Source organism: Pelobates fuscus, chromosome 2 (genome assembly GCF_036172605.1).
Source record: "Pelobates fuscus isolate aPelFus1 chromosome 2, aPelFus1.pri, whole genome shotgun sequence".
NCBI classification, from domain to species: Eukaryota; Metazoa; Chordata; class Amphibia; order Anura; family Pelobatidae; genus Pelobates; species Pelobates fuscus.
This window is the reverse complement of record NC_086318.1, coordinates 45,409,437-45,553,615: the sequence shown is the minus strand read 5'-3', so window position 1 is coordinate 45,553,615 and position 144,179 is coordinate 45,409,437. Positions and strand designations below refer to the sequence as shown.

General features: G+C 43.7%; 2 protein-coding genes and 1 pseudogene across 2 annotated transcripts; all 3 read left to right on the top strand.

The window, feature by feature from the left end:
- Nucleotides 1-23,243: 23,243 nt before the first annotated feature.
- Nucleotides 23,244-37,432, top strand: LOC134585446 (b(0,+)-type amino acid transporter 1-like; annotated as a pseudogene).
- A 21,262-nt stretch (nt 37,433-58,694) lies between these two features.
- On the top strand, nt 58,695-119,883 carry RHOB (ras homolog family member B). The gene is made up of 2 exons (XM_063442125.1): nt 58,695-58,709; nt 117,224-119,883. Exon 2 carries the CDS (start codon nt 117,709-117,711, stop codon nt 118,297-118,299), a length of 591 nt encoding a protein of 196 aa, XP_063298195.1. The 5' UTR covers nt 58,695-58,709; nt 117,224-117,708; the 3' UTR covers nt 118,300-119,883.
- LOC134586546 (b(0,+)-type amino acid transporter 1-like) lies at nt 87,231-106,023 on the top strand. Its single transcript, XM_063442123.1, has 7 exons — nt 87,231-87,303; nt 89,262-90,036; nt 93,004-93,137; nt 99,112-99,241; nt 102,414-102,538; nt 102,840-102,927; nt 104,456-106,023. The coding sequence occupies exons 2-7, from the start codon at nt 89,299-89,301 to the stop codon at nt 104,684-104,686; spliced, it is 1,446 nt and encodes a 481-aa protein (XP_063298193.1). The 5' UTR covers nt 87,231-87,303; nt 89,262-89,298; the 3' UTR covers nt 104,687-106,023.
- Nucleotides 119,884-144,179: the final 24,296 nt, after the last annotated feature.

The window sequence follows — 144,179 nt, the reverse complement described above, 5'->3', positions numbered from 1 at the left end:
CATTCACTACACTGACACACACTTTGCATTCACTACACATTAACACACTCTGCATTCACTACACTAACACACACACACACACTCTGCATACACTACACTGACACACACTGCATTCATTACACTAACACACACTCTGCATTCACTACACTGACACACACTCTGCATTCACTACACTAACACACACACACACACACTATGCATACACTACACTGACACACACTGCATTCATTACACTAACACACACTCTGCATTCACTACACTAACACACACTCTGCATTCACTACACTAACACACACACTGCATACACACACTACACTAACACACACACTGCATACACACACTACACTAATACACACATTCTGCATTCACTACACTAACACACACACACACACACACACACACTCTGCATACACTACACTAACACACACTCTGCATTCACTACACTAACACACACACACTCTGCATACACTACACTAACACACACTCTGCATTCACTACACTAACACACACACTCTGCATACACTACACTAACACACTCACACTCTACATACACTACACTAACACACACTCTGCATTCACTACACTAACACACACACACACTTTGCATACACTACACTAATACACACACTGCATACACACACTACACTAACACACACACACTGCATTCACTACACTAACACACACTCTGCATTCACTACACTAACACACACACACTCTGCATACACTACACTAACACACACTCTGCATTAACTACACTAACACACACACTCTGCATTTACGACACTAACACACACTCTGCATACACTACACTAACACACACACTGCATGCACACACTATACTGACACACACTGCATTCGCCACATTGACACACACTCTGCATTCACTACACTAACACACACACACTCTGCATTCCCTACACTGACACACACTCTGCATTCACTACACGAACACACACACACACTCTGCATACACTACACTGACACACAGTCTGCATTCACTTCACTAACACACACACACTCTGCATACACTACACTGACACACACTGCATTCACTACACTAACACACACTCTGCATTCACTACACTGACACACACTCTGCATTCACTACACTGACACACACACACACTCTGCATACACTACACTAACACACGCTGCATTCATTACACTAACACACACTCTGCATTCACTACACTAACACACACACACTGCATACATACACTACACTAACACACACACACTGCATACACACACTACACTAACACACACACACTGCATTCACTACATTAACACACACACTCTGCATACACTACACTGACAGACACTGCATTCACTACACTAACACACACTCTGCATTCACTACACTGACACACACTCTGCATTCACTACACTGACACACACACACACTCTGCATACACTACACTAACACACGCTGCATTCATTACACTAACACACACTCTGCATTCACTACACTAACACACACACACTGCATACATACACTACACTAACACACACACACTGCATACACACACTACACTAACACACACACACTGCATTCACTACATTAACACACACACTCTGCATACACTACACTGACAGACACTGCATTCACTACACTAACACACACTCTGCATTCACTACACTGACACACACTCTGCATTCACTACACTGACACACACACACACACACGCACTGCATACACTACACTAACACACACTCTGCATTAACATCATTAACACACACACACTCTGCATTCACTACACTAACACACAGAACCTCTGCATACACTACACTAACACACACTCTGCATTCACTACACTAACACACACACACACATTCTGCATACACTACACTAACATATACTCTGCATTCACTACACTAACACACACACTGCATACACACACTACACCGACACACACACTGCATTCACCACACTGACACACACACTCTGCATTCATTGCACTGACACATACTCTGCATTCATTACACTAACACACACTGCATTCACTACACTAAAACACACTCTGCATTCATTACACTAACACACGCTCTGCATTCACTACACTAACACACACACACACACTGCATACATACACTACACTAACACACACACACTGCATACACACACTACACTAACACACATACTGCATTAATTACACTAACACACACACTGCATACACACACTACACTAACATACACACACTGCATGCATACACTACACTGACACACACTCTGCATACACTACACTGACACACACTCTGCATTCACTACACTAACACACACACACACACTCTGCATACTCTACACTAACACACACTGCATTCATTACACTAACACACACTCTGCATTCACTACACTAACACACACTGCATACATACACTACACTAACACACACACACTGAATACACACACTACACTAACACACACACCGCATTAATTACACTAACACACACTCTGCATTCACTACACTAACAAACACACACACTCTGCATACACTGCACTGACACACACTGCATTCACTACACTAACACACACTCTGCATTCACTACACCGACAAACACTCTGCATTCACTACACTGACACACACTCTGCATTCACTACACTAACACACACACACACTCTGCATACACTACACTAACACACACTCTGCATTAACTACACTAACACACACACACTCTGCATACATACACTACACTAACACACACACACTGCATACACACACTACACTAACACACACACTGCATTAATTAAACTAACACACACTCTGCATTCACTACACTAACACACACACACTCTGCATACACTACACTGACACACACTGCATTCACTACACTAATACACACTCTGCATTCACTACACTAACACACACACTGCATACACACACTACACTACACATTCTGCATTCACTACACTAACACACACACACACACACTCTGCATACACTACACTAACACACACTCTGAATTCACTACACTAACACACACCCACTCTGCATACACTACACTAACACACACTCTGCATTCACTACACTAACACACACACTCTGCATACACTACACTAACACACACACACTCTACATACACTACACTAACACACACTCTGCATTCACTACACTAACACACACACACACTTTGCATACACTACACTAACACACACACTGCATACACACACTACACTAACACACACACACACACACTGCATTCACTACACTAACACACCATCTGCATTCACTACACTAACACACACACTCTGCATACACTACACTAACACACACTCTGCATTAACTACACTAACACACACACACTCTGCATTCACGACAATAACACACACACACTCTGCATACACTACACTAACACACACACTGCATGCACACACTATACTGACACACACACTGCATTCGCCACACTGACACACACACTCTGCATTCATTGCACTGACACACACTCTGCATTCACTACACTGACACACACTCTGCATTCATTACACTAACACACACACTGCATTCACTACACTAAAACACACTCTGCATTCATTACACTAACACACTCTGCATTCACTACACTAACACACACACACTCTGCACTCACTACACTGACACACACTCTGCATTCACTACACGAACACACACACACTCTGCATACACTACACTGACACACAGTCTGCATTCACTTCACTAACACACACACACTCTGCATACACTACACTGACACACACTGCATTCACTACACTAACACACACTCTGCATTCACTACACTGACACACACTCTGCATTCACTACACTGACACACACACACACTCTGCATACACTACACTAACACACGCTGCATTCATTACACTAACACACACTCTGCATTCACTACACTAACACACACACTGTATACATACACTACACTAACACACACACACTGCATACACACACTACACTAACACACACATACTGCATTCACTACACTAACACACACACTCTGCATACACTACACTGACAGACACTGCATTCACTACACTAACACACACTCTGCATTCACTACACTGACACACACTCTGCATTCACTACACTGACACACACACACACTCTGCATACACTACACTAACACACACTCTGCATTAACTACATTAACACACACACACTCTGCATTCACTACACTAACACACACAACCTCTGCATACACTACACTAACACACACTCTGCATTCACTACACTAACACACACACACATTCTGCATACACTACACTAACACATACTCTGCATTCACTACACTAACACACACACTGCATACACACACTACACTGACACACACACTGCATTCACCACACTGACACACACACTCTGCATTCATTGCACTGACACATACTCTGCATTCACTACACTGACACACACTCTGCATTCATTACACTAACACACACTGCATTCACTACACTAAAACACACTCTGCATTCATTACACTAACACACGCTCTGCATTCACTACACTAACACACACACACACACACTGCATACATACACTACACTAACACACACACACTGCATACACACACTACACTAACACACACACTGCATTAATTACACTAACACACACACTGCATACACACACTACACTAACATACACACACTGCATGCATACACTACACTGACACACACACACACTCTGCATACTCTACACTAACACATTTTCATTAATTAAACTAACACACACTCTGCATTCACTACACTGACACACACACACTGCATACATACACTACACTAACACACACACACTGCATACACACACTACACTAACACAAACACCACATTCATTACACTAACACACACTCTGCATTCACTACATTAACACACACTCTGCATCCACTACACTGACACACACTCTGCATTCACTACACGAACACACACACTTTGCATTCACTACACTAACACACACTCTGCATTCACTAAACTGACATACACTCTGCATTCACTACACTGACACACTCTGCATTCAATACAGTAACACACACACACACACACTCTGCATACACTACACTAACACACACTGCATTCATTACACTAACACACACTCTGCATTCACTACACTAACACACACACACTCTGCATACACTACACTAACACACACTCTGCATTCACTACACTAACACACACACGCACTTTGCATACACTACACTAACACACACTCTGCATTCACTACACTAACACACACTCTGAATTCACTACACTAACACACACACTGCATACACACACTACACTAACACACACACTGCATGCACACACTACACTGACACACACACTGCATTCACCACACTGACATACACTCTGCATTCATTGCACTGACACACACTCTGCATTCACTACACTGACACACACTCTGCATTCACTACACTGACACACACTCTGCATTCATTACACTAACACACACTGCATTCACTACACTAAAACACACTCTGCATTCATTACACTAACACACACTCTGCATTCACTACACTAACACACACACACTCTGCATCCACTACACTGACACACACTCTGCATTCACTACACGAACACACACACACACACACACACATACTTTGCATTCACTACACTAACACACACACTGCATACACACACTACACTAACACACACACTGCATGCACACACTACACTGACACACACACTGCATTCACCACACTGACATACACTCTGCATTCATTGCACTGACACACACTCTGCATTCACTACACTGACACACACTCTGCATTCACTACACTGACACACACTCTGCATTCATTACACTAACACACACTGCATTCACTACACTAAAACACACTCTGCATTCATTACACTAACACACACTCTGCATTCACTACACTAACACACACACACTCTGCATCCACTACACTGACACACACTCTGCATTCACTACACGAACACACACACACACACACACACATACTTTGCATTCACTACACTAACACACACTCTGCATTCACTACACTGACATACACTCTGCATTCACTACACTGACACACTCTGCATTCACTACAGTAACACACACACACACACTCTGCATACACTACACTAACACACACTGCATTCATTACACTAACACACACTCTGCATTCACTACACTAACACACACTGCATACATACACTTCACTAACACACACTGCATACACACACTACACTAACACACACACACACTGCATTAATTACACTAACACACACTCTGCATTCACTACACTAACACACACCCACACTCTGCATACACTACACTGACAAACACTGCATTCACTACACTAACACACACTCTGCATTCACTACACTGACACACACACACACACTCTGCATACACTACACTAACACACACTCTGCATTCACTACACTAACACACACACACACACACACATTCTGCATACACTACACTAACATATACTCTGCATTCACTACACTAACACACACACTGCATACACACACTACACCGACACACACACTGCATTCACCACACTGACACACACACTCTGCATTCATTGCACTGACACATACTCTGCATTCACTACACTGACACACACTCTGCATTCATTACACTAACACACACTGCATTCACTACACTAAAACACACTCTGCATTCATTACACTAACACACGCTCTGCATTCACTACACTAACACACACACACACTGCATACATACACTGCACTAACACACACACACTGCATACACACACTACACTAACACACACACTGCATTAATTACACTAACACACACACTGCATACACACACTACACTAACATACACACACTGCATGCATACACTACACTGACACACACTCTGCATACACTACACTGACACACACTCTGCATTCACTACACTAACACACACACACACACACTGCATACTCTACACTAACACACACTGCATTCATTACACTAACACACACTCTGCATTCACTACACTAACACACACTGCATACATACACTACACTAACACACACTGCATACATACACTACACTAACACACACACACTGAATACACACACTACACTAACACACACACCACATTAATTACACTAACACACACTCTGCATTCACTACACTAACAAACACCCACACTCTGCATACACTGCACTGACACACACTGCATTCACTACAATAACACACACTCTGCATTCACTACACTGACACACACTCTGCATTCACTACACTGACACACACTCTGCATTAACTACACTAACACACACACACACTCTGCATACACTACACTAACACACACTCTGCATTAACTACACTAACACACACACTCTGCATACATACACTACACTAACACACACACACAGCATACACACACTACACTAACACACACACTGCATTAATTACACTAACACACTGTCTGCATTCACTACACTAACACACACACACTCTGCATACACTACACTGACACACACTGCATTCACTACACTAATACACACTCTGCATTCACTACACTAACACACACACTGTATACACACACTACACTACACATTCTGCATTCACTACACTAACACACACACTCACACACACACTCTGCATACACTACACTAACACACACTCTGAATTCACTACACTAACACACACCCACTCTGCATACACTACACTAACACACACTCTGCATTCACTACACTAACACACACACTCTGCATACACTACACTAACACACACACACTCTACATACACTACACTAACACACACTCTGCATTCACTACACTAACACACACACACACTTTGCATACACTACACTAACACACACACTGCATACACACACTACACTAACACACACACACACACTGCATTCACTACACTAACACACCATCTGCATTCACTACACTAACACACACACACTCTGCATACACTACACTAACACACACTCTGCATTAACTACACTAACACACACACACTCTGCATTTACGACACTAACACACACACACTCTGCATACACTACACTAAGACCAGGGGAGGGCTGGCAGCCTCAGGCCTGGGGGGCAAATCCAGTCAAGTGGCCCATTGCACCCCCGAATCAGCTCACCATCCATGCCCACCTTTTCCTGGTTTTATAACGGATATTGATGTTATGCTAATCAGTAGCTCTTTTCCATACCCACTCCTTTGCGGCTCCGACTTTCAATGTTGTTAGAGCGCAGGCTGAGAATCTCTGAGCCTGTGCTCTGACTCACTAACTGAGCACCGGAACCACGAGGGAGAGGATATGATCTAAGGCACCTACTGCTGGTGTGCACCAGTGGACCACTAGGGAATCATTTAAATTAAAGGGACACTCCAGTGCCAGGAAAACAAATCGGCTTCCTGGCACTGCAGGTCCCCTCTCCCTCCCACCCCCATCCCATGTTGCTGAAGGGGTTAGAACTCCTTCAGTGACATACCTGAGACCAGCGCCGATGTCCCTCTGCGCTGGTTTAGGGTCCGCCCACGCTCCTCCCCCTGTGACGTCATCCGGCAGGGGAAACCGGTTGCGCATGCGCGGCCCCTGGCGGGGGAGACCTCTCCATAGGAAAGCATTGAAAATACTTTCATTGCTTTCCTATGGGGATTTTAGCGACGCTGGAGGTCCTCACATAGCGTGAGGACGTCCAGCGACGCTATAGCACAGAAAACATGTGCTATAAACCAGGACGTAGAACTCCTCCTCTAGTAGACAGCCACTAGAGGAGGAGTTAACCCTGCAATGTACTTATTGCAGTTTATGAAAACTGCAATATTTACATTTGCAGGTTTAAGGGTAGTGGGAGTTGGCACCCAGACTACTCCAATGGGCAGAATGGGTCTGGGTGCCTGGAGTGTCCCTTCAATGTGCTGGTGTCCTAAACTTGTGAGCTGTGTTGGCCACCGGGCGCCTCTGTTGTCATGGCACCCTACGTGACCCCACAGCTTGCACACCTCAAAGGCTGACCTGCTGACAGACACACTGACACTCACTCTCAATAACACACACACACACACACACAAACCCTGAAAGACAAACACTCACTGACAGGCAGACACACACTCACTTCCAGACACACACACACAAACACACACTTACTGACAGACACACTTACTTTCAGACACACACACTCACTTCCAGACACACACACACACACTTCCAGACACACACACACACACACTTCCAGATACACACACACACACACACACACACACACACACACACACACACACTCACACTTCCAGACACACACACTCACACTTCCAGGCACACACACTCAGCTTGCACACCTCAAAGGCTGGCCCTGCTGACAGGCACACTGACACCCACTCTCAATAACACACACACACACACAAACCCTGAAAGACAAACACTCACTGACAGGCAGACACATACACACACACACACACACACACACACACATACACACACTGACAGGCAGACACACTCACTTCCAGACACACACACACAAACACACACTTACTGACAGACACACTCACTTCCAGACACACACACACACTTCCAGACACACACACACACACACACTTCCAGATACACACACACACACACACACACACCCACACTTCCAGACACACACACTCACACTTCCAGGCACACACACTCAGCTTGCACACCTCAAAGGCTGGCCCTGCTGACAGGCACACTGGCACTCACTCTCAATAACACACACACACACACACACACAAACCCTGACAGATTAACACTCACTGACAGGCAGACACACACACACCGACAGACACACACACACACACACACACTTACTGACAGACACATTTATTTCCAGACACACACGCACACTCACTTCCCGACACACACACTCACACTTCCAGACACACACACACTTCCAGACACACACACACACTTACAGACACACACTCACACTTCCAGATACACACACTCACACTTCCAGATACACACACACTTCCAGACACACACACACACACTTACAGACACACACTCACACTTCCAGATACACACACTCACACTTCCAGATACACACACACTCACTTCCAGACACACACACACACACACACTAACTCCCAGACACACACACAAACACTCACTTCCATACACACACACACTCACTTCCAGACACACACACACTCACTTCCAGACACACACACACTCACTTCCAGACACACACTCACTTCCAGACACACACACACACACTTCCAGACACACACTCACACTTCCAGACACACACACACTCACTTCCAGACACACACACTCACACTTCCAGACACACACACACACTAACTCCCAGACACACACACACACTCACTTCCAGACACACACACACACTCACTTCCAGACACACACTCACTCACTTCCAGACACACACTCACTTCCAGACACACACACACTCACTTCCAGACACATACACACTCACTTCCAGACACACACACACTCACTTCCAGACACATACTCACTTCCAGACACATACTCACTTCCAGACACACACACACTTCCAGACACACACTCACACTTCCAGACACACACACACTCACTTCCAGACACACACACTCACACTTCCAGACACACACACACACACACACACTAACTCCCAGACACACACACACACACACACTCACTTCCAGACACACACACTCACTTCCAGACACACACACTCACACTTCCAGACACACACACACACACACACACACTAACTCCCAGACACACACACACACACTCACTTCCAGACACACACACTCACTTCCAGACACATACACACTCACTTCCAGACACACACACTCACTTCCAGACACATACACACTCACTTCCAGACACACACACACTCACTTCCAGACACACACTCACTCACTTCCAGACACACACACACACAAATTCCTTGTTTCTCCTACCTTTAGGAGTCTTCTGGGTCCTTTCCCCGGGGTCCAGTGACTTCCTGCTCTTCTCTGCTCCCTCGCGCAGTTTAGTGATGCGGGGCCGGAATTACGTCATATTCCGGCTCCCGGCATCACCAGAGAGGGCGCGCGAGGGAGCAGGAAGATCAACAGCAGAGGCAGTGCTCCCTCGCGGCCTGCCTCCTTCCTCACGCGGCCGGTATATTCCTGCAGAGTAGGCACCTGCTGTCTGGGACACGCAGGTGCCTACTCTGCCTTGCTACCGGGGCACCCTAGGTGGCCAGCTGACCACCTGCTGGGCTCCCTGTAACAGGACATCAGCCTGCTCCGCGCGGCACCCCCCCCCCCCTCCTGGCGCCCAGGACAGCACTACAGCGGCCGTTTTGCAAACGATTTAGGGCGGCCTGGGGGGCAATTGCCTCCCTGCCCCCCGGCCCAGCCCGCCCCTGACTAAGACACACACTGCATGCACACACTATACTGACACACACACTGCATTCGCCACACTGACACACACACTCTGCATTTTATTGCACTGACACACACTCTGCATTCACTACACTGACACACACTCTGCATTCACTACACTGACACACACTCTGCATTCATTACACTAACACACACACTGCATTCACTACACTAAAACACACTCTGCATTCATTACACTAACACACTCTGCATTCACTACACTAACACACACACACTCTTTATTTTCTCTTTATACTGCCTCTCTTGGAAAACTTATTGCCTCTTTTGGATTCAACTACCACCTGTATGCTGATGACACTCAGATATACCTCTCCTCTCCGGACCTCTCCCCGGCCGTCCTGCAACGTGTCACTGCTTGCCTCTCTTCCATCTCTGACTGGATGTCGTCACGCTTTCTCAAACTTAACCTCTCTAAAACTGAACTCCTTGTCTTTCCTCCTCCTAATACTGATCCTCCTCTCTCACTCTCCCTTCAAGTCAGTGATATCCACATAAGTCCATCCCTACAAGCGCGCTGTCTTGGCGTCATACTTGACTCTGGTCTCACCTTTGAGTCTCACATCCAGTTTGTTGCCAAGTCCTGTAGGTTCCAACTCAAAAACATAGCCCGCATCCGCCCCTTTTTTACGCAAGATGCTACCAAGGAGCTTGTCCATGCTCTAGTAATTTCCCGCATGGATTACTGTAACCCTCTCCTGATTGGTCTCCCCAAAAGCCGTACTGCCCCGCTACAGTCTGTAATGAATGCTGCAGCTAGACTGATTTTCCTATCCAGTCGGTCCTCTCACACCTCGCCCCTCTGCCAGTCCTTACATTGGCTCCCTGTATCCTATAGGAGTCAATTCAAAGTGCTAACCCATACATTTAAAGCACTGAACAATTCCAGCCCCTCTTATATCTCTTCACTGATCCAGAGGTATGCCCCTCCTCGTACCCTCCGCTCTGCCCGCGACCACCTCCTGACCGCTGCTCGCACCCGTACGGCCAACTCACGCTTGCAGGACTTCTCACGGGCGGCTCCTCTCCTATGGAATAACTTGCCTACTGCCATCAGACTCTCCCCTAGTCTTCAATCATTTAAGAAGGGCCTTAAATCCCATCTCTTCAGGAAAGCGTATGGCCTCCCAGAGTAATCTCTCCCTTACATACCTGTCCCTATGGGATAGTGCTTTGCTCTCTCCTCCAGCTCTGCTTCACTCCTACTTGATATTTCCTATCCTAATGTTTCTAATACCCCACTTCCTATAGACTGTAAGCTCATTTGAGCAGGGTCCTCTTCAACCTATTATTCCTGTAAGTTTTCTTGTAATTGTCTTATTTATTGTTACATCCCCCCCCTCTCAAAATATTGTAAAGCGCTACGGAATCTGTTGGCGCTATATAAATGGCAATAATAATAATAATAATAATAATTCACTACACTAACACACACTCTGCATTCACTACACTGACACACACTCTGCATTCACTACACTGACACACACACACACTCTGCATACACTACACTAACACACGCTGCATTCATTACACTAACACACACTCTGCATTCACTACACTAACACAAACACTGCATACATACACTACACTAACACACACACATTGCATACACACACTACACTAACACACACACACTGCATTCACTACACTAACACACACACTCTGCATACACTACACTGACAGACACTGCATTCACTACACTAACACACACTCTGCATTCACTACACTGACACACACTCTGCATTCACTACACTGACACACACACACACTCTGCATACACTACACTAACACACACTCTGCATTAACTACATTAACACACACACACTCTGCATTCACTACACTAACACACACAACCTCTGCATACACTACACTAACACACACTCTGCATTCACTACACTAACACACACACATTCTGCATACACTACACTAACACATACTCTGCATTCACTACACTAACACACACACTGCATACACACACTACACTGACACACACACTGCATTCACCACACTGACACACACACTCTGCATTCATTGCACTGACACATACTCTGCATTCACTACACTGACACACACTCTGCATTCATTACACTAACACACACTGCATTCACTACACTAAAACACACTCTGCATTCATTACACTAACACACGCTCTGCATTCACTACACTAACACACACACACACACTGCATACATACACTACACTAACACACACACACTGCATACACACACTACACTAACACACACACTGCATTAATTACACTAACACACACACTGCATACACACACTACACTAACATACACACACTGCATGCATACACTACACTGACACACACACACTCTGCATACTCTACACTAACACACTTCATTCATTAAACTAACACACACTCTGCATTCACTACACTAACAGACACACACTGCATACATACACTACACTAACACACACACACTGCATACACACACTACACTAACACACACACCGCATTCATTACACTAACACACACTCTGCATTCACTACACTAACACACACTCTGCATCCACTACACTGACACACACTCTGCATTCACTACACGAACACACACACACTTTGCATTCACTACACTAACACACACTCTGCATTCACTAAACTGACATACACTCTGCATTCACTACACTGACACACTCTGCATTCACTACAGTAACACACACACACACACACACACACTCTGCATACACTACACTAACACACACTGCATTCATTACACTAACACACACTCTGCATTCACTACACTAACACACACACACTCTGCATACACTACACTAACACACACTCTGCATTCACTACACTAACACACACACGCACTTTGCATACACTACACTAACACACACTCTGCATTCACTACACTAACACACACTCTGAATTCACTACACTAACACACACACTGCATACACACACTACACTAACACACACACTGCATGCACACACTACACTGACACACACACTGCATTCACCACACTGACATACACTCTGCATTCATTGCACTGACACACACTCTGCATTCACTACACTGACACACACTCTGCATTCACTACACTGACACACACTCTGCATTCATTACACTAACACACACTGCATTCACTACACTAAAACACACTCTGCATTCATTACACTAACACACACTCTGCATTCACTACACTAACACACACACACTCTGCATCCACTACACTGACACACACTCTGCATTCACTACACGAACACACACACACACACATACTTTGCATTCACTACACTAACACACACTCTGCATTCACTACACTGACATACACTCTGCATTCACTACACTGACACACTCTGCATTCACTACAGTAACACACACACACACTCTGCATACACTACACTAACACACACTGCATTCTTTACACTAACACACACTCTGCATTCACTACACTAACACACACTGCATACATACACTTCACTAACACACACACTGCATACACACACTACACTAACACACACACACACTGCATTAATTACACTAACACACACTCTGCATTCACTACACTAACACACACACACACTCTGCATACACTACACTGACAAACACTGCATTCACTACACTAACACACACTCTGCATTCACTACACTGACACACACACACACTCTGCATACACTACACTAACACACACTCTGCATTCACTACACTAATACACACACACACACACACACACACATTCTGCATACACTACACTAACATATACTCTGCATTCACTACACTAACACGCACACTGCATACACACACTACACCGACAGACACACTGCATTCACCACACTGACACACACACTCTGCATTCATTGCACTGACACATACTCTGCATTCACTACACTGACACACACTCTGCATTCATTACACTAACACACACTGCATTCACTACACTAAAACACACTCTGCATTCATTACACTAACACACGCTCTGCATTCACTACACTAACACACACACACACACACTGCATACATACACTACACTAACACACACACTGCATACACACACTACACTAACACACACACTGCATTAATTACACTAACACACACACTGCATACACACACTACACTAACATACACACACTGCATGCATACACTACACTGACACACACTCTGCATACACTACTCTGACACACACTCTGCATTCACTACACTAACACACACACACACTCTGCATACTCTACACTAACACACACTGCATTCATTACACTAACACACACTCTGCATTCACTACACTAACACACACTGCATACATACACTACACTAACACACACTGCATACATACACTACACTAACACACACACTGAATACACACACTACACTAACACACACACCGCATTAATTACACTAACACACACTCTGCATTCACTACACTAACAAACACACACACTCTGCATACACTGCACTGACACACACTGCATTCACTACAATAACACACACTCTGCATTCACTACACTGACACACACTCTGCATTCACTACACTGACACACACTCTGCATTAACTACACTAACACACACACACTCTGCATACACTACACTAACACACACTCTGCATTCACTACACTAACACACACTGCATACATACACTTCACTAACACACACACTGCATACACACACTACACTAACACACACACACACTGCATTAATTACACTAACACACACTCTGCATTCACTACACTAACACACACACACACTCTGCATACACTACACTGACAAACACTGCATTCACTACACTAACACACACTCTGCATTCACTACACTGACACACACACACACTCTGCATACACTACACTAACACACACTCTGCATTCACTACACTAACACACACACACACACACATTCTGCATACACTACACTAACATATACTCTGCATTCACTACACTAACACGCACACTGCATACACACACTACACCGACAGACACACTGCATTCACCACACTGACACACACACTCTGCATTCATTGCACTGACACATACTCTGCATTCACTACACTGACACACACTCTGCATTCATTACACTAACACACACTGCATTCACTACACTAAAACACACTCTGCATTCATTACACTAACACACGCTCTGCATTTACTACACTAACACACACACACACACTGCATACATACACTACACTAACACACACACTGCATACACACACTACACTAACACACACACTGCATTAATTACACTAACACACACACTGCATACACACACTACACTAACATACACACACTGCATGCATACACTACACTGACACACACTCTGCATACACTACACTGACACACACTCTGCATTCACTACACTAACACACACACACACTCTGCATACTCTACACTAACACACACTGCATTCATTACACTAACACACACTCTGCATTCACTACACTAACACACACTGCATACATACACTACACTAACACACACTGCATACATACACTACACTAACACACACACTGAATACACACACTACACTAACACACACACCGCATTAATTACACTAACACACACTCTGAATTCACTACACTAACAAACACACACACTCTGCATACACTGCACTGACACACACTGCATTCACTACAATAACACACACTCTGCATTCACTACACTGACACACACTCTGCATTCACTACACTGACACACACTCTGCATTAACTACACTAACACACACACACTCTGCATACACTACACTAACACACACTCTGCATTAACTACACTAACACACACACTCTGCATACATACACTACACTAACACACACACACTGCATACACACACTACACTAACACACACACTGCATTAATTACACTAACACACACTCTGCATTCACTACACTAACACACACACACTCTGCATACACTACACTGACACACACTGCATTCACTACACTAATACACACTGCATGCACACACTATACTGACACACACACTGCATTCGCCACACTGACACACACACTCTGCATTCATTGCACTGACACACACTCTGCATTCACTACACTGACACACACTCTGCATTCACTACACTGACACACACACACACACACACACACTCTGCATACACTACACTAACACACACTGCATTCATTACACTAACACACACTCTGCATTCACTACACTAACACACACACACTGCATACATACACTACACTAACATACACACACTGCATACACACACTACACTAAAACACACAGACTGCATTCATTACACTAACAAACACAATGCATTCACTACACTAACAAACACACTCTCTGCATACACTAGACTAACACACTTTCTGCATTCACTACACTAATACACACACACACTGCATTCACTACACTAACACACACACACTCTGCATACACTACACTAACACTCACTCTGCATTTACTACACTAACACACACACACTCTGCATACACTACACTAACACACACACACTCTGCATCCACTACACTGACACACACTCTGCATTCATTACACTGACACACACTCTGCATCCACTACACTGACACACACTCTGCATTAACTATACACACAGCATCCACTACACAAACACCCTGTATTCACAGTACACACACTACATCCACCACACATTCAAACACTCTGCATTCACTATACAGAGACACTGCATCTAATACACAGGGCCAGTGCTTGGATTTTTAGGTACATAGGCGAAGATGCATTTTTCTGCCCCTCTCTTCCCCCCCCAAAAAAAACATCTTCACCTATGTGCCTCTTAACCAGCCACTCTCCCCTCCCCGACCATTAGTGGCCCCTTCCCTGTCCCTTAGTGTTCTTCTCCCCTCCCCCCTGTGTTTCTCTCCCATTCCCTCCCTGTCCCTTGGTGCACCCCACACTCCTTCAGTGGTCACACTACCCTTCCTGGTGTGCCTCCTACCTCTATTGTTACATTGCCTAGCGGAGCAGATCCCCTAAAGGAGCTTCAGTTTTCTGTACCCGGCTGAACTGACAGGGAGTGCTCTCTCTGTGAGCACCTCCTGTCAGTCTGGCCAGGTACAGGAAACAGAAGCTCCTGTACCACGCTCTGCTCCACTCTGTACACACTGACAGTCACACACTCAATGACAAACACACAGACGTCACTGACAGACACAGACTCATTGACACTCATTGACAGACACACTGATAGTCACACAAAGACTCAATGACAAACATACTCTCATTGATTTGACAGACACACACTCATACACTGACAAACACACTCATCATACACTGACAGACACACTTATACACTCACATGCACACACACAGACGCACTCACTCACACACACACGCTGTCACTCACAGACACACGCTGTCACTCACAGACGCACACACTCTGTCACTCACAGACACACGCTGTCACTCACAGATGCACACACTCTGTCACTCACACGCTGTCACTCACAGACGCACACGCTGTCACTCACAGACACACACACTGTCACTCACAGACACACGCTGTCATTCACAGACGCACACGCTGTCACTCACAGACACACACTCTGTCACTCACAGACACACGCTGTCACTCACAGACGCACACGCTGTCACTCACAGACACACACTCTGTCACTCACAGACACAGACACTCACACACAGACACATCACATACATACATACATTCACTAATTATTTTAGAAATAAACATTTTCCACCCAGCCTCCCTACCTGGAGAGTTGGTGTGGATGAGGAATCATTCCCTGGGGTCCAGTGGGGCTGCTGGACGGCGTGCGGCAGTGCTGTGATCAGACGCGGCGAGGGAGCTCTAACCTCTCTGCTCTGCTCCCTCGCGTGCTGTCTACTGATGCCGCAGGAGCAGGAATATGATGTCATATTCCGGCTCCCGCGGCATCAGCAAACAGCGCGCGAGTGAGCAGAGCATGGAGATTAGAGCTCCCTCGCCGCGTCTGATCACAGCACTGCCGCCCGCCGCGCCGGGGGCCGAGATGGTGGCCTGGCAGGAGGGAGAGCTTCCCTCCTGCCGGTCACTGAAATAGTGCGCCCTATGGCGGCCGCCTGTGCCGCCTTATGGACGCGCCGGCCCTGCTAATACACACACTACATCCACTACAGGCACTGCATCCACTAAACAAATTGCATCTAGTACACACAAACACTACATCCACTACACAAACACACACTACATCCACTACTCAAACACACTCTGCTTTCACTATACACACTGCATCCCCTTCACAAACACACACTCTGCATTCACTGCACAAACAGTATCTAATACACACAAACACTACATCCATTACACACATTCTAATGGGGGCCATGGGGGAGGACAATATGCCGCTCATGACAAAATGAAGAACAGACCCTGAGAGGGAAAGAGAAGAGGAATTGATTGGGGGAAGGTAAGTTTGGCATGACAGAGCCGCTTTATTAACTTAATTTATAGACAACCAGTTCCTAAATACCATCTACCAAGAATAATAGTATCTGTTTAATTTTGTAGAAAAGTAACTTTACAATGAAGGACACATCTCCAAATATCCTCAACTTGTAAATCAGTTATTTGGGGGGTTTGTTACAAGCTTCTCGTTAGAAGCTTTTTCCTCTAGAAAAAACAAACAAATAAACTATAAGTGCAAATGTATGATTAACCAGTTTTTCATTATCCATTAAGTAGGATTTGAGATACCAGAGGATTTCTTTATCTACCTTAAATATTTGTAGATCTAGTTGTTCTGTCAACTCCTCAGTTTTGTTCTAGGCTGGACTAGGAATATATTTTGACCTAGAGTTACAGGACAGACAGCAGTGGTTCCCATGAATTTTTTTAGTTGTTTTGCTGTGGATTGTTCATTCTTCACACAGTCACCTGCTGGGTCACGCAACATGTGCCATTCATCACTAAAGGTGTGTAGTATACCGCCACCTGCTTAGGTAGCAGGAAGAAGTCTGTGATGGCTGGTTCACAACTTCCCTGCTTTCCTACCACGAGAGACCGTCACTGCATGGTTATTTAATCTTCATTCCCTCATCCTTAGTGCTGCAAGGGCAGTCTATGCACAGAGCCCCAACGAAATTAGGGTGGTCTCAGTTGTGCTGTGTAACGTGTGTGGCTAAGGGCTGCATATAGTGAGATAGTGTGTGTATAGTGGGCATCGTGTATATAAGGGCTGTAGTGTATGTGTGTATGTGTGTATAGGTAATGTAGTGTGTGTAAAGACTGCACAGAGTGTGTTTGCATGCAGTGAATCTAGTGTAGGTATAGTGGAACCAGAGTTTGTGAGCGGTGAAATTTGTGTGTGCAAGAGGGGTGCAATGTGTATATTTGCATTCAGTTAATTTAGTGAGTGCATAGGTGATCCATAATTAGTTTTTGAGCAGTACAATTTGTGTGTGTGAGGGTGGAGGTGCAGTGTGTGTAAGTGAGTGCAATCTGTGCATGGGTGCAGTGCAATGTGTGTGAGGGATGCACTGTGTATTAGTAGTGCAGTGTATGTGTTTGTAAGGCGTGCAGTGTGTATGTGAAGGGCGAAGGGTGGGTGAGAGATGCAGTGTGTGTGTGAGGGGTGCGATGTGTGTGTGTGAGGAGAGCAATGTGGATGTGTTAGGGTTGCAATGTGTGTGTGAGGCTCAGTGTGTGATGGGTGCATTGTGTGTAAAGTGTGAAATGCGTGTGTGACGGGTGCAGTGTGTGTGTGAGGGTTGCAATGTTTGAAAGTTTTCGGAGGTATAATGCCTCTATTGTGTGTGTGGGGTGGGTGAAATGGGAGAAAAAATGCATTATTATTTTATTTAAAAAACAACTAATAAGCTTTGTATCCCCCTTCTTACCTTTGTCTAGGGTGGGGGCACAGTGCAAGCCCTGGTGCTCCATTGACACTGGCTAGAGTGAACTCCTACGACATTTGACACTGTCGGAGAGTTGACATGGTAACCGCAGTAATGCTCTGAGCTCGTGAAAGGAAGATCTTGAACGATCTGCAGGCTAGAGTCCCTGTGTATTTCTTTCCTCTCTCCTTAAATGAACACTATAGTCACCAGAACAACTACAGCTTAATGTAGTTGTTTTGGTGAGTATAATAGCTCCCTTCAGGCATTTTCATGTAAACACTGCCTTTTCAGAGACAATGCAGTGTTTACATTGTCCCTAGGGACACCTCCAAGTGGCCACTGGAGGGGCTTCCTGGCTCAGGGCTGTCGTTCAGCGTCCCCACGATCTGCATGGGGACGCTGAAGTTCCTCATACAGATGCATTGATTCAATGCATCTCTATGAGGGGGTGCTGATTGGCCAAAACGGCATTTGGTCCTGCCCCCTTGCTGATTTTAGCGTTTGGTCCTGCCCCCTTGCTGATTTTAGCCAATCCAATGCTTTCCCCATCGGATTGGCTAAAAAGCGGCAATTTTGATGATGTCACGAAGGGAACGGGGCGAGCGCCAGCAGACCCGTGAAGAGCTGAAAATAAGGTGAGTTTTAACCCATTCTGAGTGGGCTAAAGTGGGGGCAAGCCACCTAAATGGTGGGTTTTCACTAAAGGGTCAGGAATACATGTTTGTGTTCCTGACCCTATAGTGATGCTTTAAGTCTGCCACAGTGAACAAATCTTTGATCACCCCACTGGCCCATGAAGCCACACAGCTAGGCCAGCGCTAAGATAGCACTGGCCCTGCTTGTCAGCCGCGGCCCATAGTCATCATGGTCTACTGGGCATTTACCTGGTTTGCCCGATGGCAAGTCCGGGCCTGTATGTATGTGACTGTATATGTGTATTTATATATATATATATATTTATATATAATATCACTACTTGGCAAGCAGGACTTAGGTTTACATCCTGGTCAGCATACCTCAACAGTAAGTGTCCCTGGGAAAGATACCTACTGATATATTTGCATACCCGAAAGACTGCAGTGGAGGTGGATGTAGACATACCCAGTGATCATAACATCAAGAAGAAGGAACATGAGATAAATTGGTTAGCTGGTTGTATTTCTGTCTTTCCTTGGTTATTCTTAACAGAAGGTATTCTTTGTGAAAATGACCAAATCCATTGGTGTGTTCCTTTTCTCAGTGGAACCTGGTGACGTGGGTCCAAAGCAATGTTAATTTTGTTGACTTACAATTTTAGTCAAACTTTAGTTGACTAAAACTAGACTAAAATTAAAACAATTTAGATGACTAAAATATGAATAAAACTAAAATGGCATTTTGGCACAGAGAGGCTGTGTAAGGGTCAAAAGAGACAGACCGGGGCTTGGGAGAGAGACACCTTGAGGGGCTTGGAGGACACAAAGAGACACAAAGGGACTAAGGAAGGTTCAAAAGAGACAGAGGCATTAACTAAACAGTAGATTTTAGTTGAGTAAATCTCCAGTAGGTCTCAGTCGGCTAAATATCCAGTAGACTTTAGTCGACTAAGATCTACTGGAGATTTAGTTGCCTAAAACTAGGTTTTGCATAGGTGGAATGGAATTCGACTTCACTAAACACACGGATGAAATTCGGTTCAATTACGACACATTTTTGTGGGGTTCTAATTGATTGGGACAAACGGAAAGTTTCTTCCAGGCTCATTAAGAATAGGTGGCTACTCTCTGAAGAGGAAGAGTTTTCTACCTGATATAGATATTGGATGCCAAAACCAAAATATTGCATACTAGTTCCAGATCTCATAGATTCTCGTCTCCATACCGCTTATTTTCAGAATGTCCTCTGTATTTCTTTACTTTCAGACTGCTGAACCTTTTTTTCTTTCTACTTCTAGTTGCAACACATTAACTTGTTTGAAGGGGCCTCAACAATATTAACTTTAAATATAAATACATATAAGAGATCATTAACCATTGCCATATACAACTTGAAAACCTTTAGGTAAAACAAGAATTTAATAATTAACTTTGCTGCTACTGGTCACAGTATATCCACTGGAACTTCAAAAGTCTTCTGAGATTTTGAAAGACCTCAGTTGCAATTGATGTTCCAGAAGGATACAGTAATGAATGGAAAAAACATGCATCTCGATGGAGAAAAAACTTCCCTAAAACCGGAGAACCTCCAACTGAAGCGGGGGATTGGATTGTTTAGTGGTGTATCCCTGATTGCTGGCACAATGATAGGTTCTGGGATCTTCATGTCTCCTCAGTGGGTCCTCTACTACGCGGGAAGTCCAGGAGCCAGTCTGCTGATATGGGCGGCTTGTGGTCTGCTTGCCATGCTGGGGGCATTGACCTACGCTGAACTCGGAACTGTGATTAAGGAGTCAGGAGGAGATTACATATATATTTTAAGAAATATTGGCTCGCTGCCTGCTTTTCTCTTAGCGTTCACTTCTATCATGGTGACTAGACCTGCTAGCATTGCAGCGATATCTCTGAGTTTTGCAGAATATGTGGTGGCATCATTCTATCAAGATTGCCCAATGCCCCAAGTGGTGGTAAAGTGTACTGCAGCTGTGTGCATCCTAGTCTTAACCATCATTAATTGTCTTAGTGTTAGGCTGGCAACCTCTTTTATGAACATTTTTACAACAGCCAAGATCTTAGTATTGTTGGTTATAATTGCGGGTGGAATGGTTCTTTTGGCCAAAGGAAACACTCAGGTATTGCAGAACTCCTTCGAAAATACAGTCACCGGTTTCGGTCCTATAGGATTGGCTTTTTATCAAGGACTCTGGTCGTATGATGGATGGAACAACCTTAACGGTGTGACGGAGGAACTTAAGAATCCCCAGGTCAGTGAGTGCTGAAAATATATAATAGTGGGAGTGAAGGAAGCAGAAAGGAAATGATTCAGTAAAGGTGCATTTTTTTTATTCCCTCTTTGGGGCACAACAGTCAAATAATACAATGGCAGCTTAGCAAGTAGCTAGTTGATAATAACAATAAACAGAAAAACATTAACGAGAACAATATAGGGTTAGGAATACAAATGTGCCCTGGTGTTTTCCTATTCTTTCTCCCTCTAAAGGTTTCAGGCTGGGTTTTGGGCATGTAGTTCAACGATCTCAGCCAATCCAATGTTTTCCCATAGGAGAGCAATGGGAGGCTTGTGCGCATGTGCAGCAAAACCATCTGATGGAAATATTGGAGTTCTACTCAACTTTACTCCTCTAAAGTATGACAGTCGCTAGAGGTAGGTTTACCCAGCAATGAAAACTTTGCTATTCCTGCAGAATGGCAATATTTTCAGCTGAGGGGTTAAAGCTGGTGGCACATGGCACACTTCATGGAGTGGTCTGGAAGCCTATAGTGTTCCTTGAAGACCAAAATAACTGAGCTGGAAAATTATCTTAGTCAATTAGTCAAGTTAATTTACTTTGCATTCTCACTTTAGTGAATAGCCTCCCACATTTATTGGCAAGAACGAAGTGTGACAAATATTGTATTATAGGTTAATAAAAAAAACAAAAAAACTGGCATGACCTGTTAAAATACGGTGCACCTCCAGTCATCAGTAAAGCTGAAAATGTAAACTGCAGATATAACCGTGACAGATGTTTTTCCAACACACTTATCAGTAGTCCTTAAAATGCCTGGAAATTAGATTATTGTTTTCCATCAAAACTGAGGGTGCAGACCTGAATTGGTCTTTCAGCCAGATTTACTAATACTAAAAAATAATAAAGTAAATAAACAGCAAAGATAAATGATCCTTTCAAACAGGAGAAGGCAGTATTACCCCCTACTCCCCACCACCCTATTAAGCTTACAATCTAAAATATACCGTATTATTTAATACGTGGACATGGTTGCAGCAGTTGGTGAAACACTAGAGATTGCAACCTATAAATAAATAATTTATAGTATGATCCACAGCTAGAACCCAGCATTTATTTAGTACTGTAACAAATAAAGCATCCATAACTGAGCATCTCTTTTTGAAAGACATCCAGGTCTCTTGTTCCCCTTTGTTTCTTGAGCTGAATATGTTTGTACATTGTAAATGCTTGAATCCAAACCCCTTTTTAGACAGCGTATTCCTGGTTATCTATCTTTTACTGGTGGTGTTCGTGTTAAGCTGTGCGTTAAGTCGAATGACCTTTTTATTGAAATGTATTGCAGGTAAACCTACCTCGAGCAGTCATGATTGCCATCCCTCTGGTGACCTTTATCTACATCCTGGTCAATGTTAGCTACTTTGCAGCCTTAAATCCCACAGAGCTTCTTTCATCGGATGCTGTTGCCGTCAGTTGGGGGTGAGTTATTCTACAAGTGGATTTTAAATTCATTATAATGAACCACCAGGCTCTAGGACACTTTAAACATACTCACTTTTTGGAGTGTAAAAACGTATATTGTTTTTGGCTTTCCTCCTCTCTTTACTTTATTTAAAGCCCCCTGTAGTGACTAGATGCTAGGAGTACCTTGGCTATGTTCCCGGTGGAGGGGCAAATTGCTCCCCGTTGGGCTCCCAGGATTCTTTCAGCCCTGGTGACACATTTCTGACTTCTACAGAGCTGCAATAGCCGATCCAGTTGCCATTCATCGGCTCAGAGCATCAGCTGACGAGGGCTGGCTAATGAATTATAATGAAAATTCTACATTTGATACATTATAGAATACATTAATACATGCTGCTGAGCAAAGTTGTAGAAGACAGATTCTCTTGATGACCTCACTCAATAAAATGTTTTACTGAATCAGGGATCCTTCTTTATGATAAGGATGGAGAGAGTGTGAGGAGGGGAGGATATCATCTCCTATAAAACAGTATCAAAAAGTAACCAAATCTTCTATGTCTCCCATATAAAAGGGCGCTTCAACTCTAGTTTTTAACCTTTGCCCTTAATGGGCCACTAAAGTCACCCAGACCACTTCATCTCAATGGTCTGAACCCATGCAGAGGACCTTTAGTTTTAACTCTGCAATATACAGCATTGTTGTTTAGTAGATGTGGTAATGGTATATTGCAGGTTAAATACGCCTCTAATGGTAGTCTCACTGTGAGACTCGAATCATTTAAAGGAACAGTTAAAGGAACACTATAGTCACCTAAATTACTTTAGCTAAATAAAGCAGTTTTAGTGTATAGATCATTCCCCTGCAATTTCACTGCTCAATTCACTGTCATTTAGGAGTTAGATCACTTTGTTTCTGTTTATGCAGCCCTAGCCACACCTCCCCTGGCTATGATTGACAGAGCCTGCATGAAAAATAAACTGGTTTCACTTTCAAACAGATGTAATTTACCTTAAATAATTGTATCTCAATCTCTAAATTGAACTTTAATCACATACAGGAGGCTCTTGCAGGGTCTAGCTAGCTATTAACCCCTTAAGGACATAGCTTCAGAAGCTGGACATACCCTTAAGGACACAAGCAATTTTTGCATTTTTTGCTGTTTGTGTTCAACTGCAATTTGCATCTCTCTCATTTATTGTACCAACACATATTATATACCGTTTTTTAGACAACAAAAAGGGCTTTAATTTGATGTGACATATACATGTATAAATTCTCATTTATTACAAAAAAAATGCAAAATAATGTGGAAAAAACAAAAAAAACACTTTTTTCCCCACGTTTTGGCAATAATAATGTGTGCATAATATGTACAGCTTAGGAAAAGTAATTCAAAATCAATTAATTTATGTGTCTTGATTTACAAAGTACATAATATGTGTAGGATTTCAGTTTATTTTGAAAGTTACAGGTCCCAAACTACAAGGTCTAAAATAAAATTTCAATGTGAAACAATTTTAGAAGTTGGTATGTTTGTCTTGGAAGTTTAATTACCATTACAGGAAACAAAATTGCCACACAAAAGTATATATTTATATAATGTAGACATCACAGGCTATTTACCTAAGGTTAGTTTGACACTTTTTGCGTAGCCATTTCACCTCCAATCTCTGCTAAATATTGGAGTAAAATTGTGTTTTTTCTCTATTTTGGCATATTCACATATAACAAGGTTTTTGTAATGTGTATTTCGTAAATCTAGTGTGTGCTATCCCTGTACAGAACCCCATATTGTGTTCAGCTACATCTGCTGAGTACAACGATACCCCCATTGTATACCTTTGCCCCTATTCTGTGAAGCTACAGTGCCATATAAGAGACCATGCTATTTCAGTTTCTACAGTTGGAATTTTCATAGATGGTCATATGTCTGAATTTGTGGCATTATAGCCATTTGACTGTTCAAATAACCCCATAAAGGCCTTTCATTTGAGAAAGCAGACACCCAAGGGTATGTTATTAGGCATATATTATACCTTAACTTGCCACCATGTTTTCACCAATTTATTTCAAATTTTGTGGTGAGAAAAAAAAAAAAAAATTTACATATGCATTTTTACATGTTGCATTTTCGCTGGGTATTTCTTACATTTGATAAGTGCCACTGTCATAAATTCCCCCTAAGTATGCTCAGTTACCTCTTCTGAGTAAAACAATATGCCCAATATATGACCCAGACACTATTTTGTAAAGTTACAGTGCTGTGAAAGAGATGTGATAAGTTCAGGTTTTTAAGTGTGAATTTACATGGAGAGTTTTAATGAGTCCGTATTCTATTTTTAAATATGTTAGCAGGCTGCTTTTTCCAATTACCCCAAAAAGGCATACTATTTCTTAAAGAAGACGCCCAAGGGTATTTCAAATGGCAAATTTTGAACCTTAGCGTGGGATAATTTTTCCGTTAGCTTGTATCAAGTGCAGTGGTAAAAAGCATTTTTTTCTGCCTTTTTGACACACAGTGAGTTTGTACTGTATATTTTGCAAACCTTATGTGTGCTACGGCTTTATAAGACTTTATATGTTGCTCAGCTATGTTGTCTGAGTACAGCAATACCCCCGTATGTACCTTTGCCAGTTATATGGGGACGTTGAAGGGGCACATTTCAGACACAGCCATTGCAGGTTTTGTCAAACTTTGAATTTTTACGCTGTGTTGTTACCCCACTTTGAAGTTTTTTAGCAGGCTATATATTCCAACTATCCCATAAAAGCATACTATTTCTTAAAGAAGACATCCCAGGGTATTTCAAAAGGCATATTTTGAACCTTAGTGGGGGATCATTTTTCTGCTAGCTTGTACCAAGTGTAGTGGTAATAAGCATTTTTTCTGCTTTTTTGACACACACCGTGAGTTTGTACTGTGTATTTTGCAAACCTTATGTGTGCTACAGCTATATAATACTTCCTATCTTGCTCAGCTGTGTCATCTGAGCACAGCAATACCCCCATATGTACCTTTGCCAGGTATATGCGGACATTGAAGGGGCACATTTGAGACACAGCCATTTAAGTTTTTTCAAACTTTACATTTTTACGCTGTGTCCATACCCCACTTTGGAGGTGTGTTTGTAGGTTAATTATTCCAGCTACCCCATAAAGGAATACCATTTCCTAAAGAAGACACCCCAGGTAAGGTTAAACCTTACCGTGGTATCATTTTTTCGCTAGCCTGTACCAAGTGTAGCGGTAATACGCATTTTCCCCCTTTTTTAAACATTTTTTTAAACTTTTTAAAAAAGTTTTTTTTAACTTTTAAAAAGTTTTATTTAGCATTTAACAACTTATTTTACTATTTTAAAACTTTGTTTAAACTTTTCAAAAGTTTTTTTAACTTTTCATTGTTTTTTTTAACTTTTAACCCCTAACTAGCCTAACCGTAAATCCCCAAATTTCCCCACTAACTTCTACCCACCTTAGCTAAATAAATAAATATTTTAAAATATTTAAAAGAATTAATTAAATACATTTAACCCCTGAGGATTAAAAAAAATAAAAGTTAACCCTCAGGGGTTAAAAGAAAAAAAATCAGATCACAGTGAAATACTGTGATCTGTATTTTGATCACTGCAGGCAGTGATCAAAGGGCAGGGAAGGGGTTAAATTTAATTTGAAAAAGGTGAGGGGGGTGGGATTTTGCTACAAACACTTTTTTTTTTTACAGCCAGAGACAGATCAGCACCGATCTGTCTCTCTGCTGTTCACAGCTCACACAGAAGTTGCAGGGAAACAGATCGGGTTTCACTGCAGCATGTGTGATCACTATGACTCCCGGTCAGAGCAATCACATGGGCTGTGAAAGTGAAACTGCCTGTGTTAGTGTGCCTCCGATAGGGAGACACACTACAGGAAGATTAACCCCGCGATTGCCGCGATTGTGGCAATCAGGGGTTAATTTTCATTTATGACCAGCGTCCTTAAGGGGAGTGCTGCAATGACGGAAAATTTCCGTCATGCGTCCTTAAGGGGTTAACATAGCAGGGGATAAGAAAATCTTAATTAAACAGAACTTGCAATAAAGAAAGCCTAAATAGGGCTCTCTTTACAGGAAGTGTTTATGGAAGGCTGTGCAAGTCACATGCAGGAAGGTGTGATTAGGGTTCATAAACAAAGGGATTTAACTCCTAAATGGCAGAGGATTGAGCAGTGAGGCTGCAGGGGCATGTTCTACACACCAAAACTGCTTCATTAAGCTAAAGTTGTTCAGGTGACTATAGTGTCCCTTTAATCTCACCTAGCCTGCGCTTTTTATTCCCAATATTCTATCTTGTTCTATGATGTTCTATAAGAAGCATCAGAGTGACATCGCAGTAGGCCAATCTAACAGCTGCAGGAACTCGATATCTGAACTGGAAAAAAGGTAAGTAATACCTTTTTTTGTTAAGATTTAGTGGGGGCCCTGAGTCTAAATAAACAGGAGAACATTGTAGCATTAGGAATACAGGTTTGTATTTCAAATGCTACAATATTCCCTTAAGCAGGGGAGGGGGTAGAGGGGGGCTGATTCTATAGCAAGATAGTTAGGGATCTTAGGGGATTACAAGCAGTACAAAATAATAACAAATGTTTTACACTGTCTTAGATTAGAAAAATAGTATTATTTTAAGTGTCCTTTATTTTATTGGTTAAAAAAAAATTGTATTATTTAAAGTGTTCATTCTATTGGTTTAAAAATTTGTATTTTAAGTGTGTTTTATTCTATTGGTTCTGTGTTACAAATAAAATGATGTTGTTTCCCTATTACTATACATAGCTTTTTAAATACACTGCAACAAGGGAATGGATGCAGAATAAAGTGTTTAGAATTAAGTAACATTTCTTCACTGGAATGTACACGTCTGTACAGCATATTTCCAAATTTTCCCCCAAAATGTCACATAATCCATGAATGTGGGTAATGACATTTCTGGATTGTGAGAACTCCTGCTCTTCCCTTGTATACAATGTAAACAGTGACAATTGAAATGTTTCCCACTCAAGATGTAAACATTTTAAAGATACAGCATGTTCCACTGCTATACTGATTCAGAGGCAGACTTTAGATATTTTGTGTGCATTCCCCATGGCAAGAAAAACATGCCAACTTTCACAACTTTTTAAAAACATCTACATTAGACAACATGTTCGCGCTCGCTAAATTGGTGCCCACTGCTGCCATCTTGTGCATTCTTACTATATTGCACATTGTGACTGAATGAGAAAAACATGTTTTGATTGCAGCCCAAGTGGCAAACAAGTGGCGTAGATCTTTAAAGAGTCAATATGCAGCGAGTGCCACTCGCTGCTAATCACATAGGGAAAGACTTTAATAACATAAGATCAAAAATGGCCAATAATTGTGTGTATAATCCAATCTCAAGTTCGAGTTGAGCCTTACTTAATATGTAATAAAAGCAATAACTGTAATTATTTCACTATTACACCCACTTCATTTGCATTCATACTGTTACAATTTAATCCACTCACATTTATAGAATTAGGCCTCAGCTATTGATTCTACTAGACCTGGGAGTATAATTGTTACCATAAGGATTGCTATACTGGCATTAGACATCCATCTTTTATTTATCCTTCCAGGGTTAAGGTTCTGGGTACGTGGACCTGGCTAATCTCACTGGGTGTTGCTTTCTCTACCTGTGGTTCTGCAAATGGGGTTTTTTTCAGTGGAGGGCGAGTGTGCTATGTAGCGGCCAGAGAGGGGCATCTGGTAAGCAAAACCTACATTACTTTTTAGAAGCATATGTGTAACAGAACAGTATTATTAGTAACTATTGTGTGTAATGCATTACATGTGACAGCATTGCATGATTACTGTATTGCCTGAATGGCTCCTTAAGGTCATAGTTGAAATCTATATCTGTAAATCTTGTGACAATATCTTTAAAAAAACAAACAAAAAACAGATGGACAAAATGAATTCTTGGCATTGCACCGAAAACACAAACTGTCCCCTAAATTGTAACAAATAGAACTAGAATTTAGGCTAGAAAAGCCATGTGCAAGTTTAGTTGAGTTGGAGATGTTTAACTATACAAAGACAAGTCCTGCGCGCAAACGTTCCCTACTCCTGGCGGCAGCAATGACTATAGTACACATCAGCCCCAATACATACATACAAAATAAATAAATAAAAAAAGAATCCTCATGCTCATTTAAATAACTGGAGTTTTTTTTTTCAATATCATTCCAATGGCCGTTAGGTGGAAGAAGATTCACTTTGCTTCCTTCAGCTTCAGGTAAAAAAAAAAAAAAAATGAGACAGAGAGGGATATATTTCCAAACCCCTACATACTTATTAACCCTTAATAAGAAACACATGGGGTGGGAAGCAGCCTGGTAACATGGCTATGTGATACAAAAACCAATACAAACAAACAACAAAAAGTCCTGCACTCAAACTCCCACTACCCTGGTCGGCAGAGGTTTGCCTTGTCCTGGCATTTGAGCTTCCACCTAATGGCCATTGGAGCTACCAGATAACCTCCATCTATTTAAATATGCATAGGGTTTGGGGTATTGAGCAGGTAACTCTTTTCTTTGCTTTTTATTATATGTATTGGGGATGATGTGTGCTATGGTCATTTCCTGCCTCGAAGCAGCAGGCTGGGAGGAGAGGTTAGATAGATGGACGTGCTCTCCTTTAAAATGAAATGACTACTTTTTCCTACCTGCATCTCCTTACCTTGTACTGAATATTATCACTTTGTGTCTGTGCTATTTGAGTCTATTATTGCTCTAGTAGTGGAATCTGACAGGGTTCGAGTGAGCAGCTTAATATAGTCCTTTTTTCCATAGGGGCAATTTAACATATTGGGGTTAAAGGAGCCATCATTGTGGGTGTTTATACTTTTGCTTTCTAATATATGGTCACCTCTTTGGTGAAAGAGCTACCTAGGGAGGTGTGTTTCCTCTGATGAATGTACTACTTCCCATGTTTACAAAACGTCTTACTAATTAACCACAGGCATACTTTCTCCTAACCTCCTATATGGCTACTGATTGACTACTTATAGGATATAACTCTTGTACTTGTTCACTACAGTAATCGAATTTCAGTCCTATAATAACTCTATGTGCATCTTTCTATCTATCTAATCCCTCTCTGTAACTCTCTCATAGACATTTTAAATACAATGCAGAAATCCATCATTACATTGTTACATCTTAGGGAATTAGATACATTCTAATAGTTATTGCATTTCTAAAGCCAGATGCTACACACTATTCAAATATTGTCTTAGGCTCAACTAAAAGTAAGGTATCTTCATGTAACCTCGATTTCCATGTTTTTTTTTTATTTATTAATTAATTCAGACCAATTAATTCACTTTACACCGGGTTGCACATTGATTGTTCTATTATATATATATGTTTCTCTATTTGATAAAGTAAATTTTTTTGCTATTACCTTAGAATGATTCTTAATTGGAGTTTTATTTATTGAGGCTATGCTCCTTGTCTACTAGGTGGGATCCTTCCCTCATCAGGTGGTGCACACTTTTTGTAATAATGATGCCAATTACTAGGCTGTATATATTTTATACCATATAGACATATTATTTTATTATTTATATAGTTCCGTATCGCTGTACAATGGGTGGACTAACAAAGACTTTATTGTAACCAGATGGGTTGGACACACAGGAACAGAGGGGTTGAGGGCCCTTCTCAATGAGCTTACATGCTAGAGGGAGTGGGGTATCGTGACACAAAGGGTAAAAGTAGGGGTCTCAAAGCAGGTTGCTAGAAAAGTATTCAGTGAGGGCTTAGTAGGTTATTTTTGACAGTTGCAGGAGAGGAGTCAGGGTGTGAGGATGAAAAGCTGTTAACATATGGATATGCCATAATTTGCACCAGTGACTACTCAGAATAGCTAGTAACTAGTACGTAGTTATCATAGTAATACTGCTGAGAACATTGTTAGCACAGACTTGTGGGTGTCATTTTTCCCCAATTGATTATGACTACTTGGATTTATCAATTGCCTGGGTTTCTCATTCTCAGAAAAATAACAGTTTTCTGATTTATCAGCCAGATATCCTATCAATGGTCCACGTGAACCGGCTGACACCTTCTCCTGCTCTGATATTCACATCTTTCATCTCACTTATCATGATCATACCATCGGACTTCAGCAGTATCATCAACTTTTTCAGGTATGTATATCAGTGAGCAAACTTAATCAAACCATGTTAGAACCAAAAACACTTGTGTTCAAGATATTGTATCTTTGAAATCTATGTGATATAGTTACTCTGTCATGGTTATTCACTGAAGTTTGAATTGTCAAAAATTCTAACTAAAGGGGGGCGGAGCCTGGCTGTGGAGCTGATCAGACGTGTGCAGCACGAGCTCCCGGCTGAAATACTATTTTAATAGAAATAACCCTGACTTTCATGCTACATAATCGCTTACAACGGCATCACCCAAGTAGGGGAACGAGGGCTGCATTGATGGGGCCTACCGCTGCGATGACTAACCTGATTCGCGGCCTAGACGGAAGTAGGGGCATGGGTGAAGCGGCCGATCACCCGGCCCAGGGCTCCCTGAATGCAGATATAACCACAGCAGAGGACCAGCCATACTCATACCTCCTTTAACCGCTCATGCATTACTCCATTTTATCAGTCAGTCCTAACTAATGGGACAACTTAAGCTTATTAACGTTAAAGGTGAAACTGCTGGTATTCTTCTGTAGTTAGCAAAGTGTAACTAACACTTTAAACATATAAGCTGTCTTTATTAACAACACAATGCTACATACTTATAAGCCTCAGCGCAACTAGCCTTGTTATATACACGTTTAGCCTAGCATGCTAAAATATGAATCACTGCTATTTCATAGCCTGTTACCCTCATGTTATATAAAAAAAAATGTGCTGTCTTTAATGCCACACTTGTGTAAAATGTTATGAAAAATGCCTGCAGATGCTATCGTGGCTATGCACGCCTGTTGTCACTTTTCGCACAAGAAAAATAAAGAATAAAAAAATAAATAATAATAATTCTAACTAAACTCAAAGAGATTTTACATTGTAAAACATATTTTCCATACCAGCTGTTTTCAGTTGGGCTATTTTGAACTAAAACTTGAAATTTACTTTGAGATCACTTTGAGAATTCCTGAGAATTCATACTTTACTGGATTTTACTGGGAATGGTGTCTGGAAGTAGGAATATTTTCTATATCTTGAGAATTTATGTAGTATATTTGTGTGATTGTTGCTTATATATATTTACAATTTAGAAGATATATCCCCAGTGAGAATTTTTTATATATATATATATATATATATATATATATATATATATATATATATAATTATGTATTTTTGTGATTGACATATATCTGAAAACAGCTTTCAAAAGCTGTAGCCTTTGCAAGCCCTCCCCTTCTAACCCCGCCCAGACTTTCTGTGGCTGTCCAATCACAGACTTCCCAATGCAACTTAATGATACGCCTTTTCAAGGCAGTGGCTCTGGGCAATTGTTGCCTCTTGAGTTTAGTTCCACTGAGATAAGCAAACCAGAAAGTAACAGGACCAATTGTCTAATTGGCAGTCAGGAGGGTGTAACAAGGTTCATTTATAAATGTGTCACTTTTTCTAAAATGGAAAAAAAGAGGACACATTAGCAAGCTAAAGTGCTTTCAGTGTGTGGTGTCCCTTTAATTCCATATCTCTGTGTAGAGATACATACTTCCTGTATGTGGAATGAATCTAACATTCACAAACAGTGACCTATTGTGCTATCTGCCAGAGTCCATCTGTATTGTCAACATATGAGGAGTAAATCTTTGGTTTCTGATTCAGATAACAGAGGCCTACATTCTATTAGACTAGATAAGCTAATCTCGTGTAACAGGATAGCAGATTTCCTATTGACCTCTATAGCTATGCAATTACTTGAGATAAGCATGTCACTTCTCCTAGTGTCTAGGACCCGTGATGGCTGTTGAGAGGGTTAATCTGATGAAGGTGAGTCTCTCTCTAAATTCATAAATTAAAAACTCAATTCAGTTCTACTTTTCACAGATTAAATTGTTATATTTGCAGTTTCACGGTCTGGCTATACTACGGGGTAAACATTGCAGGGTTCCTTTACGTAAAAATTAAGAAGCTGGATATTCCAAGACCTTATAAGGTAAATAAATCAGCATTACATTAATCGTTATACAAATTAAAAGCATTTTTCACGATTCTCCTTAAATTCTAAACCAGATATAGAATCTGATTGCATTTTACTGTGTGTCTCACCACCACATGTGTCTCACCACCAGTGGCTGCCTTTATAATATGTACTTTTCATTATTGTTTAGTTAAAGGACCACTATAGTTCCAGGAAAACAAACTCGTTTTCCTGGCACTATAGAGTCATTAGCCCCCCCCCTCCCCCACCCTCATTGCCCCCCTCCCGCTGGGCTGTAGGAGTTAAAACTCCTTCAGCCACTTACCTTTCTCCAGCGCCGGGCTCCCTTTGTTGCTGGGAACTCTCCTCCCTCTGCCGACGTCAGCTCCGAATTCGCATTCAAACCGCCCAAAGGAAAGCATTACGCAATGCTTTCCTATAGACATCCAGCGTCTTCTCGCTGTTAATTTCACAGTGAGAATCGCGGAAGCGCCTCTAGCGGCTGTCAGTGAGACAGCCACTAGAGGCTGGATTAACCCTCAGTGAAACAAAGCAGTTTCTCTGAAACTGCTATATTTTCAGCTGCAGGGTTAAAACTAGAGGGACCTGGCACCCAGACCACTTCATTGAGCTGAAGTGGTCTGGGTGCCAATAGTGGTCCTAAAAATCCACTATCCCGCTTTTAGTAGATGTGTATTTACATGGGGGATTTATACACCAAATTGTAGTAAAGTGAAAACTGAATTGCAAAATATTGACTAAATGTAGCCAACCTGTAACTATAGCTGAGATAGTAATATATTCCAATTCAGACGATTTTTCTTACATTTTGCAGTTTGTGTTTAACCCCTTAAGGACCAAACTTCTGGAATAAAAGGGAATCATGACATGTCACATGTCATGTGTCCTTAAGGGGTTAAATTCATTTCAGTTTACAGAAATGAACAGTTTTATCTTTAAAGGGTTGCATTTAGTCTTTCTTGTTTTGCTTTGTAAATATTCAAAGAATATTGGGAAGTGACAGTTTGCCTTTAAAGACAGAAGAGTGTCCAATCAGACTGCTCGTGACATCCTATAGCATCATCCATGCGAACAGTCAACTTGACAAAAGGTGTATCTGTACAATCCATAGTGGGCATAATCCCAGAGGCCAGAAGCTTATCTTGTGATAAAGCATATTAGACGTTATTATATTTCTAAAGATTTTTAAACTATTGTTTTTTTTCCCAGGTTCCGATCATTATACCCATCATTGTGCTGATTGTCTCCGTGTACCTGGTTGTGGCTCCAATCATCTTCAGTCCGCAACTGGGATATCTCTTTACGTCATTCTTTTTATCCTAAGTGGTACTATTCTCTATATTCCTGTGGTCCACTACAAATGGTCTCCTAAAGTTTTCAGGTCAATTACCCTCCATCTTCAGCTCCTGCTTGAAGTGGCTCCAGCAGATAAAGAGCAATGAGCTGCCTTTGGGGAGGTAGTAACACATTATAGTTTAATAAAATCATTAGTTACTTTATTTAAAATCTGAAAATTTACACAAGTAACAGGTGTCAGAGTAACCCCAACCATTACCAAAATTTCCATTCATTTAAGGAACACTCCTGGCCCCAAAACAAGTTCCTCTCAATAAGTCATTATGGTTCTTTGTTTTTTTTTTCTAACATTCTTTAAGAATATTTTTGTACAGAAATATCACTCGGGGAAAAGGAGAAGGTTGCACAGGGTTCTGCCTGTGAGCACATAGAACAATAGACAAGGTGCTTATCAACACTTTTAAATAACTGCCCATGCCATGCATGCGCAGAGGAAGCACTGTGTGCCGCCGGGCAGTAGCGCCGCTGATTGTCTAGAGCGGTCACCTGATGCTCTACACTAAACTCCTAATTCATACAAAAAAAGGTTTGTACCTGGTACTGATAACCATAGTATAATTGAGGGTCAGGGCCGGCGCTACCTGTAAGGCGGACTAGGCAGCCGCCTAGGGCGCCCCTTGGGAAGGGGCGCCGCCAGGAGCGCCGGCCCCCCTAATGCTGCAGCCGCCCGAGCGCTCTGTAGAGAGCCTCAGGCGGCTGCAGCTTTGCCCGGGCTGGTGCGTCCATGAGGGCGCACCGCCCGGGCACAGCATGAGGAGAGGGAGGGGGCTGACAGGAGGGAATCGCTCAGCGCTCCCTCCTGTCACTCCCTCTCTGTAGCGTGACCGAGCGCAGTATAGTCCGCCGGTACAGGGAGCATCTGTCTCCTGTACTCGGACGGACTAACAGGAAGTGAACACTGGTGTTCACTTCCTGTTAGTCCGCCGGGTACAGGAAACAAAAGCTCCCTGTACCCGCGGACCATGATACAGAGCTCGGCCACGCTACTATAGAGGTAGGGGAGGGTGGGGGGAATAAATAGAGAGGGGGGGGGGAGATAAATACATGGAGAGGGAGGGGAGGAGGAGAAATCAATGAAGAGGGGGGGGGAGAAATAAATGGAGAGGGGGGGGAGGAGAAATAAATGGAGAGGGAGGGGAGGAGGAGAAATCAATGAAGGGGGGGGGGAGAAATCAATGGACAGGGAGGGGAGGAGGAGAAATCAATGAAGAGGGAGGGGGGGGGAGAAATAAATGGACAGGGAGGGGGGAGAAATAAATGGACAGGGAGGGGGGAGAAATAAATGGACAGGGAGGGGGGGAAATAAATGGACAGGGAGGGGGGGAAATAAATGGACAGGGGGGGGATAAATGGACAGGGAGGGGGGAGGACAGGGAGGGGGGAATAAATGGACAGGCAGGGTGGGGGGAATAAATGGACAGACAGGGAGGGGGGAATAAATGGACAGACAGGGAAGGGGGAATAAATGGACGGGGGGGATAAATGGACAGGGGGGGGAAATAAATGGACAGGGAGGGGGGGAAATAAATGGACAGGGAGGGGGTAAATAAATGGACAGGGAGGGGGAGGTAATAAATGGACAGGAGGGGGAGGGAATACATGGACAGGGAGGGGGGGGATAAATGGACGGGGGGGATAAATGGACGGGGGGGATAAATGGACAGGGAGGGGGGGGGAAATGGACAGGCAGGGTGGGGGAATAAATGGACAGGCAGGGTGGGGGGAATAAATTGAAAGGGGGGGGGGTAAATTGACAGGGAGGGGAATTGACGGGATTAGGAGGGGGAATGAGAGTGGGGAGGGGAGAAGAGAGTGACAACGGGGGAGACGAGAGTGACAAGGGAGGGGGAGAAGAGAGGGACACGCAGGGGAGAAGAGAGTGACAAGGGAGGAGGGGGGAGAAGAGGGGGGAGAAGAGAGGGACAAGGGGGGTTGAGAAGAGAGTGACGAGGGAGGGAGAGGGGGAGAAGAGAGTGACAAGGGAGGGGGGAGAGATTGACATCCATCACACACACACAATGCACCCCTTGCACACAGAAAAACACACAATGCATTACACACAGACACACACACACAAGCAATTCAACCCTTACACACAATGCATCTCTTACACACACAGAAACACACAATGCATTCCTTACACACACTCAATGCACCCCTTACAGACGCACACACTGCATCCCGTACATACACAGAAACACTCATTGCAGCCCTTACACATACAAACACAGATTCACACAATGCATTCCTTACACACATATCAGGACATCCCCTACTCCTGTGAACAAACTAATTGGTGGAACATTAAGGTGGACCCTGGGGCCCAGACCTTGAGCTGTGCAAAGGGCCTTAAAAAAAATGGAGCCTTCTTCCTGTTCTCCCAGAACACAAACAGCCTCCAGAGAGCCTGTTCTACACCAGATCAGTGGAGCCAGACTGCAGGTAGAGCCCATCACCATCCTCATCTGATTGTAAGTAGGCAATCTAGTATATTATTCGTGGCACTAATCTCTAATTTACCTCACATTAAAGGGACACTTTAGTCCCCAGAACCACTGCAGCTTAATGTAGTGGTTCTGGTGTCTATAGCCTGTCCCTGCAGGCCTTTTAATGTAAACACGGTGGCACTGCAGCACTTGCGTTAGTTAACATGGGGCATTGTGATGTCATATCGGGGGGGGGGGGGGGATGGGGGGCGGCAAACTTTACTTTTGCCTAGGGCGGCAAAAATCCTTGCACCGGCCCTGTTGAGGGTGAGTGAGACTTTATAGACTAAATTCCATACCACAAAATACATTAACTTATTTTTTTTTAATAATAAACAAAATCAGAGAAGTATACACCTTAACCCCTTAAGGACTGGCCTGTTATTGCGATGTTTGTATGTTAAGGAGCAGAGCAGTTTTAACACTTTTGTGGTGTTTGTGTTTAGCTGTAATTTTCCGCTCTCTCATTTACGGTTCCCATACAAGTTATATATTGTTTTTTTCACGACAAGAAGGGCTTTCTTTACATACCATTATTTGTATTATGTCATATATTGTATTTAAAAAATAATAATAAAATATGGTGAAAATGTAAAAAAAAAAACATGTTTTTGGACTTTTACTTGAAAAATCTTTTACTTATCTACAAAAGCTAATGAAAAAAACTGCTAAATAGATTCAAAATTTTGTCCCGAGTTTAAAAACACACAGTGTTTACATGCTTTATTGCTTTTTTTTTGCAAGTTATAGGCCTACAAATACAAGTAGGAAATTGCTGTTTCAATATATATATATATATTTTAAATGTATCAATAGTGACATTGTTACACCGTTATCTGTCATAAATCCCCGAAACACACCTAACATGTACATATTTTTTTAAAGTAGACAACCCAGGGTATTCAAAATGGGGTATGTCCAGTCTTTTTTAGTAGCCACCTAGTCACAAACACTGGCCAAAGTTAGCATTTATATTTGTTTGTGTGTTAAAAATGCAAAAAACGCTAACTTTGGCCGGTGTTTGTGACTAAGTGGCTACTAAAAAAGGCTGAACATACCCCATTTGCAATACCTTGGGTTGCCTTCTTTTGCAAATGGTATGCCATCATGGGGCTAATTCTCATTCCTTGGCTACCATACGCTCTCAAAGGCAACCTAACCAATCTGACAAATTTCAATAAAAAAAAAAGTAAAATCAAGCCTTATATTTGACCCTGTAACTTTCACAAACACTATAAAACCTTTACATGTGGGGTACTGTTATACTCAGGAGACTTCGCTGAACACAAATATGAGTGTATCAGAACAGTAAAATATATCACAGCAATAATATCCTCAGTGAAAGAGCTGTTTGTGTTTGAAAAATGCAAAAAACTTAACTTTCACTGACAATATCATCGCTGTGATATGTTTTACTGTTTTGAAACACTAATATTTGTGTTCAGCAAAGTCTCCCGAGTAAAACAGTACCCCCATGTACAGGATTTAGGGTGTCATAGAAAGTTACAGGGTTAAACACAGTGCTAGCAAATTCAATTATCTGGACTTTCGGCCTGGGTTGGCAGGCAGGTCCCTCAAATTGCAATCATTAAAATGACTTAATTAGGTAAAAATATTACATAAATACGCACGTATAATTTTAATATATATACATATTTATATATTTGACATCTACGTGTATATTTATGAAATTATTTAAGTAATTATTGACATATGTATATTTCGTATTATTTTTATTTATTTATTTATACATAGATATATATATCATTACATTCTAAGTGTATTTTGATATACCGTATATACTCGAGTATAAGCCGACCCGAATATAAGCCGAGGCCCCTAATTTTATCCCAAAAAACTGGGAAAACTTATTGACTCGAGTATAAGACTAGGGTGGGAAATGCAGCAGCTACTGGTAAATTTCTAAATAAAATTAGATCCTAAAAAAATATATTAATTGAATATTTATTTACAGTGTGTGTATAATGAATGCAGTGTGTGCGTATGTGTGTGTGTGTATGAGTGCAGCGTGTGTGTATGAGTGCAGTGTGTGTGTGCATGAATGCAGTGTGTGTGTGCATGAATGCAGTGTGTGTGTGTATGCAGTGTGTGAATGCAGTGTGTGCAGGGCCGGTGCAAGGATATTTGCCGCCGTAGGCAAAAAACATTTTGCCGCCCCCTCCCCCCCCCATATGTCCTGACTTCCCCTCCTCCTCCCTCAGTGGTCCTTACCTCCCCACCCCCGTGTTCCTTCACCCCCCCCAGTGGTCCTGACTCACCACTCCCCTAGTGGTCCTTACCCTCCCCTCCCCTAGTGGTCCTTATCCCACCCCCTCCCTCTCATAGTGGTCCTTATCCCCCTTCTCCCTCCCATAGTGTTCCTTATCCCCCCCATCCCTCCCATAGTGGTCCATATACCCCCCCTCCCTCCCATAGTGGTCCTTATACCCCCCTCCCTCCCATAGTGGTCCTTATCCCCCCCCCCTCCCTCCCATAGTGGTCCTTATCCCCCCCCCCTCCCTCCCATAGTGGTCCTTATACCCCCCTCCCTCCCATAGTGGTCCTTATACCCCCCCTCCCATAGTGGTCCTTATACCCCCCCTCCCTCCCATAGTGGTCCTTATACCACCCCCTCCCATAGTGGTCCTTATACCCACCTCCCTCCCATAGTGGTCCTTATCCCACCCCCTCCCTCCCATAGTGGTCCTTATCCCACCCCCTCCCTCCCATAGTGGTCCTTATACCCCCCTCCCTCCCATAGTGGTCCTTATCCCCCCCCCTCCCTCCCATAGTGGTCCTTATACCCCCCCCCTCCCATAGTGGTCCTTATACCCCCCCTCCCTCCCATAGCGGTCCTTATACCCACCTCCCTCCCATAGTGGTCCTTAACCCACCCCCCCCTCCCATAGTGGTCCTTAACCCACCCCCCCTCCCATAGTGGTCCTTATACCCCCCCCCTCCCTCCCATAGCGGTCCTTATACCCACCTCCCTCCCATAGTGGTCCTTAAAGGGACACTCCAGGCACCCAGACCACTTCAGCTCATTGGAGTGGTCTGGGTGCCAACTCCCACTACCCTTAACCCTGCAAGTGTAATTATTGCAGTTTTTTTAAAACTGCAATATTTACCTTGCAGGGTTAAGTCCTCCCCTAGTGGCTGTCTATTAGACAGCCACTAGAGGACACTTCCTGCTTCATAGCACAGGTTTTCTGTGCTAGAGCGTCGCTGGACGTCCTCACGCTGTGTGAGGACCTCCAGCGTCGCTCTATTCCCCATAGGGAAGCATTGAAATTCATTTTCAATGCTTTCCTATGGGGTGCGCTAATGCGCATGCGCGGCATTGCCGCGCATGCGCATTAGGTCTCCTCGGCCGGCGGGCGAGATCAGTCTCGCCCACCGGCCGACGTAACCAGAAGGAGGAGCGGCGGGGGAGGAGGAAGCAGTGACGTGGGACCTGTCGCTGCCCCTGGTAAGTGACTGAAGGGGTTTTCACCCCTTCAGTAACCGGGGATTGGTGGGTGGGAGGGAGAGGGACCCTCCAGTGCCAGAAAAACGGATCGTTTTTCTGGCACTGGAGTTTCCCTTTAACCCACCCCCCCCTCCCATAGTGGTCCTTATACCCCCCTCCCTCCCATAGTGGTCCTTATACCCCCCTCCCTCCCATAGTGGTCCTTATACCCCCCCCCCTCCCATAGTGGTCCTTATACCCCCCCCTCCCTCCCATAGCGGTCCTTATACCCACCTCCCTCCCATAGTGGTCCTTATACCCCCCCCCTCCCATAGTGGTCCTTATACCCCCCTCCCTCCCATAGTGGTCCTTATACCCCCCCCCCCCATAGCGGTCCTTATACCCACCTCCCTCCCATAGTGGTCCTTATACCCCCCCCCCCTCCCATAGTGGTCCTTATACCCCCCCCCCCCTCCCATAGTGGTCCTTATACCCCCCTCCCTCCCATAGTGGTCCTTAACCCACCCCCCCCCTCCCATAGTGGTCCTTATACCCCCCTCCCTCCCATAGTGGTCCTTAACCCACCCCCCACCCCTCCCATAGTGGTCCTTATACCCCTTTTTTTTGTTGTTATTAATTTTTATTTTATTATTATTCTTTTTTGATTATTATTTCTTATTTTATTTATATTTTTAGTCCCCCCTCCCTGCTTGATACATGGCAGGGAGGGGGGCTCTCCTTCCCTGGTGGTCCAGTGGCAGTTCAGTGGGGGGGAGAGGGGGGCTGGCAGAGCTGTACTTACCTGTTCTGCAGCTCCTGTCAGCTCTCTCCTCCTCCGCGCCGTCCGTGCAGCTCCTTCTATCAGCTCACACTGTAAGTCTCGCGAGAGCCGCGGCTCTCGCGAGATTTACACTGGGAGCTGACCGAGGTGCTGACCGGACGGCGCGGAGGAGGAGAGAGCTGAGAGCTGCAGGAGAGGTAAGTACAGCTCTGCCAGCCCCCCTCTCCCCCCAGTCTGTATTATGGCAATGCAAATTGCCATAATACAGACTCTGACTCGAGTATAAGCCGAGTTGGGGTTTTTCAGCCCAAAAAATGGGCTGAAAAACTCGGCTTATACTCGAGTATATACGGTAAATATATATATATATCAATATCAAAATACTGTTAGAATAAAATTGCATATATATATATATATTTTTTTTTTTTAATTATTAAAAATTATTTTTATTTTTGTTATTTATTTTTATTAACATATTATTTGTATTTTATAATAATATATATATATATATATATATACCATATATATAGTTATTATATATATTGTATACCGTATATACTCGAGTATAAGCCGACCCGAATATAAGCCGAGGCCCCTAATTTTTCCCCAAAAAACTGGGAAAACTTATTGACTCGAGTATAAGACTAGGGTGGGAAATGCAGCAGCTACTGGTAAATTTCTAAATAAAATTAGATCCTAAAAAAAATATATTAATTGAATATTTATTTACAGTGTGTGTATAATGAGTGCAGCGTGTGTGCGTATGAGTGCAGCGTGTGTGCGTATGAGTGCAGTGTGTGTATGAGTGCAGCGTGTGTGTGTGTGTATGAGTGCAGCGTGTGTATGAGTGCAGCGTGTGTATGAGTGCAGCGTGTGTATGAGTGCAGCGTGTGTATGAGTGCAGCGTGTGTATGAGTGCAGCGTGTGTATGAGTGCAGCGTGTGTATGAGTGCAGCGTGTGTATGAGTGCAGCGTGTGTATGAGTGCAGCGTGTGTATGAGTGCAGCGTGTGTATGAGTGCAGCGTGTGTATGAGTGCAGCGTGTGTATGAGTGCAGTGTGTGTGTATGAGTGCAGTGTGTATGAGTGCAGTGTGTATGAGTGCAGTGTGTGTATGAGTGCAGTGTGTGTATGAATGCAGTGTGTGTATGAATGCAGTGTATGAATGCAGTGTGTGCAGGGCCGGTGCAAGGATATTTGCCCCCCCCCCCATATGTCCTGACCTCCCCTCCTCCTCCCTCAGTGGTCCTTACCTCCCCACCCCCGTGTTCCTTCACCCCCCTCCCCCAGTGGTCCTGACTCACCCCTCCCCTAGTGGTCCTTACCCTCCCCTCCCCTAGTGGTCCTTACTTCCCCCTCCCCTAGTGGTCCTTACTTCCCCCTCCCCTAGTGGTCCTTACTTCCCCCTCCCCTCCCCTAGTGGTCCTTATCCCCCCCCTCCCTCCCATAGTGGTCCTTATCCCCCTCCCTCCCATAGTGTTCCTTTTCTCCCCCCCTCCCTCCCATAGTGGTCCTTATCCCCCCCCCTCCCTCCCATAGTGGTCCTTATCCCACCCCCTCCATCCGATAGTGGTCCTTATCCCCCCCTCCCTTCCATAGTGGTCCTTATCCCCCCCTCCCTCCCATAGTGGTCCTTATCCCCCCCTCCCTCCCATAGTGGTCCTTATCCCCCCCTCCCTCCCATAGTGGTCCTTATCCCCCCTCCCTCCCGTAGTGGTCCTTATACCCCCCCCCCCCCTCCCACAGTGGTCCTTATACCCCCTTTTTTTATTATTATTTTTTTTTATTATTATTATTTTTTTTTTTTATTATTATTTCTTATTTTATTTATATTTTCATTTATTTTTCGTCCCCCCTCCCTGCTTGATACATGGCAGGGAGGGGAGCTCTCCTTCCCTGGTGGTCCAGTGGCAGTTCAGTGGGGGGGAGAGGGGGGCTGGCAGAGCTGTAACTTACCTGTTCTGCAGCTCCTGTCAGCTCTCTCCTCCTCTGCGCCGTCCGTGCAGCTCCTTCTATCAGCTCACACTGTAAGTCTCGCGAGAGCCGCGGCTCTCGCGAGATTTACACTGGGAGCTGACCGAGGTGCTGAACGGACGGCGCGGAGGAGGAGAGAGCTGACAGGAGCTGCAGAACAGGTAAGTTACAGCTCTGCCAGCCCCCCTCTCCCCCAGTCTGTATTATGGCAATGTAAATTGCCATAATACAGACCTTGACTCGAGTATAAGCCGAGTTGGGGTTTTTCAGCCCAAAAAATGGTATATTCGGTATATTCGTGTGTAATTTAAATATAAGTGTATTTTTATATTAATATACGTATATATAAATATAAAAATACACTTAGTATGACATTATATATATATGATATATATACATATATTATATATAGGTATATATAGATTTAATACATGTATATATATCATATATATATATATATATACACATATTATTATTTTTTTCACACTTATTACTTTATTTTAAAACTTTATTTGTGATTTTTCACTTGCAGGGAGACTGCCTGTCAGCACAGACAGTCCCCATGCAGGCAGACACATGGACCCCTATTGCGGTCATGTGATCGAGTGATCACATGGCCGTGGGGTCCTGATCTGCCGAGGGGGGGCTGCCCGGGCAGACAGGCAGTCCCCCTGGACCGGGAGGAGAGCTGATCGCCGCCATGGGACCGACGGCGATCAGGTAAGTAGCCCCAGACCGTTATGACGGTTCAGGACCGTCAGCGGTCCAAACGCACGTTTTACCGCTGCCGGTCCTGAACCGTCAGCGGTCCTGAAGGGGTTAAACACATAAACATAAATACTTATCCCTGTGTAGCAAAAGGGCAGGGTAAATCTAAAAAGATAAATAGAAATAACACATAGTGCTTTCTGTATATGTAAATATAAAAGCAAAATATAGGAGGAATAGAACTCACAAGTAGTGATTTCCCGAACTGTTCGCCAGGAACCGTTCGCCGGCGAACATAGCTTGTTCGTGGCGAACGCGGCGGGCGAACATATGCGATGGTCGGTCCGCCCCCTATTCGTCATCATTGAGTAAACTTTGACCCTGTACCTCACAGTCAGCAGACACATTCCAGCCAATCAGCAGCAGACCCTCCCTCCCAGACCCTCCCACCTACATGACAAATAGGGGGGCGGACCGACCATCGCATATGTTCGCCCGCCGCGTTCACCACGAACAAGCTATGTTCACCAGCGAACGGTTCCCGGCGAACAGTTCGGGACATCACTACTCACAAAGTATAGAGCCGTGTCAGGCTCTATATACTGCGCTCCAAGGGTGCCTATACAGGCTTCGAGATGAGTATAATTCTTCCTTCTGTAGTTAAATTACTGAAGATGGAGGCTCCATTTGAATGATGGAAAATTTTATTTGCAAAGTTTAACAAAAAGTTAAAAACAAAATAGGGACAATAAGCAGTGTATGAATAACAAATAAATGTCACCGCAGGGAAAAATATAAACAAGTCCCAAGTAGTAATCAGTAGACACGTTTCGACTCCTCCTAGAGTCTTCCTCAATGCTGATCTGTGCCTCCATTCTTCCGGCATATATAGTCTGGTAATTAGTATTCATTCCGTTCACCTGGCTTGTTCCGACATCCTTTCTGGCGGGTAAGTAATGTGTCATCGTGGTGCACATTTCCGTCACTTCTGGTTTCGGAGTGAGCCTGGTAAAAAGGCGGAAGTAGTCCGGGCGCCATTTTACTTAGGGGAAAGAAGAATCCTCAAACGGAGTGATAGATAAGTATTAATATAAAATATGCATAGTGCAATGAATTAAAATAGTAATATGTAATGTTGTTTTTTCACTGTATTCTTGCATTTATTATCAGCTAAATATCTCCTTTTCTTCCTTTCTGTAACGCTCACTCAATGCTTCAATAATATAAAGATTGACAAAAAAAAAAAAAAAAAATTTAGTAAGGAGTTTTATTAAACCCCATAAAACTAACAATACATTCAAACTAAAATCTGGTTTTTATTATTGCAAATTGTGCTCTGGTTGTAAAAAAATTAGTTTTAAAAAGGCGCCTATCACATCATTTAAATCGTCAGTGACAGGAATACATTTTAATGTTAGAGATATTCTAACTTGTCACTCCACAAACGTTATATACCTCCTCTGGTGCCCATGTGGACTGCAGTATGTGGGTATGACTACCAGGAACCTAAAAACACATGGGTAATATCCAGAGGGGGTATGAAAAACACAGTGTATCTGCTCATTTTGCCCAATTCCATAATAAGGATCCATCACTTTTAAATTTGATGGCTATTTATAAAAAAGTTCCCAATTGGAGAGGAGAGGATAATTTTAAAGAACTAGGTAAAATAGAAACAAGATGGATTTTTACTTTACACACCTTGGCTCCAAAGGGTCTTAATATTGATTTCGAATTGGTTCATTTTCTTTAAACTTCTGGGTAATTTACTATTAATATCTTGTACTTAAAAAAAGTCCTTAAACCCTTTTTTTTATAATTGTATTTCTATTCATTTATTTAATTTTTATCCATTATGATATAATGTTTATGCAATTGTTTTTTTATAATATATTACTATTTTAATTCATTGCACTATGCATATTTTATATTAATACTTATGTACCACTCCGTTTGAGGATTCTTCTTTCCCCTAAGTAAAAGTAAAATGGCGCCCGGACTACTTCCGGCTTTTTACCAGGCTCACTCCGAAACCGGAAGTGACGGAAATGTGCGCCACGATGACACATTACTTACCCGCCGGAAAGGATGTCGGAACAAGCCAGGTGAACGGAATTAATACTAATTACCAGCCTGCCAACTGAAAGAGTGGGATAGAAAAAAACACTCACCTAAAGTAAACGTAACAAAGAAAATGGTAATAACCTTTATTAAACTAAAATTAAGCAAAGAAAATATATGTAATAGGTATAAAGCTTGCCCTGGATAGAAACACCATAGAAAGTTGTGTTAGTGAAATTCACATAAAGGTGAGGAATTAAAAACCTGGGGATATGTTCCTTAATCTCATAGAAAATGATATATATATTGTATGTGCACATACGTATAAAGTCCACTAAAATAAATAGTAGTAAGGCCTCTAAAAAGGACCAAGTTAGACTATAGGGACATCCAATATGTGGACCAATATATAAGAGAAACAGAACATAAGTACAGACTGCTCCGTACAAACGGTGAAAATTAAATAAACCAAGTCGCGCTAAAACGGTAAAATCCGTAAGTAATATATATAGCTGGGATCGTGGTACCTAGCAATAGTAGAAATGCCGATATGGTACTGGAGTTAAACTGTGGTCATTATAAATAGTGTCTCAATAGAGTATATCAAGATAGCTCACTGGTGGAAAATAAATTCACAAAGAAGCACAAACGGTGTAGAGCTATGTAGCAGACTCTCTGGGAGGCATATGTCTCGTTTAGCAATATAAACTATAGGGGAAATCCAATAGTGATATATCCCCTAGTGTGAGACTAAAAGATATATAAAATCCACAGCGGTATATAACCTTAAATCAAAAAAGCCCCCTCCGTTTTTTCAGTTCTTATGATAGCAATACTTATCCATGCCTTATCCTTATACACAGCACTGAGTGCCAGTGGTCTTGTGCATTTAACACCTGGTTTAGCTGAAAAACATGTTCTTAATCTCTGTCAGCCATATAAACATGTCGTCAGCTACTCTTGTTTTGCATATATGCAAGCAAGTTAAAGATTTAACTAATTACCAACCCAGTCCGTTACACCTCATTTACATTAGGCGCAGCAAGACTCCCAGAACGCACAGCAAGCCATCCTAATGCCTACCTTTAGCCAGATAGCTATATAACACCAACCAGACAAGCCAAGCAACTCACTTTAGCATTTTTTTATGATACATCTTAGTCACTCTCACAATGCCCACTACGATGTGCACACTATGTATGTAACTAGCTTGACCATAACAGGCGCACGTTTCACTCTTAACTAAGCTTTAAAGACACAACTACCTACACTTGTATATCCTATAAAAATTTGTGCAAGTCAATCATTTGCCTCAAATGTCAAACGAAATGTACGCCTGAGTACTGCCTCATGCCTGCTTGTATTTTTCTTTTGCACAGCAAAAATAAAGAATATAAAAAAAAAAAAAAAAAAAAAAGCCCCCTCCGAAATTAGTAACTTTAGAGGAAAGGAGACGATATCCTAGAAAACCCTGGGCTTACTATCTAGCCCACAGGCAGGCCATAGATACTAAACTGCTGCTTCAAGGCAGCCTAGCAAATCCCTATAAGCTTATGTAAGCACATACTTGGAAAAAATAAATAAATAAATAATGAAAGCGGACATCCGTCAAACCCAGGTAAAGAGTAGAAAAGAAATGCTTAGTTAAAGTAAATGCATCGTCAAAATGCTCGACGCACGTTTCAGCGTTTACATACGCCTTTGTTGTGGGGTTAAGCCCCCGTGTTACCTCTTGTAATCTACTTTGGGGTTCTGACGTTGGCTAGTCCAACATCAGCACTCCTATCTCATATTTAATTACCAGCCTATATATGCTGGAAGAATGGAGGCACAGATCAGAATTGAGGAAGACTCCAGGAGGATTTGAAACGTGTCTGCTGATTGCTACTTGGGACTTTTTTGTATTTTACCCTGCGGTGACTTTTATTTGTTATTCATACACTGCTTATTGTCCCTATTTTGTTTTTAACTTTTTGTTAAACTTTGCAAATAGAATTTTCCATCATTCAACTGGAGCCTCCATCTTCAATAATTTAACTACAGAAGGAAGAATTATCTCGAAGCCTGTATAGGCACCCTTGGAGCGCAGTATATAGAGCCTGACACGGCTCTGTACTTTGTGAGTTCTATTCCTTTAATATTTTGCTTTTATATTTATATATACAGAAAGCACTATGTGTTATTTCTTTTTATCTTTTTAGATTTACCCTGCCCTTTTGCTACACAGGGATAAGTATTTATGTGTATGTGTTTAAGGTGTTTACTTCTCTGATTTTGTTTATTGTCTTTATATGGTGAAGGGGATACACCAGCTATACACCTTATTCTGTGTGTTGTTATCCACTGTGAAGCGCCTACACACCTTACTATTACATACATTTTTTTTTTATTGACTTATACTTTCTTTTGGTATTGAAAGTGCTGAATAATAGGAATTACCATCGTGTGGTTGAATAGATTGTTACTCCTGAATAGGTTCATACCAGACTCAGAATACCTATAGAAGAAAACAGGTTCACTATATATACTCAGTTTGTTAAGGGACACTACCTATTGGCACCAAAACATTTAGGAGTAGTGATGTCCCGAACTGTTCGCTGGCGAATAGTTCCTGGCGAACATCGCTTGTTCGCGTTCGCCACGGATGGCGAACACATGCGCTGTTCGGTCCGCCCCCTATTCGTCATCATTGAGTAAACTTTGACCCTGGCCTGTACCTCACAGTCAGCAGACACATTCCAGCGATTCAGCAGCAGACCCTCCCTCCCAGATCCTCCCACCTCCTGGACAGCATCCATTTTACATTCATTGTGAAGCTGCATTCTTAGTGAGAGTAGGGACAGTGTAGCTGCTGCTGATTTGATAGGGAAATTGATAGCTAGGCTAGTGTATTCAGTGTCCACTACAGTCCTGAAGGACTCATCTGATCTCTGCTGTAAGGACCGCACCCCAAAAAGCCTTTTTTAGGGCTAGAACATCAGTCTGCTTTTTTTTTTTCTGTGTAATGTAATTGCAGTTGCCTGCCTGCCAGCCTGTGTGTCAGGCTCACAGCATATACTGTGCCCACTTGCCCAGTGCCACCACTCACTCACTGGTGTCACAATAGCTTGCATTTAAACAAAAAAAACAACCTTTTTTTAATGTAGTATAATAGCAGTCAGTTTCCTTCCCTAGTGTGCGTTTCAGGGCCTGCCCAGTGCCACCACTCACTCACTGGTGTCACAATAGCTTGCATTTAAAAAAAAAAAAACTTTTTGGACTGTAATATAATAGCAGTCAGTTTCCTTCACGAGTGTGCATTTCAGGGCCTGCCCAGTGCCACCACTCACTCACTGGTGTCACAATAGCTTGCATTTAACAAAAAAAACACTTTTGGGACTGTAATATAATAGCAGTCAGTTTCCTTCACTAGTGTGCGTTTCAGGGCCTGCCAGGGCACAGTGTCACCAGTGCAACTCATATCTGGTGTAACAGTAGTGTACATTTTAAAAAAAAAAATACAATTTTGACTGTAATAGATTGAATAGCAGTTAGTTGTCTGCCAGCGTGTGTGTCAGGCTCACAGCGTATACTGTGCCCACTTGCCCGGTGCCACCACTCACTCACTGGTGTCCCAATAGCTTGCATTTAACAAAAAAAAAACTTTTTTGACTGTAATATAATAGCAGTCAGTTTCCTTCACTAGTGTGCGTTTCAGGGCCTGCCCGGTGCCACCACTCACTCACTGGTGTCCCAATAGTTTGCATTTAACAAAAAAAACCTTTTTGGACTGTAATATAATAGCAGTCAGTTTCCTTCACTTGTGTGCATTTCAGGGCCTGCCAGGGCACAGTGTCACACCAGTGCAACTCATATCTGGTGTTACAGTAGTGTACATTTAAAAAAAATAATAATTTTTGACTTTAATAGATTGAATAGCAGTTAATTGTCTGCCAGCGTGTGTGTCAGGCTCACAGCGTATACTGTGCCCACCTGCCCAGTGCCACCACTCACTCACTGGTGTCCCAATAGCTTGCATTTAAAAAAAACTAAACTTTTTTGACTGTAATATAATAGCAGTCAGTTTCCTTCACTAGTGTGCGTTTCAGGGCCTGCCCAGTGCCACCACTCACTCACTGGTGTCCCAATAGCTTGCATTTAAAAAAAACTAAACTTTTTTTTGATTCTTTATTTTTCATTGTGCATGAGGTAACAGAACATTTGACAATGCCACAACGGCATATAAAAACTCAGGTACAACACAGTTTTACATATATATGGCATGAAGGTAACGGCACATTTTTAAATGTATTATGATCAGGTTAGGCAGACATGTATGGTTCTCAGCAGTTTAAGTTAATTATGATTCAATTTTTCTCGTCTAAAACATAACAACAGGTAAGAGTTAAACATTTTCATAACCCTATGAAACACCGCTTTGCTATCTAGTCATGAAATTCTTATGCTGTGTCAAGGGTTAGTGTGTGGGTACAGGCTAAGTTTAAGTGTAAGGATGAGTTTACAACGTTTATAGGTACATGCAAATAAAGTTCTGCAGGATCGGAATATGTCGTGCTATACGTTAACTTAGGTTCCATACTAGCGGCAGGTAGGCGTCTACATCTAATTATGTCGGCATGGCCGTAGAGTAGCGGCACGATTCGTTAACGATGTAGGCTAAATAAACATAAAAGTATAAACAGGCTTCATTTCACAGTCCTAAAATTAAACAAAGATAATACCTTGGAGGTTAACCAGACACAGGCGTTTAGCTGCTAGGCCGCTACTTAGACAGGCTTGGTCTGCCATGTCAGAGAATCTTTTAAGTGATAGTTTTACCCAGAGACTATACATCGTGCCATATCAGCGCATTTAAGCGGGTTCCTGACATTTAACTTAAAGGTTAATCCACGCAGTTAGTTTGTGTGTCACTATGTATTGCTGGGCGCTGGTGAATAATCAAGAAAAACAACAACAAACAAAATGTAGTCTGATCGCTGGTTTACCTAGCCAGTCTAGGGTATATGATGGTAACTTCTTGTTGCTAGTCCGCTAGGTGTGCACTGTAAGCGTTTGATAATATTGCTTGGACTATTGCTGGGGCCAGGAGTTTGACGCCCGGTTAAGGGGCCTTTTGTTTCGATCGTTAATGCGGTTCAGTTGGGTAGGGGGGGTGTTAATGCACGGTCGGAAAGTTGCTCTACGGGAGTGGGGGTATGTTGCTGTGTCTAGGGTGTAGCCTAGTGTGAGTAAGAACTAGGAAAATCAAACATTTAAAACTTGTGGTAGCTAAGGGTAACTGCGGGTGTTGGGTACCCCAAAACACAATCAAGAGTTCAAGTGGTGACCGTCCAGTGGAGGCTTCCGCGGTACGAATGCTGTCACTTTCGCCGGGTCCCAGCGTTGAGGCACAGGATTGGGCCTCTGAAATCCGTCTGGAGGCAGCGAGTCCAGAGTGAGTCCCAATGTGTGCAATAGAGTCTGAGCTTCAGTGAGGTCACGGACTGCGTGCTGGGTTTCTCCGTGTAGTATTAAGAGGGTTCGTGATAGCCGCCATTTGTATTGGATGCTCTTCTGCCTAAGGAAGGTGGTAACCGGTTTGAGGGATCTCCGCCAGGCCAGGGTCCCTCCCGAAAGGTCTGGGTAAAAGGTGAGTTGCGTCCCTTCGAAATTGTAAGAGTCCCTGTCTTTGAGGGCCATGAGCATCGCCGCCTTGTCCCTACCATTGCGGAAACGGACTATTAGGTCCCTCGGGGCTGCTGCTGGGGCTGTTGGTGCTTTGGGTATGCGGAAACAATCCTCCATAGCCATAGATTTGGCCTGTCGTGGGGGTAATAATGCCACCATGAGGCGCCTCAGCATATGTGGCAGCTCCTCTGTGGGTATAGCTTCCGGGACACCCCTGATCTTTAGATGGTTTTGCGCCGCATGTCTTCCAGCATCGCCAATCTGGTATCAAACGCTGCGTTCTGTTTCTGGAGCCCCTGTATTGTTTGCTGCATGGAGGCAATTTGGTGTGAATGCTCCCCTGTGGTGGCTTAAATGGCTCCGATCCCACCCGTCAGGCCCTGGAGGCCTGCACGTAGGTTCGCCATGTCAGCCAGGATATTGTTTTGTAGCTCTGCCAGCAGACTTTTCAGCACCGCTCTGGTTACCGGTTCCTTGTCTGGGCTGAGCGGTTTTACTTCTGGTGCCAGTCTAGTCGGCATGTCGTCGTCCTCCAGGGACAATTCTTCAGACAGGTCTGAGTAGGCCTCAGGAAAGTCGGCCATTTTGGGCCCGCCTGTCTGTTGTGCCCAGGGCCGGACTGGCCCACCGGGATACCGGGAAATTTCCCGGTGGGCCGTCGGCAACTGGGGCCGGGGTGACCTGCGGCCGCAGGGAGAACTTGAAAGGCGGCCGCAGGGGAAGCTTTTCATGAGGCCGGGAGCAGGCTCTTCTGGGGGAGCAGGCTGTTCTGTCTCTGCTCCCCCTCCCTCGCGCGCAGCTTAATGAGACCGGAGCCGGAATATGACGTCATATTCCGGCCCCGGTCTTTCTAGCGCGCGAGGGAGGGGGAGCAGAGACAGAACAGCCTGCTCCCCCAGAAGAGCCTGCTCCCGGCCTCATGAAAAGCTTCCCCTGCGGCCGCCTTTCAAGTTCTCCCTGCGGCCGCCAGCACAGCTACCAGTCTGCCCACCCACACACCCACAAATGTAAGTAGTCATTTTATGTGATGGGGCTAAATTAATTAAAGGGGGGGGGTGGATAATGGATTAATTAAAGAATTAAAGGGGAGGGAGGTTTAATTAAGGGGGGGGGGGTGTATTAATTAAGGGGGGGTGGATTAATTACGGGGGGAGTGAGTATTAATTAAGGGGGTGTATTAATTAAGGGTGTGTTAATTAAGGGGGGTGTATTCATTAAGTGGGTGTATTAATTAAGGGGGAGTGAGTATTAATTAAGGGGGTGTATTAATTAAGGGGGTGTATTAATTAAGGGGGGAGTGAGTATTAATTAAGGGAGGTGTATTAATTAAGGGGGGTGTATTAATTAAGGGGGGTGTATTAATTAAGGGGGTGTATTAATTAAGGGGGTGTATTGATTAATTAAGGCGGGAGTGAGTATTAATTAAGGGGGGTGTGGATTAATTAAGGGGTTGTATTAAGGGGGTGTATTAATTAAGGGGTGTGTGGATTAATTAAGGGGTGTGTAATAATTAAGGGGGGAGTGAGTATTAATTAAGTGTGGTGTATTAAGGGGGAGTGAGGATTAATTAAGGGGTGAGTGGATTAATTAAGGGGTGAGTGGATTAATTAAGGGGGATGTATTAATTAAGGGGGTGTGGATTAATTAAGGGGGGTGTGGATTAATTAAGGGGGGTGTATTAAGGGGGAGTGAGGATTAATTAAGGGGGTGTAATAATTAAGGGGTGTGTGGATTAATTAAGGGGGGTGTATTAATTAAGGGGGGTGTATTAATTAAGGGGTGTGTTGATTAATTAAGGGGGAGTGAGGATTAATTAAGGGGGTGTATTAATTAAGGGGGGGGTGAGGATTTATTAAGGGGGGTGTATTAATTAAGGGGTGTGTGGATTAATTAAAGGGGGCTGTGGATTAAAGAATTAAAGGGGGAGGTTTACATAATGGGGGTGCAGGTTTTTTTTGATTAAGGGTGTTGCAGTATTCTATTTATTAAGGGAGGATGTGCACTGCAGATTTTTGTTTTTGTTAAGGGGGTGTGCAGGTTTTTTGTTATTAAGAGGGGTTGTGCACGTTTTTGTTTTTTATTAAGGGGGTGTGCAGGGTTTTTTATTAAGGGGGTGTGCAGGATTTTTATGTGTAGGGAGTGAATGAAATTTATGCGATCGGGGTGCAGGGTTTTTATGTGTAGGGAGTGTCTGAAATTTATGTGATCGGGGTGCAGGGTTTTTATATGAAGGGCGAGACAAGGGGCTTTGTAGAAAGGGGCAGGGCAGGAGTTTTCTAGAAGGTTCTCACCAGCCCCTTTCTACAAAAGCACTGGTCTTCCCCCTTCTACAAAACTGGCGCATTTTACAAATTTTACAAGCAGTTTACAAATTTGTGCAATAAATATTATTGAAAACATCGAAAAAATATGTGGGTGTTTTCTTACATTTTTATTATGGGGGGGGGGGGGGGGAAGTTGCCACACTCAGGGTCCGCCCCGGGTGCCAAATGCTCTAGGTACGCCCCTGCCCACAGGTACTAAAAAATATGTATGTCAGTGGAAGTGTGTGTTTGTGTCATGCTGTGTGTGTTTGTGTCTGTCTGTCATGGTGTGTGTGTATGTGTCTGTGTCATGCTGTGTGTGTGTGTGTCTGGATCATGCTGTGTGTGTGTGTGTCTGTCTGTCTGTGTCATGCTGTGTGTGTCTGCGTCATGCTGTGTGTGTGTGTCTGCGTCATGCTGTGTGTGTGTGTCTGTGTCATGCTGTGTGTGTCTGTATCATGCTGTGTTTATGTCTGTGTCATGCTGTGTATCTGTCTGTGTCATGCTGTGTGTCTGTCTGTGTCATGCTGTGTCTGTATCATGGTGTGTGTATGTCTGTCATGGTGTGTGTGTGTCTGTCTGTGTCATGCTGTTTGTGTGTCTGTGTCATGCGGTGTGTGTGTGTCTGTATCATGCTGTGTGTCTGTATCATGGTGTGTGTCTGTCATTGTGTGTGTGTGTGTCTGTCATGGTGTGTGTGTGTGTCTGTCATGGTGTGTGTGTGTGTGTCTGTGTCATGCTGTGTGTGTGTCTGTGTCATGCGGTGTGTGTCTGTCTGTGTCATGCGGTGTGTGTGTGTCTGTGTCATGCTGTGTATCTGTCTGTGTCATGCAGTGTGTGTGTGTCTGTCTGTGTCATGCAGTGTGTGTGTGTCTGTCTGTGTCATGCAGTGTGTGTGTGTGTCTGTCTGTGTCATGCTGTGTGTCTGTCTGTGTCATGCTGTGTGTCTGTCTGTGTCATGCTGTGTGTCTGTCTGTGTCATGCTGTGTGTGTGTCTGTGTTACGTTGTGTGTGTGTCTGTCTGTGTTACGCTGTGTGTGTGTCTGTCTGTGTTACGCTGTGTGTGTGTGTCTGTATGTGTCATGCTGTGTGTCTGTGTCACGGTGTGTCTGTATCATGCTGTGTGTCTGTCTGTGTCATGCTGTGTGTCTGTCTGTGTCACGGTGTGTCTGTATCATGCTGTGTGTCTGTCTGTATCATGCTGTGTGTCTGTCTGTGTCATGCTGTGTGTCTGTCTGTGTCATGCTGTGTGTCTGTCTGTCTGTGTTACGCTGTGTGTGTGTCTGTGTTACGTTGTGTGTGTGTCTGTATGTGTTACGCTGTGTGTGTGTCTGTCTGTGTTAAGCTGTGTGTGTGTGTCTGTATGTGTCATGCTGTGTGTCTGTCTGTGTCACGGTGTGTCTGTATCATGGTGTGTGTCTGTCATGGTGTGTGTGTGTGTCTTTGTCTGTCATGGTGTGTGTGTGTGTGTGTGTCAGTCGTGGTGTGTGTGTGTCAGTCGTGGTGTCTGTGTGTGTTTTTAAAAATAGTGTTTTACTCACCTTTTTTTTTTCCCAACGTCGTGCTGGTCTCTGCCTCTATGACTGAGATCATCAAGCTTGATGATCTCAGCCAATCCGCACTGACACAGGAAGCGCCTCTAGTGACCGTCTGAGTGTCTGTCACTAGAGGTGTCACTAGGAAGCAATGTAAACACTGCCTTTTCTCTGCAAAGTCAGTGTTTACATTCAAAAGCCTGCAGGGACAGGCTATAGACACCAGAACCACTACATTAAGCTGTGTGTGTGTGCGCCTGCTAGTGAGCTTGCTTGCATGTGTATGTGTGTGTGTGTGTGTGTGCCTGCTAGTGAGTGAGCTTGTGTTTTTATGTCAATGAGCTTATGTATATTAGTGAAATTGTTTGTCTATGAGGCTGTGTATCAATGAGCTTGTGTGTGTCAGTGAGATTGTCTGTGTCTGCATGTGAGTATGCTTACTGTATAATTAAATGTTTTACTCTGAAAGGACCAATATATTATATTAGAAAAAGCAATATATATATATATATATATATATATATATATATATATATATATGTATAGCGACAATATATGGCGCAATGACTTATGGGGCTGGCATAGATTTTTTTTTCCAGGGCTGCTTTGTATCCCCAGTCCGGCCCTGGTTGTGCCTGCCTCAGAAGCACGCCAATGTCGTGGCTTAATCAGGGTTTGTCAGCTTAATCTTCTTATGTTTACGACCCATATTGTAATCTGGGTCTACCGCCTGTGTCTACCGACGTTTCGGTCCAGCAATTCAGCGGGTAAAGTGGGTAAGTATCTAGATGTGTCTCGGAGCTCCGAGACCATGCGGCCATGCCGTTCAATCGCTTAGCCACGCCCCAAGAAGAAGTCTACTTTTAACCTTCAGTGTTACTTGTCAAAACTAAACTTTTTTGACTGTAATATAATAGCAGTCAGTTTCCTTCACGCGTGTGCGTTTCAGGGCCTGCCAGGGCACAGTGTCACACCAGTGCAACTCATATCTGGTGTAACAGTAGTGTACATTTTTAAAACAAAATCCAATTTTGACTGTAATAGATTGAATAGCAGTTAGTTGTCTGCCAGCATGTGTGTCAGGCTCGCAGCGTATACTGTGCCCACTTGCCCAGTGCCACCACTCATATCTGGTGTCACAATAGCTTGCATTTAACAAAAAAATACCTTTTTGGACTGTAATATAATAGCAGTCAGTTTCCTTCACGAGTGTGCATTTCAGGGCCTGCCCAGTGCCACCACTCACTCATATCTGGTGTCCCAATAGCTTGCATTTAAAAAAAAACGAAACTTTTTTGACTGTAATATAATAGCAGTCAGTTTCCTTCACTAGTGTGCGTTTCAGGGCCTGCCCAGTGCCACCACTCACTCATATCTGGTGTCCCAATAGCTTGCATTTAATAAAAAATAAAGTTTTTGGACTGTAATATAATAGCAGTCAGTTTCCTTCATGAGTGTGCGTTTCAGGGCCTGCCAGGGCACAGTGTCACACCAGTGCCACTCATATCTGTTGTCACAGTAGCTTGCACGCATAGTACCACTAATCGAAAAAAAAAATGACAGGTAGAGGCAGGCCACCCTGCAGGGGCCGTCGTGGTCGTGGTTCTGTGATTCCCTTTGGCCCTAGAATAATGCCCAGTGTTCAGAGGCCACGTACCCTGAACTTATTTATTATTTATTTATTATTGCCATTTATATAGCGCCAACAGATTCCGTAGCGCTTTACAATATTATGAGAGGGGGATTTAACTATAAATAGGACAATTACAAATAAACTTACAGGAACAATAGGTTGAAGAGGACCCTGCTCTGAAAAGTTCTGAGGACATAGTTGACTGGCTAACACAGGACACCCAATCTTCTACAGCTTCCGCTCGGAACCTCGACGCACCATCCTCCTCCAGCTTAGCTTCGGGCACCTCTTAAGTTACCACTCGCCCGCCTGCCGCCACCACCAACACTAGCACCACAGCTGCTTCACTTGGTATGTCAGAGGAGTTATTTACACATCAGTTGGAAGAAATGAGTGATGCGCAACCATTATTGCCAGAGGATGTAGATAACAGGGATATGTCTCAGTCAGGCAGCATTACAAACGTACGGTGTGATGATGATGATGTTGTACCCACTGCTGCTTCCTTTGCTGAGTTGTCAGATACAAGTGAAGTGGTTGATGATGACGATGCGTCCGTGGATGTCACGTGGATGCCCGCTAGAAGAGAAGAAGAACAGGGGGAAAGTTCAGATTGGGAGACAGAGAGGAGGAGGAGACGAGTTGGAAGCAGGGGGAGGTCGTCGCAAGGAGCTAGTGGCACAGTCAGACAGCATGCATCGGCACCCGGGGTCAGCCAGACAGCACGCCAATCAACGCATGCTGTTGCCACCATCAGAATGCCATCATTGCAGAGCTCAGCAGTGTGGCATTTTTGTTGTGTGTCTGCCTCTGACAACAGCAATGCCATTTGCAACCTGTGCCAAAAGAAACTGAGTCGTGGGAAGTCCAACAACCACCTAGGTACAACTGCTTTGCGAAGTTACATGATCGCACATCACAAACGGGATCAACACATGAGTACAAGCAGCACACAAACTCAAAGCCGCCATCCTCCTCCTGGTCCAGCATCTTCAGCCATGTTAACCACTGCTGTCCTCCTTGCCCCCTCTCAACCATCGGCCCCTCCGTCTCTCGCCTTGAGCAGTTCCTGCTCATCTGCCCACAGTCAGGTGTCTGTCAAGGACATGTTTGAGCATAAGAAGCCAATGTCACAAAGTCACCCCCTTGCCCGGCGTCTGACAGCTGGCTTGACTGAACTTATCCCGCCAGCTTTTACCATACAAGCTGGTGGAGTCTGAGGCGTTCAAAAAATTTGTAGCTATTGGGACACCACAGTGGAAGGTACCCGGCTGAAATTTCTTTGCACAAAAGGCAATGCCCAACCTGTACTCGATTGTGCAAAAGGAAGTAATGGCATGTCTGGCACACAGTGTTGGGACAAGGGTCCATCTGACCACTGATACCTGGTCTGCAAAGCATGGTCAGGGCAGGTATATCACCTACACTGCGCATTGGGTAAACCTGCTGACGGCTGCCAAGCATGGAATGCGTGGCTCTGCAGAGGAGTTGGTGACACCGCCACAACTTGCAGGCAGGCCTGCTGCCACCTCCTCTACTCCTCCTACTCCATCCTCTTCCATAACCTCCTCGGCTGAGTCCTCTTCTGCTGCTGCATCTTGCTCCACATCAACGGCACCCCCCAGCTCCCCAGGTACTGTTCCACATCCCGGATACGGCAGTGTCACGCCGTCTCGGGATTGACTTGCCTGAAAGCAGAGAGCCACACCGGACCAGCACTCCTGTCCGCCCTGAACGCACAGGTGGATCAGTGGCTGACTCCGCACCAACTGGAGATCGACAAAGTGGTTTGTGACAACGGAAGAAATTTGTTGGCGGCATTGCATTAGGGCAAGTTGACACATGTGCCGTGCATGGCACATGTGTGTAATCTGATCTTACAACGCTTTGTGCATAAGTACCCAGGCTTACAGGACGTCCTTAAGCAGGCCAGGAAGGTGTGTGGCCATTTCAGGTGTTCCTACACGGCCATAGCGCACTTTTCCGATATCCAGCGGCGAAACAACATGCCAGTGAGGCGCTTGATTTGCGACAGCCCGACACGTTGGAATTCAACACACTCCTAATGTTCGACCGCCTGCTCCAACAAGAAAAAGCCGTTAACGAGTATTTGTATGACCGGGGTGCTAGGACAGCCTCTGCGGAGCTGGGAATTTTTCTGGGAATGCCTGTAGGCTCATGCGTCCTTTTGAGGAGGTGACAAACCTAGTCAGTCACACCAAAGGCACCATCAGCGACATCATACCATTTGTTTTCTTCCTGGAGCGTGCCCTGCGAAGAGTGCTGGATCAGGCCGTAGATGAGCATGAAGAGGAAGAGTTGTGGTCACCATCACCACCAGAAACAGCCTTATCAGCATCACTTGCTGGACCTGCGGCAACGTTGGAAGAGGATTGTGAGGAAGAGGAGTCAGAGGAGGAATGTGGCTTTGAGGAGGAGGAGGAAGACCTACCACAACAGGCATCCCAGGGTGTTTGTTGTCACCTATCTGGTACCCGTGGTGTTGTACGTGGCTGGGGGGAAGAACATTCCTTCAGAGAGATCACTGAGGACGCGAACAGGACATAAGTAGCTCGGCATCCAACCTTGTGCAAATGGGGTCTTTCATGCTGTCGTGCCTGTTGAGGGACCCTCGTATAAAAAGGCTGAAGGAGAACGACCTGTACTGGGTGTCCACACTACTAGACCCCCGGTATAAGCAGAAAGTGCCTGAAATGTTACCGAATTACGGCAAGTCGGAAAGGATGCAGCAGTTCCAAAATCAATTAAAAAGTATGCTTTACACAGCGTATAAGGGTGATGTCACAGCACAACGGGAATCTAACAGGGGAAGAGGTGAAAGTAATCCTCCTCCTCCCACGACCACGCCGGCAAGGACAGGACGCTTTACAGGCGTGTTGTTGATGGAGGACATGCAGAGCTTTTTAAGTCCTACGCATCGCCACAGCCCTTTGTGGTCCACCCTCAGAGAACGACTCGACCGACAGGTAGCAGACTACCTCGCCTTAACTGCAGATATCGACACTCTGAGGAGCGATGAACCCCTTGACTACTGGGTGTGCAGGCTTGACCTGTGGCGTGAGCTATCCCAATTTGCGATAGAACTTCTGGCCTGCCCCGCTTCAAGTGTCCTGTCAGAAAGGACCTTCAGTGCAGCAGGAGGTATTGTCACTGAGAAGAGAAGTCGCCTAGGTCAAAAAAGTCTAGATTACCTCACCTTTATTAAGATGAATGAGGGATGGATCCCAAAGGGACTGACAGTGGGCGATACATTTGACTAAAAAAGGCCTGATGAGGGGGGCTACTTAACACACCACTCCTATCTGGTGGCACATTAGATTGCACGCGCAGTGCCCCAAATTTGAAGTAGGAGGACCGACCAAGCATGTTTTTCCATCTCCCGCTTTCTAAAATCGATGCCTTATATACACGTCCCCTGATAGGGGACGTAACAGGGATTAAACTGATAAGAATAGTACTACTTAACACACCACTCCTATCTGGTGGCACATTAGATTGCACGCGCAGTGCCCCAAATTTGAAGTAGGAGGACCGACCAAGCATTTTTTTTTCCATCTCCCGCTTCCTAAATTGATGCCTTATATACATGTCCCCTGATAGGGGACGTAACAGGGATTAAACTGATAGGAATAGTACTAATTAACACACCTTATAATAACGCAGAGAGAGGCAACACAGAGAGAGGAGTCTGAAGAAGAGGAGTCAGAGGAGGAAGGTGGCTTTGAGGAGGTGGAAGACCAAACACAGCAGGCGTCCCAGGGAGCTTGTTGTCACCTTTCCGGGACCCTTGGTGTTGTACGTGGCTGGGTGGAGGAAGAGACCTTCAATGACATCAGTGAGGACCAGGAACGGGACATGGCTAGCTTGGTATCCAACCTGGTGCAAATGGGGAGTTTGCGGTTGTGCAAATGGACTGTTTGCGGTGCATTAAACGGGGAGTTTGGTCTGTCACTGTGAAGCGGGCTTAACCCTTACACTACCTGATCGATACAACATCAAGGCAGGTTATTCCAAACAATTTAGGAATGTTAGGTGATTTATGCCCTTTATGGATTAAAACCAGACTCTGCATCAACTATGTAATTTTCCATGGGAGTTTTGCCATGGATCCCCCTCCGGCATGCCACAATCCAGGTGTTAGTCCCCTTGAAACAACTTTTCCATCACTATTGTGGCCAGAAAGAGTCCCCGTGGGTTTTAAAATTTGCCTGCCCATTGAAGTCTATGGCGGTTTGCCCAGTTCGCCCGTTCGCGAACATTTGCGGAAGTTTGCATTCGCCGTTCGCGAACCGAAAATTTTATGTTCGCGACATCACTATTTAGGAGTTAAATCACTTATTTATACACCTCTAGTCACACCTCTCTGCATGTGACGTATGCAGCCTTCATAAACACTTCCTGTAAAGTGAGATCTAATGTTTAAACGTCCTTTATTGCACATTCTATTTCATTTAGAATTCCTTAGCTCCTGCTGTGTTAAAAGTATGATAGACCTTGCAGGAACCTCCTGTGTGTGATTCATTTCAATTTACAGAGTAGGAGATACAAACTTCTAAAGTAATTTAACATTGAAAATGAAACCATTTTGTTTTCATACAGACTGTGTAAGTCACAGCCAGGTGAGAAGTGGCTAGGTCTGCATAAACAGAAACAAAAGTGATTTAACTCCTAAATGGTAGAGAATTGATCAGTGAGACTGCAGGGGCACGAGCTATACACAAAAACTACTTCATTAAGCTAAAGTTGCTTTGGTGTCTATAGTGTCTCTTTTTGTACTCAGCCAAGCAATTCCCACAACTTTATTCAGCACATTGATAGACACTTATTACTATCTGTATATCTTGCTTTGTATGGTACACTAAGAGATGGACTATGCAATTCATAGGTACTGGGTTACTGCAGTGGCGGATCCAGAGCCTGATCTCGGGAGGGGCACTTGTAGATTATTTAAATAAATAATCCAGACACAATAACCACTACAGCTCAGTGTAGTGGTTATAGTGCCAATAATGCCAAGACCCCCTCCCAGAGTAAGTAGTCAAACTGTTTAAGAACTGTTTGACAACTTACCTGAGGTCCTCTGGGGAATGGGGCTGTAGTAGGGCAGAGGAGCAGTGGTATGTGTGAGTGGTGCAATGTGTGAGGGGTGCAGTGTGTGTGTGTGTGTGTGAGGGGGACAGTGTATTAGCAGTGTGTGTGTGTGTGAAGGTTGCAGTGTGTACGTGAGGGCGGAAGTATATGTCAGGGGTGCAGTGTGTGTGTGGGTCAGTATGTGTGTGTGACAGTTACAGTGTGTGTGTGGGGCAATGTATGTGTGTGGGGGCAGTGTGTTTATGGGGGGCAGTGTGTGTATGTGGAGCAGTGTGTGTATGTGGGGGCAATGTGTGTGTATGGGGGGCAGGGGCAATGTGTGTGTATGGGGGGCAGGGGCAATGTGTGTGTATGGGGGCAGGGGCAATGTGTGTATATGGGGGGCAGGGGCAATGTGTGTGTATATGGGGGGCAGGGGCAATGTGTGTGTGTGTATGGGGGGCAGGGGCAATGTGTGTGTGTGTATGGGGGCAGGGGCAATGTGTGTGTGTGTGTGTATGGGGCAGGGGCAATGTGTGTGTGTGTGTATGGGGCAGGGGCAATGTGTGTGTGTATGGGGGGCAGGGGCAATGTGTGTGTATATGGGGGGCAGGGGCAATGTGTGTGTGTGTGTATGGGGGGCAGGGGCAATGTGTGTATATGGGGGGCAGGGGCAATGTGTGTGTGTATGGGGGCAGGGGCAATGTGTGTGTGTGTATGGGGGGCAGGGGCAATGTGTGTGTGTATGGGGGGCAGGGGCAATGTGTGTGTGTGTATGGGGGGCAGGGGCTATGTGTGTGTGTGTATGGGGGGCAGGGGTAATGTGTGTGTGTATGGGGGGCAGGGGCAATGTGTGTGTGTGTATGGGGGGCAGGGGCAATGTGTGTGTATGGGGGCTGGGGCAATGTGTGTGTGTATGGGGGCAGGGGCAATGTGTGTGTGTGTGTATGGGGGCAGGGGCAATGTGTGTGTGTGTGTATGGGGGGCAGAGGCAATGTGTGTGTGTGTGTATGGGAGGCAGGGGCAATGTGTGTGTGTGTGTGTGTGTATGGGGGGCAGGGGCAATGTGTGTGTAGAAGAAGGATAGGGGGGGGGGCTTTTTTTTTAATGTGTGTGTGGTTTTGTTTTTAAACATTTAATTAAAATTAATATATAATTTATGTCCCCCCTCCCTTCTTACCTTTACTGGGAGGAGGGGGGACATCTTTCTTTCCTTGGTGGTCCCAGTGGGGATTCCCTGGTGGTCCCAGTGGTAGGAGTGAACTCTAGCCCGCGCTCCAGGGCTAGAGTTCACTCTCGCGAGATTTGGAGCGTTGCCGTGGTAACCGCGGCAACGCTCCAAATCTCGCGAGAGGAGGACCCGGAGGAGCTGCTGGTAACAGCTCCCGGGTCCTCTCTCCCTCCCCTGCCGGTCGGCTGTCAGTAATGTGCCTGCAGACCGGGGAGGGAGATCACTGATCTCCCTCCCCGGTCTGCAGGCACAATGCAGGGCTGGCACTTGGGCAATGTCAGCCCTGCATTAGCCGGCAGGGGAGAATCTCGGGGGGGGCAATTGCCCCGTTGCCCCCCCCCCTGGATCCGCCACTGGGTTACTGGGTAACACACTGAACACCATGGGATAACACAAAAAATATCACACTAAGTAACATTGTGAAACACACTGTAACGGAGCTTCCTGTACCCCGGTTTGGTACCTCTGCCGACGGATGCTCCAAGGGCTCCAAGCACTCCACTAGACACCATAACCCCCACAGACACCACGAACCGCCACAGCTTGGTTGGGGTCTCGCCGTCTTCCACCCACTCTGGATCCAAGACCAGGATCCAGCTTCCAGTAGGTAGACCTCTCTTGTAGTCCAGAGAGCAGGAAGACGAACAGCTCTTACAAGAGCTTAGTGATTATACTCTGGGGAGTATAGTGATTATAGCAATCCCCAGAGTGTAGGTAGTTCTCCAATCCCCCAAACATGAGCCAAAACTTCATGAAGGGTAGAACAAGTCTGAGGCTTTATTGGTACAGGTTTGCTAATATACAATTCCTCAGGCCAGAGGCATACCCCCTGGAACTGAGCACAGGCACACAAAGGACACAAACCAATCAGAACAATACAACAATGTTCGACACTCCCACATACAGCACACAATCCCTCCCCTCTGCCTGTGATATAATTAAGGTAGATAATATAATAACCCAATTATGTACAGGCAGAAAAACATACATTTTCCCCAAAGTCCAGAATCCAGATCTGGGTGAACAACATATGCAAAAAATCACCCAGATCAGAGCAGGGGTTCAAAAGTTTCACGGAAGTCTCTTTGACCAACCGCACACATGATTTTCATGCCCAAAACAGTTCCAGAGAATTTGGCTGTGTGGCCAGTCTATTTCCAATGACTAAGTTCATTTCAAATGCATGAACAGGGACCGAATTGTCGAACGCCGTTCGCCTCCCGTCGAAGAGTCGAAGTCCCAGAGAAGGTAACGTTTCAGCGGTGTTCGTCCCGTTGCATGTCCGATTTGAGTTCCATGAACTCAACGTCAAAACACAGCTGAACACGTTCGGCTAAACAAAAGGGCCGCCGCCACGTGTTCGACTATACGAACAGAGGCCACCCAGCCGTTCGTCAATTTGGCTGTGGTTAACTACCAGCCTGGGAGGTAAATAGGCTGTACACTCCACTTGTGTGTGGTCCGGCTGTTCGTGGTTCGAAGTTCCACTTCGACCACTTCGAAAGTTTAAAGGGGCATTGTGCCAAGTCCCAATAGGCACAAATAGTATATTTAATCCCAGTAAATTAAAAGGGCCATAGTTACAGGGCAACAGGCTGGCAAGTACCAAGAACCAGTGGCGAAGTTGCTTTCACACTATGCACCCATTTCACAATATGAAGTAAACCAATCGTGCTTTACATTAATAACTACCAAGGGTTTGTGCATTTTTGAAAACACTCTAAAAATGTAAGACATATAATAGCGGCTACTTCACTGATTTACTGTTTAAATAAAAGTTGCTGTATAAACTGCTTACAAGAACAAAACTAATGAGAAAAAACATATAAAGAGACAGCAGGGATCCATAAGAACCCCTAATAACCACCTAGAGCCAAACACAATGCTAACATACGTTCATTTTATTTATATATATATATATATGTTATATATATATATATATATATATAATACATATACACAGGGCTGCCATCAGACATTTTGGGGCCCCTAACACAGCTCAAGGTCTGTGCCCCCGGGTGCCCGCCTTCAAGCCCACCCACAGGGCCCGCCTCCAAATCCCGCCCACAGGAAAACACACACACAGACACAAATGGACACAGACACACACACAGAAAGATACACACATACAGGCATACTGACACACACATACTGAGACACACACACACATATACAGACATACACACATGCATAAGGAGATACAGATACACACACACACTGACATACATACATACTCACATACACACATTCTGACACACACACACACACATATACATGTAGACATACATACTGACAAACAGACATACATACTGACATGCATACATACATGCACAGACATACATGCTGATATATACATACATACTAACATATAGACACATACTGACATACAGGCATACATACATACATACATACACATACTGGCATACATACATTCAAACATACACATGCTGGCATACATACATACATACACATGCTGGCATACATACATACATACACATACTGGCATACATATACATACTGGCATACATACATACATACACATGCTCGCATACATACATACATACACATATACTGGCATACAGACACATACTGGCATACATACATACATACAGGCATGCATACATACATACATAGACATACTGGCATACATACATACATACAAACACATACTGGCATACATACATACACACACACATACTGGCATACATACACATACTGGCATACATACATATATACATACAGGCATGCATACATACATAGACATACTGGCATACATACATACATACACATACTGGCATACATATACATACTGGCATACATACATACACATGCTCGCATACATACATACATACACACATACTGGCATACAGACACATACTGGCATACATACATACATACAGGCATGCATACATACATAGACATACTGGCATTCTGGCATACATACATACATACAAACACATACTGGCATACATACATACATACATACACACACATACTGGCATACATACACATACTGGCATACATACATACATACATACACATACTGGCATACATACTCACATACATATATACACACACACCTCATTTTACAGCCACCCACCTCTTCCCTACCTTTTCGTTGCAGGAGGGTGGCTGGGGATGATGTGAGACGTCTGCCTATCCTTCCCACGCGGAGTGAGCTGGGAGGAAGTGACCGGCCGTCACTTCCTCCCAGCAGCACTTGCATTGTGGCTGCATTTTCTTTTTAACCCCTTAAGGACACATGACATGTGTGACACGTCATGATTCCCTTTTATTCCAGAAGTTTGGTCCTTAAGGGGTTAAAGGGACCCCGTCGCGCTATTACAGCGCTGAACGGGCCCCTGAAGATTATTTTTCGTAGTTTGTTCCTGAGTTTTGGAGGAATATAAATCCTGTTTTTGAAATAAAATATGTCTTCCTTTTTGTACAATCTAGGTGTGGAGGGTAGTTCAAGTTCTTCTACTGCCATATTTTTTAATTCTTCGCATATGGTGGATACAAGTCCAACAAATGTATTGTTTGACAACATTGACATAGGTTGATCTCTTGAGGTAGGTTTGTGAGGGATCCTAGAAAGAGCGTCAGCTTTCTTGTTTCGAGATCCGGGTCTATAAACTATTTGAGAATTGAAACAATAAAAAAAAAAGACTCCATCTTACTTGTCTAGATGACAAAGTTTTATTGGTATTGAGGTATTCAAGATTTCTGTGGTCAGTATACACAACTATAGGAGTTTTATTCCCCTCTAGAAGATGACGCCAATTCTCAAAAGCTGCTTTTATGCCTAACAATCCGATGGGATAATTCTTCTAAGATGAGGTTAATGATCTTGGAAAAAAAAGCAACTGGATGGATAGGATCTTGAGGTGTCTTTTGTTGGGAAAGAACTGCTCCGATGGCAGTGTCTGATGCGTCTAATACTAAGTCATAAAGGAGGGATGGATCTGGTAGGTGTAGAATGGGAGCAGTAGTGAATTTCTTTTTAAGAGCATCAAAGGCAGATTGACTGTTGTCATTCCAACAAAAAGGATGTTTGTTGCTAATGAGGAGATTGGGTGGATGAGCTTTCTGTAAAAATTTGCAAAACCAAGAAACCGATGCACATCCTTGGTAGAGGAAGGGATAGGCCAATTAAGAATGCAGTTTATTTTAGAATCATCCATTCTTATAAGTAGGCATGTGCATGGGGAAAATTTTCGGTTCGGTTCGGCATTCCGAAATTCGTGATTTTCGCAATTCGGCACTTCAAGACTTCGGAACTTCGGCAACTTCGGAACTTCGGCACTTCGACACTTCGGAAATTCGGCAACTTCGGCACTTCGACACTTCGGAATTTCGGAACTTCGGCATTTCGGAATTTCGGCACCTCGGGGACTTCTTTTGCAGCCACTTGGTAGATAACTCCCTAATTCCCACAGTATTAGGGAGTTATCTACCAAAAGGCTGAAAGACCTAAATTGGTCTTTCAGCCAAATTTACTAATACTAAGTAAAAATTACTTAGTATTAGTAAATTTTGCCCCTACTCGCTATACCGCGAGTAGGGGCATGTCTAGTAAACAGTGAGCAGCATGTGACTGCTCACTGTTTAAAAAAAAAAAAAAAATAGTACCCCCCCCCCCGGCCCCCATCCCTGAGCAACGGGTGGGGGCCCTAATGTAAAATGATGGGGGGGACCTATTGTCCTCCCCCTGGCCCCCACCCCTGAGCGGTGGGTGGGGGCCCTAAATCAGAATAAGGGGGGGGACCTAATGTCCTCCTCCCTGGCCCCCACCCCTGAGCGGTGGGTGGGGGCCCTAAATACTAATAAGGGGGGGACCTAATGTCCTCCCACATGGCCCCCACCCCTGAGCGGTGGTGGGGGCCCTACAGTAAAATAAGGGGGGGGCTAAGGTCCTCCCCCCTGGCCCCCACCCCTGAACGGCAGGTGGGGGCCCTAAATACTAATAGGGGGGACCTAATGTCCTCCCCCTTGGCCCCCACCCCTGAGCTTCAGGTGGGGGCCCTAAATTGTAATAAGGGGGGGACCTAGTGTCCCCCCCTGGCCCCCACCCCTCTTTTTTCAGCCCCCAAAAAGGCCAAATAAAAAACCACATTAACCAACGAAATTATAAAAAATAAAATTAAAAAAAACGAGCGCAAAAAAAAATAATCCTTCTTCACCCATGGAGGGCTCTGCACAGACTGAGCTCTGCAGGGCGGGGGAAGGCTTATAAAGCCTTGCCCCGCCCTGCAATTAGGCTCAGAGCACTCTGATTGGTGGGTTTAAGCCATCCAATCAGAGTGCTCTGACAGGTAAATGAAGAGACTGACAGGTAAGTCTCTACATTTACCTGTCACAGCACTCTGATTGGTTGGTTTGAAATTGGTTACTTAATCCACCAATCAGAGAGTTATGAGTCAAATTACACAGCGTGGGAAAATTCCAAAGAACTTTCCCACGCTGTGTAAAATGACACAGAGCACTGTGATTGGTGGATTTCATACCCCAGCAGTCCCACTACTCCCCACAGCTTCGCTCTCCTGCCCCTAATGTCCCCTCTGGCCCCAATACTCCTTCTGGCCCTACCCATCACATCCAATGGCCATAGGGCTGCCCAGAAGGTAACACTCCAGCTTTTCCTGTATTATCCTCTAGTTTTATGGGACAACCCTTCATAGTCCTCAATGTAAATGGGAGGGATATGCCCTTTATTGTAGATACGGGTGCCACCTGTTCCACCATATGTATGGATGTATATAGAGGTTTAAGGGAAAAGTCAACACCTTCTGTGGGAATAAATGGAGTGTCCAAGCTAGATGTAGGATACATAAATTGTACCCCTTATAAAGCAAAATTACGCCCAAATGTCAGCCCAATTTATATTAAACAGTATCCCCTGTCACAGGAGAAGAAGGATGGGATCAGACCTATGATCCAGTCCTTCCTTCAGCAGGGTATACTAAGGCATGTAGTCTCCCCCTATAACTCCCCCATTAACCCGGTCCCTAAGGCTACCAAGGACTACAGATTTGTTCAAGACCTTAGGGCCATTAATAATCTGATTATCCCAATAGCCCCCATTGTCCCTGATATTAACACTCTGATAACAGCCATTCCTCATGAAGCTAAGTATTTTACAGTCATTGACTTAAGTAATGCATTTTTTTCGGTCCCTGTTGACCAAGAGACACAACTACTTATGGCTTTTACTTTTGAGGGGGTTCAGTATACCTGGACTCGCCTTCCCCAGGGCTACATGGACTCACCAGCTGTTTATTCACTGGTGCTCCAGCAAACCCTTAAGTCATGGACCCCTAGTCATGGTTCCGTCCTGCTGCAGTATGTTGATGATATCCTGCTGTGCAGTCCTGACTGGGAAGCCAGCACACAAGACACTGTCAGTTTATTGAAACATTTAGCATTGGAAAGCCACAAGGTAGCCAAGCATAAGATCCAATTAGGTGCAGAAAAGGTTGACTATCTGGGATTTGTGTTACAACAAGTTACACGCTCACTCAGCTCCAAACGTATTGAAGCTCTACAAAAGATACCCAAACCTGTTACGAAGAAGGAGTTGCTCACCTTCTTGGGTATGATTAATTATTGTCATCAATGGATACCTGAATGTTCATACTATGACTCAATTTTGAAAATGACTGTAAGAGAGGACAGCCCAGATTATATCAGATGGTCACCTGGAATGGATGATGCATATGTGGCACTCAAGGTAGGCATTATGCAGGCCCCAGCTTTAGGACTGCCTAATTATTGTAAACCATTTCATCTTTATGCAAGGGACAACTGTAAAACCATGGCTGCGGTCTGTGCTCAGGAACATGGCGGTGGTATGCGTCCTGTAGCATTTTTCTCCAAAGTAGTCCCTGTTCCGGTTCAGGGGATGCCGGCGTGTCTTAAGGCCCTGGCTGCTTGTGCAATGGCTGTTGAGACTGCTACTACTATCACTCTGGGCCATCCCACTATTCTCCATACATCACATCAAGTGTTACATTTGATCAAGAATCTCACTACACAACATATGACAGCCCAGAGATAAAGTGGTTATGAAATAATTCTCTTAAATTCTACTAATTTACAGATCAAGTATGGCCCTATTAATTCTGGCCCTATGAGTGTACTGCATGCTATCCTTACTCATGACAACCCTAATCTGAGCAAAGCTCAGCCAGAGGAACATGACTGTATTCATGCTATACATACACATACCTCCCCCTGCTTAGACCTCATGGATACCCCTCAGCCAGGTTCTGAGGATGTGTTTGTGGATGGATCTTGTTCCCGACCTGTTGACGGTCAGTACCAGACAGGGTATGCAGTAGTCCAATTACCTGATAAGGTCCTTGAGGCTAGCTCCATACCCCACATGTCAGCCCGGGCTGCTGAGTTGATTGCCCTTATTCGTGAATGCACTCTATTTACTAACAAAGATGTAAATATTTACACTGACTCACGATATGCTCATGGGGTTGTGCATGATTTTGGAATGATTTGGAAACAAAGAGGATTCATTGCAGCTGATGGTAAAGGCATTTCTCATTAGACATTAATTGAATACCTCTTGCAGGCTTTACAACTTCCTCGTACAGTGTCTTTCATCCACTGCAGAGCTATGCACTAGCAGATAGAATTGCGAAAGAGGTAGCGTCTCGAACCATTTATTACCGTATAATATATCCAATTTTTTGTCTCCCTACCTGCCCAAAAGAACAGTTGTTGCAAGAACTTCAGGGTTTTGCAACCCATGAGGATATTGCATACTGGAAGAAGCAGGGTTTGGAGAAAGACCAAAATGGCCTTTATTCCAAAGAGGGGAAGATAGGGATACCAGAAAGTAGTGCCCCTATTTTTATTTCCCAGGCACACGGAGTGGGTCACAAGGGTCTTAAGGTCACTTTGCGCCTTATTCAACCACATTTTGTAATTTTAAATCTCTCTCTCCACTGTCAGGTATACTTACAGAGGTGTGTCCAATGCTTACAGACCAATACTACTGTCACACACAGGCATAGACACGAACCCCTCCCACCACCTGCAGGCCCTTTCACCCATTTACAGGTAGATTTCACCCACATCCCCAAGACAGGTAAGCGACAACAATACTTACTGGTGATTGTGGATCACTTCTCTAAATGGCCCGAGGCCTTTGTTACTAATAAGGAGGATGCTAGGACTGTGGTGAAAATACTGACCACTGAAATTATTCCTCGGTATGGCTGCCCATTACAGATCAATTCTGATAATGGCCCTGCCTTTGCTAGCAAAGTTACACAGGAATTGGCCAAATGGTTACAGGTTACCTGGAAATTCAATGTACCCTACCACCCCCAGAGTTCAGGTATAGTAGAGAGGATGAATAGGACAATTAAGGAAAAACTGATGAAGGCCACAGATGGCACATGGGTTCACTGGCAAACATACTTACCTGCTATTCTAGCTGAAATAAGAATGACCCCTAACAAGACTACTAAATTGTCACCGTTTGAGATACTCATGGGAAGACCATTTCCTACTCCTTGGGTGAAGGGACAATTTGTTATAATGCCTGGTGATTTAGAATTAATCCAGGAAGAGTATGTTAAACAGTTAATTTTTAAACTCAACTCTGTATATGGTGATGTTTCCGTGCAGTTTCCTCTACCCTCACAGGAACCTACACATCCTTACCAGCCTGGTGATTTGGTCTGTATCCGACAGCTAAACAAGAGCAGGAAGGGAAAGTTTCCTTTTGGCCCGCCTACCACTGTGATTGCCGTGACCCGAACCGCTGTGCTCACCGACTCCCAAGATATCTGGATCCATGCATCCCATCTGAAGCGTGTCCAAAGACGGGTGAAGTAGGAGACAAGCTCAAGGCCCTTATTCCGATTGGCCCTGACGACCCAACATCCTTATCTGAAGTGCTATGGCTAAAGTAAACCTACTGGATCCCTTGCATGGGGCAAATAGTTTTTACATCATCCTAATTCTCTCCATGATTTTCTTCCTGCCGCTGATCGTCCTTCTTGATTGTCACTATGATTATGAGAATATGAGAGAGTTCCAGAAAGTCTGTTTCTGGAAAGATCACAACTCCACCAGTTACAGTGTCCAATTAGGCCTTGGTCATCCTACTAATAGAACCAGTCACAATTCCACCAGTTACAGTGCCCAATTAGACCTTGATCATCCTACTAATAGAACCAGACACAAAAGATCACTACCCAGAGACAAGACTTTACAAACTCAAACCAATTGTTCTTCTAAATCAGTATCTTGGTGGAGCCGTGCCAAAGAGACTAGAACACAAGACGATTTCATATGTAATGGCGGTGAAACCTGCCTTGTACTTAACATTACAACTAATAGTCAAATATGTATTGCTGCAAAGACTGCACAAGTAGTGGTCAAACCATTGCATGATGATTCCGTAAATTGCTCTATAACAATTACTAACACTACTGGTTTTTATAATCTTGCTTGGCTATTTGAAGAGCCTTATCCTTTCACAAACAAAGGGGTTGGTTCAATATTTTATTATTTGCAACATTCTAATGTTTCTCTAGATCAAGACAATCCGGTTCCCCTTACATCTATTGCAACTGGTGATAATGTTCAAGGCACATATAATACCACATGGCCAAGAGGATACGTCCGTATCATATATAATCATACTACAATAGAAAACAGGGGTTGGTTTGGTGTTTTATTATTTTGTAGCCCACATACTACACCTACTGTTCATAATTATTCCCATATTCCAATACCCTCATCATGTGTGAACGATGTACGATGTACGATTATGTAACCCACTACCTAATAGAGAGAAGAGAGAATGGTATGATACCCTATTAGGAGGTACGGGAACAGCTATCGGAATAATTAAATGGTGTAGATATGGAAATACTAAAGAATAAGTTATCCACGGCAGGGAAAGAATTAGGGATGGGATTCCATGTAATGGCTAAATGGGCCCCTACCGTGGTACAATCACAATGGCAGGAATTACAACTAGAACAGTCTATGTACACCTATCTAGGTAATCTAACATATGCTATTACTAACCTAACAAAAGGAAGCACTGACTGGACCTTATGTGCCACTAGAGTTTTACGGATGCATCAACAGAGGTTAAGACTAGAGAATACTCTTATGGTACCCAAAATACAGAAAGTCAGAGAAATGATGGAATTGACTGACAACTACTGGATTAGTTTAAGGTCAAATGATGTATATTGTGAAGAATGGGTAGAAGATGCGATATCGAGTTATTCATGTAGGGTTGGATTTACGTTATACGAAGTTGCTCCAACCCATATAAAACTAGCATGTAAGTTCTTCACTTTACCTACACCTATGTTTAATGTACTTAATAATAATCTTACTTGGTGGAATCCAACTTATACAGGAGAATATATATTCCCCAGGGATAATAAAACATATTCATTAGAACACTGTGATAAGGCAGATAAAGGTTACACATGCAGACATTCCTCACCCATCTATGAACCATGCTTATTAGCTAATCAAATAAGTAGTTGTACTTGGCAAGTATATCCATCGGATTATTCAATTATGTTAGAAATAGAACCACAAATTGTGTGCCTAGCTACCAACCAACCTGTCAATATTCCCGAAGTTGATAACATTTACCCTTTGTGGGATGTATATCAAATGCCACCTGGATAAAGTGGAAAGATCAGACTTATTTCTTGCAACCTATTCCTAGTATATAAAGGTCCATAACATGTATTCCACCTGCGTTACCTATCGTTGATTATCAACTTCCTATAGGAATAATAATCAATTTAATAAAAGGAAAAGAGAACATGTTTAAACATTTGAAAGCACATAAAGATGCCTTAGTACATACTGAAATATCCACCCACATAGTTGAAAGGGAATTAATTAAAGTTAGTTCTAAAATCCAGGAAAATTTTGCCCATCATTGATATGATGCCCTCACAGGTTGGTCTCCTACTGGCGCACAAGTTGTAAGGTCCTTTTTCTACCCTATTGTCATCATTGTAATAATACTTGCATTAATGATATTGTTTAATTGTTTTCTAACTTACACACTTAAGAAACGTGTACAACAAATGATTACAGAAGCTGAAAATCGACAGCCCGAACTCCTCTTAAAGGGAAAACCTACTGCACAGAGCAAATGGGGGAAATCGAGGTGAAGAAATAATGAAAGTCCCGCAGACGTGATTAGCACATCTGAATATACCTCCTTTTGTTTCTCTGCCGCAGGCCTCCCATGGATATTTACCGTAAGATAGATCATGATATGATCTAAGAGGGGAATTGTAGATACAAATATAAATTTTGCTATCTATCCTAGCTGTTCATAAAAGGGCTAATTTGACCCAAGAATAAATTTGGCATTTTACGGGAAAAGTACTGATTTCGAAATGTCCTTGTTAATTGTCCAAGATATCGGTATTTGTAAATATCTGGTTTTAATCAAATGTGTAATGCGTTATATAACGAAAGATTATAACTAGAAACAGCTGTTTATAACTTGTGAAAAACATATTATGTAATTAAATGCGCATGACCCCCACCGACATGAAAATGGGGTATAAATGCAACTGACGTATAATTAAAATTTGAATTGGTTATAGAACACATCTCTTGTCTTCTTGACTGATTCCCAGGATCCTGTCTGTCTATCAAAGAGGGTGTGGCTCCGACAAAATATCCATCTATCTAAGAGGGTTTCGTGTATAGCTGATTTTATCCCCAACAAGCACTTCGGAACTTCGGCACTTCGACACTTCGAAAATTCGGTAATTTTGGAACTTCGGGACCTCGGCAATTCGGCACTTTGGCAATTTGGCACTTTGGCAATTCGGATATTCGGGAGTACCCGAATGTCCGAATTGTCCGAAATTCGTCCGAATACATATTCGGACCGAAACGAATTGCACATGTCTACTTATAAGATGAGGAGAGCTAACATATCCAAGAAAAGTGAGTTCACTAACTTCGTATAGACATTTTTCCCGGTTTAGCAAAGAATTAGAGTTGAGCGAACCCAGACTGTAAAGTTCAGGTTCGTATTGAACATTAAGTTTTTTGGACCCCTGACCCGAACACAGACACTGTATGTTCGGGTTGGAGTTCAGTGTTCGGCGATTTAATGACGCGTTTTCACAGGCTGCAGGGCAGCCAATCAACAAGCGTTTGACTCATGTGCCCTTAGAAGCCATCACAGTCGTGCCTACTAATGGCATGGCTAGTGCAGCATGTGACCCAGCCTCTATATATAAGCTGGAGTCATGTAGCGCGCACGCACATGAGGTCTTATTAGTGTAGGGAGAAGATGCTGTTGCTGTGAGGTACAGCTTAGGAAATAATTCTGCAAACTAGTACAATAGTGGGGTGCACTTAATATCTGATAGTCAAATAGAAGCGTCAAATACCGCGGTTACATCAGCGTTTTAAAAAGTCATTTTTTTTTGCTGCTAAATAGTACGTTAGTGGGGTGCACTTCATATCTGAGAGTCAAATAGAATCGTCAAATACTGCTGTCACATTGCAGTTTTAAAATTTACTAATTTTTGGTTGCTAAAAAGTACATTAGTGGGGTGCACTTCATATCTGAGAGTCAAATAGAAGCGTCAAATACTGCTGTCATATTGCAGTTTTAAAACTTAAAATGTTTTGGGTGCTAAACTGCTAATTAGTACATTTGCGGCCTGCACTTCATATCTGAGAGTCAAATAGAATTGTCAAATAGTGCGCTTACAGCGCAGTGGTAAACATTCTTATTTTCTGGGTGCTAAACTGCTAAATAGTACATTTTGGGGCGTGCACTTCAATCTAAGAAAACTGTTGCCTGGATACAATTCTAAAACAATTTCCATATGTCCTTTGCAGACTTTAAATGCTGGAAAAACACAGGTGCCAACTGCTGTAACTTTCTGCATTGTGCATACCGGCAAGGAGGGCAGGGTTGAGGAGTGGGTGGAAGATGATGTGGAGGATGATGAGGTCCTAGACCCCACATGAAATCAAGGTCATGCGAGTGACGTGTGCAGTTTGGAGGAAGAGGCGCTGGTCGCACAGAGGCACCAGCACAGCATAAGAGGGAGCAGGGTGCAAAAGCGGAGCGGCCGTCCCCTAGCTCTCGTCGGCATGTATTATCTTTAGAATTCCCACAGTTATCTGTCAGGATCGGGACAGGGATCCAACATGCAGAATACAAACAGGAGCTAGGTACATATACCGGACCTTAGAATGGCCGGACTAACGTAAGGAGTAAGCAAAGAATGGTCAAAGACAAGCCGAGGTCGAGGGAACGAGAGAGCAGGTAAGCGAGAGACAAGCCGAGTCCAAAGGATAAGAGAGGTAAGCAGGGTAGAAAAATACAAGCCGAGTCAGAACCAAAAAGACAAATCGCAATAAGAGCACTGAGTGACCAGACTAGCTAGAACCACGACAGGGCAATTAACCATTACACACAACCCTATTTTATACCTTGGCTCTTTAATTGATTATCCCGCCCCCGACGAGTCCTGATTCGTTGCTCGGGACTTGATTGACAGGTCGGAACGTGATTGTCGTCATGACGTCGGCTACTGAGCGCCGCGTCATAAAAGGAGGCGGAGCAATCGCGGCCTGCGTGTAAACGGCCGGGAGGACTGCAAGGATCGGGTGAGTCAGCCCCCCTAAGAGGACAGACGTCTAAGTGTCTCACCTCCTCCGAGGTAGAGACAACAGGTACCCTGACATTATCCAAGTAACAGTAGAAGCGATAAAAAGAACCATAACAGATTTAACGAGCCATTCGCAGTTTCACAGTCCGGTAACCAGGACCCAGACACTGTCTGGGCAGCGGTCGGACGACCGGGACCCAGTATGCCTGATGTAGAAGTTAGGAGTCACAGTGTGGAATGGATAAGCAGGGTCTGGGTACCCGCACGCCCCCTGGTGTTAAGCACAAGCGTTTGTGCGGCCACATACCAGGACCCTGATGCTTCAGTAAAAAGAGTACTGGATACCAGAAGCCATCACCAGACTGATCCGCAACTTGGAACAGGATGTGACATTCACTGTAGCGGCTGTGCGCGCTTTCGGCGTTCTCACCCTGCTGCTGCTCGCCTGTCTGCGCTGCAGTGTAACTTTGGCCTTTCCGCTCACTGCCTCATATGTGACGTGCCCACAAGGTGGAACTCCACCTTGCACATGCTGGAGAGACTGTTTGAGCAGCAGCAGGCGATAGTGGAGTTTCAGCTGCAGCAAGCACGGGTCAGTGGCTCTGGACCAGACTTCCCTCCAGTTGATCAGAGTTAAAGGATTTCAAGTGGACTCATTACAATTACAAGGGCCCCTAAAGAGTCCAGTATTGTTATTTGTCATCACTACCTTCCCGCGTCGGTAGTGGGTCATTTGCGCGCCTGCTGCCTTCCTTGCATGTGGTAGCCGTTTGTCAGGGTCCCTGTACGGAAAAGAACCCTGATTCTCCGTTACCCGTGGTCACCATGGTAGGCGCAGTCAATGGCATCGAAAGTGGATATGGATTGACATACGAATGCGTCGTCGCCTTCTCATTGGGGAGCACATTGAAAAAGTGCTCTAGCATGACGAGCTGGGTGATCTCCTCCGGAAACTTGGCTTGATAGGAGTTGAGCCAGTTCTGGGTGGCCCTTGTGATGCCACGGTGAATACCCAGATATATCATAGCTGCTGCAGAAAGTGCGGGCCGTCTGTGCGCGCTTTTGGCGTTCTCACCCTCCTGCTGCTCGCCTGTCTGCGCTGCAGCGTAACTTTGGACTTCCTGCTCACCGCCTCATGAGAATGTGCGAGCAGCAGCAGGCGATAGTGGAGTTTCAGATGCAGCACGCACGGGTTAGTCGCTCTGCAGAACAGTTTTCTTTTTTTATATGTCCCAATATTTTGGGGGCTACTCCAATTAAAATAAAAAATAGATATATATAAACAGTGTTGGCTACCTCCTTCCTCCTTCACCGCCGCTTCCACCTACACCGCCACGGTCGCCGCCTCCTCAACCTATGGGTCACTTAGTATGAACTATGTACATAATAGCAGAGGCTTGTGAAGGCCTTTTCTCCATGCATCAGGAGTTGAGCATTTCTCCATGCATCAGGACTGCAAGAAATGCACTGCAGGCCCCAAATGTTTCTTTTTTTGTATATCCCAATATTTTGGGGGCTACCCCAATTAAAATAAAAAAAAAATATATATAAACAGTGTTAGCTACCTCCCTCCTCCTTCACCGCTGCTTCCACTTACACCGCCACGGTCACCGCCTCCTCAACCTATAGGTCACTTAGTATAAACTATGTACACAATAGAAGAGGCTTGTGAAGGCCTTTTCTCCATGCATCAGGAGTTGAGCTCAGTTTGAACAATGAAAGAGAATACCCTGCACTCCAACCCTCTTGTCCTACTCTTACCTCCATTTTACTTCCTTTTGCACTCCAACCCTGCACTCCAACCCTGCACTCCAACCCTCTCTCAAATGGATAATTCTGGTGATCCTCCTGACAGCCATGCTTTAGATTTTGATTTATGTTCTTCCAAAGCTAAAATCATAGATTTTATGGCTCAGCTGTTTTTTTTAATTTTTATGTTATTTTAAGTGATTTCCCTATCCACATTTGTTTGCAGGGCACTTGTCCTACTCTTACCCCCATTTTACTTCCTTTTGCAGCCCTCTAGCCCTTTCCAATACTTTATTAGAGGCATTTTTGTGGCCAAAAGTTCGGGTCCCCATTGACTTCAATGGGGTTCGGGATCAAGTTCGGGGTCAAGCTCGATCACAAACCTGGACTTTTTTTCAAAGTTCAGCCAAACCCGCCGGACCCGAACATCCAGGTGTCCGCTCAGCTCTATTTATGAGTTCTCAATGTGGATAAAAGCCAGTGTACATGTTTCCTGTGATCCTTAATGTTATCAGAATATATTAAAATGTCATCCAGGTAGATGATGACACATGTGTCTAAGAGGTCTCTGAACATATCGTTGATGAAATGTTGGAAAGTTGCAGGGGCATTACAGAGTCCAAAGGGCATGACAAGATATTTGAAAAGGCCATATCTAGTACGGAAACTGTTTTCTATTCATCGTCTTCTTTTATTCTAATTACGTTGTAAGCCCCTCTGAGGTCAAGTTTGGTGAAGACAGTAGCGGTTCTTAATCTTTCGATTAATTCAGGAATTAATGGGAGAGGATAACGGTTCTCCCCTTAGAAAAGAGAATACAGAACAGACTTTAGTTCTTTCAGTGGGGTATGATCTGGTTTTAAGGGCAAACATTAATTTACAAGAATTCAGGAATTCCCTGTATTTGGAGCGATCTCCATAAAACTTTTCAGGGTTGCAGACAGCAGGATCACTTGCTGAATGGGGAATCCCAAGTGCTGGAGAAGCCTGGTTTTGGATTTCTCTGACATAGGAGAGGATTCTCTTGTTTGCAATCTGTAATTCCTGCATACCCTGAGTAAGCATGTCCACTCTGTGATTTAATGAGGACAATTGGGAAGAAACTTCTGCTGGTTCCATAAATAAGGCTTAGTGATTCTGTTATGTCACAAGTTGAATAGATGAGGAACACAACTGCAGATTATAATATTCCTCTATTTTAATAGTGTGGAACTAATAGTAGGGGAAAAAGTCCTGTAAGTAAGCACAATTACTGTAGCTTTAAGGATCCCTGGATGTTGGAAGCAATTAGATGAAATCTAAAGCAATAGCAATTGTAGCAGATACAGTGGCAACAAAGTTGTAGCAGGAGATAATTAGCAAGCAGGATAAGGTTCATTAATAATGCAATTCCCAGAATTATGAATAAGAGTATACTTAGAGTATTATGGGAGTAGTCTTCCACTAGCAGGATCACTGTAGTCAGGAAGGAGCATAAACATTCAAGCAGTCCGGTTCTTGAGGGTTGGAAAAAGCAGGATGAACGAAATTCAGTCCGAGATCAAAGGAGTGGAGAAGACAGGGAATCTGTTTAAATAGAGTACAAAGAGTTGTCATTAATGGTAAATTTTCAAGCTGGACAGAGGTGGCAAATGGTGTCCCTCAGGGTTCTGTTCTGGGACCCCTTCTATTTAACATGTTTATAAATGATCTTGAAAAAAGTATTGAAAGTCATGTTTCAGTGTTTGCAGATGACACGAAACTCTGTAAAATAATACAATGTGAGCAAGATATTACTTTGCTGCAGAGGGATTTGGATAGACTGGGGGACTGGGCACTCAAATAGCAGATTAAATTTAATGTTGAAAAATGCAAAGTTATGCACTTCGGCGTAAAGATTACACAAGCAACGTATACCCTTAATGGAAGCGAATTAGGGATAACAACACACAAAAAGGACTTAGTTGAAACCTTGAGCGTGGAGTGTGAGCGCGCGCGATAGGACCCGAAAGATGGTGAACTATATTATTTGGCACCAAAGGACCTTCTTTTATGCAGGTTTTCCACACATAGTACCACCCACAGGGTTTTTCAGAACAACCAATAAACACATTACAACACATACAATGCAAGTAGAGCAGCCAATCAGACACAATGGGACAATAGAAGCACACCCATCATATTCCTCCCCTCTGCTTAGGAGATAATTGAGTCAATTACTGTATCTACTCAATTATCTCCAAGCTGAAAAGTTACACTTGCATTTTTATAACTTTGTTAGTTTACATCGTACATACATAAAACATATTATTTTAAACAGTATAACTTGGGGACAAACATATCCAAAATTCACTTGAATAGGTTCAGGGGTTTAAAAGTTAGGTTGAAGTCCTTTGTTATCACTTGCAAGCATGGCTTTTCCTGCCCAAACCAGTTACCACTGGTCTGGCAGTGTCCCTAGGACAACGCCCTGCTGGAGAAAAATGGAGCTGGGGGAGGGGAAGAGCCACACCTTCCCAGGGATTCAAAGGGGAAGAAAAGTATCCAAAAGTTTAAATATGTCCATACACTGTTTTTAAAGGGCCAGCAACGTACAATAAAAGTCCTTAAGCCCAAATTCTGGTTTAAACGGGTACAATCTCCCAGAGGCCATAGTCGCAGGGCAGGAAGCTGGCAAGCAGACCTCTCCAGGACCAAGTGGCTAAGTGCACTTCGTCACAACCACATATTGAATATGCTGTACAAATTTGGGCACCTGTTCTAAAGAAGGATATTATGGCACTAGAAAAAGTGCAGAGGCGGGCTACAAAATTAATAAAAGCAATGGAACATATCAGCTATGAAGAAAGGTTAACAAATTTAAACCTATTTAGTTTAGAAAAACGTCGCCTGAGAGGGGATGTGATAACATTATACAACTATATTCGGGGCCAATACAAACCATTGTGTGGAAATCTATTTACAAACCGGACTTTACATCAGACACGAGGTCATGCATTTAGACTGGAAGAAAGAATATTTCGTCTAAGGCAAAGGAAAGGTTTTTTTTTACTGAAAGAACAGTAAGGATGTGGAATTCTCTGCCTGAAGAAGTGGTTTTATCAGAGTCCATACAGATGTTCAAACAGCTACTAGATGCATACTTGCAAAAACACAATATTCAAGGATATAATCTTTCAATGTAGGGTAATAACTGCTTGATCCAAGGATAAATCTGACTGCCATTCTGGGGTCAAAAAGGATTTTTTTTCCTAGCTTGTTGCAAAATTGTGCTTCAGACTGTGTTGTGGATCCAAATAATGATCTTTGTTATATTCAGAGGAAGCCCAAATTATTATTACAAGTGCACCTGGAGAAGCGAGAATTAGACACCAGACACCTGTTGGTATTCAAAATAAGCCTCTGACGTTTTATTTATTAGCTGGGTTTTTAAACATATTACGTGCAAATACTCATAGAACAGTAATAGGAAGGGAGTACAGATAAGACATAGGGATGAACGTCATGTACACATAACAAATATGTTGCAAGGTAAGAAAGAACAAAAAGATTAGAGAAGAGACATCTCAGGTGGGGGCTCTCTGCTCCCGGAACTAGACATATATGGTCTTAAGTGTTGTGTTAAGCATCAAGCATTTCCTGAGTCCAAGTTAGCCAATTTTAATATAGGATATCATTATATGACACCTATAAGCTTGAAGGGACACTCCAGGCACCCAGACCACTTCTGCTCATTGGAGTGGTCTGGGTGCCAACTCCCACTACCCTTAACCCTGCAAGTGTAATTATTGCAGTTTTTATTAAACTGCAATAATTACCTTGCAGGGTTAAGTCCTCCCCTAGTGGCTGTCTATTAGACAGCCACTAGAGGGAACCTCCTGCTCTATAGCACAGGTTTTCTGTGCTAGAGCGTCGCTGGACGTCCTCATGCTGTGTGAGGACCTCCAGCGTCGCTCTATTCCCCATAGGGAAGCATTGAAATTCATTTTCAATGCTTTCCTATGGGGTGCGCATGCGCATTAGGTCTCCTCGGCCGGCGGGCGAGATCAGTCTCGCCCACCAGCCGACGTAAGCAGAAGGAGGAGCGGCGGGGGAGGAGGAAGCAGCGACGTGGGACCTGTCGCTGCCTCTGGTAAGTCACTGAAGGCGTTTTCACCCCTTCAGCAACTGGGGATTGGGGGGTGGGAGGGAGAGGGACCCTCCAGTGCCAGGAAAACGGATCGTTTTCCTGGCACTGGAGTTTCCCTTTGAGTCTTGGAATCAAGATAAATTCTATCACACTAGCTTGTTGCAAAATTGGAAGTGCTTCAAACTGTTTTTTTTTTTTTTTTTGCCTTCTTTTGGAACAACACCAAAAAACAAATGTGAGGAAGGCTGAACTTGATGGACGCAAGTCTCTTTTCAGCTATGTAACTATGTAACTGATGAGAGGAAGAGGAAGGGGAGAACCTGTGCTGTCATGTGTCATTGGAAGGCAGAATGCCCCAACAGGTGCAAGAGTATTCTACTGATGCCCCTCCGAACCAGCAGCAGACAGGAAATTGGGACTCTTGCTTGTGCAACCCTTCAGCTCACTGAAGTATGGAACTAGATGCCAATGAGCACTCTTCTAGTGAATGAACAACCCTATTCATTTTTGGTTGATAGTAGGGCCATTCTTTCTAGTTTGGTGTAATTCATCAGGGATCTGTCATTAGCACAAGTATCAAATCTGTTGGCATTGGTGCAGTCCCCATGTTCTGCAATAAAACCCCAACACTGACTGTCCATACCCCCGAGGGCACTTTTCTGAAACATGCTTTTGTTGTCACTTCTTCATGCCCTGTTTAATCTTCTTGGTAGAGATTTAATGGCTACAAAAAAGTTTACCTCTGCAGATACCCAACAAGTTTGTAAAATGCTGTTTATTCATTGGAAGTTTCACATTCAATATCATCAATAGTCCTCAGGACAGGTGGAAAAAAATGAACAGAACCATCAAAGAGAAATCGACAAAATAAGGCTTGCTGTTTAACAACAACTGACCTGGCAATTTGCCTGCTGTATTAGCAGAGCTCAGAATGATCCCTAGTGCTGCTATAGGTTATTCACCCTTTAAATTGTGATTGGTAGGTCTTTTCCTACTCCTTGGTGTAAGTCTAAATGTGCTCCATGTGGTAAGTGGAGACTTTAATGTTTCGCTTGATGAATATGTATTGAACCTTGTGGTAAAATTGCATGGCACCTGCCATGTCTCTCCCATTTCCTGTAGGTAGACTGATCCAGCCTATTAAACCTAGTGACAAGGTGCTGGTGAAATCCTTTTGCAAGGCAAGCACCCTGAATGCACCCTCCGAACCACCTACAACCGTGATTTCTGTCAACACGAACCGCTGTGATAACCAAGCCTGGATAAATGTAAATCGCCTATAGACAGTCCCTGGAACGGTTCCAGCATCAGCCAAGGCCGAGACCAAGGGAAGGTACAATCCATTTCCCTTTTCGCCTGCCTGCAACATGCAAAGCCGAAAGCCACAGGAAGCTCAGAGGTGCCCAGCTCCCTCCACCCCCCCGAAAAGTGCCACCCCCCCGAAAAGTGCCACCCAAGCAAATGCCTTGTTAGCCTTGCAGTAAATTCAATGTAATGCTGAGAACCCATTGGTATACGGTGTGCTTGGTGTAAATTCTCTGTACAACACAAAGCTAAAACAAGCTATTTTAAAAAAAAAAAAATAAAGGAAAGCTACCCTTATTTTAAGGTGTTATTTTATACAGATCAACTGTCTTTTGCAATAACAATCACTTAGAACAAATATTTGCATACACAGCAAAACTATTGGAGAAATGCGAGGATTAGGGAGTAAAGCTCAGTTCAGTAACTTGGAATGTGGCTTATTTCCCAGCTGTCTTTATGAGCATTAATTGACATACTTGGCACATACCGGAAGCTGCCTTTTACTAACTGAAGGTGTAAGATTGTTTTTCAATCAGTGCGGGTCTGCAGAACAGTAGGTGAGCTGCTAGATACAATGTAAAAAGGCCTTTACAGTCCAACTGAGGCTACTGCACCTGACTGAAGCTCTCTTCTCTCTGCTGCCATCTAACTTTGTCTCTTTACAGTCAGATCTGACTGTAGTTCCCGTGTCTCTCTGCAACTCACTCTGACTGTAGCAATCTGCTCACTCTGATCATTGTCTCTCTATTTCCATATCTAACTGTACCATCATTGTCTCTCTATTACCATATCTGACTGTACCATCATTGTCTCTCAATTTCCATATCTGACTGTACCATCATTGTCTCTCAATTTCCATATCTGACTGTATCATCATTGTCTCTCTATTTCCATATCTAACTGTACCATCATTGTCTCTCTATTTCCATATCTAACTGTACCATCATTGTCTCTCTATTACCATATCTGACTGTACCATCATTGTCTCTCTATTTCCATATCTAACTGTACCATCATTGTCTCTCAATTTCCATATCTGACTGTACCATCATTGTCTCTCAATTTCCATATCTGACTGTACCATCATTGTCTCTCTATTTCTACATCTGACTATATCATCATTGTTTCTCTATTACCACATCTGCCTGTATTATCATTGTCTCTCTATTACCACATCTGCCTGTACCATCATTGTCTCTCTATTACCACATCTGCCTGTACCATCATTGTCTCTCTATTTCTACATCTGACTGTATCATCGTTGCCTCTCTATTACCACATCTGACTGTATTATCATTGTCTCTATATTTAACGAGAAAGTTCCCTTTTGAATAGAAATCCTCCATCCTAATTCATACCATTGTTTCACTATTTTCTAGAAGCTGATAATTTGTGATATAAGTATATTTAAAGGGACACTATAGTCACCAGAACAACTACAGCTTATTGAATTTGTTCTGGTGAGTAGAATCATTACCTTCAGGCTTTTTGCCGTAAACACTGTCTTTTCAGAGAAAATGCAGTATTTACATTACAGCCTAGTGATAACTTCACTGGCCACTCCTCAGATGGCTGTTCGAGATCCTTCCTGGGTCATGGCGGCCTAAAATGCATCCAAACATTTAGTATCTCCTCCCTCTGCATGCAGACACTGAACTTTACTCATAGAGATTCATTGATTCAATTCATCTCTATGAGGAGATGCTGATTGGCCAGGACTGTGTTTGAATCATGCTGGCTCTGCCCCTGATCTGCCTCTCTGTCAGTCTCAGCCAAATCCTATGGGGAAGCACTGTGATCAGGCTACCATTTCTGATGATGTCAGCAGACTGCTTGTTTTTTCTGAGTCTCACATCATGCAGAGTTACAGCTTCAGGCTTGAATACAGTAAGATTTCTATACTTAGGGAGGCATGATGGACCCAGGGGGGCTAGATGGTGTTTTTAACACTACAGGGTCAGGAATACATGTTTGTGTTCCCGACCCTATAGTGATCCTTTAACTACATTAGGGGCGCTCTACACCCATAAAGCACTTTAGCATGCTGAACTCTTTCATGTGTGAAGAGTTTGTCCTGTTTTTTTCATATCACAATACAGTGCATATTTCAAGAGAAATTGGAACTTTTAGAAATTAACCTGGTACACCCCACTGCCTGTCAATCACTAAACTCAAGAGGCAGTGATTGCCCAGAGCACCTGCCTTGCAAAAACTTCTCATTGAGCTGCATTGGGAATTCTGCAATTGGACAGACACAGAAAGTCTGGGCGGGGTTAGAAGGGGAGGGTTTGTAAAGGCAGAATACAAGAGATCTGCAGCTTTTGCAAGCTGATTTTAGATACATCACCTTTTTCTAGCACTAAGTGCCTAACATGACACTATTAGTTCAAGGGAATGTTCAACAGATCATTAACCACTGTCACATAAGACTAGGACACCTTATGCATGCACTGTAACAAAACCAATGTAATAATTAACTCAATCCAAACCTTATATGTCTCTTTCTTTCCGAAAGGCTCTGAGAAGTAAGCTGCAGTTCCAACAACAGGAATATGATAAATAAAGAGAACATGCTTTCTGACGATGAAAAAGTTACCCAACAAACAGAAAACCTCCATCTGAGGCGTGAGATCGGATTGGTTAGTGCCGTATCCCTGATCGCTGGTACAATGATAGGATCTGGGATTTTTATGTCTCCTCAGTGGGTCCTCTACTATGTGGGAAGTCCAGGAGCCAGTCTACTGATATGGGCTGCTTGTGGTCTGCTTGCCATCCTGGGGGCATTGTCCTATGCAGAACTCGGAACTGTGATTAAGGAGTCAGGAGGAGAGTACATATATATTTTAAGAAATATTGGCTCGCTGCCTGCATTTCTCTTGGCATTCACTTCTGTCATGGTAGTGAGACCTGCTAGCATTGCAGGGATATCTTTGAGTTTCGCAGAATATGTGGTGGCATCTTTCTACCAAGATTGCCCAATGCCCCAAGTGGTGGTTAAGTGTACTGCAGCTGCGTGCATCTTGGTCTTAGCCATCATTAATTGTCTTAATGTTAGGCTGGCAACCTCTATTATGAACATTTTTACAACAGCCAAAATCTTAGTATTGTTGGTTATAATTGCGGGTGGAATGGTTCTTTTGGCCAAAGGGAACACTCAGGTATTGCAGAACTCCTTTGAAAATACAGTCACCGGTTTTGGTCCTATAGGAGTGGCTTTTTATCAAGGACTCTGGTCGTATGATGGATGGAACAACCTTAACAGTGTGACGGAGGAACTGAAGAATCCCGAGGTCAGTGAGTGCTTAGAACAGGTGTAGGCAACCTTTTTGCAGCACTGTGCCAAAATAAGATTGTGATGGCCCGTAGCGTGCCGGTCCTATTTTTTTTAAATTGAGGTGTATATGTAGCCATATCCTGCTTGTGTTATTTATGCTGCAGTTGCTTTGTATCGTTGTATTTGTGCGTATATGAGCTATTATATTGTATATGTTCATGAGAAGTTTGTGGTATCGTGTATGATACCTATGAATGTGGGCTGTGTATGAGGGCTGCTTGTGGAATTGTGTGTGAGGATTGAAATGTCACATATGTCCCAAATGTCCTATGTGTGTTTGGTAGTGTGTGGGTGTGGGGGGGGGGGGGGGCTGTTTGGTGTATTGTATGTAAGAGCCTGCATGTGGGGTTGTGTGCATGTATGCAAATTGTTATGGTGTTGCGTTTGTGCGGATTGTGTGTATGTTTGTGTGTGGGCTGTTATTATTTGTATGAGGGGAGGGTTATTATGCATTGCTGGGAGGAAGTGCTCTGAGATCACTTACTCTACATGCTGCAATGCATAAATTGAGGATTGTCCTTCACCACTTTTTTGTATTAGCAGATATCTGAAGTTTCACTGGGACTCCTGATAGGTCAGAGCCTGTTTAACTCTGGCAGCCTTGAGTGCTGTGCAAAGACACCTCGAGTGCTGTGCATGGCACATGTGCCATAGGCAGGGACGTGTCTATAGTGAGGCAAACAAGGCATCTTCCTTGGTCGGCACTTTGCAGGGGGCGGCAAAAAGCAGGCAGCGAGGGAGAATACTCACCTGAGCTCTTCCTGCTCAGCTCCCTCCGCGCCGCTTAATAAATCCGGGAGCCGGAATATGTCGTCAGACCTGCTCCCGGCATCACTAAGCGCCTCCTACTCAGCCTGTCCGCCCCCTGCCTGCCCTCCCAGCAGCCACACTGGACTGCAGTAAGGAATCCACCCCAACTCTCCCAGGGAGGCTCGGTGGATTTAAAATAAAATAAAAAAAATATTAGTTTGTGAGTGTTGGTGGAAATGTCTGTGTGTGTGTATGTCTAAGTGAATATGTGTGTATGTGTGTGTGTGTGTGTGTGTGTGTGTATGTCTAAGTGTATGTGTGTGTGTGTGTGCTTGTGTGTGTGTGTCTGTGAGTGAATGTGTGTATGTGTCTGCAAGTGTGTGTGTGTGTGTCTATGTGTGTGTGTCTGTAAGGGTGTGTGTGTGTGTGTGTCTGTAAGTGTGTATGTGTGTGTCTGTAAGTGAATGTGTGTGTCTGTAAGTGTTTGTGTGTCTGTGAGTGAATGTGTGTGTGTGTCTGTAAGTGTGTATGTGTGTGTGTGTCTGTAAGTGAATGTATGTGTGTGTCTGTAAGTGTTTATGTGTGTGTCTGTGAGTGAATGTGTGTCAGTCAGTGAGTGTGTATGTGTCGGTCAGTGTGTGTGTATGTGTCGGTCAGTGAGTGCGTGCGTGCGTCTGTCAGTGAGTGCGTGCGTATCTCAGTGAGAGTGTGTGTCTGTCAGTGTGTGTGCGTCTGTCAGTGTGTGTCCAAGTAATAGTGTGTGTGTATGTCATTGTTTGTCAGTGTATATGAGAGTGTGCGTCTGTCAGTGAGTGAGCTTCTGTCAGTTAAAGTGCGGGAAGGGGTGGTGGAAATTTAAATGGGGGGGAGGGGTGCCCGAGCACCGTCCTGCCTAGGGCAGCACAAATCCTAAATACACCACTGGCCATAGGTTTCCTACCCCTGACTTAGAACATAAAAATGATTATGTCAGTCATTTAACTTTTAAAATGCAACAAGCTGACAATCCATACAGCAGACCAGGATTTAAAGGAACGCTAAAAGTGACAGACTGCTTGTTTTAGATAGTAGTTTTTGAGAGAACACAGTAGTTTATGGGAGGTTTAATTTACAGATATGTCTTATTAGAATTTATTCTAACATGTTATAGTGCACATATCATAGAAATGGTAGTCATTTATATAGGCTGATTCACTAAATTGTCAAGAATTCAACGTGAATTAAAAAATTTAGCCACATCAGCCCAAGTTGAAAGATAGCCCTATTTTTAGTTTGGTATTTTGGCAATTTTAAATTTACCTTGCATTCTTGACAATTTGCAATTTAGTAATTAGTCCTAATAGAGCTTAAAGGATCACTATAGTGTCAGGAAAACAAAGTGGTTTTCCTGACACTATAGTGCACTGAGGGTGCCCCCACTCTCAGGGTCCCCCTCCCGTGGCGCTGAAGGGGTTAAAACCCCTTCAGCAGCTTACCTTTATCCAGCACCGGGCTCCCTCGGTGCTGGTGACCTCTCCTCTCCCGCCGACGTTAGCTCCCTCTGCCGACGTCAGCAGAGCCGAATGCGCATGCATTGAATTCCTATGGACGCTCTGCGCGATGGAGGCATAATATGCCTCCAGCGTCACAGATGCGCCTCTAGTGGCTGTCCAGAAGACAGTCACTAAAGGCTGGCTTAACCCTGCAATGTAAACATAGCAGTTTCTCTGAAACTGCTATGTTTGCATCTGCAGGGTTAAAACCTGAGGGACCTGGCACCCAGACCACTTCATTGAGCTGAAGTGGTTGGGTGACTATAGTGTCCCTTTAAATTTTAATCTGGATATTGCAGCCATTAGCACCAAATCTGATTAAACTGACACTAAAAAAAGGAAAACTCAACAGATCCACCACAATTAATTAATACATGGACTAACTAAATAAACTTAAATTTAATTTAATTACATGTATATCAGTTGGACCTAACGTCAGCCAAGTTATTAGCTGTATACATTAACCGATCTTATTGCAGCACTGAACACACCCACGAGGAACTCTCATGAAGTTTTCTCAGTGTATCCCAGTGGTGTCAATGCTTGGGTAGATACAGATTTCAATTTAGTTAAAGACAGGGACGTTAAGAACCATCATAATGGCATTGATGTATATTTGTTGCTGCTACATGTTTTTGCAGGTAAACCTCCCACGAGCGGTCATGATTGCTATTCCACTTGTCACATGCATTTATCTTCTTGCCAACATCAGCTACTTTGCAGCTATGACGCCCCGTGAGCTTCTTTCAACAGATGCTGTAGCAATCAGCTGGGGGTGAGTTACACTTTCTGCATATATATAATGCCACCAGAATCTTAGACAGGATAATTTGTTTCTTTATTTTAATATTATGTAATTATTTTGTGTCAGACACCTAGATTTAGTTGGTATATGAATCTCATGCATCTGTCTGTTAAGATGGTAGGGGTGAGTTCTCGCCTTGTCTTTCTGTACAGTAGCTGAATAAGGTACGTTTTCTGTCCTCACACAGTGCTTCCTTACAGAGCTTGACAGAGAGCCAAACTCTTTTCACAGACCACACAGATGAGAAGGATGATGTCGATCCACGGTTTATTTGGACATCACCAACCCAGTGCAACACATGAGAAAGAAAAACTGTAAAACTGAAATATACAAATACTAAATAATATAACTCAATAAGTGACGTTACTAAGGCAGTGGAACAAATGACTTGCAAATAAATGAGTCAGTATAGTAACAGGTTGCATACTGAATTGTCAATTGTTAAGGCGACACAAAGAAGAGATGTAGTCTGATTGATACACCACAAAATTGAGGCCATAGTAACTGAGTAAAGACTGAAAGAACGTAGAAAGTGATCTAGTGAGTAAAAACTAAACTAGCTATATTGCAAACAGAGAAACAAGAGAATATAAAGTGTCAGGGCAGGTTAAGGAATACCCCCAGACAATGCTATCTAGGAGCAATGCATATTAACACAGGTAACAGTACACAGCTTCAGTTATAACAGGATGTGTGGATGTGAACAAAATGGCTTCTGCGAGGGTTGGAGGAAACCGTTTCTATGGAGAATAGAACCATAAGCAAAAAAAATACAAAAGCAGGAAAGCAAAATATGTGATTCATGGAAAATAAGATCAGAGAGGAGGCATAATAGTTAAAAGGGACACTATAGGCACCTGAACAACTTCAGCTTAATGAGGTTGTTCAGGTGAGAACTATAGCTCCCTGCAGCCTTTCTCATGTAAACACTTTTTTCTGAGAAAATACAGTGTTTACACTGAAAGCTAGGAACACCTCCAGTTGCTGTCACTCAGAGTGAACCAGAGGGACTTCTGAGTTGATGGAGGCATAATATGCCTCCATCCACTCAGATCTGCTGTGCACAGCATCCTGTGATTCAGTATCTCCTCCCTCTGCGTGCAGACACTGAACTTTCCTCATAGAGATTCATTGATTCAATTCATCTCTATGAGGAGATGCTAATTGGCCAGGGCTGTGTTTGAATCATGCTGGCTCTGCCCATGATCTGCCTCTTTGTCAGTCTCAGACAATCCTATGGGGAAGCACTGTGATTGGATCAGGCAGGGCCGGACTGGGAAAAAAATTAGGCCCGGGCATTTTTCAATCAGAGCGGCCCCTAAGAAGGGGGCGGGGCCAGAGAGGGTGTGTTTTGTCATCACTAATGACAAGCACACCCCCTCTCAAAGTGAGCAAGTTGGTTCAATGCGCAGAGCCGCGCTGAAGAGCTCTGGCATTAGAAAAAGGCTTGCGCTGTGTTTGCTTTTAAATTGTCTCTGGTGTCTCCACAAGTGGGATACCAGAGGACAATTGGGCCAGGAAAGTGTATGGTGCATGTGTTTGGAGCCTGCTTGTGAAATTGCGTGTGTGTAGAGTGTGGTGTGGTATTGTGTAAATAGGTCAATTTCATTTGTGTTTGTGGTGTAATATGTGTGGCTAGGGGCTGTAGATAGTGTGTGTATAGGGGGCATAGTGTTATAGGGGATGTAGCGAGTGTGTGCATACAGGCTGTAGTGTGTGTGTGTGTGTGTGTATAGGTGACGTAGTGTGTGTAGGGGTTGTAGAGAGGGTGTGTAGGAGATCTAGTGTGTAAAGGACCCAGAGTGTGTATAGGAGATTGTGTGTGTGTGTGTGTGTGTGTATATATATATAGAGAGAGAGGATTAAGAGTGCATATAGGGTAAGGGATCTAGCGTGTATCTGGAGCGTAATGTGTGTGGTGGTGCAGTGTGAGGGGTGCTGTAGTGTGTGTTTGTGTGTGTGTGTATATATATATATATATATATATATATATATTTGGACGTATTGTATGTGTGAGGGGCGCAGTGTGTGTGTATTTAAGAGGGGTGCTGTGTGTGAGGGTGTTTTTATCTGCCGTCCCATTCTAGGTTTCTAATTTTCTTTGTCTGTTAACTCACTGAGGGTTATTTTATATATGTGTATGTGTGTGAGCGAGGGTGCTGTCTGTCTGAGGGTGCTGTCTGTGAGTGAGGGTGCTGTCTGTGAGTGAGGGTGCTGTCTGTGAGTGAGGGTGCTGTCTGTGAGTGAGGGTGCTGTGTGTGTCTGAAGGTGATGTGTGTGTCTGAAGGTGATGTGTGCTGAGTGTCTGAGGGTGCTGTGTGTCTGGGTGCGCTGTGTGTCTGGGTGCGCTGTGTGTCTGGGTGCGCTGTGTGTCTGGGTGCGCTGTGTGTCTGGGTGCGCTGTGTGTCTGGGTGCGCTGTGTGTGTCTGGGTGCGCTGTGAGTGTCTGGGTGCGCTGTGTGTGTCTGGGTGTGCTGTGAGTGTCTGGGTGCGCTGTGAGTGTCTGGGGGTGCTGTGTGTGTCTGGGGGGGCTGTGTGTGTCTGGGGGGGCTGTGTGTGTCTGGGGGGGCTGTGTGTGTCTGGGGGGGGGCTGTGTGTGTCTGGGGGTGCTGTGTGTGTCTGGGGGTGCTGTATGTGTTTGGGTGCTGTGTGTGTCTGGGGGGGCTGTGTGTGTCTGGGGGTGCTGTATGTGTTTGGGTGCTGTATGTGTTTGGGTGCTGTGTGTGTCTGGGGGTGCTGTGTGTGTCTGGGGGGGCTGTGTGTGTTTGGGTGCTGTGTGTGTCTGGGGGGGCTGTGTGTGTCTGGGGGGGCTGTGTGTGTATGGGGGGGCTGTGTGTGTATGGGGGGCTGTGTGTGTATGGGGGGGGGGGCTGTGTGTGTATGGGGGGGGCTGTGTGTGTATGGGGGGCTGTGTGTGTCTGGGGGTGATGTGTGTGTGTGAGGGGGCTGTTGGTGTGATTTTTTTTTAATTTAAATATTTTAATTTAAATATATTATTAATAATTAATTATTATTTTTTTTAATTTAAATATTTTATTAATAATTAAAAAAAAAAAAAGTTATATCCCCCCCTCCCTTCTTACCTTTAGCATGGGAGGGGGGGAGCCGTTCTGCCTGGGGGGGATCCTTTCTGCATCTTCCTTCCCTGGTGGTCCAGTGGTGAGAGTGAACTCTAACCTGCCGGCTAGAGTTCACTCTCGCGAGATCTGAGCGTTGCCGCGGTAACCGCGGCAACACTCAGATCTCGCGAGAGGACCCGGCGGAGCTGCTGGATAGAACTCCGCCGGTCCTCTCTGCTGCCTCCCTCACACCCCACAGCCGGCGGCCGCCTGTCAGTGTCTCTGGGCCGGTGAGGGAGATCTTTGATCTCCCCACCGGCCCATGGAGGCTCAGAGCAGGGCCGGCGCTCGGGTAGCGCGCTGGCCCTGCTGGGGCTGGCAGGGGAGATCCTGTGATCTCCCCTGCCGGCCTCGGCCCCACGGCCATCGCGGCCCACCGGGCATTTGCCCGGTGTGCCCGATGGCCAGTCCGGGCCTGGGATCAGGCTACCACATGTCAGCAGACTGCGTGTTATTCTAAATCTAACAGCATGCAGATCTATAGCTTCAGGCTTGAATACAGTAAGATTTTTACTATATTTATGGAGGCATGAGGGGCCCAGGGGGGCTAGATGGTGGTGTTAACACTATAGGGTCAGGAATACATGTTTGTGTTCCTGACCCTATAGTGATCCTTTAAACACAATCAACTGTTATAATATGCAATATATTTGTTCATGTCATAAGGTCAAAATACACAGTTTAATATAATGGTTTGTGAATTTTTAATTTTGTTTCTAATTTGTATAATCAGGTCATTGTAAGTTAATTTGTCAACTTCTTTTTTTCTTTTTTGAAATTACAAAATTGATGGTCAAGGTCAGGTGCGTTTATTCTATTTTTAACATTCCCCTGTTTTCACCTTTTTTTCTCTTATTTTTGTTACCCCCTTATTTTCTTTCATTATTATATATGATGTTTATGTTTAATTTGTTTTTAAATATGTTTAAAATTTAAATAAATAAAACATGAGAAGAATGACTAATTTCCTGCTCTGTTAACAGTGTGCTGTTTGACCTCCTGAATGGCAGAGAATTGCCCCCTAACCCCCTGTAGTAGTTATGATGTTAAAAATACGCTGGCCCAATTCCATGGTATTGGGACAAACTATTTAGCAAAGGATTGTCCCCTTACCAAGGTCCTTGACAGGCTCCGATACTCCCTGGTGGTCAACTGACATGCTTCTGGCTACAGCAGAGCCGCAGAAGCCATGGCCATCGCCATTCATTGGTTGAGAGTGTCAGCTGGCTGCTTTCAGCCAATTGTAACCAATGTATAAGCGGGGCACACCTGCTGTTTTCTTAAGCAGGCAATCTTTTATTAAGAGTACAGAACAAAGACAATGTTTATTCTCTCCTTGTTAAGTCTCATCAGACTTATATATTTGTTACAATTGAATCTCCTTGGGAACGTGGTCCATCCTGTTTGGAGCATCCTGTTGGGAGTATTCCCTGAATAAAGTGTGCAATATCCTCTTAACTTGAAAAACATACTCTCAGCCAATGACTGACATTCTGTGCAATAAAAGTTGCCCAGAATTTACATCAACCAGCCCAGAACTAGAGTTAATGACTAATGACACCCAAATACAGGGCCGCCATCAGACATTTTGGGGCCCCTAACACAGCTCAGGGTCTGGGCCCCCTGGGGGCCCGCCTCCAAGTCCGCCCACAGGGCCCGCCTCCAATCCCGCCCACAGGAATACACACACAGACACAAACGGACACAGACTCACACAGAAAGATACACACATACTAACAGATACAAATACTGAAACAGACATACACACATACAGGCATACTGACACACACATACTGAGACACACACACATACTGAGACACACACACATGCATAAGGAGATACAGATACACACACACTGACATACTCACATACACGCATACTGACACACACACACACATATACATGCAGACAGACATACATACATACACACTGAAATATACATACTGACAGACACATACATCACACACACACAAATATACATGCAGACATACATACATACAGACATAAAGGCATACAGACATACATACATACAGACATACATACATACAGGCATACAGACATACATACATACAGGCATACAGACATACATGCAGGCATACATACATACATACAGACATACATGCAGGCATACATACATACATACAGACATACATGCAGGCATACATACATACATACAGACATACATACATACAGACATACATGCAGACATAAATACATGCAGGCATACATACATACAATTAATGGGGATGATGGGTGATGCTGCCTCTCCTCTCGGCCTTCAAAAGTCTTCGTCCTCCTTCCCACGCGGAGTAAGCTGGGAGGAAGTGAACGGCCGTCACTTCCTCCCAGCAGCACTTTTGTGTGGCTGCATTTTTTTTATAAAAGGGGCCCGGTCGCGCTAATACAGCGCTGACCGGGCCCCTGAAGATAATAGGGCCCATTGGGTGGCCCTAAATGCTTGGGACACCTGATGGGCCCTGGTGCAGATGCACTGCGGCAATTCCGCCGCTCCACGTGGGGCCCGGCCTCATGGTTGTCACCCCCTGATGGCGGCCCTGCCCCAATGACGCTGCTGGAAGTGGAGTTAAACCTGCTGCAGCAGAACAATTCAGCGAAATGCTGCACATACAGACTCCAGGTTCCATGACCAGTTTCAAATCATTCAAGTGGACATTGTGTTTGGAGTAACCCTTTAAGTTAAAGTTGTTTTGGTTCTTAAAGTATCCCTTTAAATATAAATTGTAAATTGATGTTACCATGCTTTCTAATGACTAGATTCAGAATATTATAATTTTAGTACTCCTCTCCTGTGTACTATTATTACAGGATTAAGGTGCTCGGTACATGGACATGGATAATCACACTGGGTGTTGCCCTATCTACCTTTGGCTCAGCCAATGGGACTTTTTTCAGTGGAGGGCGAGTGTGCTATGTAGCCGCCAGAGAAGGACATCTGGTAAGCAAAGTTTAATTTTGGATAATTCTAATATATTTGTAGATATATACAGTGAGTAAAACAAGTATTTGATCCCCTGCTGATTTTGAATGTTTGCCCATTGACAAAGTAATGTCTATAATTTTAATGGTAGGTGTATTTTAACAGTGAGAGACAGAATAACAAACAAAAAATCCAGAAAAAGGCATGTCAAAAAAGTAAATTGATTTGCATGTCAATAAGTGAAATAAGTATTTGACCCCTTTCAACTTAGTACTTCACGGCAAAACCTTTGTTGGCAATCACAGAGGTCAGACGTTTTTTGTAGTTGGCCACCAGGTTTGCACACATTTCAGGAGGGATTTTGTCCTACTCCTCTTTGCAGATCCTCTCCAAGTCATTAAGGTTTCGAGGCTGACGTTTGGCAACTCGAACCCTCAGCTGCCTCCACAGATTTTCTGTGGGATTAAGGTCTGGAGACTGGCTAGGCCACTCCAGGACCTTAATGTACTACTTCTTGAGCCACTCCTTTGTTGACTTGGCTGTGTGTTTTAGGTCATTGTCATGCTGGAATACCCATCCATGACACATTTTCATGTCACATTTTCAATACCCTGGCTGAGGGAAGGAGGTTCTCACCCAAGATTTGACGATACATGGCCCCGTCCATCGTACCTTTGATGCTGTGCAGTTGTCCTGTCCCCTTAGCAGAAAAACACCCCTAAAGCATAATGTTTCCACCTCCATGTTTGACGGTGGGGATGGTGTTCTTGGGGTCATAGTCAGCATTCCTCCTCTTCCAAACATGGCAAATTGAGTTGATGCAAAAGAGCTCAATTTTGGTCTCATCTGACCACAACACTTTCACCCAGTTCTTCTCTGAATCATTCAGATGTTCATTGGCAAACTTCAGACGGGCCTGTACATGTGCTTTCTTGAGTAGGAAGACCTTGCAGGCGCTGCAGGTTTTCAGTCCTTCACAGCATAGTGTGTTACCAATTGTTTTCTTGGTGACTATGGTCCCAGCTGCCTTGAGGTAATTAACAATATCCTCCTGTGTAGTTCTGGGCCGATTCCTCACCATTTTCATGATCATTGAAACTCCACAAGGTCGAGCACCAGACCGAGGGAGACTGACAGTTATTTTGTGTTTCTTCAATTTGCGAAAAATCGCACCAACTGTTATCACCTTCTCACCAAGCTGCTTGGCGATGGTCTTGTAGCCCATTCCAGCATTGTGTAGGTCTGCAATCTTGTCCGTGACATCCTTGGATAGCTCTTTGGTCTTGGCCATGGTGGAGAGTTTGGAATCTGATTGATTGATTGCTTCTGTGGACAGGTGTCTTTTATACAGGTAACAAGCAGAGATTAGGAGCACTCCCTTTAAGAGAGTGCTCCTAATCTTAGCTCGTTACCTGCATAAAAGACACCTGGGAGCCAGAAATCTTGCTGATTGATAGGGGTTCAAATACTTATTTCACTCATTGACATGCAAATTAATGAATAACTTTTTTTGACATGCGTTTTTCTGGATTTTTTTTTTTGTTATTCTGTCTCTCACTGCTAAAATACACCCACCAAAATCAGCAGCGGATTAAATACTTTTTCCCCTCACTGTATATTTTGATTCTGATTATGTTCCTGATTTCGAACATTCTTAGTCATGTCAAGTGACCAAACTACCATCTTCTATTACTGTTTCAGAAGAATTGTCTAAAACATTTGAATTGATCTTCAAGGTGAATCATTATTTCATCAGGATGACCTTCTCCATCTCAGATCTGCAGAATGGTTATCATTGGATCACAGAGCAAGATATTTACAACATAGGGTACATTGCTTATTGGATAGACGAAACTGCAGCACCATCGAGGAATTTATCATCAAAGGAAGGGACCTTAGAAACCAATTTAGGGAGAAAGGATAACCCAATAAATGCTTGAAACGCCCCTATAAGAGGGCCTTGGAGTCTGACCGTAATGTACTGGTAAATGAGACTGCACCTAATGAGACATTAAAAGGGGATCATTAGATTGATAGCCACCTACAATGCGGGATGGGGAAGTGTGAAAGAATCACTCCAGCGCTTCTGGCCATTACTCACCAGCGATGAGCACTTAAGAGGTAGTTGCCCCCAATGTGACTATTACATCAAGCAGGGGTAAAAACATTTGAGACCATTTTGGCCCCAAGTCACCTACAGCAAAGACAGTCTTCTTCCACAACATGGCTTCATAACCCTCTAACTGGTACTTTCGGATGTGGAAGGTGTGCTGTATGCAAATACATCAAGAGGGATTCTAAAAATGTGAAGGATAGTGAAGAAAAGGAGGAGTTCAAAATAACATCTTTTTTCAACTGTAACTGTAAACGATAAGGTAGGGGTGGGGTAATTACTAATGCTCGTTACACCCCTTTTTTTTCTTCCTTTCATGGAACTCATCTCAAATAGCCCCAGAAGTGTGTCTCAGTGGACATGGTGTCGATCTCAGTGGACATTGTGTCGATCTCAGTAGACATGGTGTCGATCTCAGTGGACATGGTGTCGATCTCAGTGGACATGGTGTCGATCTCAGTGGACATGGTGTCGATCTCAGTGGACATTGTGTAAATATCAGTGGACATTGTGTCGATCACAGTGGACATTGTGTCGATCTCAGTAGGCATTGTGTCGATCTCCGTGAACATTGTGTCGATCTCCGTGGACATGGTGTCGATCTCAGTGGACATGGTGTCGATCTCAGTGGACATGGTGTCGATCTAAGTGGACATTAGGACGATCTCAGTGGACATTATGTTGATCTCAGTGGACATTGTGTCGATTGTGCAATTAATAAACAGATCACCAGAATAAGTCAAAATGGAAGACAGGTCCCCTTTACAAGAGAGAAACAGCAATTCCACACCATAATTTTGGCATTCTTGGGCCTGAGGTTCTACAATGATATCACTTTTATCAAATCGGAGTATTTATCGTGAATAGCAAAGCTTTGCACTTTAATGAAGAATTTACAATCCTGATGATAATTATCATATAGTTGTCTGATGAGTATTTCTGTGTCTTGTGGAAACAGTTTTAAAGTTGAATTAGTTACATTTCATTGACAGTAGAGTGAAAAGGGAATTTGAAAGCTTTTCTCTATGGAATGCCGTGTCTACTACAGAAATCTAACTTGTCTTTCCGATTTATCAGCCAGATATCCTATCAATGGCCCACGTGAACCGGCTCACACCTTCTCCTGCTCTGATATTCACAACCTTCATCTCCCTGATAATGATCATACCATCAGACTTCAGCAGTATTGTCAACCTTTTCAGGTACCTTACCCAGGAAACATACTGATGTGCTTCACTAGTTTTCAAGTTCATGCCAAGGTCAGGATGTAATTAAGACCCAATTGACTTGTACACTTATTGGCCCTGGAATGATAAAATGTGATTATGTCTCGTAAGAAACTGAAACTGTTTTTGTTTTTCTGACACTAGCGATGCTATGGGTGAGGAACTAACCATTAAACCATTACACTGCTTTTATTTATTTTTTATTATTTTTTCTTATAAATAAATGTTATATGTTTAAAGATTGTATGTCATTGTTACTATATTTGCTTGCCTACAGTTTTACAGCCTGGCTTTTCTATGGAATAACAATATCTGGGCTTGTGTACATAAAAATTAAGAAGCCGGACATTCCCAGGCCTTATAAGGTAAATTAAACAAAATTCTTATAGTGACTAATGTTATAATACATTATTAGTGATTATTACACATTTAGACTTTACGGTTATGAGATTTAGCATTATTTATACCAAACACAGTACAGGAGATTATTATTATTTATACCATACACAGTACAGGACTAGCAAATCTCTCAGATATAGAATAGTTCCTGTATTCACTTTAATCTGTTCTTCCAGTAGTCACATTATCAGAATAATTACAGTTATCTACAATATTTGTTCACTGGCTGCACAAACATTCAGCAGGCAAACAGTTAAAGGGACACTATAGTCACCAGAACAACTGTAGCTCATTGTATTTGTTCTGGTGAGTATAATCATTCCCTTCAGGCTTTTTGCGGTAAACACTTTTCAGAGAAAATGCAGTGTTTACATTACAGCCTATGCACACCTCCACTGGCAACTCCTCAGATGGCTGTTAGAGGTGATTCCTGGAGCAGTGCCGCACAGTGTGCAGCACTGCCATTCAGGGTCTCCACCTGCACGGAATCATAAATTTCCTCATAGAGATGCACTGATTCAATGAGTGTTTGGATACACCCCTGGCCCGCCTCCTTGGCAATTTCAGCTAATCCAATGCTTTCCTATGGAAAAACATTGTGATTGGCAGAATTCATCACTTCTGATGATGTCAGCCAAAAAGTTAGATCAGGGGCAGAGTGGGATAAAGGTAGGATTTTACTATACTTAGTCCTTCACCCCCCTAACACTATAGGGTCAGGAATACATGCCTACAGGTACGTTCTATACTCACCAGAACAACTACATTATGCTGTAGTTATCCTGGTGGCTATAGTGTTCCTTTAAGCTAAAGTTGTTTTGGTGCCTATAGTGTTCCTTTATGATGTAGTAGTTTTGGTACTTAGAGTTTGCCTTAAAGGGACACTATAGTCACCAGAACGACTACAGCTTAATGTATTTATTCTGGTGAGTATAATCATTCCCTGCAGTCATTTTCATGTAAAAACTGCCTTTTCAGAAAAAAGGCAGTGTTCACATTGCCACCCGGGACACTTCCAAGTGGCCATTCCTTAGATGGCCACTAGGGGTGCTTCCTGGGGCAGTGCTGCACAGTAGGCGCTGGAATTAAGGTGAGTTTTGACACCTTCTAAAGGGGATAAGAGGGGGCAAGCCACCTAAATGGTGGATTACACACTATAAGGTCAGGAATACATATTTGTGTTCCTGACCCTATAGTGTCTCTTTAAACAAATGGGAATTCACAGACACCTACTAAACAGAGGGGACAAATGTTATGGCCCCTTTTAGTACCTCACATCATAGGCAACAGTGTGGAGGTATATGACAGAACACATAGCTGGTGCTGAATTAAAACCCATGAACTGTCAATCATTTAAATCTATTTATTTATTATTTAGCTATTTGCTGCATGTGCTGAACATTTTTGACTGCACATTTCATGTTTGCCTGTATTTTTACATAAATATAGATTGAAAGCAAACAAAATATAATGTTTTTTTTTTTTTCCCTCCAGGTTCCAATCATTATACCCATCATTGTGCTGATCGCGTCCGTGTACCTGGTGTTGGCTCCAATCATCTTCAGTCCGCAACTGGAATATCTTTACGTGGCTATCTTTATACTGAGTGGGACTATTCTCTATATTCCTGTGGTCCGATACAAATGGTCTCCTAAAGCTTTCAGATCAATTACGCTCCATCTTCAGCTCCTGCTTGAAGTGGCTCCAACAGATAAAAACCAATGAGCTGCCTCCAGAGCATGATAACACATTTTAATTTAATAATTACTATTAATGGGAGATATTCCTAATAAAGAAAAACATTAAATTGGTCTGCTGACAAAAGGATACCTCTTAAAATAATACTAGCAATGATCAAACGGACTATGGATGAAAAAGTACGCTGTAGTTGCTGTGATAAACTCAGCAGCTGAACTCTGCAGGCCAGGTACACTCTGAAACATTATATTAAAGCAAAGTTTTTTATACTCTATGTGAATCCAACCAATAGTATCTATGTGTTGCGGCTTAAACTGGGGCACATCAGTTCAATGCATATAGATTGTATAAATTTAAATGGAAGTTACGCATTGTCATTATGTCATTAACACAGGTTTTATAATCAGGCTATCAAGTATAGAAAGGGTTAATCTGCTCAGCTACGTTGTGATGTGAGCAGAGTTTAGGATAGGATAATTACAGACTGCTCATGGTGAGAGGGTGAATGTTGAAGGTTGACATTTTTTAAAAATAATTTATGATATACTGTCTGGGTACTGAAATCAGTGGGCAAACTGCCCAGTAAACAGCAGGGGCATTGCTAGGGTCATAAAATATCTGGGGTTTGGGCCAAAACAAAATTTTCTGAACCCTCCTCATAATCCCACATCTGATCCCTTACAAACTCTGCCCCTTAACAACTGCAATATATGCCTCTTAACACACTCATGGACACATACACAAAGACATACACACAGACACAGGCACACACACACACACACACACACACACCCAACCATGCGCAATGACTGGCACTTACAGAGGCACATACAGTAATACAAACAGCAGTTTATTCACTAAACTGCGTGTTGATAGCTGATTTGTAAATTTTATTCCACAATAACAGAATCGGAAAAAATAATATCCCACATTGTTAAACGTACTACTTTCTCAAACTTTGCTATTTAGTCCTAGGGCTTGTAAGCTAGTTGTCAACGTGCCACAACTAACTATTTAGTGAACGAGTCCCTAACAATTCCATCTCTAATATCTAGATACATTAACAAATATACAGCTTAATAAACATTGGATAACATGGCCAGCTAGAGTAAAACACCATGAAAATGTAAAGTTTACCGAAATGAGTGTTACATAACAGTATCTTAATAGTTACAATATCTAGTTTACTCTATCAAAAATAAAAATTACAGTGAAACACTGTAAATAAAAAACGCAGGTCTTATCTGATTCAGTGTATTGCATTTTGTTTTTGATACATGTTTTTCTATGGCAAGAATGTACTTAGACTCTGCATTTGGCACCCCTGGGGGATCCTGTATTTGACTCATCCCAACTTTAAAATGTAAAAAACACTCTCCATGTCTCATTAACCCAGCAGCCCCTCCATGTGTCTCATTAACGGGACACTCCAAACCCCTAAAGCACTTTAGATTGCTGAAAAGCTTTCTGTGTGAAGAGTGTGCTCTCTTTTTATCATTTTGCAAAGTGTGCAGATTTCAAAAGAAGTTGATCCTTTTACAAATTAACCTGGTTACACCCCCTTGACTTTCACACTGGCAACAGGTCCTGTTACTTCCTGGTTTGGTTAGCTCATTGGGACTAAACTCAAGAGGCAGCAATTGCCCAGAGCACCTGCCTTGCAAAGACTTCTCATTGAACTGCATTGGGGAGACTGTGATTTGACAGCCACAGAAAGTCTGGGAGTAGTTAGAACGGGAGGGCTTGTAAAGACAGCAGACAAGAGAACTGCATGTTTTACAAACTGTTTTTATATATAACCCAAATTGAAAAACACATAATTAAATGCATGCAAGTTTTCATTTGGGGTATATATACTAAACAGTGATTTTTATTTATTTTGTATTTAGGCACTGGAGTGTTCCCTTTAACCCCTTAACCCCTTAAGGACATATGACATGTGTGACATGTCATGATTCCCTTTTATTCCAGAAGTTTGGTCCTTAAGGGGTTAAGGACACAGGACATGTGTGACATGTCATGATTCCCTTTTATTACAGAAGTTTGGTCCTTAAGGGGTTAAACTACACCCAACCCCTGCTTGTGCCTCATTCCCTCCACCCCCTCAGTCCCTCCATGTGTCTCATTAACCTCGCCAACCACTTCATGTGTCTCATTAATCCTGCCGGTCCCTCCATGTGTTCCGTTCCCAAGCTTGTCCATGTGTCTCATTCATCCCCTTCCCCAGCCCCTGCGGTGTAGAGCGGCCAAGACGCAGACCGCGGGTAGAGGAGCTTCTGTTCATCTCCCTGGTCTGACAGGAAGCAGTTCTGTGCTCTCTGTAAGCACTTCCTGTCAGATCAGGGAAGGGAACAGAAGCTCTTCTACCACAGTTCGTGGCTTGGTCACGCTACATTTAGTGACTGGCAAGAGGGGAACACTTCCCCTCCTACCAGTCACCCTGTAATTGTGCAGTGCACACATATATTTAAGAAAAAAATATTAATTTATTTTTGGGGATAAAACCGGTGTTGTGTTTGCAATTGTTTCATATATGAGAAAACAAGGGTTTGGCTGCACTCACCTAAACATGCTTAAATGGGGTGCTGCTGGGGGCCAATAAGTACAGTAAAAATGAAAATCCAGCGCACTCACTTGTCTACTAAACAGTTATTATAGTGCTGAACAATTTTGTTAGTTTTATTAAAAACACCTAATCTAGGCAAAAAATAATGGGGGTTTAGTTACATTATATGATCATACATTGCATAAGCCTGCCCCAAACGTCAATGTACCCCATCTTTGGCAGGTCCTAAGCTCACTGCCAACTGTCTACTAAATGAGCTACTCACTTGGGGAAATCCTTCCATCTTGAGTTCTCTGCACTACAAGGCTTAAATAGGGTCCTGAGATGAGGCACCTGTAACAGGGAGGGGTGCAAAAACCCCATTATTTTTAGATTACGTGTTTTTAATAAAACTAACAAAATTGTTCAGCACTATAATAACTGTTTAGTAGACAAGTGAGTGCGCTGGATTTTCATTTTTACTGTACTTATTGGCCCCCAGCAGCACCCCATTTAAGCATGTTTAGGTGAGTGCAGCCAAACCCCTTTTTCTCATATATGTATATATTTAGGAGTCTAGCCAGCTCCTTGGTTTTGCACCCCTCCCTGTTACAGGTGCCTCATCTCAGGACCCTATTTAAGCCTTGTACTGCAGAGAACTCGAGATGGAAGGATTTCCCCAAGTGAGTAGCTCATTTAGCAGACAGAGTAGGACCTGCCAAAGATGGGGTACATTGACGTTTGTGGCATGCTTATGCAATGTATGATCATATAATGTAACTAAACCCCCATTATTTTTTGCCTAGATTAGGTGTTTTTAATAAAACTAACAAAATTGTTCAGCACTATAATAACTGTTTAGTAGACAAGTGAGTGCGCTGGATTTTCATTTTTACTGCAATTGTTTCATATCCATGAGAGCACAGAATTTCAATGTATTTTTTTAATAAAAGATCAGAAGGTTAAACAATAAAGACACATTTTTACCAGCATTCTTTGCTCATATTTACCAAGAATGTCAATATTAGTGGAGGGCACTGTATATGTGTGCAAAATTCTCACATACAATAGATATATGAAAATAACCAAATACCTTACTTATAGGTATAGATAAGGACCTTGAAGGCATTATGTCAGTACAGCTTACTGGAAAAGGCAACAAAATGTAAAAATAATGTCTGCATTTGAACAGAAGTATCCACATGCAGTAAATCCTGTTAAATAATATATTTCTAAGACAAAGGTAATTAAAATTCAATCTTTTTGAATGTCTGGACAGCTAATGTAATGCTGACCACGAAATGGTAGCGTCCATTCGCTCCTCCCTTACTGTAGGAATGATATGACCCAGTGAAACTTCCTGTGCTGTTTGGAAACAGCAGTTGAGCTTACATTTTAAGCACATTTAAAGGCATTATATCAGTGAGTAGTGGCTTCTGGCAGAGAAATCTGTTCCTCTGTAGGCTGGTAATTATAACTAGAGTATATATGAGGGTGAGTGAGGCTTTAGCAATTAGATTTCATACTGCAAAATACATGCACATAAAATAGTTTAAACTCGATTTAGGTAATGAAGTGGTTAATGGATAAAAAAAAAATTCAACTCCAAAATAGTCACAACTATTTTAGCTCAAATTTTACAATTCAGATCTCACTTCACTACTTTGGAATATTTCCAGGCTTATTTATTAAAGTGAGAATTCAATGTGAATTTCAAAGTTTAGACCAAGGTAGATGAACTGGAGGCATGGCCGACAGAAAACATTTCATTTTGACTATCTTGACCTTAAATTTGAAATTCGTTTCAAATTCTCACTTTAGTGAATAAGCCCCTGAGTGTTCTGAATGCAGTTATTTTCGTAGGAGGAAAGGTCTTCCAGGCCACCGAAGTCGGCATCAGAGCTTCCTGTGTATTGAGAATTTCTCTGAACTTCTTTTTGAAGTAATGAATATTGCATTGTTCCTTCCAATAATCCATTAATATTCTACGTTTCTATCAAGACTACATCTCTCAAGCAAAAACAAAGACTATTGTATCTTTTCTTCTGACCTTGTGGCCTCCTTCTTTTGGCCCTTGGCTTCTATGTCCTTTTCCTTGTTAACTTCCCACACGATATCCAGAGAGAAATGTCTAATGCTGATCACACACTCTGAATGAAGTGGATACAGTTCCTTGTATTATTTTCACTATAAAAATGAAATACATGGCTACATATTTGTAGCTGTTGCAAGCAATGTGTATTGCAACTAGATATTTCAAATAAGGCCATATAAGAAAGTCTTGATTTATGTGTCCACAAAAATAAACTTTATCAAATCAGCTTCCATAAAGCTCCATGTGTCCAAATCTCTTATAACTTACACTTCATTTGTATTGGATATATAGACAGAAATAAACAAGGATGGAGTCCCAGAGTTAAAGACCCAGGAGCTTTACATGAAATATTTAGAACTTTTCTTCATCGGTAATAATGGAAGATTAATTCAATATAAAATCTGCAAAACAGAGCAAATTAAACAAAATATACAAACGCAGTATGCATTTATACATATGCAGGGTTAGTCACTAAATTGAGTATTGGCAGGAAGTCAAAGTGAATTCAAAGAGAAATTCAAACTTTAGGTCAAAATAGGCCAAATTAGAAAAATTCTCCCAGTCAATTCTGTGTTCAGTTTGGCTACTTTGGTCTTACATTTGAAATTGACTTTTCATTCCTGGCAATAAGGAATAGGGAATAACCCTGATAGACTGCAATAGTGTAGACCCTGTGGTATATGCCAAGGAAGATTCTCTGGCCGACACTTAGGGTAGCTGTTCAACACAGGGATTCTACGCAAAACAAAACAAAGCATCGAATGCAATAAAACTAGTATGAGCATGAGCAACAAGCAGGTGCACTATGGATAACAGAGGCAAAACAGTGATTCTGGTACTGAGCTCATAGTCCAGGAGGCCACTGCACCCACAACTGACAACGCACCCGACCCCAACCCCTCGGCAGAGGCTTAATTATGTACTGATTGGAGTAGCTAAGTATCAGCTGGTGGTCAAAGAACTGGAACAGTCCACACCGCCCTCCCCACATTGGAACTCATTGACGCCCAGCTCCCATGCTCCAACTATATAGCTGGCCTCCACCCCTAAAACCACTAGATCCTTCACCACGCCTCACACTATTATATCAGCATCTTCACCACTGAGGACTCCATACAGACCTCCAACTACCAGTCCCTCTGGGGCCCCGACTCCCCTCGCACAGCAGGCAGTCAGGATGGTTCTAAGGACTGTTGGTCGGCCCGGAGACTGTCTGCCAGCCTGGTATGCTTGACACACATAGAGTGGCGGAACTAATGCAGAGAGGGCCCCAGTGCAAGAAATCATTTTGGGCCCCCCTAGCACACACACAGATACAAACATATACCTACACAGACACATGCACACATTGTCACACATACAAACATATACTTACACACACACACACATACCTACATACACACACTGGCACACGCAGATGCACACATACACACATTGGCACACAGACACAGATACCTACACATACACACAGAGATACACACACTTGCACACATTTACATACAAACACTAGCATACACACAGTGGCACATGCACACATACACACAGAGGCACACTCAGGAGATACACATTGACACACACAGATACACATACCTACACACACACTCAAACACTGGCACAAAGATACACACAAACCACATAACTACACATACTCACTGGAGCACACATAGATACAAACTGGCACGCACACACACACACAGATACACACCGACACACATTCAAACATACACACACACCAACATACACACACTGACATTCACACACTTACACATACACACTGGCACTCATACATACCTACACATACACACACCGAGACACACACACAGATACACATTGACACACACAGACACGCATACCTACACTTTGCTGTAATTGGACACTTTGAGGAGTGGAAACTATGTATAAATTAAATTTAGAAATATGTTTTACAAGGTTCTTTAGAAATACACTTTTTTGGTTTTACTTGCAATTCCACATTATGGCCACCAGGGGGAGTGTGAGAATACAATATCTATCGAGCTTCAGCAACATCTTTGTCTGATTATGAAAATATACAATGACTACATACTTGAGGATGCTATTCTGGGTGCAAAGTGAAAAGGTTTAGAGGCATTCCATGGCAATCGCTTCTTATTTAGCTCTTTGTCTTACAGTACTTGTTTTTGCCTTGATAAATCTCTCCTTGGTGTTATTTTATGTTATTGATTGTTAACCCTTTCAGCATTGCAGATAACCCCCTTCTGCTTTGTTTAGTTTTTTTTTCTTTTTTTTTTCTTTTCCGTATGAAATGTCTTCTTTTTATTTTGTGTATATTAGAATGTTTAAATGCAAAAAAAAAAAAAAAAAAAGCATTCACAGACCATAATATAGGGGCCAACTACTACAATAACATAAAAAGAAACACTGCTTCATCTCACTGAAGTGGTTATAGTGTTATCCATTTATTTAGTGTTAAACTGCTTTTAATGTTTTAATGCTAAATGAGAGTTCCCAGCAGTCCATCCTCTTTATGCTGTTTGGGAAGCTTTCTCTAGCCCAGAATTTGTGTAATACATGCAAGTACCAACATTGGGCAATAGATGGCAATATAACCCAAGAATATTATTTGACATTGTGTTGCTCCTGCAAACCTTTTTTCTTATATAAAACCTCAGTTCCCCCCTTTTAGCACCCCCTCTAATACACATACAAGTGGCCCTCTCAAAGTCTAATCCTGATCGGCTATTATTTGGTCAAAACGAGCAATTCCCATTTCTAGTCCACGATTCCCAGTGTAGTATTCCACGGCGCCCTAATTTACACTTGTAATATTACCAATTTATACTCATAGTTACATACAGATACACACAGGAGGGGCCTGATAATTATATAGCAATAAGGTGCCTTCAGTAAGTTCAAATCCTAAATTAAACCAATATGATCCATGTATTTATAAACTGCTCAAACACACCAATAAATGTAAAAATAAAATATATTGTATTAATATAAACCTGTAAAGTGTCAGATATAGGGAACTGGTTATTTTTACATCTAGATTAACCTGTTTGTAAGCAGCTTACCCTGCGGAGAATTGACAAAGGTATTGCAAATTTTAATAAGCAAATGCTTCGACGTAACTAGGTTTCTAGCTTTGTTGTTTTTGCCTAAATGTTACCATTTCCTTGTTAATTCCCCACAATTCCAAGTTTAACTGAGTTTGGACGACTAGACTGTAGACAGATAGAGATGGAAGATGGGAGACAGGACCCAAACTCAGTACTTTGAGAACTTGGATGCCCCCTGTCCCACCCCCTGTCTTGTCTGAGTCTCCCTCATCTTCTTGGTCATCTTCACAAAATCTAATTTGCCCCATGCCCTTCCGGGCCCCATTCTACAACACTCTGTACATTGTAGCCAATGACCCTTGTGACCTCTGCCCCCTCTCCTTAATGTTGATCTTATCTTAAGCTGCTAATACCTCTGTAAGTAAAAACATGGTTTTGTTTTTTTTAACACCCTCTTAGTAAATCTCCCTATTTGTCTACAGAAATGCACGAGGTGAAAACCAAACAATCAGAAGATCTGTTTTCAAGAGGGAACGTTAAGTATTTCTAGATGTGTGTGATTGCGCATGGTGTCTTTGGGAAGGGACACTGGGATGCCCTCAGTGTGCTCGGTGCTTTTAAAACCATTAGTGTATTCACCTGGTTAGTTATACACAGAATATCCCAACGCTGGCAGCTCCTTCATACAGTCATTACAGCCAAGGAACAAAACAACGTGAGCTGTCTGGGCTGATTCACTGCAGCTGTAAAATAAGCCCTAAACAGGAAAAGAACTGAGTACAGAGGAAGACAGAGAAAAGGCGACAAAGTCTGGGGAGTAAGGGGTCTGGAACATAAGTTGTAGATGTGCCAGCAAGTGGGGGTTACTTCATATTCCCACCCAAGGGGATTCTGACAAATTACAGACTATAAAATAACTGACACTAATGTTTCAATGTTATAGGAATAAGATAAAGATGGGATATGGTCATGTGCGCATGTCCCTTTGCCATCCGCCTCCAATTCTTAACAGTGCAAGCCAATAATTGGGGGGGGAAACAAACGCACTACCACTACGTTAAAGGGACACTTTAGTCAACCAAACAACTTTAGCTTCATGGAGCAGTCTTGGTGTATAGATCATGACTCTGGAGTCTCATTGCTCAATCCTCTGCCATTTAGGAGGTAAAATCACTTTTGTTTCTGTTTATGCGGCCCTAGTAACACCTCCCCTGTCTGTGACTGACACAGCCTGCATGGAAACAAAAATGGTTTCATTTTCAGATGAAAAAGAAGAAAAAACTGCTTATTTTTACTTTTTTCCTAATGATTGCAGTTAACAGATCTGATTCTAAATATTCCAAAAAACATATGTATTATTTTCTACTTTTAAACAATGAAGGATATTTGTAAATGTGGTTTAATTCAATTATAACACGTACAACTACATGTATTATAAGATGTGCATAAAACCCGAAACAAGGGACCTGCGAGTCCGTCAGCACTGTGGCCCTGCGAGCCCGAACGGACAATAACATTTTCTTCTTGAAAGTAATTCACCCTGGAGACCTGCGAGTCTCACTGTTTCCTAAAATTGAACAACGAATAAAAATAAAAATAATATTCACAAAAAAAAAATAATTGGGCCAATTTAGACGGGTAGAAAAAAACTAAATCTTCAGTGTAGGTGAGTCGGTGATGTCTCATAATTTGGCTATTATGGAGCAAGTTTTACCATGTTAGTTAGAAATTTATACTACTTGCTGTTCTGTAGATAAACCCTAAATTGCATTGTTTCTATCTGCCATTTAGCAGGCTAATAAACATTATGTTCTCAGCTATAACAGGCAGTCGATGAAATGTAATGTATGGCTTGGAATTCAATAAATCAGAATAATATACCATAACAGTGATTGATTGAATGCTGAGTTTTTTATTAAGGTGATTGCATTTCTGGATTGAAGTAACAAGCAGTCAGAACAGACTTTACAAACTTCAATGTCTTCAGACAGACAGCGAATCACTCAGTGGAATTTATATTAATCAATAAAGCATTAAAACCAGATATGTATTGTAAGAAAATATTTAAACGGTTTGAAAGGTGCTTGGTATGATACATTTCAATGTGCCTGCCTTCTGAATTTATTATGAAAATGGCACAGAGCACAGGAATTATTATCTTCTAAAGCTACAACTTGTTCTATGGTGATGTAGTGTTGTAGACGGTTGTATATAAAAAGTAAGAAGATAAGGCTGGTTATTTAATAAACATATTAAAAAAATATATATTAATAGCAGATTAAACATGAATTGCAAAAATTAAGGCAAAACTAGCTGGTAAAGAGAACAGCTATATATCATAAGAAATGGCCATCAAATTTCTTAATTTGTGTTCTGAGTAGCCATTCAACACCATAACTGGCATTGGCACCATAAGGCTTTTTGACCAATGTAACCTGCATGTAATGGTGTAACTAGTTAAAGCATATTGTGCTACGCTGTGATCAGGAAACTAAATTGCAATGTCCGTATTTTTGTGATCATTTTTTGGGGGGCTATAATTTTCTCCACGTACCTTTAAACACCACAAACTGCAGGTGCTAAATAACTATATATATATATATATCATGCGCACTCTGATCCTGTGCGTCCAACTTATCTTGTTGCAAATACTTTAGTCCATCTATTGTACAGCGCTGCAGAATTTGTTGGCACTTTACAAATAATAATAATAATATCAGAAGCAAGGAACAAGCTGTACCATAAATTGTACTATTAATGCAAAAACGTCATAAAGTCAACCAGTGTACTATACCGAAATAAACAATACTGAAATAAACAAGACACTTTGAACACAATAGGACAGATCCAAAGCAGGAAGTAGCAAAATAAACACACAGATGTGATTTACTGAGTGACGAGCAGTCAGTAGCATAAATAAAAAAATGAAATGATCTTTAGCACGTCTTTAAAAATGAATAAACCAGCTTTATGCTGATTATTCTTACCTACAAAGTTATAGAATGATTGCAACAGCCTCATGCCAAATATCACGAAAACAGACTCTGCACATACCGAGAAAAAAAAAAATATATAAAGCAGGCTTAGGAAAAAAATACTTATTAACTCTAAGGGGTAAATTCAATGAAAAGGGGTCTATTTACTAAATAGTGAATTTGGTGAATTTCAAAGCAAACTGCAAAAATTAGACAAAAATAGACTGGGCTAATCTCAGGGCTTGGGTTATTTTAGCCTTAACTGTGCAAACTGGATTTCACTTTATTAAAATTTGATATTTAGTGAGTAAATTCCTCCTTTAAGTCACTGAGCCAGGAGCTGGAGAAAATTAACAAAGAAACATCTAATTTTAAATTAAAATGGTCAGAATTTTTCCAGTTTTCATGTTTTGATCTAGATGTTGCAAAGCTTATTGGCAGTTCTCCACAATTGCCTGCTTTGTGAATAGGCGCTAGTCAGCCTTCAGCATTCCTGATGTTTTGGACTACACCCCCCATGATGCTTTGCAAGCAATATAGCAGGTAGAGGATTATGGGAGATGTAGCCAAGTTTGCTTACACCTGGCCTAGGTGTTTAGTAAATATATCTTAGTGACAGCAAGTCTTTGCTGTAGCTGAAATAGTTAATGGCATATAATATTACTAATACTTTGCTTGCAATTTAAGGGAAAAATAAAGACTGCTTCAAAAATCTTCAGCAAAGAGCAACATAGGCTCAGCACCAAGTGCACTTCTTGGTAGCATGTATGCCAACTACAAATGAGTGGCAGCTGTCAGTGCCAAGTGTGTGCCCATGTGCCAAGGTACCTCAATCGTGTTCTATACACCACCCAGGCACATGTTTAGTAAATACAGCACGAATGATGCTCAGCTGAGTGTTATAGGAGTTGTAGGCCAAGAAGAGATAAGGGACTAAATTGACCCAAACGATTTCCTAAAACATGTGCCTTTAGGCAGGATATGGGATAGAAATACCCCTCAAAATATGAGATCCTTTATACGAACTGCCTCAGAGAAAACAAACTGGAGCAAAAATGATCACAATAAACCCTAAGGGGCACTGCCAATGCTAATTATCAGGGCAGTATGGTGTAGGCAAGGCTGTATGTATCACTCTTCAATGAAAATGGCAATATTATACATGTTGCACCCCTGCACCGCCCCCCCTCCCCCTCCCCCTCCCACAATCTCAGCTAAAATGGGGGACAGCAATATAATTTAATAAAAATCTCTGTCTAGAAAGTAAATATCACCAAATGGCAAATTGTGTGTAAACTCAGCATGGAATTTAACTCATGCACAGCCAGAATGAATAGCTTTCACTTCTGACTACAAAGGGTTAAATGGGAGCAGTAACTATCACCAAATGACAAAACCTGTCTGAAAGCAAAGCTGCCTTTATCCAGTCACTGGCAGAAATATTTACGATTTCACTAAACTGTAACAAGTCCTAACAAACAAATTAACCCATAACCATCCTAACAGCTGAATGGACAACCCTGGGAATATTAAATGGATTTCTAACAGAGAGAATCCTGATAATCCTCCCTCCTGTGAGCTAGTGATTTCCCTGCTAATGTCACAGATCGAGCCCCCCCCCCAACCCATGGCTAATCACACCGCCCTGCAGCTGACCCGCTCTCCCCTGCTCACTGCCCACGGTATTTCCCATGCAAAGACAAGGAAGAGACCAGACTATGTCACCCTGTGAGAGGATCTGGCTCACACCCCTTCCCTCCACTGGACCTATCAGGGCTCAGCTTCCCTGTGTATAACGTCACTCCTGCCCTTCTCATTGGCCAGCTATATTAAGAAAGCACCATGGGGCTTTAAATAGCCAGAGCACTGCATGCCTGGGAGTTAAAGAGTTCCGAGGAAGGGAGAGAGAGTCTACATTGTATCCAGAGCAACACACTGAATGATCCTCTGTCTGCATTCTATCCAGAGCAACACACTGACTGATCCTGTGTCTGCATTCTATCCAGAGTGGATGGTCCTGCTTCTGCATTCTATCCATTGCAATACACAGACCTCCTGTGCCTGGACTGTATCCTGAGCCATATACAGACTGCTAACTGGCTGTAACACGGAGAGACAATTGGAAGCATTGTGATCACTGCTTGCATCCCATAGCAGCCCTGCTGTACTCTGCCTGCACTCAGTGTGGAGAGATTGCGGACTGCATCCAAGGCTGTGGATTGACCAGCAGCAGTGAGGCTTTGTCCTAGAGGACCTGCAGTTTGCACCCAGAGACCTGATCTCCTGTGTGTCCTGTGACAGGGCCACCAGGGTGCAGAGGAGCCACCATTAGAACCATAGGCAAACTGAGAAAGCGCCGGGGACACTCCGGCAGCTCCAGCAACAAGGTGTCCATGGCTGCCATCAGGAAGAAGCTGGTCGTGGTGGGGGATGGAGCTTGCGGCAAGACCTGCCTGCTCATTGTGTTCAGCAAGGACGAGTTCCCCGAGGTGTACGTACCCACCGTGTTTGAGAACTACGTGGCGGACATTGAGGTGGACGGGAAGCAGGTGGAGCTGGCTCTGTGGGACACAGCTGGCCAGGAAGACTATGACCGACTCCGGCCCCTCTCCTACCCGGACACTGATGTCATTCTCATGTGCTTCTCGGTGGACAGTCCAGACTCCCTGGAGAACATCCCAGAGAAGTGGGTGCCCGAGGTCAAGCACTTCTGCCCCAATGTGCCCATCATCCTGGTGGCCAACAAGAAGGACCTGAGGAATGATGAGCATATCCGCAACGAGCTGGCCCGCATGAAGCAGGAGCCGGTTAGGGCAGAGGATGGTAGGGCCATGGCCTTGCGTATCTCTGCCTATGAGTACTTGGAGTGCTCTGCCAAGACCAAGGATGGAGTGAGGGAGGTGTTTGAAACGGCCACCAGGGCGGCGCTGCAGAAAAGGCATGGTACCAGCGGTGACTGTATCAGCTGCTGCAAGCTCTTATGATTAAAAGTCATCCATGGACTTTCATGTATAATGTGACCTTCACTGCCACTCCCAGTGCAGTATTGGGGAGGCTACCCCTAGCCCAGTGTGGCTGAACTGGTTTATTGACATTGGGGTGACTCACTCAAACTATGTGGATGGTGAGGAGCCACTCTGCACCCCTTCTGTTGGCCAGAGGCTCATGGTCTGCCTGTTAAAGGCACCATCCTGCATCAGACCTGACCTCAGGCAGAGACCTCAACACTTCCTTCTGCAGCTGGACATCAATCCATGTATTTGGGAGGAGGGGGTGGGGAGGATGAAGGCTGCATGTGACTTTGCCTGCTTGTCCCCTTCTAGGGGTACCAACCTGCCCTTAACAACACGACATGCTGTTTTCCAGTGGCCTTCCATGCATTTCTGCTCATGATTCTGATTGTTATGGGGTCTCAAGTCTTTCCTATGGGGAGGGGGGTAAATTGAGAAATAAAAAGGAATTAATCAGTGGGGTAAGTTTTAGGAATTTGCCCTTTAGGATAGAATGATAAGAAGCACTCCATTGTCAAGGGCAAATCCCTAGAAGAGAGCTGGGGTTGCTATTTTTTTTTCACTGCTGCTGTTTGTGGATTCTTTCTCCCATGACCCCCAGCAAGCCTAAATTGTGGCTGAGGGTCATGGCAAATAGCTCACAAACCTGTAGTGCCAAGGCTGCCATTTAAAGAGGAGTGGGTTAGCAACATTTTGTTTTCACTCCGTCAGACACTTTATAAGAACTTGTCGTGAATACAATGTCTAATATGTAAAGAATAATTGTAAAATATTGTTATGAATATGTTTGGGGCTGCTCTAATGTACGCCTTAATAAAGAGGAAAAAAATATTATAGAACAAACTGTTTGTCTTTGCAGCTAAAGTTTTCATATTTTCTTTTTAACTTTTTTTTTTTTTTTTTTAGTTGCGTTTTCATTTGAAAACTGATTTTATTTATTTATTTTTTTGCACATCTTTCTCTTATGATTCTTAGGGGCATGTTTACCAAGGCAAAACTGGAGCAATTATAGGGGGAAAACATCTAATCGGGAGCAATTGCCATGGGAACTGGTAAAATATTTCTGTCAGTGGCTTCAAATCAGTTTGCCCCAAAACTGCTCCAGTTGTGTCTTAACAAATTACCCATAATGCACTTGACATCAGCATTCATCACTGTGACATTACTTTGTGAGCTCATGTGCCTATTTTTATTTAATTTTATTTTTCTTATGTTTGGGCTTTACAGAGAAACCACTGTTTTTTTTGTTTGTTTAGTTTTTTTCTCTCTTTAAGAAAGCACTGATGAATGTTACATTGTGGTATCTTCAGTGTACAATGACAGCACACTACCTTTGTTATGTATATTTTTTTGTTACATGCTGAAAACTGCTGCTTTTTTGTTTAAATCTGACGTTGGTACATTTTATTTTATTTTTTTCAATCTTTTTTTTCCTCTCCTTGAAAACAAAAAAGCTGGCAAACACATTTAAGATGTTAATTTGTAAATGTTTACACACAACTCATGAATATGTATATAATGGATTTTATATTAAATATTAAAATGTTATATAAATTACACTTTTTTGACTTTGATCTTTAATTCCTGGTTTGCACACTTCATTTGAGGGAAAAATGGGAGGGAAAAAACAAAAGAAAATAAGTAATATATAAAAAAAAATCTATCTGTTTCTTCCTCAAACACACAAAGAAAAAAACTCTGAAATTCCCCTAATCCCTTAATGTAAAAGGGACAATAGCCTATAAAAACTGCCAATTTACATCATATAAGCATAGCCAACAGGGGTATTCACAAAATGATCATTCAAAGTTAATTTCAAATGGCTAGAGTAGCCCAACTGAAAGCATACCTTAACCCCAGATGTTTAAAAAAAGAAACAACTACATTTCCCATGATGCTTTGTCATTCTAAAAGCATGCAAAGCCTGGAATTGTAGTTCTACAACATCTTTTGGGCACCTCTGATCTAGGCTAATATCATTAGCTGGGAGGCTTGGGGGAAAAGGGGAAACCATCTTCACCATGGCTGTATGGGACCCCCGCCCACATTAACATGACTAGTTAAGCCTGAATTGTGACTGTTCTCAAAGCACCATAAGTTCCTTAATGAATAGAACCTTCATATATGTTGAAGTATATCTGCTGCATTCAAGTTATGGCCTGCATCAGGCTTAAAAAAAAAAACAAACACACAAAAAACCCCACCTCATAGTCATGATCAATATAAGCAGCTGCTATCTAATCTTATGACACTCAGCCAGTCAAATTGTTCTTGACAGAGGTATTATGGGAAACCGAGTACACAACAGCTGTACTGCCAAATGTTAACCTGTCTCTGACCTATGGCATTTCCTGTAACTACTTCATTATGAAACAGCAGACCTCTCTGTCACTCTCTCTGTGCAGATGCATGGCGTAATAAACTCTCTGTTACATCATTTGGACAATACCAATTAATATAAAAAATGGCAATTATTCTGCTGTGCAAATGTTTCTTACACTGTTCTCTGAACAATAAATCGAAATGAAAATTCTGTTTATTTTCCTCCCTAATGTGGGTTGCTTTTCCTAGTTAGAGTCCTTTAAAGGAAATAGAGTCCTTTATTTCAGTTACCATTCTAGTAATTAGTTTTATTATTTCTGGCATTTATAAAGCACCAACATATGCCACAGTGCTGTACAACTGGTAAAAAGACAGTACGATATAAACAAACCAATAAAGAAAAAGGCACCGAGGGCACTGCCCGTGTGGACATCTAGCCCCTGAAGAGCTTTTATAAAGAGTATTTTGCTAGATAGCCCATGAGCTTACAATCTAAATGCTTATGCAATGTTAACTCTTTAAATGCCAGAGGTATATCCATCGCATTGGGCACAGTTCTGGCACTCGAAGGGTTTGTAAGAGAAATTCTGTTCTAACACTGCTTGTCGTGACAAGATGGGAGTGCCCGCTCGGTGGGTGATGGATGTGAAATATCAGCCTACAACTGGGGAACGTGCCTTTTAAACATAAACACTTCCCTGTACTCCACCCTAATTAATAGCAGGCCATCTTTTAATCACAATATTCTGGTGTCTACGTACAGCGCTGTGTAGTGATGGCTTCCTTTCACCTAGCTCACTTACAGTTAGCGCGTTGGCGTAACTGGAGTTGAAGGCTTCAGTCACCTTGGTAGGACATATACATGTATTCATGTACTTAGTGCTTTACAGTTAGGTTAGGATTACAACATCTCTGTGTGCTTACATTATGCAGTGTGGTGTTGAGTGCATAATAATTCACTGTTTGGTGAGTGGGGAGGTTCCGTTTAGCAGTAATGTAGCCTTGGCAGACCTTATGTTTCTGAACTGCAATTCCTACAATGCTCAGCCAAACTCAAGAGTGTTCCATGGTAAGCCATTTTTTTTTATTTTTATTATAATGTATTTAGTTTTGGTTTTAATGCTTTACAGGAAGAAAGCTGCTCAAGAGAAAAACGAGCCACAATCTCCCCCTATAGAAACATAGAAACATAGAATGTGATGGCAGATAAGAACCATTCGGCCCATCTAGTCTGCCCAGTTCTGCCCTATAGCGTTCCTTAAGTAGGTCACTTTTTTTCTAGGGGAAGTTTTGAAACTTTTTTTTTTTTACTTAATTCTAAGAATTCTGACAAATGGAAATTCGCTGACTAACCTCAGCCCCCCAAGAAGTTAGTGGACTACATGTACTTAAAGGGACCCTTCTAGCAAGTTAGCCACTACGACTTGTTGTAGAGTTTGTAATGATCGGAAGCTGTCTCTGAAAATTAGCTTTTATCCCATTCCCTGTGATGTTAAATGCTCATTTAATTTGGGTACTTGTATGATTTTGCACTAAGTGTCGAAAAAGCTGACACACTGCTCAGTTCTTCCCTGTGTAAAACCCTATTGGGTATGAGTGTGGCAGAAAAAAAAAAAAAATAGTTTCACACTCCAATATTTTTCATAGTTGAAAAAGCTTGCATTTCAGTAAATAGGGCACTAGACATTTCAGCCAATGTACCCCATTCTTGGTAGGCCCTAACCTAATGCCTGCTCTTATGAGATAATTCACTTACTTGAAGCCCATGGAACAGTGAAACAGGGGAGTGGGCCTTGACAAGGCCAGGAAGTAGGCAGGTGGAAAGGTTTGGGATGTTCAGGGCGGGGCTAAGTAGGGGAGGAGTCAGGTAGTGTAAATAGGCGGCCATCTTAAGTGAGGAGCCAGTTAATCTGAATTGCACTGACCTGTCACTTGTGGCTGGTCGGCGGAGTTCTTTTTTCTTTTTCTCCCTCTGCAGGTAATGGCGTCCCTAGAGGAGATTCTGGACGGAGTTCGGGCGGCGGTTCGTGATCGAGGGCTGGCGTGGCTGCATGAACAGATCGGGGCTGCTGCCACCCACGCGGAGGGACCGGAGAGGAGGTCGGCGCGGAGGACCAGGCCGCCACAGAGGTTGAGCCCGGGAGAGGCCCCAGCGGCCCGGCGGCGGAGGAGCCCTTCAGCGGTCGGCGGTTCGGAGGCCGGACCGAGCACGGCGACGGCGGAGGGAATGCGGCAGGCGCCTTCGGGCGGACCCGCCGGGCAGGCGACTGTGGGCGCAAAACGGAGGCCACGAAGTCAGAAGGCGCCCCGCGTAATGGCGGCCGGCGGGACAGCGGAAAGAGGGACTGCGGCACCTCCAGTGGACCATGCGGCTGCGGATGGGTTCACCCACGCGGCCAGTGGGCAACGGACTGAGCGTCCCGGTGAGTCAACCTCCAGCGGTATCACTGAGGGGCAAGGTGGGAATACTAGTCGGGTTGCTACAGCACCAGCGGTCCGCCAGGCAGTGCGGGGAGACCAGGCCAGCAAGGGATCCGAAGGGGCGGCCGGAGGGAGGGCCAGGACTGAGATCAGTAGACTAGGAATAGAGGACAGCGGAGCGGGCGGCTCAGAGGGTCTCTGGAGCTAGGAAAGCGACAGGCGGCCTATCCTTAGGGGCTAGGGCAGAGTCAGACGGGGCGGCCGGTGGGGGGCCAGGCGCAGCGGCTGTGGGAGAGCCTGTGGTGTCAGCACGATACCGGGGAACTAGAGATGGCAGTATAGAGCGGGGGGGCCCATCCGGCTGCCCTCAGGTACGGCCTAGTGAAAAGGAAGCGGCCGCAAAGGGCCGGGGCGGCCAGCGGCGCAGCAGCAGCGCCAGGTGCAGCAGTGACAGGAGCTGGTCGGGAGGACGGGACAGCAGGGATAGGAGCCATTCACGGCTAGGCCGCAGTGAGTCCAGGTTCAGCGTCAGGGAGAGGAGAAGGAGGTCCAGGTCAGAGGAGGGGAGGCGGAGCAGAAGGCACAGTGGATCGAGATCTTCAGAGAGGAGCTTCAGGGAGCAGCGACGGGGAGAGCTCAGCAAGGGAGGTCGGAAAGAGCAGTGGAGAGGATCCAGGGCAGTCGGAGAAGAGCGTAGGGAGGAAGGGCGGGTAGGGAGCTACTCGGGCAGACTACCCAGGATGTCTTCTCCTTACAGGTCGCGGAGTAACTCACCAGCGGTTCCGAGGAGGGACCAGGCGGGCAGGAGTCGGCGTCTACTGGGAGCTCCAGTGTCAGAAATGGCGGATGGAGGGACAGCAACCCCGCGGCCTGCGGCGGCCAGGGGCATCAGCGGTGAGTCTACTTCTACACCACACCCGGGGACATTCATACATTGTTTGAAATCATTTATAGATTCGTGGTCAGAGGATAGGGAGCCACTTAGGTTCGATAGGGTTTGGTCAGCAGGTGAAGGCAGTGGGTCGGGGTTGGTGGGGGTATCCTCAGGAGTGACAGGTGGTACTAGGGAGGAAACGCGTCCCACTGATAAGCCTGACGGATCATCGGTGGGGGACGGGGTACTCGACGTGACGGGGGGGGACATTACGGAGGCAGCACGTCAGAATGTACATGTGTCCTTCGCGGGGCCGTTGGGTTGCCATTTGAAAGGGGAGGTGAAGGAGAAGATTGCGAAAGGGGAATTCGTGGAAATATTTTCCCTTCTTCCCCTGGAGGAATTCTTAGATTTAAAAGAGGAGGACAAAAAAGACGCCAAGAAGGAGGAGGAGGAGAAAAGGCGGAGGTATCGCAAGATACCGAAAACCTTCGGCAACTGGCTGCGAGCCTTTTGCATTTTGGCCAGTGTTATTGGGGAGAAGCGGCCGGAGTGCTGCTCCCAGTTGTTTTGTTACTTGGACGGAATCGGGGACGCATACCGCACCTATGGAGGGTTGGCATGGTGGAGGTATGACGAGCAGTTCCGCCAGCGACTGGCGGCCAACCCTTCCATGCGCTGGGACCAAATGGACCTGCCGCTTTGGATGCGGTTAATGATGGCGCAAAAGAGTGCGCCCTTTCCAGGGACTGCCGGCACCGCTCCCGGGGGGGCGGTGGCGGCAGGTCAAAAGAAAGGTGCCTGCTGGGCCTTCAACGAAGGACAGTGTAAGTGGGGATCCGCTTGTAGATTCCGGCACGAATGCTCAGGGTGCGGCGGGAACCACGGGGTCAACAGGTGCTTCAAGAAAGGTAAGTCGTCCACAGGGGGAGGAGCAGCGGGAGCGGCCGCTCCCACAGCTCCCGCTGGGGGTGTCACCAGTGAAGGTAGGCGCGATGTTGCCTTGGCTAAGGCAATACGCTGATCAGGCCGTGGCAGAATTCCTTCGGGCGGGATTTGCCGAGGGTTTCAAAATTCCCTTCAAAGCCACGGGGCCGGGGGCACCTTGTGAGAACCTCAGGTCGGTCAGGGAACACCCGGGGGTTGTGCGGGAGAAGTTGGCCAAGGAGGTGCAAGCTGGGAGGATGGCAGGGCCATTTCCGGCTCCGCCCTTGGCGAATTTGAGGTTGTCACCATTGGGGGTGGTTCCCAAGAAGGAAGAGGGAAAGTTTCGGCTGATTCATCATTTATCGCACCCGAAAGGGTCTTCGGTGAATGATGACATCGACGCCGACCTATGCTCGGTCTCCTACACGTCATTCGACAAAGCCGTCGAGCTGGTTAGGAGAGCGGGGCGTGGGGCGCTGATGGCCAAGGTGGACGTGGAGGCGGCTTTTCGGCTGCTGCCCATACACCCGGACTGTCACCACCTGTTGGGGTGTCACTTTGAGGGTGCAATCTTCGTGGACTTGTGTCTGCCTATGGGTTGTTCCATCTCTTGTGCTTACTTCGAGAGGTTTAGTACCTTCTTGGAATGGGTGGTGCGCACGGAATCGGCCGGGGGTGCTGTAGTGCACTACCTGGATGATTTTCTGTGTGTCGGCCCACGGGACTCGGAGCGGTGTGCTCAGGTACTGAAGGTTTTTCAGCGGGTGGCGCATACCTTTGGGGTGCCGTTGGCGGGGGACAAGACGGTGGGCCCCACCACGTGCCTTAGCTTCTTGGGTCTCGAAATTGATTCGGAGCTCGGGGAATGCAGGCTGCCTAGGGATAAGCTGCGGCATCTGCGACAGCTAGTGGACGTGGTCAAGGGGGCAAGGAAGGTGACCTTGCGGGGGCTCCAGTCCCTCGTGGGGAGCCTTAACTTTGCGTGCAGGGTGATCCCCATGGGGAGGATATTTTGCCGGAGGTTGGCGCAGGCAACGAGTGGGGTGCGGCGGCCGTCGCACTACATTCGGGTGTCGGCCGAGATGAAGGACGATTTGGGGGTTTGGGAACAGTTTTTGGGCAACTTTAACGGGACAGTGTTCTTTCGGGAACCGACGGTGTCGTCGGCAGCAATGAAGTTGTTTACGGACGCTTCCGGCAGTGTTGGTTTTGGGGCCTACTTGGCAGGTAAGTGGTGCGCGGAGGCGTGGCCGGAACCGTGGAAGGTGAGTCCTCTGATTAAGAACTTGGCGTTCTTGGAGTTGTTTCCCATCGTTGTAGCGGTGGTACTCTGGGGTACGGAGTTGGCTGACAAAAAGGTGGTATTCTACTCCGATAACATGGCGGTAGTGCAAGCGTTCAATAGCTTGACCGCCTCGTCGCCCCCGGTAGTACGCCTGCTTCGACAATTAGTACTTAGTTGTATGTCATTCAACATAGTGTTCAGGGCTAGGCACATCCCGGGGCTCCAGAACGTGGTGGCTGACTCACTGTCTCGTTTTCAGTGGGAACGCTTCCGGGAGGCTGCGCCGGACGCGCTGGCCCAGGGTCAGGAGTGCCCGGGTGTGATGTGGCAACTCGGGACGGCCTGCTTGGAGACTGTGTGAGGAGGTCACTGGCGCCGAGCACGTGGGCGTCCTACGTAAAGGTTTGGAAACTGTGGGACGAGACGGTGGCTCAGGTGAGTAGCGCCCCTACGGAGGGGCAACGCTTGGATGCACTTTTGTGGTTACTCTGTCGACTGTTCGCGGCTCAGGCGTCGCCTGCCATGGTGGATAGGCATCTCTCTGCCTTGGCTTTCCTGTTTAAGTTCAATGGCTGGGTTGATGATACCAAACACTTCCTGGTCCGTCAGGCAGTGAAGGGATTCAAGAGGGGGAAGAAAACGGTAGACTCGCGTAGACCAGTGTCCTTTGAATTGTTGCGGGAGCTGGTGGGCGTTCTTCCGGGTATTTGCAGCTCCTCATTTGAGGTGTCGTTGTTCACGGTGGCATTTGTGTGGGCTTTTTTCGGGGCTTTTCGGATCGGGGAGTTGGTGAGCGCAAACAAGAAGGGCCTTGGGGGTCTTCAGCTCACAGATGTGGAGGTTCGCGAGGACAGGGTGCGAATTCAGTTACGCCGTTCGAAGACGGACATTTTTGGCAAAGGTTGCGCAGTTGTGCTGTTCGGGTTGCCTGGGTCAGGGGTGTGCCCAGTTGAAAAGGGGTCGGAGTACCGGGCATTGCGCCCGGGGGGTGATGGTTGCTTCTTGGTGCACCAGGATGGCTCGGCCCTGTCGCGCTTCCAGTTCGCGAGGGTGTTTAGGATGGGGGTAAGTAAGCTGGGCCTAGAGCCAGGGCAATTTGGGACTCACTCCTTTAGAATTGGGGCGGCGACTGAGGCCGCACGGCTGGGACTGGGGGACGAGAGGATTAAACGCATAGGGAGGTGGGAATCCTTGCGTTTTAGATCATACGTTAGACCAGATAGGCTGGTGTGAGCAGGGCGATGGGATGCTGTGATGGAAGTGGAATCCATCTGTTTGGTATTAACGTGTTTTTCTTTGCAGGATGGACAGTGTGGATCTGGGGCCACTCGTATGTCTATTGGGCTCAGAAGAGGGCTGCTGTTCGGAGAAGTGGAGCACAGCTGGGTTTTACTCAAGGAGAAGTGTCGATTTCTTGGTTTGGCTTTAGGGGGTTTAGCTGGCAAAGCCTTAGTAGTTTGTTGTTTAGCAGGTTGGCCGGGGGGTCTGCTCCAGACATAGTTTTATTACACGGGGGTGGGAATGATTGGGGTCTGATTCCGCAAAGGGAGTTGGTTAGACGGATGAAGAGAGACGTGGATCGGCTGTTGGACCTGGTCCCTGGCGTGGTGGTGGTGTGGTCGGAAATGGTCCCCCGTTTCACGTGGCGGCACGCCAGGGATCCAGCTGCAGTGGCTCGATGCAGGGGCAAGGTTAACAGGGCAATGGCGAGTTTTGTGCGGCGAGTGGGGGGTATTGTAGTTCGGCATAGGGAACTGGAGGACATGCTTCCGGGCTATTTTAGGAGAGACGGGGTACACTTGTCAGACGTGGGTTGTGACTTGCTCAATCTAGGCTTTCAGGAAGGGATTAGCTTGGCCCTGTTTCAGGGTGGTGGGGGGCGCACATGTCCTTAAGGGATCAAGTCATGTGCTATGGCGGAACAGGGCGTGTTAAAGCCAGGAGTTAGATGGAATTGGGAATGGACAGGCCAAGGCCTAGGCTGAAGTAGGCCAGATGGATTAGATGTTGGTAGGTTCAAGCTCTTCGGTGGCTACGAACCTAGGGGGTAGGGGTGTCTGGGTACACCCCTACAGTTAACAGATGGTTTTGGGGCCTCTCTGGTAGGCCGTGTGTTTCTGGTTATATGTTAAGTGAATGTTAATTATTGTTCAAAAGATAGGGTCATTGTCAGGGGTATTGTACGGGGGGATAGTAATATAATGTTAGATGGACAATGACCCTAAATTGTTAATTTATTTATTTACATATTTAATAATTAATAAAGCTGTGGACGTTATAATCCAACAGATAAATTCGGTGTCAGTGTTTTATTTAAGGTAAACTAAAATGGCACCTGCCGAATAACGACGGTGCATATGTCATGAAGCCCATGGAACAGTGAAACAGGGGAGTGGGCCTTGACAAGGCCAGGAAGTAGGCAGGTGGAAAGGTTTGGGATGTTCAGGGCGGGGCTAAGTAGGGGAGGAGTCAGGTAGTGTAAATAGGCGGCCATCTTAAGTGAGGAGCCAGTTAATCTGAATTGCACTGACCTGTCACTTGTCCCACCCTCCCTCCCTATAGTTGAGTTTTGATCCCGTTTGGTCACAGCGGCGGGAACAGGGCGTGTTAAAGCCAGGAGTTAGATGGAATTGGGAATGGACAGGCCAAGGCCTAGGCTGGAGTAGGCCAGATGGATTAGATGTTGGTAGGTTCAAGCTCTTCGGTGGCTACGAACCTAGGGGGTAGGGGTGTCTGGGTACACCCCTACAGTTAACAGATGGTTTTGGGGCCTCTCTGGTAGGCCGTGTGTTTCTGGTTATATGTTAAGTGAATGTTAATTATTGTTCAAAAGATAGGGTCATTGTCAGGGGTATTGTACGGGGGGATAGTAATATAATGTTAGATGGACAATGACCCTAAATTGTTAATTTATTTATTTACATATTTAATAATTAATAAAGCTGTGGACGTTATAATCCAACAGATAAATTCGGTGTCAGTGTTTTATTTAAGGTAAACTAAAATGGCACCTGCCGAATAACGACGGTGCATATGTCATGCTTCCTCCTAGGACTCTAAATAGGTCCCTTGAATAAGGGAAAACTGGTGCAAATCGATAAATGACCCCTGAATCTTATATTGTTAAGAGGAGTCAATTTTCCCAAAACTGCATTGTGTGTCAACAAGTATAAGAAAAAGGAAATAATAATAATACAAAAATGTTTCACTTTAACCAACATTTCCTTTCAATTACCAGATTAATGAAATAATACCAACAAAATACTCCAACTATATGACTGAATTATTGCATGTTTTGCCGGCAATATTGATATAAGATCAGACGACATAATTTCAGCGTGGAGGCGGCCATCTTGGAATCCCATTGCAGTTTTCAAAGTCTCAGTGGCAGATACATTCATTCAGTTTAACTGTAGTACTGAAACAATGTACACAAATATGGCAATGGTTAGCAAAGTCTCTTTGACATTTACTGACTCATTCCCTAATTACTTGGCTTTTTATGGTATGGAGCTGCAACAAATACTACCTCCAATAGGTTTCCAGCTGATTAGAGGGCCCCGATGTGATTAGCATTGTCCTATACACATTGTGCCACGCTTACACAACTTTGTCCTGAGTCCAGAGTGCAGACGTATTAATTCCAATGGTTCCTACAGGTTATATAATCCGTCACTGGCTTCTAAATCAATAAACCAAATGCTGTTCCTTTCTCTTCAATTGTTGTTGTTTTTTTTTTTTTCAGAGTAAAATTAATCTTTTACTTTAAATAAAATATGACTAGCAAGGTTATTTATCTACTTAAGTGTTGAATAGTCAGAAATATAAAGTACATTTAAAATTTTAGGCCTGAACCGAAGTAGATCGCTGAAGATCTCTCTCCCATTTGCAAGGCAACTAGTCACATCGGCACAATTCCCCAGGCTCACTGCATCCCCCAGAATGTCCCCTCCTCCCTCCCTTCCCTCTTCTTTCTGTACCCCCCCTTAATTCATATTTCCACACAAAGTGTATGGGGCATGTTTCTCCTTGTATCATGTTCTATTTTGTTTTGGTACCAAATGCAAGCAGTTATAATGTGATGTCCACGACAAATGTAACCAGACCATAATTTCCTCTGTTAAGATAACTAGGACATTTTGAAGATACACTTGCATTACTGTTATGATTGCATGTCCCAATAAAAATTGTCAAATTAAAAAAAAAACATTTTAGGCCTGAATTCAGCCAAATAAGCTGATGATTTCAGTTTGGCAACTTTGAACTAAAACGCGAAACTCACTTTAAATACCTGACAGTTCACACTTTGTTGAACAGCTCTGTTAATGTTTGTAATGCAAAAGTATAACACAGATGTGCTTACACATTTGACACCTAAAACAATTCGCGCACATGGTTCTGAATGTGCCGTAATAGCAGATTTAATTATGAGAAATATTTAAAGTTTCTACCACAGCCATGTTTGTCCAGACAGTTATAAATTCCACATGGGCGGAATGCTGAGCACCACGTACTTCACAACAATCCTGAATTTAGCTGGACAGTAATCAGAGATGCTAAGTTACACAGTAGCTTCATGTGACGCACAATATTCCCTTGATTCTCTGAGTCAGATCAGCTCCTTACCCACTGTTTGGAGGACTATGCTCTGGGCACCATAACAACCTCATTAAAATTAAGTTGTTATGGTGCCAGGAGGTTCCTGGCATTGGCTCAACTTAAGGGGTTAAAATGGATCTAGTGGTAAAGTGCTGGTGCAGCGCTATATTATTTATAACAGTCGTGAATATGCTCTTAGTGTATGAATATAAATAAACAGTACCTTCTAGGTATACACAAAGTGTCCTAAGTTGATATTAAATACCTTAAAGATAAACAGAATATACCAAACATAGTGTAAACTGTGACAATAAAAGTTTTTTTGAAATAAGAGTGAAAAATTCCCACTCACACTTTAGAGAGCTAATAGTGTATAGCTCAATTTAGTAGCCCATGGGGTCCGTGAAGGCGACCCTATCCCTTCTTTTTACTGGATATTCTTTCCTTTGACTTCTGAAATGTTGAAAAGCATATATGGTGCAATACCTTATGGTTCCAATAGGGTATAAAAAGAACAAGTTTGTACTTACAAACACAGAGCCATCCACATCGGCTCTGATCAAGAATATCCAGTAAAAAGAAGGGATAGGGTCGCCTTCACGGACTGATTACTGAATGTTATAAAATCTCTCATGAGGCTTGGCCAGCCCATCATCTTGTATTAATGGGAAAAATAGAGAGGTTCAGGCACTCAAGAAGTCCAGATATCAGTAGAATAGCCAATTTAATAAACTCACAGCCAAGGCAACGTTTGACCAAACTGGTCTTTATCAAGACCAGTTTGGTCAAAACATTGCCTTGGCTATGAGTTTAATAAATTGCCTATTCTACTGATATCTGGAGTGCCTGGACCTCTCTATTTTATCCATTAATACATTGGTCTCTTGGTACTGGGGCCGGTCTGGTTGCACCCAGACTCACATGGGGATTGAGTGCAGTTCCATTTAATCTTTTACAAACATCATCTTGCATTGACAGAATCTTCCCTTGCAATCTAACCTTCCTTCTGTGCATTACCATCATCTCGTCTTTCTTTATCCCCTCAAACTCCAATTCTATTGTAAGCTCACAAGACCAGGAACTTCAGTCGTTCTCTGACAGTATGTATCAGTTTGAAAGGTACGTTGTATTTCCTGTAATATCATGCATATATTAAATGGACTCTGCAGGGAGGAGATTTTACTCACCTCGTTCCAGCGCCGGGAGCCTCGTGAAGCCGCGCCCCCTATTTCGTCAAAATGACGAAATAGGCGGGCGCGAGCAGGGAGCAATCAGACGCTTCCATTTGGAAGCGTCATTGCTCCCTTGTGCGCATGCGCGGCTTCGCCACACATGCGCACATACTTCAGAGGGCGGCATTCATGCCGCCCTCTGAAGTGCTGAGCGCACTACCGCGCATGCGCGCGGTGTGCGCGCCCGCGAGCTGAGCTGAGTGACAGCTCAGCTCGCGGTCTTTGCCCGCCCCCCTCCTCCGCTGACATGCTGGAGAGAGAAGGCGCGCACACAGTGCCTTTTCTCTTTTCTGAACACGTCAGACGTATTTTAATACGTCTGACGTGTACAGGGCCTTTTTAGGGCCCTGCGTGATAGGAAGTCCCTCTAGTGGCCGTCTGAGTGACGGTCACTGGAGGTATTCCTATCAATCAATGTAAACACTGTATTTTCTCTGAAAAACATGAGAAAGGCTGCAGGGAGCTATAGATAATACCTGAACAACTACATTAAGCTGTAGTTGTTCAGGTGACTATAGTGTCCCTTTAACTTGATGAACGATAACTCTGTTTAACGACCACTTCACACACTGAGCACTGCTTTACATGCATAGAATACCCCATTTTAATTGCATATCATAAACGACATTATAATTACATTCTGAAAAACCTGGCAATCAAACGTTGGTATTTCCCGGAAAAGAAACTGAAAATCTCTTCCTGGAAAGAAAGGATGGCCTTGCAAAGACTGCAGTCATAAGGCCTGCAAGCTGTTTTTACCCCAATTAAATGCATAAATAAGTGATGCATGTATTCATTGAAGGTATATCTACTAAAAAAATGATGTTTTTTTTAAATGTATGGTGTGGAGTGTTCCTTTAATTCGTCCAATGTAACGATTTTTTATGCTTTCATAAAATAATAATAAAAAGTAATTTTAATTACACAAATAAGTGAAGGACTGAAGTTTTTATACCCTTATCAGTTTCTTGTAGTTTGCAGGATATATATGATTTTGTAGCTGAAAGAGCAGACAGATAGTGATCACGGAGGACAGAGAGACTAACTGAACACAAAAAGAGCTCAGTACCAGCTCACCCCACACAGGAAAACAAGTGTCAGCGTTTTTTCTATTCCACAGAGAATCACTGTGACAGATCAGTGAGCTAAGCCCAGGACCAACAATGATCTACTGAAAAGAGGTCACCACATGAAAACATTAACTCCCAATGGGCCGGAAGGGAGAGAACAGGAGACAAATGTTATACAATTACAGTGCTCAGTTTAAATTTACATATCTGAAATGAGGCTTAAAGGAAGCCTTAGTATGCAGTTCAATAAGGATTAACAGAATTTTTAAGGAGACATCTTTAAAAGCCTGCTCGTGCTAGTTCCATCTTTTTTTTGTTGTCAATCTTTCTTTTATTGAGGCATATAATTATAAGGGTACAGAATAAAGAAGGGGAGACGATAAAGATACACACAGGGTAGTGATAATACAGCACAATATATCTTGTCCTCGTATTGTCAGCCTCTTTTTATAATAATTATGTAAGATAGTTTCATGCGTATTAGTTAAGCATTCTAGAGTATTGATAACAAGTATAGTGTATGAATAGTTAAAGGTGCTAGTTCCATCTTTAACCCCTTAAGGACACATGCCATGTTTGACATGTCATGATTCCCTTTTATTCCAGAAGTTTGGTCCTTAAGTAGTTAAGAAACACTGGGTAGGGCAGCTGTGATATTGAAGAAAAGGAACAAAAAAGAAAAGAAAAGAAAGCTCCAAAGACTAGAAAGTGCGTATTTTGGCAGATGCTACTGTTCCCTTTTGTGCTTTTCTTTGTATCTACATCCCTGTCCCCCTTTATCTCCCACAGCTTGTTCCACTAATGTTTCCCTCGATAGAGTTTCGTTCTGTCTCCTCGTCTCCTTTCAGTTCCTCACTACACATCTCTTGTTCATTTTTAGCCTCCCTTCTATGTTTCCTGTGTGAGTGCCTGGCCGATCTGGTGGGGCTCTAGCATTGAGAAGACTAATGTTCACAGATGTCACTATGAGGTCATGGTGAGTCATATGACCTTTTGTGGCACTGTACTGCTGTGTGCTCAGAGCTTCCATCTATTCCAGCAAGACACAATATCATGGATCAGGGTACCGTACCATTATGTCACAGTACTAGTGATTACCAAACAGAACACAGGACTTGCTTCAGTGCTTCACCTTAGAGCATGGTTGTCCCCAGGTAGTTCGTCAGTGGTTTTCATTCAACTACCCATCCTATGAGCCTCAGTTAGCAAAAATAGATAAGGCTTGTGGCTATCCTTCTTGATAGTGTTATCTAGATACAGTTATCTACTTTTTATTTTACACAAATTGAGAAAAACAAATTAAGATGCTATAAATAGTAAACAACATTGCATATATTAAAAACGAAAGAAAAAAAAAACACCTGCCACGTCAAGGCAATCCTCTTAGCTGGGTCCTACTAGGGCGGCGCCACCGTTAGGCGAACTAGGCATTCGCCTAGGGCGCCGGCCTGCTGAGGGCACCCACCGGGATGTTTCCTGGTGGGCTGCCTGCCCCGGTCTGGGGCCGCAGTGCTGGGAGAGTGGCTCTTGAGCCGCCCCCAGTGCCGGGACGATTCTCAAGGCACACGAATGTGGGAGCGCCGAGAGGAGCCCTGTTACAGGGGGGCCAGGAGGTGGCTAGATGGAAATTGTCAATACAAAATACAGATACAAATACATTACAAATACAATGCAGACCAGGAGTTACCTAAGAAGTTCTTATATTAAATATAGTTAGTTATAGAGATATTATTATTATTGCAAAGGAGTATATCTAGTATCTAGTTTATTATATTGTTGAGGATTTAGTTTGGGAAGTTTTTTTTCCATACGAAATTTCAATTTCAATTGGTGTAGATAGTTTTTTTTTGTTTTTTTTGAAAGGGCAAACTAGATTTCCAATTTCTGGCAATCACAATCTTCGCCACAATGAGACAATGAATTGCCAGACATCTGTTTTCTTTAGAAAATACATATATCTTCATTTGTAGTAACGCAGACTCTGGGCCCCATTTCACCTTTATATATTAGATAAAGCCTTAAAATTGTCAAATGCCTATTTCCATATCACTTTGACTATTGGACATAACCACCAAATATGTAAAAATGATCCTGCAGGATTTCCACATCTCCAACATTTTGGAGTATAGTCTGGATACATTTTGGATAGTCTAGCTAAAACTAAATACCACTTGTACATAATCTTATATTGACATTCTATGAAATGAAGACAGTGTATATTTTTGTATAGCTGTCGTAGTAACGCACACTATTCAAATTCAGAAATCTGCAATCCTAGCTCACTATTCCAGGTATTTAGTATTTTTAATGGTTTAATGTCCATTGATTCAATCAACTTGTTAGCCTTAGAGGTAATTTTCCTAACATTTTCATAAAAAAACATTAGTTCCCTATGCTTACATGTTGTTGATGAATCTTTGAATAGTGTGGTATTTAAAAAAAAAAATTGATTCGGAAGAACGTAAACAACTCTTTATTTGATATTTTATATTTTGATATAATATCTGGAAAGGGTTCTATTTGGTCTTGCCGAGTAATATCTGCTATAGGGATTTTATTTATATTAGGCCATTGTTTTAGAGATAAATCTACCATGTTATCTTCTAAGGAAGTTAAATAGCATGTCTTTATAATTTTATGTCCTAAACCCATATGAGTTAATAAGAACTTCGTCATGATGTTGTTACCAAACTACTCATCTTAGAAGGAGTATTGGATGCAATATTCCTGGTATGCTAGCTAGCTCCAAATGATATATCATACATAGCTATGCTCTCCCAATGTAAGTACATTCTTGTACTGGCTTATTGATAACAGTGGTTTTAACAGTTGATTGATCGACTGAATGAGTTTTCTGCATAGACTCAGATAGCTCTCAGTTTAAAGCAATTTGATTTAAGTGCTTGTTTTATGTAGTTATATATATGCTGATTAATTCAAAATTCAGGCACTAATACATCAGTCCTCCATGATGCTTGCAAATGCACCCTGGCTAATGAAATATTTAATATTTAAAGAGACGCTACAGTCACCAGAACAACTACAGCTTAATGTAGTTGTTCTGGTGAGTATAATAGCTCCCTAAGGGCATTTTAAGGCAAACACTGCCTTTTCAGAGAAAAGGCAGTGTTTACATTGCCCCTAGGTACACCTCCAAGTGGCTACTCCTCAGATAGCCACTGGAGGTGCTTCCTGGCTCCGTGCTGCACAGTAAGCAGCCCTGCCGTTCAGTGTCCTCACGCTCTGCATGGAGACCCTGAATTTTCCTCCTAGAGATGCATTGATTCAATGCATCTCTATGAAAAGGCCCTGATTGGCCCTGATTTGACCCTGCCCTGTGCCACTTTTAGCCCTATGGGAAAGCATTGGATTGGCTAAAAATCAGCCATTTTGATGATGTCACAAAGGGGGCAGAGCCAGCACGGCTGACCCGCGTGGCGCTGGAAATAAGGTGAGTTTTAAACTTTTATAAGGGGGCTAAGGGGGGCGGGGGGGGGTAAGCCATCTAAATGGTGGGTTTAGCACTATAGGGTCAGGAATACATGGTTGTGTTCCTGACCCTATAGTGATCCTTTAATATGCATGTTGTCAGTAATGCACTTCTTTACTAAATCTTACAGGCAGGGGACACTGACTTAATTGACATTTGTATCACCTTGGAAATGTGTGATGCCTTTTGTTATATGTGGATCAACAGTGACAAATCCATAATGTTTTGGACGGACAGCTGCCCGTTAGTCATGGGCAGTCTACAAGCTTCTGGGTGTCACCTTGACAGCCTACTAGAGCTAGTTTAATTCTCTAAGTGACTCCTTACTTACTGAATATCTGAAAGCAAGTGATACTAAATACATCCATATTTGCCATGGGAAAACCCCCCACAAAAATATAAAAATCTGTAATATAAGGTAATTAAACGCACTCTTTAGCTATAGACGCTTACGCAAGAAAATGTATCAAACAGGAAAGCAGTTATATTATTGAATCCTTGTAGCACAGATTTTTCCATCAGTGTCCCTGGGTAATAGAGGGCATCTGCTTAGTCAGTTCTATAGGGATTTCTTTGTTACAGACGCAAGATACGTAGAAGAACAGGAAATTATTAAACGTTTTACTTTAAGTGAACATTTAGCTGTGACGCTTGGAGTACTAAAAATTAATGCAAATGGTCTGGTAAATGGCATTATTTCCTGATGCCTTGACGTGTAAAAGCAGTGAATGGGAGCTCTGAGCGCGAAGCCTCAAATTTTCTGTTTCTGGCTAAAGCCCCAGATTATGGTACAACAGGAGATGAGGTCAGGAGAGGACACACGTGAAACCAAAAACATTCAGCAATGGGACCCAGACTGCATAGTTCTCCCAGAGAACCAGATACTTTATCCCAACTTTATTTAAAAGTTCTTATTTAAGTAATTTACAATATTTTAACATAAAATCATGGGTATATCGTATACCAAGGTAAAAGGGCTCTGTCACCAGATAAGACATCTTATTTTGAAAATATCCCGCGATGGTGACTGTCACGGCTAGTAATGTGGTCCAGCACGCAGAAACTATGTAAACATATACATAAGTAAGAAAAGGAAAAATAACAGGATAGAGCGTAAACCGGACCTTAGAATGGCCGGACTAATACGCTAGAGACAGAGAATGGTCAAAGGGAAAGCCGAGGTCAAGGAAGCCAGAAAATAATCAATACCGATTAAACAAGCCAAGTCAGGGAAACCAGAGATCAGAATAACCAGGGAAACGCCAAGGATCAGGATACCAGGAAATCAGAAACACGAAAATAGCACTTTCAGGAAACCAGGAAACTGAAACCACGACAGGGCAAAGTACTGGGGTGAATTAGGGGTTTAAATACCCCTCTCTAAGCTATGATTGGTCAGAGGGCGACCTCTGACCCCAGAACGTGCGTGTGCGTTGACGTCGTGACGTCACGCACATGTTAGTATAATTCTCGGGGGCGGAGCTATCCATAGACGCGACCACGTGGTCGGCGCCATATTGGATTCGGGCGTGATGCCCGGAAGAACTACGTGCGCGGTTCCCAGCTCGCCGACGAGCAGGTAAGCTCGTGTAGTCGGTGCGGTCGTGCCGGTCGGGCACGGCCGTGAGGCTCGGCGGGCCGGTGACCGCAACAGTACCCCCCACTCGAAGACCGCGCACCGGTCGGGAAGGACCCGGCTTAAGAGGAAAGCGGTTGTGAAATGACCGGATAAGACGGGGCGCATGGACCCGGTCAGCAGGAACCCAACAACGTTCCTCGGGACCATAACCCTTCCAGTCAACGAGATAGGACAAGACACCTCTGGATAATTTGGAGTCCATGATAGAACGGACTTCATATTCTTCTTGATCACCCACTACCAAGGGCGGAGGAGGAGTGGATAACCTGGTGTAGCGATTGCAAGTAAGGGGCTTGAGCAGAGACACATGGAAAGTATTCGCAATTCTCATATGAGCCGGTAGTGCCAAATAATAGGTCACTGGATTAATACGTTGGGTAACTCGAAAGGGACCTATGTACCGAGGGGCAAATTTCATGGACGGGACCTTAAGTTTGATATGTTTTGTGGAGAGCCACACGCTGTCACCTGGAAGATAGACAGGATTAGCGTCCCGTTTTTTGTCAGCTTGGGCCTTTGCTCGTAATGAAGCTTTTTGCAGAGCTGAATGGACGGAATCCCAGGTATCATGAATTGATTCTAAACGGGTGTTCAAGGCGGGAATTTCCGTGTCTGAGAATTCAGAAGGAAAAACAGCGGGGTGATAACCCTGATTTACAAAGAATGGACTATGATTAGAAGATTCATGAGTGGCGTTGTTCCTGGCGAACTCAGCCATGGGTAAGAGCTCATACCAGTTAGACTGATTGGCATTTATAAAGCAACGTAAATAGGCTTCTAAAGACTGATTCGCCCTCTCTGCTGCTCCATATGTTTGAGGGTGATACGCCGACGAAAAGGAGAGTTCGATGCCCAATTGCTTACAAAAGGAACGCCAAAACCTAGAAACAAACTGGGTACCTCTGTCAGATACTATGCTTTTGGGTACACCGTGCAACCGAAAGATCTCTCTCAAGAATATTTGAACTAGATCTTGAGCAGATGGTAATTTTTTAAGGGGGACAAAAGGTGCCATCTTTGTGAATCTATCGATAACCATAAGGACTGTATTAAACCCGTTTGAACTGGGTAGATCCACAATGAAATCCATGGCTAAGTGGGTCCATGGAGCACTAGGTATGGGCAGTGGTTGTAACAGTCCAGGAGGCGATCTAGGAGGAACTTTAGAAACGGCACATATTTGACATGCCCCAACATAATCAGGCCACCAAAACCTCCGGGAGATGGCAGAGAGAGTTTTATGGACTCCAGGATGGCCCGCTGTGAGGTTGTCATGGAACAAATCTAGTACCTTCTTTCGAAACTGAGGTGACACATACAGTTTGTCCGGAGGTTTTCCCACAGGTGCCTGAGTTTGATCTGCTATTATGGCACAGAAGAGTGGAGAAGACACTTCGGAAACTGTAGTGGCAATGAGGCATTCAGGAGGTATAATAGGATATATCACCTGTTCCGGAACTTCATCTGTCTCAAACTGCCTAGAAAGTGCATCTGCCTTGGTGTTTTTAGTACCAGGCCTGTACGTAATTACGAAATTGAATCGGGAGAGGAACAATGACCATCTAGCCTGACGAGAGGACAGTCTCTTAGCGTCCCCAATATAAGCCAAATTCTTAAGATCAGTAAAGATCAAAAGTGGCTCTTTGGAACCTTCCAAGAGATGCCTCCATTCCTTAAGGGCAAGTACAATGGCCAAAAGTTCCCTATTCCCTATGTCATAATTCTTCTCTGCAGGTGTGAGTTTGCGAGAGTAAAATCCACAGGGATGTAAAGGCGTATCAGGACTTTCTCTTTGAGACAGAATGGCTCCAACTCCTGTCTCTGATGCATCCACCTCTAGGATAAATGGTTTGGTTGGATCAGGATGGGTCAGGACAGGTGCTGAGGAAAATAAAGATTTTAACCGTTCAAATGCCTCTCTTGCTTCTTTGGGCCAAGATATACAATTTGCTCCTTTTTTGGTTAAATTGGTTATAGGGGAAATCACGGAGGAAAATCCCTTTATGAATTTGCGGTAGTAATTCGCAAAACCTATAAAGCGTTGAGTAGCTTTAAGGCCCTTGGGTAATGGCCACTGTAAGACTGCCTCCAGTTTGCCGGGATCCATCTGGAAACCAGACGGAGATATAACGTATCCAAGGAATTGTATCTCCGTTTGGTCAAACTGGCATTTCTCCAGTTTACAGTAAAGGCCGTTCTGTAACAGGGTTTTCAGAACAATTCTCACATGTTCGTGATGTGTCTCTAGGTCTGGGGAATAGATGAGAATGTCGTCCAAGTACACTAGAACGAACATGTGAAGGTACTCTCTTAGGACATCGTTAATAAAATCCTGGAATACCGCTGGAGCGTTACATAATCCAAACGGCATAACCAGGTATTCGTAATGTCCCATTCTGGTGTTAAATGCGGTCATCCATTCGTGACCGTCCTTAATCCTGACTAGATTGTATGCACTTCGGAGATCGAGCTTGGTAAAGACTCGAGCTCCCTTCAATCTGTCAAACAGCTCTGATATAAGGGGAATAGGGTAGGCATTTTTTATGGTAATCCTATTCAAACCCCTATAATCGATACAGGGGCGTAGGTCTCCTTCTTTTTTAGAGACAAAGAAGAATCCAGCCCCGGCTGGTGAGGAGGATCTACGGATATGACCCTTTCTGAGAGCATCCTTAATATATTCCTCCAAACAAAGATTTTCCTGGGGGGACAAGGCATAGACTCCTCCCTTGGGAGGCATAGTCCCTGGTAATAAGTTTATAGTACAGTCATAAGGTCTATGAGGAGGTAACCCTTCTGACTGGACCTTGTTAAATACCTCTTTCAAATCCATATACTGCGGTGGAATTTGTGTGGTCAAGGGAGGTGCAACAGGAACATTAATGGTACCAATAGGTTGTGGGATTTGCTTAAAGCAAACACCTTTGCATCTCTCACCCCAACTCACAATCTCTCCTTCAATCCAATCCAAACGTGGATTGTGTTTCAGGAGCCAAGGGAAACCGAGTATTATCGGAACTGTAGGTGAAGATATGATTTGAAAGGTCATTTCTTCAGAGTGGAGAATACCCACTGAAATAGTGATTGGCAGAGTTTCGTGTGTGATGAAAGGCTGGGTAAGAGGCCTTCCATCAATGGCCTCGACTGCTATAGGTTGCTCTTGATGTCTTAAGGGCAGGAGATATTTTGCAGAGAATTATTTGTCTAGGAAATTCTCTGCTGCCCCAGAGTCAATCATAGCCTCACACTGAACAGTAGTGTTCTTGAAAGATAAGGTTACTTTGACAAGGAAACGGTTCTTAGTCAATTTAGGGGACATATACATCACACCTAAGGTCGGTCCCCGTACGTGCCTTTGGTGTGCAAGTTTTCCGGCCGAACCGGGCATGACGATCTTAGATGTCCCTTCTTGCCACAATACATACATAACCCCTCGTTACGTCTGTGTTGTCTCTCTGCCTCAGTGAGTTTAGCGCTACCCAATTGCATGGGTTCAGGTTCTGGAAGAGGCGTTTGGCTACTCACCACTGGGTTAGAGAAACGAGGAGCTATGGACAAATTAGAACGTCTGTTACGTTGTTTGTTTTTCTCTCTCTCTCTGAGCCGGTTATCTATGTCTATCATGTAGGCAATAAACTCATTAAGATTAACCGGAAGGTCTCTAGCTGCAGTCTCATCTTGTATACTCTCAGCTAGACCTTCAGAGAAAGCAGCCACCAGACCACTATTGGTCCAATCAACCTCAGACGCTAATGTCCTGAATTCTATGGCATAATCGGCTACAGAACGACTGCCTTGCTTGATTCTCATAAGGGCTTTGGCAGCGTTCTTCACCCTGCCTTTAGGTTCAAACGTAGCCTTAAAAGCCGTAAGAAAGGTACTGTAATCACGGGCTAATGCGTCACGACTTTCCCATAAGGGGTTAGCCCAGGTCAAGGCTTTTCCAGTTAATTGGTTCATCAGATAGCCAATTTTAGATCTATCTGTTGGGAATGAACCTGGGGAGGCCTCAAAGTGGTATTCAATTTGGTTTAAAAAACCTCTGAATTCCTTAGAATCACCTCCATAACGAGGGGGCGGTGACAGGGTTATGGATGGTGGTTTATGTGGTACGGGAACCACTACAGGTGGCGGAACCACAGGTGGTACAGGAGGAACCTCTAAATAGGCAGTCCTCTGGAGCAAGGTCTGAAATGCCTGGGCAAATTGGTCTAACCTGTGGTCCATATCCTCCACCCTATTTTCACAGGCGATCATATGTTTGCATAGTTCTGCAGGATCCATGGCCCTGTCGTAATGTCACGGCTAGTAATGTGGTCCAGCACGCAGAAACTATGTAAACATATACATAATTAAGAAAAGGAAAAATAACAGGATAGAGCGTAAACCGGACCTTAGAATGGCCGGACTAATACGCTAGAGACAGAGAATGGTCAAAGGGAAAGCCGAGGTCAAGGAAGCCAGAAAATAATCAATACCGATTAAACAAGCCAAGTCAGGGAAACCAGAGATCAGAATAACCAGGGAAACGCCAAGGATCAGGATACCAGGAAATCAGAAACACGAAAATAGCACTTTCAGGAAACCAGGAAACTGAAACCACGACAGGGCAAAGTACTGGGGTGAATTAGGGGTTTAAATACCCCTCTCTAAGCTATGATTGGTCAGAGGGCGACCTCTGACCCCAGAACGTGCGTGTGCGTTGACGTCGTGACGTCACGCACACGTTAGTATAATTCTCGGGGGCGGAGCTATCCATAGACGCGACCACGTGGTCGGCGCCATATTGGATACGGGCGTGATGCCCGGAAGAACTACGTGTGCGGTTCCCGGCTCGCCGACGAGCAGGTAAGCTCGTGTAGTCGGTGCGGTCGTGCCGGTCGGGCACGGCCGTGAGGCTCGGCGGGCCGGTGACCGCAACAGTGACCTTACCACTTGCGGTGCAGTGGCCAAGAGGTGTGGAGGAAGGTTTGTTTTACTTATCTGAAACTGTCCCTTACAGTCGATCACCAACTTCATCAGGGGAATCTCTTCATCTCCTGGCTCTTCAACTACCAGGAGTCCACATCATTGTATCAGTCTGAGGTCTACAGATGATCCCACAATCCCTCCACAGACAATGCCGTTTTACCCACAGCCATCACTAGTTACGGCTGGAGAAATGTCAAAACTTGAGGGTGGTAGCAACACCATTTATCAAGTTGCGTTAACACAAGGTAGTCCCTGGTTTATTTTAACGTATCTTTTGACTGTATTGGAATTTCATTGAAAATACAACAGTCAGTAACAATCAGTCAGGGATTATCTTTATAAAATCCTAATTTTTGTCGGTGAGGAGGGGGACTGGTCACAGAATAGTTTTATATTATTGCAAATACCAGATGTGTTAGTGACAATTCACACTCAAGCAACACACCAAGACCTATTCACATCTATATAGTAATCATCTTCCATAATTCATGCTGCTGAGCTATCGTTCTTGCAATATTGTCAGCATGTGGACTCCACAATTTAAAGGGATACTATACTGCTAGCATAGGGTTTACTGTATTTACCTGATCCAAGAGCTGCTGTCCCTCAATGCTGGTTTGGCGCTTTGCCTCCTCTGATGTCAACCGACATGGGGGCGCTAATGCACAAACACAGCGAGCGCATTAGGTCCTCCCCATAAGAAAGCATTGCGTCAATGTTTTCCTATAGGGATTTTATCAACACTGGATGTCCACAAGTCATTTAACAAGCAAGAAGTGCCTCAGGTGGCTGTCTGATTGACCCTGAATGTAATTATTGCAGTTTATCAGAAACTGTCACAATGAACATTGCATGGGGACAGGGACACTGCACCCAGACAACTTCAATGAGATAAAAAAATGGTTTGGGTGCCTATAGTGTACCTTTAACCCCTTAAGGACCAAACTTCTGGAATAAAAGGGAATCATGACATGTCACACATGTCACGTGTCCTTAAAGGGTTAAAGGATACTGCATTGTAAA

What these genes read in the sequence shown, in the direction of transcription:
- RHOB (XM_063442125.1), top strand. Translation starts at nt 117,709, where the DNA reads ATGGCTGCCATCAGGAAGAAGCTGGTCGTGGTGGGGGATGGAGCTTGC.
- LOC134586546 (XM_063442123.1), top strand. Translation starts at nt 89,299, where the DNA reads ATGATAAATAAAGAGAACATGCTTTCTGACGATGAAAAAGTTACCCAA. An exon ending in AGGAACTGAAGAATCCCGAG is followed by an intron (nt 90,037 to 93,003) that starts GTCAGTGAGTGC and finishes ATGTTTTTGCAG; the next exon opens with GTAAACCTCCCACGAGCGGT. An exon ending in AGTATTGTCAACCTTTTCAG is followed by an intron (nt 102,539 to 102,839) that starts GTACCTTACCCA and finishes GCTTGCCTACAG; the next exon opens with TTTTACAGCCTGGCTTTTCT.